At 46.6% G+C, this 144,179-nt stretch overlaps 1 protein-coding gene across 1 annotated transcript; it reads left to right on the top strand.

Moving 5' to 3' along the window:
- The first annotated feature begins 38,683 nt into the window (after positions 1–38,683).
- Positions 38,684–115,367, top strand: Col6a3 (collagen type VI alpha 3 chain). The gene is made up of 44 exons (XM_021161500.3): positions 38,684–38,905; positions 52,619–52,734; positions 54,012–54,629; positions 60,003–60,605; positions 65,874–66,458; positions 68,586–69,185; positions 70,559–71,131; positions 71,665–72,267; positions 74,336–74,941; positions 78,190–78,804; positions 79,745–80,344; positions 80,893–81,230; positions 82,367–82,445; positions 84,201–84,346; positions 85,787–85,879; positions 86,453–86,506; positions 87,340–87,411; positions 88,058–88,084; positions 88,185–88,229; positions 88,342–88,395; positions 89,276–89,338; positions 89,876–89,941; positions 90,371–90,424; positions 92,747–92,782; positions 93,242–93,304; positions 94,067–94,129; positions 94,365–94,427; positions 95,726–95,788; positions 96,524–96,574; positions 96,707–96,742; positions 97,195–97,257; positions 98,165–98,227; positions 99,937–99,969; positions 100,051–100,087; positions 100,200–100,211; positions 100,300–100,793; positions 102,327–102,423; positions 102,945–103,643; positions 104,869–104,971; positions 106,130–106,788; positions 108,629–108,892; positions 109,279–109,377; positions 113,753–113,917; positions 114,631–115,367. Exons 2-44 carry the CDS (start codon positions 52,647–52,649, stop codon positions 114,642–114,644), a joined length of 9,759 nt encoding a protein of 3,252 aa, XP_021017159.1. The 5' UTR covers positions 38,684–38,905; positions 52,619–52,646; the 3' UTR covers positions 114,645–115,367.
- Positions 115,368–144,179: the final 28,812 nt, after the last annotated feature.

Raw genomic sequence — 144,179 nt, 5'->3', positions numbered from 1 at the left:
GGCATGCCGAGGGTGCATCTCTTCACATTTTTGAAACGTATTTTTTTGAGAATGTCATCCATGTGTACATTGTGTTTTGATCAAACCCACACCATTTCCTTCCTCCTCCCCACAGCTCCTCCCTTTTAACCCAGGGAGTCTGTTAGGTGCTGTGTGTATGTATGTGTATGTGTGGGGTGGGTGGATGGCTGTATATGCATGTGAGTATGTGTTGTGGATGGGGGTATGTGAGTGGGTATGTGTGAGTGTGTGTGTGTGTGTCTGGCAGAGTGGGTGGATAATTGGCTGTGTAAGTCGGCATCCTCCAGAGAGAGAGCCTGCCAGGGACTGCCTCCCTTAAGAAAACTCCCTTACCTCCCCCACTCCACAGGCATTAACCCCTCACCTGGGAGAACTTTCCTGGGCTTTCTTCTAGCCTTCCAAGGAACTGCTCAGGTCAAGAACCATCCAGGGACCAGAAGGAGCACTAGTGCCTCACATCATGCACGTTCAGAGGAAAGCCTGGTCCTTTGTCTGGCTAAGTACTGTACAGACCCTTTGGTGAATTAGTGCCTGTTTTAGTGAGTGATGGATGTAATCACCATGACTGCAAGAATCAGTTGCCCATCGCTCCTGTGAGATGTATAGGAATTAACATGTGAAGGTGTAGTGGTTTGTATATGCTCGGTCTAGGGAGTTGCCGGTTAGAAGGTGTGACCCTATTAGAGTAGGAGGGCTTTAAGACCCTCCTCATCCTAGCTGTCTGGAAACCAGTATTCTGCTAGCAGCCTTCAGATGAAGATGTAGAACTCTCAGCTCCTCCAGCACCAGACTTGCCAGGATGCTGCCATGTGTTGCTTGATGATAATTGACTGAACCTCTGAACCTGTAAGCCAGCCCCAATTAAATGTTGTCCTTTGTAAGACTTGCCTTGGTCTGGCGTCTGTTCACAGCAGTAAAACCCTAACTAAGACAGACGTGTTATTTTGGCTCCAAGTTTTGAAGGTTACAACCCAAGATCAGACAGGCCCATGGCATCAGGCTTCTGGAACATTCTGGGTGAGAATGGTGGGTTATGACAGAGCAGAAGGCTCACCTCATCCATGGAGATAAGAGAGAGGAAGTGACCAGAGTGTCACGGTTGCCTTCAAGGGCAGGTACTTAATGACACAAGACCTCACACCACCCCATCTCATAAAAGTTCCACTACTTCCTGGCAGTATTGTGCTAAGGGCCAGGCCTCACCATACAGGCCTTGAAGGACATTTACCAAACTGTGGCTTTCTCCCTCACTTGAAGTCCAGCATCACAGGGTTGGAACCTCAATATCACTGGGTTGCTAAGAGACATTCTCTTTGGTCAGGATGTCCTGAAGTTGGGTGTTCTCTGTCTTAAAACCCCTTGCCTCAGCTTCATCACCTAATTAAGCAATGTTCTGTGCAGTGAGGCTCCATATGTCCAGGACTTTATTTCAGCTTACAGTTCCAGGTAGCAGTCCATCATTGTTGTTGGCTTACAAACAGTTCTGCTAGACTCCTCCCAGTGACCAAGCAACAGTTACACCATCGCCTGCCACCATTACTACCTATGTTACTGCCATGTGTGGATGGCCTGTCAGTGTATAAGAGGGCTGGTCACTACACCAGCCCCTTCCTTCTCTCTCTCTTCCCTTTCTCTCTCCCATTTTCTCCTCTCTCTCTCTCTCTCTCTCTCTCTCTCTCTCTCTCTCTCTCTCTCTCTCTCTCTCTCTCTCTCTCTCTCTCTTCCTATGTGTTCCCTGCTGGCCTCTTTCTGTTCTTCTCTATCCCTGCTTCCTCTGCCCTCATGGCTCTGTCTGTCTCTACCCCTTTTCCAAGTCCCTGCTCCCCTCCCTTCCCCTCAAATAAACCTCCCTTATACTAGTACTGTCATATGGCTTGACTCCTCAGAGGGACACCTTGGAGTGGGCCCATCAGGTATCCCTTACTCCTGCCACCATTGCATTATATTTCATAACAATTGTGGGGGGGGGATGGTAAGTGCTGGCCTATAATCTAGGGAGGAACTTCAGACAGCTGGTCATATCACATTCACCATGGTGAACAGAGAAGAATGCATGTGTGCTCACTTGCTTCCGTGTGCTTAGCTTGATCTCTATAGCCTTATACAGCTTACAACTCCATGACTAGGGAATGGTGTCGTCCACACTGTGCTGAGTCATTCCACATCGTTTAGTTAGGACAAGCTTGCCCAGACTTGTCCACAGGCCAACCTGATGGAGACAATCTATCATTGAGATGTTCTTCCCAGGTAATTCTAGGTTGTGTCAAGCTGACAATTAAAGGTGACCTCCAATTCTAAACAATCAAGTGAAAGATCTGTACAACAAGAACTTCAAGTCTCTGAAGAAAGAAACTGAAGATCTCAGAAGATGGAAAGATCTCCCATGCTCATGGATTGACAAGATTAACATAGTAAAAATGGCCATCTTACCAAAAGCAATACACAGATTCCATGCAATCCCCATCAAAATTCCAACTCAATTCTTCACAAAGATAGAAAGAGCAATTCTCAAATATATCTGGAATAACAAAAAAACCCAGGATAGGGAAAACTATTCTCAACAATAAGAGAACTTCTGGGAGAATGACCATCCCTGACCTCAAGCTGTACTACAGAGCAACAGTGATAAAAACTGAATGGTATTGGTAGGTAAATCAATGGAATAGACAGGTAGGTAAATCAATGGAATAGAATGAAAGGCCCAGAATTAAACCCACACACCTATGGTCACCTGATCTTTGACAAAGAAGCCAGAACCATCCAGTGGAAAAAAGACAGCATATTAAACAAATGGTGCTGGTTCAACTGGTATAGTAGTCAGTATGTTGAAGAAATCGATCCATTCTTATCTCCTTGTACAAAGCTCAAGTCCAAATGGATCAAGGACCTCCACATAAAACCAGATACACTTAATCTAATAGAAGAGAAAGTGGGAAAGATCCTCAAACACATTGGCTCAGGGGAAAATTTCCTGAACAGAACACCAATGACCCAAGCTCTAAGATCAACTATAGACAAATAGGACCTCATAAACTTGAAAAGCTTCAGGAAGGCAAAGGACACTGTCAACAGGACAAAATGGCAACCAACAGATTGGGAGAAGATCTTTACCAACCCTACATTCAATAGAGGGCTACTATTCAATATATACAAAGAGCTCAAGAAGTTAGTTAGACCAGAGAACCAAATAACATTTTTAAAATTGGGGTACAGAGATAAACAAAGAATTCTCAGCTGAGGGACCTCGATTGGCTGAGAAGTACCTAAAGAAATGTTCAACATCCTTAGTCATCAGGGAAATGCAAATCAAAACAACCCTGAGATTCCACCTCACACCAGTCAAAATAGCTAAGATAAAAAACTCAGGTGACAGAAGGTGCTGACAGCAAGGGTATGGAGAAAGAGGAACACTCCTCCATTGCTGGTGAGATTGCAAGCTGGTACAGCTACTCTGGAAATCAGTCTGGTGGTTCCTCAGAAAACTGTACATAGTACTGAGGACCCAGCTATACCACTCCTGGGCATATATGCAAAGATGCTCCAATATAAAACAAGGACACATGGTCCACTATGCTCACAGCAGCCTTATTTATAATAGCCAGAAGTTGGAAACAACCTATATGTCCCTCAACAGAGGAATGGATACAGAAAACGTGGCACATTTACACAATGGAGTACTACTCAGCTATTAAAAACAATGACTTCATGAAATTCACAGGCAAATAGATAGAACTAGAAAATGTCATCTTGAGTGAGGTAACCCAGTCACAAAAGAATACACATGACATGTACTCACTGATAAGTGGATATTAGCCCAAAAGCTCGGAATACTCCCAGTACAACTCATAGACCATATGAAACTCAAGAAGAAGGAAGACCAAAGTGTGGATGCTTCAGTCCTACTTAGAAGGAAGAACAAAATAATCACAGGGAGGGGTAGAGAGAGGGAGGGACCTGGGATGGAGAGGGTGGGGGAAGAATAAAGGGGGACAAGATCAGTTGTGGGAGGAGATGGGGAGAAGTACAGAGGGTTAGGAAATTGAACAGAGGTGTGTAGCAGTGGAGGCTGGGGAACTGGGGCAGCCATTAAGAAGTCCCAGATGTAGGGAAAGCAAGAGGCTCCCAGGATCTAAAGGGGTTGAAATTAGCTGAAATACCCAACAAAGGGGAGAGAGATCCTGTAGAAACCATATCCAGAGGTTAGGCATGGCCCCCAGTTGAAGGATTGGGCCATCTATCCATCTCAAAAATTTTAGCCCAGAATGGTTCCTGACTATAGGAAATGCAGAGAAAAAGAGTGGAGCAGAGACTGAAGGAAAGCCCATCTAGAGACTGCCCCACTTAGGGATCCAGCCTATCTGAAGACACCAAACCCAGACACTATTGTTGATGCCAAGAAGTGATTGCTGACAGGAGCCTGGTATGGCTGTCCCCTGAGAGGCTCTGCTAGAGCCTGACCAATACAGGTATGAATGCTCAAAGCCAGTCATCAGACTGAGTCCAGGGACCACAATGGCAGAGTTAGGGGAAAGACTGAAGGAGTTGAAGGGGTTTGCAACCCCATAGGAAGAACAATAATATCAACTAACCAGACTCCCCAGAGTTCCAGGGACTAAAACACCAATCAAAGAATACACATGGAGGGACCCATGGCTCCAGCTGCATATGTAGCAGAGAATGCCATTATCTGGCATCAATGGGAGGGGAGGCCCTTGGTCTTGTGAAGGATTGATGCCCCAGCATAGGGGAATGCTAGTGACGTCAAATTATCCTAGGCAGGAGTGGGTGGGTGGGTGGGGGAGCACCCTCATAGAAGCAGGTGGTGGTGGGGGGGAACGAGGTTGGGATAGGTGGTTTTTGGAGGAGAAACCGGGAAGGGGGATGGCATCTGAAATGTAAATAAATAAAATAGCTAATTAAAAAATAAAAAGCTGACCTTCATAGCCACTGTGGCTAGAATATTTGTATCATTCTCAATGTCACACACAAAAATCCCAGCCCCAAGGCGATGGCAGAGTAGAGGGGCGCTTAGGGAAGTAGATGAGGCCATCGGTGCCCTCGCAGACCTCGAGGAGTTGAGTTTCCTTCTCTGTCAACAAGGATGGGGTGAGAATGAGCCATGTGTCTATGAACCAGGAAGCATCCCCCAACTGGCACTAAAATTGCTGGCGACCGGGCTGTGGGCTTTGGGCTCTCATTGATTCTAATCCACGGAGCTTTTGTGTGAGGCAGCCTTAAGGAGCTGTGCTGAGAGCCCTGGCTGTGCACCTGCAGGATCCAGCTGGACCACATTTGGAAGCCCCTGGGAACAGCCTTGCAAAGACCTTGAACTTTCCTCAGTACAGCTGAATTCTGCACTGTTAGCTCAAAATAAGGGTGCATGACTTCCTGTCAAATCTCTTTTGGACATCTGTAACTAAGGATTTGTTTGACTTGGAAAGCTTGGCAGAGACAAAACAAAAACAAAAACAAACAACAACAATGACAACAACAAAACACCAAACCCCAGAACCAAAAAAGATCCAAACTTGCGGGGAATCATGAAGTTGGCCTGGCCTAGCTGCCTTGAGAGGCATGCCCATGCATTCTAGGTTTTTCAGGTCAGAGTTTGTGCTCCTGGAGCACTGTGCAATTTTTAGTTTCTGAGAAACTGAGGCACTCGCTCCCTCAGGCAGCAAAGGATTCAGGCCACCTGTGTTTCTCTGTATATGTTCCCTCAGAAGTCAAGGAAGCGTGGATGCTTGGCAGGACAATTGGTCTTAGACATTAATCTTGTGTACCCTGTATGGCTTGTAAACTTCATTGTACACTGGCAACTACAACTGTATTGCTCCTGGCAACTGTCATTCTATTTTACTTAAAGGTATAAAAAATTTGATTGTGCTCAATCAAATTGTCACAACCTCAGTCTTGCCCCTCCAGGCCCCTCCACCCTGAGCCTGGTTTAATTTCTGGCCATCTATATCAGGTAACCTTGGCCTGGTAAGTGTGGGTGCTTACCAAAACCCAAACCAAACCAACATGCTGTTTTGTGTATCACAAATCCTTGGCCAGCAAGAAAGAAGCTGAGAGTATCCTCAAGGGTTCAGATGGCCATTCTCTTAGCAAGTGCATTAAAAAAAAAAATTATTTCGAATTATGTGTATGCCAGTGCAGGTGTGGGAGGAGATCGGAAGAGGGTGTCAGATTCCCTGGAGCTGCAGTTAGAGATGGTTTTGAGTTTCTCAATGTGGGTACTGAGACTCGAACTCAGGTCCTTTCCAAGTGTAGTATGTGGTTTTGATTGCAGAGCCATCTCTTTTGCCCCTTCCAGTTGAGTTTTTAAAATACAAATGCGTATTTTCTTGTGTGATATCAATCAAGCAAAAATCTAGGTGCTTCATATTCTAACATGGTGAGTTAAGTGTCCAGGGTTTTGATATAATGTGTCCTATTTTCAATTTTTAGGATAATTTGACGTCACTAATTTGACTCTCTTTTATTTATCTTTTCCCACTAGTGATATGAATTGAGCTCAGAGCCTCACTCCATCAGGTGATGTTTCACTGAGCTTGACCCAAGCCTCATTCATTCTTTCATTAGACTGATACCCGAGTACAGTGTGTCTCTGGGCCTTGAAGAAATGTCCTCTGGGTAAGGAGGCAGCTGGTCCAGGAAGATGAGTTTCTTCGGTGGGAGGTACTCTGAGGTGCTGTGATGTCACCTGAGGGTTCCTCAGGTGGACCCATGTAAGTAGCAGTGGGGGAGGGTGGGAGCTAGGCTAAGAGGCTGCAGAGAGAAGCAGCCAGGGTGGATGAAGGAGCAGGTCTGGGAGCTGTCCACACACACTTCCTGTTCTGCTGTTGCTAAGGCATTACTGTCCCTTGGGATGTCCAGCTGGCTTCTCTAAGGGCACACTTCATGAGGACTGTTTCTAGCCCAGAGTGACTGTGTATGGGGTCCTGTCCCCAGCCAGTTCCTGTGAACCTTGAGCTCCTTTAAAATAAGAGTGGCTGGAAGATTTTTCTTGGAACTGTATTAGAGTCCAGCCTCCTCCCACCCAGTGCTCCTCCCCTCACCCCTGCTCCACCCCGCCCCGCCCCCTCAGTCCCCCACCCCTGCCTAGCTAGGTATCATACCTAGTGGGGCTGTGGGCTCTCTTGGCCCCTACCCCTCTCCCCTTTGTCCTTCTTGGCTCCCCTGACCCCAGCATATTGCTTGCACAACTCAACTCTTTTTGAGGATCAGAACCAAGAAGCCCATTGCAGTTAAATGCATATTGTGCAAGTGTCCTGTGGCCATACATACCAATTGTTCTCAGGCAGGGGACATTTGATCTCTGTCCAAATCCCAGAGCTGACTGAGTGAGAGGTGGCTGCTAAATCCTGCACCTACTCTGAGTCTCACTGTTACATGGTGCCCAAGCAGACATTTTTTTCTGCTTTGCTGCTGTTTCCCCTTCCCTGCACTCACCTTTTTTCCCTTTCATCACTTCCCCCTCCCCTCCTTTCCTTTCCTTTTCCTGTCCATACCCCTCCTTCCTTTCTCTCCCTTCCCTTCCCCTGCTCTTTTTTCCCTGTGACATTTTCATTCCCTCCTGCCACTCTTCCTCCCTCTTCCCTCCCTCTCCCTTCCCTCCCCTTTTCTAGCAGAGAGCCCTACTCTAGGATTTTTCTCCATGTAGGTCCTCCACTCACACTGTGGATGCTCTGAACGGGTATATTTTGGGGGGACTGTGGGCTCCCTGCAGGCCCCTGAGTACCTTTGTTCCACTTCAGCTGCCTTGCAACATTGTAGCAACTGCACTGCGAACATCTGTGGATACTCTGAGAAGTCAGGACTGGGTGTTGCTCAATATGTAGACGAAAGAGAGTCGTTCCCCTGACAAAGAATGGGAGCCATATGGTGGAGGGTCTGTAGCACTTACGGAAGCCTGATGAGAGTAGGCACTGGGATGGGTGCCAGGGCCCAGCCAGGCTCTGCCTACCTGTCCTCTTTCTCTCTTAGGCTCTACAGGGACATCATCTGCTTCTGGCCCCTTCTCTTAGTAGGGGTGATAATGACCCAGAACCTTTCAGGGAGGCAAGTGAGGTCCTATTTAGCAAGAAGCCTATGTTCAGGTTACAGGGGTGGGACAGCAGGTGCCACAGCTGCTGATTGAACTCAAAATCTAAGTTCAGGGTGAACTGTGCCTATTTCCTGCCTGGCCATGCAGGCTAGCTCGGTGATGCTCAGGTTCAAGTGCTTTTCTTCTGCCCGGCACTGGTCCTTGGCATGCCATCACATCAGAGCCACTGTCTGCCCAACACTGGTTCTCATGGCTGGTAGGTCAACCAAAGAGTTCTCTTCGAGGTCAGTTGTGGGACCCAGAGCTGGCTGGCTGTGCTTTCCCCTAGGGTTGCAAAATCCTCTCAGGCTGGTAGAAATGGCTGCTGATGTAGATGGATGCTGATGTGAATGGACACAGGTGTAAGTGGCCGCTGGCATCTCAGACCCTGTTTATTCTTAGAGAAAAGTGCAAACCCAGTCTCAGCTGGTGTGGGAAGAGGTCGGAAAGCGGGAGACTGGGGGAAATCCATAGGAAAATTGCTAAAGTTGCTCTATGGATCTGAAAATCCCTTTCGGCTTGAATGTGCTCAGTCCTCTCTGAGGGCACCGCTCCCAGGCCCCACCTGTGTCCCTGGAGATGCAGAGTTGTTACAAGTTAGGTAATTAATTGTTCATAAGCTTGGGGATCCAGACAAGCGTGTTGCAAGGCTTTGACGGCAGAGATCTTTTAGATGAATGGTTTTGCAGTTAACAGTTTAAATGCTTCCCTAATTTTTAATAAAAATTAAAAATTAAGCAGTAGTGATGGCTTCCTAGGGTGTGGTGGTAAATGAGGCCCAGGTATCACTTCTCTCGCAGAAGGAAACACGAGGAGGCCCAGCAAAGGCTAGTGGCTGATGTTTCCTAGACCTTTTCTTTCCCCCTATGAGGTCTCATTCTATTCCAGACTGACTCTTTAGCCCAGATTGGCCTTGAACTCACAGAGAGCCTCTCATCCCCTTCTCCCTAGTTCTAGCTTTACAGGTGTGAGCTACCACAACTGACTTCTAGATTGTTGTTCGTCTGCCTGCCTTTTGCCCATCTATATCTGCTATGACATCTTATTATAGATCAGGCTAGCCTTGAACTCACAGACATATGCTTGCTCTTGCCTCCTGAACTCTAGGATTAAAGGCATGCCCCATAATATCTTTGCTTTAAGGCTCTACATGAGTTCTAGGGACTTGAACTCAAGTCTTTGTGCCTGCACAGCAAGCTCTTTACCAGCTGTGGGATGGTCTAGGCTGCACTGTAGTGACCCGGAGACCAGCTGACATGCTCACCAGGGACTAACAGAAGGTGGTTTCTGAGACTGTTTTTACTTGGGGTTGGCAGATTTTTCTAGAAAATGGCCATCTCCCTGCCTCTGTGGCAGAGACATCACCACTGGCACCCTGGGCTATGGGACAGGACTGGTGTTCTGTGTCCAGTGTCCATGACTTCTTTCCTCCCTGGTTCTCAGCTGGCCTCTTTGGAACTGCCTCCTGCTGAGTCTCTGCACCTTTGCTTGTTGTGCATCGCTTTCCCCAGGAAATAAGCGGCTCATGTCCTTGTAGCAGGGGTATGGAGCCTGGTGGAGGCTCCTTGTTAGACTGTTATGCTGTTCCCTGGTTCCGGGAACTCTGGGTTGTTGCCTGGGTGGAGGTGGCCTCTGTCTGTGGCATCAGCAGCTTCCATGAATCTGCCTGGGTGCTGTGGCATCGGGGCAGCTACCCATACAAATCCTTCTCTCAGGGCCTTATATCTCCATTCTTTCTATGCCCCTCTCAAGTCTTGCTTCCAAGTTGTGAATTTAGGCTGTAAATACCTCCAGGCTTTGCTGGACTGTGATGTTTAGGGTTTTTATTTTCTTGATGTCTTTGAAAAAGGGTGGGTTCTTTTTTTTTTTTTTTGAAGTGACAGAAATGGGAGGGAATTTTCCCCCTCCAGGTTCGTAAACTAAAGCTCCTCTCTATATTTTCCTTTGAGTTTAAAATGTACAAGTAAACTGTAACAGGGCGCTTGTTCCCCTGGAACTCCTTCCTACTTAGAAGTGTACTGGGCTCCAGTCAGGCCCCAAAGTCCAAAAACAGCAGGGTCTTTCTTTCCCCACCCCAAGCATGCTGTGCCCTGTGATGTTGGGGTCGAGGGCAGCCTGGTATGAACTCAGATGAGACAGGGGCCCCAGTCAGCCCATGTTCTACTGGATGGTGCCAGCATGCAGGGCTGGAAACCTGTGCATCAGAAATGACCAAGGACCCAGGCAGCTCACTTGGAGAATCAGTAGTGTCACCAGGCTTCTCATAAAACAGAAAGATCTGTGTCTAATCCCAGGGGCTTCGTGGGATTCACAATCATCCCGGAAGCAAATCTCTGCACATGCGTGTGAGAGAGCGTCAAGATTAGGACAGACGTACCCTGAATGTGAAGGGTACCTACCACTCAACGCTCTGCCATCTTGAACTGAATAAGGAGGAAGATATCTGGGCAAAGGCATGCATCTTCCCTTCTTCCTGACTGTGGCTGCAATGTGACCAGCCGTATCCCGCTCTGTATCCTACCAGTGTACCTCTTCCTCCGTGATAGCCTGTGTGATCCAGACATGTCAGCCAAACACGCCCCTAAGCTGCTTTTGCCCGGTGTTTTATTGCAGCAGCAAGAACTATAATCAATACAGTGGCTAATATAATGTGCTTCCCTGGACCACTGGAATTGCACTCAAGCCAGTGGCCCTCCTCCTGTTGAGATTTCATCCAGGGGTGGCTTTCTCTGAGTGTCCAGTAATAATTAAATTCAAGCCTGGTGGCTGAAGCCAGCAGAAATGGGTTTTCCAGTGTCTGGGAGGCCAGAGCTCTGAGATCAGGGGCTCTTGTGGTCCTTCATGTGAAGGACCATGTTCATTTTACAAACTCCAGGGGGCTCTCGTGGGTGGTTTCATCTCTTTAATTTATACCTCTATTTGCACATGGATTCTTCCTCTAGCTGTGTCTGTCTCCTATTTTTATTTCTTTAGAAGGTTTATTTTAGTTTAATGTATATGAATATGTATCTGCATATATGTGCACAACATGAGTGTAGTGCCCATGGAGGCCAGAAGAAGGCACCAAATCCCCTGAAGCTGGAGTTCACAGATGGTTGTGAGCCTCCAAGAGCATGCTGGGAACTGAACCCCAGTCATCTTTAAAGTCAGTAAGAGCCCTTAACTGTTGGGGTGTCTCTCTAGTTGCCTCATGCTTTGATTCCTTCTGAGGACATTATTTACTGGCTTTAGGCGTCAGGCAATAAAGACAAAATTGTCTCAAAATCCTTCATTGTATCTATGGAGATCCTTCTATTTTTATTTTGTTATGAAATAAGCCCATATTCTGAGATTCAGGGGAATCAAGCCTGGACATAACATTGGGACCACCATGTGGCTTCTCACATTCCCTGTACTCCCGGAACATTCCCCTCTTTCCTACCTATTTATCTGTGGGATGAGTGCTCTGTATGCACTCCAGGCCTCTAAAAGGAGGGACAAAGACCTGCAGGGGGAGGGGAGCGAGTATTTCATACTTTGTATTCATTAGAAAGGCAAAGGCATGGTGTGGTAGGATGTCTCTGTAGGTGGGGCAACCAGCTACTCAAAGGTCCCCAATTTCTGATTCCTTAATTTATGGTCTTTCCCCCATACGATGACATGCATAACACAGACTCCGTAGAAACCAAACCTCAGACCTTGATGTTGACCTTCCCATGGGCTAATGGTTCGTGGTCTGATCTTCTGGTGTTTCCCAGCAACGGCCATGAGCACAGATCAGTTGATTTAGTGACCACAATGGGAATATGTGACGTCGGCTGTGGGCTATGTGGCTGAAAGGGCATGTTCAGTCTGTTAGAGCACTAAATACAGTTTCCACACTCGCTACTTTTGAGTGAAGGTGTATTAGGGGATTGGACTTAGTCGTAAGTTGGGTAACATCTATATTTGTGTTCTGTGTAGCAGAGAGTGGGTACCATGGCCAGGAAGCTTGCGATGGACCCACACCCACAACCTCCGTTTGTTCTCTCTACTAGTGCCTGAATCACACTCCCAGCTCACAGACCTTGGCATTGGCTTTTCTCCCAGGGATTCTTCTGAATTTGACCAGTGATCCTTCCTGACCTCCTGCTAACATTGACCCCCAAGCACCCCTGGAACAGCCAGAGACCTCGGTAACAAAGTGGGGATTCATTGCTCACCTCAGGTGAGCATTTTGAGATCAGACAGCACCATATTTCAAAGAAGAGGCCAACATGATAAATTTAGACAATGTCACCAGTCACAAAGGACCATTGTAAGGGGTGGGTGCTACTTAAATTATAGTAATAAAAGCACACCAGACACCTAAAGGTAATGTTAAAAATAACACAGCAAAGAAACTGGATACGGGAAAGTGGTAGAGGGAGAAGGGACCAGAAGAACTGCATCTGTCCTCATAAAGGCTAGCATGTTCTGTTTGGAGCCCGTTGCCTAGTGAAATTCCACAACGGGAGTGTCATTTCTACTGGATTCTGACTTGTCCAAAACCCTCCAGAGACCAAAGGCTTCTGCTATTTTAATATATGGGTCAATGGAAAACAGTCAGAAATCTGTAATTGGTTAAAGTTTTACTTGACCAGACTCTCATTTGAACAGACACATTTATAATTTAGTTAATATTCTAATAAATGATACCAAGAGTGGCTAAAAATATAAGTCTGGATATTTTGGGGCCAGGGAGGAGAAGCAGAGAGGTCAGAAACCTGGAGCTGGGGGGAACCTGTGAATCCTCCCCTGGACTCCTTCTTCCTTGCTGGCAAACAGGACCAGACGCAGGCCTGTCTTCCATTTTCCAGACTCCAGCTGTCTCCTTTCTCTGGGGAAGGTCACAACTAGAGAGCTGCAGGATGCGTTTGTTTCAAAGAACACTTCCTACAACATCTGAAAGTCATAGTTTACACTGGAGTGGGATGTTGGGCTTCTCTGGCAATGCTGGAGTTCTGCTGCCTGGACTGGCGGGGTGCTGGGCTATTCCATGTGGAACCTCAATGTTCCCAACTTTTCCTTAACTAATGACAAGGGAGAGAGGCTTCTGGTGAGAAGTGAGACCAGAGAGGAGACCTGTCAATCTTGGAGTGACAGTTTTACAGATACATAAACACACACACACACATACACACACATACACACACACATACACACACACACACACATATATACACACACATACATATACATCACACACATACACACACACATATATACACACACTAATATACATCACACACACACACACACACACACACATAGGGAAAGTGTGTATGGATGGAGGAGTGGCTTTAGATGTTATATGGACCCATTAAGGATGAGAAGAATAACCTTTGACTCTCCTGGCCCCCTGGTGAGTCAGACAATGATACTATGGCTAAGGGAGGAGGGGCATGCCCATCTCTGAGCTATAGAACCTTGTATATATGTCTCAAGACTCCCAGAGTTCCAGAACACTACAAGACACCCACCTCATCCCCCTCAGAGAGAAAACATTCCAGTAAAGATTGCTCAGACTTGGTTCTTGAGAACTGTCAACTGCAGACACAATTCTCACTTCCAAGAAAATAACAGTTTATTCTAGAGTGAACTTTCAGAGAGCATAGCCTGGGAACACAGATTTAGGTTACTCTAATACTATGTTTTAATATGGAAGAACAGTTTCATGAAGCTTTTACAGTATCAGAGCAAAGAGAGTTATAAACCAAGGGACTTTCCCAGTACACTAAGTAGGAGACTGCAGCACGGTGGGGAGATCTCAGCTAGAGGTTTCAGATGCTGGCTGATGCCACTCTTAGCTCTTTGATTGATGGAGAACAGGGCGCTGCTAAGTTATACATTCCAAAGTTCTTTAAGTTTAACAGGGTGTTAGGTTTGACACAGAGGTGGGCAAAGGGGCAAGGTAGCCCAGGGTACGTTGCAAGCAACTAGATCCTGGACCTGCAGAATTCCAAACTCTCTGCAGCACTGAAATGTTTATCAGTCAGCTTTTGCAGACACCTCTTCTTTCCAGGAGTCCCCATTCACAGACTCTAGATACTGTATTTAAAAGTCAGCCAATAAATAGACAATACATAGCCTTTCTTTTCTAAAGTGATGAGAGATTCCTGACTGTAAGTATACACTTTGTTTCTACAGGCAATCATTAAAGTAAGTAAAAAGGAGAGATCAGCTGGAAAAATACTTGGGGTCAGAAGGGAGACACTTAGAATTAGGAGGGGTCATTGCTTTTGAAAATTAGGCAAGATTCTTGCCTGGAGCATCAGTCTGTAAAAATGGTCTTTGTTAGGTATGTTTTACAGCCTGGCCTGAGCAACCCAGAAAGCATTCCACAGTGTGGAGCCCTCTGCCTCTGTTTGACATAGAGATGGAGATTGGAATGTGGGTGTGAGAGGTGTGCACCCCACCTCTAAAAGGCACCTTGGAAATTGTCATGCTCCAGGAGGCTCTGAGAGTCAGTGTCACATGCTATTTCTTCTGGATGCCAAAGGCAGAAGGTCTGAAGAAGCACTGGCCTCCTGAGGGTGGCTAGTACCACCCCATGGTATGACAATGGGCTCAGTTGCCCTCAGGGAACTTGGATATGAATCCTGTGATTATGGGGAAAAGCAGTCCACCCTTCTGTCCTGCTCCATCTTAGCCAGCAAAGACGACATCCTGTAGGTCCCAGAGGACTGAGGTATGACCATTTGGAGGATTCTAGAAGTTGCAGACTCTTGTTTTGTGAAGTCCTGTCTGATAAGCAGCTCAAGGCTAACTACCTGCTCATCGCTGTCTTGAGGAATGAGTGGCACCTTTAGACACCTTTGTGGGTCCACCCGCTTTACTGTGGTACCATATTCAGTCTGTCTGTGGAGCACCCTTTCAGGCAAGTGCTACTATCAAGCTTACATTACAGAACACTGCAACCTGGGAAGGTGGAGACCCTGGCCAGACAACGGATGCATCTGGGATTTGGTTCAGACCTCTGGCCCACTTTATCTTAGGTCTGGAAACAGAGCCAGTAGCAGGCTCTCCTGCCAATGACTGATCCAGTGGGAGGCACTGGTAAGGAGGGTGAGCCACAGGAGAGGGTAGAGAGTGTGGAAGGGGTTCATGTTGGGTGCAGCCCAGAAGCTCTAGAGCACACAGTGAGATGCCCTGCACTCCACTTCTGCCAGCCTTTGGTGCTGGGCTCTTTTCTGGGGCCATGTGTCCATTGCTCAAGGACTGACTTCTGAGACAGGGGATAAGATGGGCTTTCCTATCCGTTGTTGAAGCTTCTGAGAGATGGGTTCTGTTAGCCTGAAAGAGGAATGTGGGGGTAGTAGGAGATAGTGGTGTGGTTGCGCAAACTCTTGGTCTTAAATTAACCACAGTGAAGAGCTGTAACATGTGCCAGACTCAATAGCTCTAAGCTTAGTGAGAATGGTCCTTCAAGTGAGATTCTTCTGGGCTGGTACCCATGAGTGAGTACAGTTAGTGGGCATCTCTGTACAGGGTACTAGGAGGGATTCATCTTTTTGGGAGAGTGAAGGTGACAGCAGGTATAGAGGCTGTCCTAAGAGTCTGAAAGGCTTTCCCCACACACTGAGAACCACATGTGTTTCATTGGGATTTGTATCTTTCATTCCTGTCAGGGTCTAGTATGTGGGAGGAAGGAGAATGGCTTGGTTATATGAATGAACGAAGAAATGATACAACCAGGCTAATGGCCTGGAAATCCCACCATGGGAAAGACAGGCCTTCTTACATGATCCATTTCAGTGTCTCCAGGAAACGAGCTGCAGTCTACCCACCATCTCTCAAAATCCTGGCAGCAGATTTGACACATGCCTTGTGTACCTTCCAAGTCCTAGCTAAAGATGCAAGCTGTGCAGGTGAGAAGTGGTGGGGTAATTTTGAGGTCCCCAGTGACCCTGCCCATGTCTGGAGAGGTGAGTTGAGGAAACGTTGAGGTGAGGAGAAGGCTCACCCATGGTGACACTTGCTGTTTACAGCTTCTTGGCCATCCGTAACTGAAACCAATGGAAAAAGCCCTTCACCGGTGCTTATAAACCATGAATCAGTGACTGCTCTCACTAACGCCTTTACTGAGTATCTCATTTACTGTGCCTGAGGGAGGGCTGAGGTGGCAGGTGGAACAGAACACTCTTGTGCCAGTTCCTATGAATGGCCGTTGGGCATGCCTCATTGACCCCCCCACCCCCGTCTGTGGCCACAGTAGGAGGGTGGGATGTGTGAGCCTGGCTCTCCTCAGTTACTCATTGCTATGTCATCCACCCACACAGCTACTGATGGTCCTTTGTTCCAGGACAGCTTCTGTAGGGCGTCCTCTTTCCAGAGCCATTTATGCCTGTCACCATTCCTTCCTGTGGGCACTCACCTCTGCAGTTCTGTTTATTATCAGGGGTTGACATGGCTATCATGTCACATGGCTATCATGTCCTATTTAGGAGCAAGGTCTCATCACAGTACATAGAGACTTCACCTGGAAGCACCACATGGACTTGACATAGCCCTGGCAAGAGGCACTTGCTTTGTCTAAGGTGCCAATGAGGCAACTGTGGAAACCGTTCTAGGCTAAAAACAGCATAAGTGGCTCTGGCATCCCAAAGCTCTGTATAAGTTGTGTCTGCTAGAGCACTCTATGGTGTTTAAAACATTTCTACTTACTCCTCTTTATTGGTCTCCATGGTAACCCTGTGAAACCAGCAAGATAGGTGTTATTCTCATTTGACCATAAAGGGAGCTCAGGAGTAGCTGGCCGGTGTCATATCTGAGCCCTCTCCTAGGCATGCATGTGTCCCCTCCTGGGCATGCATGTGTCTGTCTTGCAGCTCCTCCATGCTTCTCCACTGCTAGGTGATGTACACGACCTGTGTTCTCTCATTTCTCTGACCTATCCCATCTCACTGTATTCTCCTTCCCTGCCTTCTAGTACTATGTGACCATGCATTTGTTTGTCCCTTATCAGACAATAGATTTTCCTTCTCAGACAATGAGTACAGATGGTATCTTACACTGTATAACCTTTTGTTCCTGGCTCCTATCACTCAGCATGAGGTCTTCAGGGGAGGTTGGGGAAGAAAGGGTTTATTTTGCTTACATGTCCACATCATAGTTCATCACTGAAGCAAGTGAGGGCAGCAACTAAGGCAGGAAGCTGGAGGCAGGAACTGAAGCAGTAGTCATGGAGGAGCGCTGCTTGCTGGCTTGCTCGGCATGAGGTTTTCAAAATCCACCCAAGTCATAGGATTCTCTTTCTTATAGATGATTACTATCACATAACTGTCATATTTTGTTTATGTGCTTATCACTAACATTTTTTATATTTATATTGTAATGTGTGTGGTGTCTTCAATAGAGTTAAATGTCAACTTGCCATAGCCTAGAATCACCTGAAAAAGGAATCTCAAGCCAGTAATTGATTGTCTTTATCAAGTTGTCTGCATAGGACTGTTTTGATTATTAATTGATGTGAAGAGGGCAGTCCACTGTGGGCAGGACCATTCCCTAGAGAGGTGATCTTTGGCTAGGTTTGAGATGGTAAGTGTTCCTCTCTAGTTCCTCCTTCAGGCTTCTGCCTTGAGTTCCTGTCCTCACTTCCCTTACAGATAGACTGTGCGCCAGAAGGATAAACCCTTTCCTCCCCTAAGTTGCTTTTGGTCAATGTTTCATCACAGCAACAGGGATGTAAGTAGGATACTTTGTACACACATTTTTCATGGCACATGTGTGGAGGCTAGAGAATAACCTGAGGGAGTTGATTTTCTCTGCCATGTGAGTTCCTGAGACTGAACCCAGGTTGTCAGCATTGACCACAATCACCTTTACTGGCTGAGCTGTGTTGCTGGACCTTCACTCACTGTCTGGTGGACATTTATGTTGCTTCCACATTTTGGCTGTTAGTGATACTACTGTTATGAACATTTGTGTACAAGCTGCTGGACACACACATTCTATGTGCACGTCTCTTGGGTGTATAGGAATGGGATTGCTGAAATGTGGTAACTAGCTTAGTCGGTTAAAGAAACACCGGTCAGCTTTTGAATTTGTGCACTGTCTTCTCTTTCCACCACAGGGTTATGTGTTCCACCTTTTCCTATCTTACCAGTGCTTAGCATCTGAGTCAACCTAGTGTATGTGAAGTGGTACCTCACTGGGGGTTGCTATGCTACCCTAATGCCTTCCCACCGCATAACCTTCTGCACCCCTCGCCCATTGGCTTATCTTCTTTGGGGCAATGCCTGTTCATGTACCTTTTACACTTCTTAAATTGGGTTGCCTTTTTGTTACTGAACTGTAAGAGTTCTTGATGTATTTTTTGTTCAAATTCCTTGTCATATGTATGCATTTCACACACACCATATCTTTCTAAGGTTTCTTTATTTAAAAAAATTTTTTGAGAGAATATTTGCTTTGAAATCTGATTAAATCCAATTGATATTTTTTCTTTTGTTTTTGTCTTCAGGTATGTGTCACACTTAAGTCATATTGGCTGATCCAAGGCTATGCAAACTTCGTGTGGATATCTCTGTCCTCAGAATCTTATAGCTTTAGCTTTTGCATACTAGGTCTTCTACTCATTCTGAATTAATTTTTGTATTTGATGTGAGTTAGAGATCTAACTTAGTTGATTGATTTTTTTTGATGTGGCTATCCAGTTATCCCAACATTAATAATTGAAAAAAGGAGTATCTCCCCCTTGGAATTATCTTGTTGAACAAGTTTGTTAACTGTGGATGTATGTAAGGGTTATATATAACTGGACATGGAGATAAGGGTTATTTCTAGGCTCTGTAGGGCTATCTTAGGTTTCACCTATTACAATATAAAACCTACATTAACTTGATGTTTTTTCTTTGTAGGAACCTTTGAAGTCAGGAAGGGTGATCCTCCTCCCAGCTGTAGTCTGTTTTCCAAGATACTTAAGGTCTCTTGTATCCATATGAATTTTAAGTCAGCTTGTTAATTTCTACAAAGAAGCCAGCTCTTTCTTTCTTTCTGTAGATCTAAATTCCTGATAGTTGGGTCTTACACCTATGAGACATGCTCAGGCTCACAACAGAAGTTCAGAAATCCAGTTGCTGTGGAGGCAGAAGGTTGTGGAACAGAAGTGGAGGGAGTGTCCAAAAGAGACTCCAGGGGTGCCATGGGGACAAGCTTGCTTTGGTTGGGTGTCTTCTCCTGGGATGTGAGCATATTTAAGGCACCAGTATATCCCAGAGTTTAACATGATGCTTCATATTCTCTGAGAAACAGTCTCACCAAGGTAGGGACAAGCTCTTTTGGGGCCAATGAGAGGAGAGAATTTTGCTTTCAGCCCTGGATATATTCTGCCTTTATTTTTCATACACCCAGCTTGGTATCCTTGGATGCTTATTATTTTGAAAGCTTCTTATTCCAAACACCTTCCTGAAAAACAAGGCAGAATTAAAAATGTTCTGATGTTGGGATGTGAGCCAATGACTGGTTATGGGATGTGATCCAGAATCACTCAGATGATGAGGATGACAAAAGCAACCAGCAGAGGTTGATTTACTTCACAGAAGAACAGTCTCACTATTGCATCCCTCTAACAAAGAGCTAAGCAGTAAAAGGTTGCCATACTTGGAGACTGGAAGGAGGAAGGGCAGAGGAAAACTCAATGTTGTTTTCAGGAAGTTTATGTTTATGCTAGTTGATTTTAAATGTTAAGATGTAACCTGTAATCCCCTGAGAAGAGAGTCTCAGTTGAGGAATTGCCTGGATCAGATTGGCCTGTGGACATGTGTGTGTGGAGGACTATCTTCATTGTTACTTGAAATAAGAGGCTCCAGTCCTCCATGGGTGGTGCCATTCCCTAGGCACGTGTTCCTCATCTGTATGGGAAAGCATGGACCTCCCTGCCAGCCAGTAAGTAGTACCTTCAGTGGTTCCTATTGTGTTTCTTTGGCTATGAAGTAGTTTTCTTGGTCAGAGGTAATGCTGTGTGGGATAGCAAGCAGGCTTGCTTTCAAGTTCCCATCTTGATCCCCTCAATGATTAAATTATAACTTTGAACTGTAAATGAAATAAAGCATTTCTTCCCCCAAATTGTTTTGTGTGAGTTTTTTTTAAATCACAATAGCAGAGGTAAAACTAGAATAGTAGTTAATGCAGAGACTGTGCTAGCCCACAGAAAAGCCACAGAAAAAGAGATTGGGAAGCCTTGGAACTTCCAGAGGACTTCCAGAGTGAGTCCAGCCCTGATCTTTTCTTACTCCGCTTTCCTCACCTGTAATATGAAGTCTTTGTGTGTGAAACTCTCTTAGGAGGTTGTTGTCCAATTCTGTGGTTGAACCCAGCTTGGTGTGGTATAAGGCTCTGGCATCCATTAGACCAAACAGCAGGCTAAGAGTCCGAGCTGGTTTTCTCTGCCACCTGACATCCACTGTATTGACCATACATATCTTCTTGGTTAACCATGCAATCCACTTGACTGATCATGCATATCCATGTGGTTGGCAGTGCACATCTGCTTGGCTGAGTATGTGCATCTGTTCTTTTGATAACACACATCTGCTAAACCGTGTATATCTGCTTAGTTGACCATGTACATCCACTTGATTGACCATGCACATCTGCTAGGTTAGCCAGGTATAGTTGATTGGATGACCATGCTTGTCTGCTTGCACCTTCCCTAGATTAGTCATGTTGACCATGCACATCTGCTTCATTGATCATACACACCTGCTAGGTTGACCATGTATATCTGCTTGGTTGACTACACACAATGTCTAGGTTTGCTAGGTAATTCTACTTGGTTGTCCATACATACCTGCTTGCCTGACCATGCACATCTGCTTGGTTGTTCAGGTGTATCTGTTTAAGCATACTCATTTGTCTGACTGACCATACAGTAGTGGTGGTTGGAATAAGAATGGTCCCTATTGATTCCTATGTTTGGATGCTTATCCACCAGGGAGTGGAACTGTTTCAAAGGATTAGGAGGATTAGGGGGTGTGTGGCCTTGTTGGAGGAAGTACATCACTGAGGTTGGACTTTGAGGTTGCAAAAACCCAAGCCAGGCCCAAAGATCAGCATGTAGCTCTCAGCTACTATCCCAAAGCTATGCTTGCGATGATGATGATGATGATGATGGACTAACCCTCTGCAACTGTAAAAAAGACCCCAGTCAAATGTATTCTTTTATAAGAGTTGTTCAGATCGTGGTGTTTCCTCACAGCAATAGAACAGTGACTAAGATACCAGGTACATCTGCTTGGTTGACCTGTCATGCTAGAAATGAGGAACCTTGTTTTTCATCCAGTTGTCTTGCAGAAGCTCATCTTGTAAGATGGTGACGACATTCTAGAGGATGGAGGGGAAGAAGAGCCTGGGGAAAGGTATGAATTGGGAAGGATCTGTGTGAATACCCAGAGCTGTGAGACACTTATGTGCTGGAAACCCTTCAGGGCTGAACTGTAGGGGCTATCTTCATCTCACTCCTTGGGAGGCTATGCAGGGTTCCATGATCTGGGTCCAAATCTTAAACCACTTATGGGAGAGTAGACATGAGCAGTTTCTTAGTGGATGGAAGTTTCGGTTTCCTTATCAGCATGTGTCACTGATGTCAGCCATGCCTTAGAGCTGCTGTGAGGTTAGCAAAAGCATGAGGTGTTAACCAAGGGCTGATCATTGTCACCTGTGGAGTATCAGGGATCACACAGAGCACATAGACCTAGGCAGATTTAATTTTCTGACATCTTCTAGTGCTCACAGGGACTCATACAATGAGTCAGGAAAGCACCTGGTGGTAAGGATAGAACCTGCATTACTGGGCACTGGATAGACTCAGAACCAAATTACAAGTTAGGGGCAGCCTGTCCTGATGCCCTGCTGTCGACGAAGCAGCTGAGTACAACAGGATGGACACAAGAAGAAGGCACAAAGGAAACACTGAGAGGCTCTGGGGTGGGATGTGAGGGCCAGGACAGCAGCATATTGTAGCCAGGACAGGGTAGATCAAGCATTTCTTCTCAGTTGTGTTTCCTGTTCAAGCACATTTTATGGGTTGGTGTGGACTGGCAGGCCCGCACCAACTGTCAAGAGACATGAATATTATCAAAAGGATATGTGGCATAACCGATGGGATTATAGTTTCCCATGATCCCCATTCTCCATCTCTCATCTCAGGGGTCATCTATAACAATGGTGAAAGAGTTATTCAGGTTTCGAAACATGCTATTTCTGTGAGAGCTAAGTTAAATTTTACAGGACCAAGAAAGGCAGCTGCCATAATGATCCTGATCTGTAAGGCGGTCTGCTTCTCCTTTGTGACCCTTGGGTCATAGTGTGACCCTTTTGCCAATAGGGGAAGTGGACAAAGGGGTTGGGGGTCACAGAAGTGGTTACTATAGACAGGAAAGAAACAGTTAGGGGTTGATCTCCAGAGCAGCAGCCCCCCACCCCAGTTGGTGAAAATGGAAGTGGCCTCAGGTTGGTTTTTGAGAAAAAAGGCAGTAATGGAGGGAGAGGAGGAGCCATGTCAAAACTAACAGGCAGCCTCATGGGAAGCCAGACAATGTCTTGAGTGGCAGCTAGCCATTGTAATCTTCACTTTCCAAACCCTGCCATGCCAACTGATATCCTGAGGTCATGCCTTCCCACAGTACAATTTTAAGGAGGATTTCTCTAGCCATGGGATCAGAAATTTTGATTTCTAGGTCCATTTTTGTTCTAAGAACAAAATCAGAGAGGGGTTCCTTGTTTTTTTTTTTTTTCCCAGAGGAAGAGGAGTGGGGAATCCCTGTCTTGGGATTTGGAAGAGGGTACCTATGCAACCTCAGACCTGAAGAGCACAAAGAGGTACTTGATCAAAGTACCCTGGAGTTCAGGTAGCCTGTTATGCTCATTTGGACAGGTTACCTTGGCCAAAATGCTCATTAAGGCCCCAAGGGATTTGATTTTGTTGGATTTGATTTTGATTTTTCCTGATCTATTAGAGGCATTCATTCCTATATAAAGCCTGCCATTAAGGGAACAGAGGGCTAGGCAAGGAAGACCAGTCCTGTTGTATATTAAGAGTAGCATGAAGGCTCAGGAGAATGGATTTGGTCCAGGGAGTAAGAATATCACCCTCTCCTACCTCTTGTTTAAGTTCTTTTAATTCATTGGTCTGGTAGGGGACACCAGTCTAAGAGCTGAGAGTCAGTGGGTTAAGCATTAAAAGGGAAAGCTAAGGTGTTATTTCTATTGTGGGCAAGTTTGAAGGAGTCTCTAATCTGGAATAATTGTCAGGTGGTAGTTTGTAGAGAAGTGGAAGGCATGGGACCTCCAAGAGTTTTATGAGTGTCTTTAGAGCACGGTGAGGAAGGAGGGACATAAAACAGTAGTGGGAGATAAAGAGAAGTGGGTGTGTGGGGGTTGGGGATTATTTTCTGTCTAATGTATTCAATGGTTCATTCAAGGGCAGTGAGGTCTGCCATAGAGAATTCTTCAGGGCTTTCCTTGTCAGAGTCATCTCTGGAAGTAAGGAGTTTGGGTTCCTCTTTAGTTTCCTTCTGGGAGGGAATCAAACATTGCTGAGTAGCCACAATGATGGGCATGCAGGAGAGGAGGGTCCCTTCTTAGACCTCTATCTTTCATCTGAGGTAAGACACCTGAATCCAGACCTCAACTTCATAGGGGTTGCTGGAGATCATCCAAGGCTAACTGAGACACCTCCTCCCAGAGGGAAATTGTTTCCTTCTGGGAGAGTTTAACACCTCTGCAGCTTGAGGGAGGCCTGAAGGCTCCTAATTTGGGACTCCTTCTGGAGAGAAGCAGGCTTTTCCATGTCAGAAAAGGATGGAAGTGTTCAGTCAAAGGGGAAACATTCCCGGAACTGCAGGAGTTCTGGAGGATTCTACCAAGGCCAGGACACAAAGCCTGCCTGCAAATTTAAGAAGACTGGCTAGCTTTTAATTGGTCATTCAGGTTCTTTCAGAGAAAGTGAGAAAGTTGATTTTTACCAATGTTCAAAGAGATGTTGGGGTCTGATCAGAGGACTAAGGGCCAGAGAGTAGGCCCAGCTGAAAGATGTCAGTTACCCCTTTGTTGTAGTTGGTCTCTCACATTGGTTCAAACGAAAGTAAAGGAGTGTCTTAGTTAGGGTTTTACTACTGTGAAGAGACACCATGACCAAGGCAACTCACAGACAACATTTAATAGGGGCTGGCTTACAGGTTCAGAGGTTAAGTCCATTATCATCAAGGTGGGAACATGGCAGCATCCAGGCAGGCATGGTGTAGGCAGAGGTGAGAGTTCTACATCTTCATCTGAAGGCTGGTAGCAGAATACTGGCTTCCAGGCAACTAGGATGAGGGTCTTAAAGCTCATGCCCACAGTAACACACCTACTCCAACAAGGCCACACCTCCTAACAGTGCCATTCCCTGAGGCAAGCACATACAAACCATCACAAAGAGTAAGGAAGAGCCAGCCAGTCCTCAGGCTGAGATGGCAAGGAAGGCAAGAGCGGGTGTCCCTCTGAGGGGAGTACTCACCCTCTTCCATGTATCTTGGAGGGTCCTTGTTCAGGCACCAGATGTGGGTCCCCAGGCCCTGACCAGCCATTGTGCAACAGCAGTCTCATGTAGAGGAGCTGGGGATGGGGCTGAGGGAGGGACAGGGTCTCCAGCAGCAGTGAGTACAGCAGGTATAAATGACCCTGAGTCAGAGGACAGCTCATTTATTGGAACAGAGAGGCTGGACTATAGAACTTGAGTCAGGGGGAGGGGAGGAAAAAAGGACAAGGGAGGAAATGGTGCAGTCTAGGGGGTGGGGGCAGGGACCTTCCAATCAGATCATCGAGGTTAGCAGGCTGACGAACACATGATTTCTGAGAAGCCAGTTCTCTTTCTGAGAAACAGAAGTTTGGTTGGCTTTATCTTGACATGGTCTTTGTCTCTGTGGAGCTGAGTAGGTCCAAGCCTGATTTGGGGAGGGAGCGACCCCACTGCCACCGTGTTCACTGAGAGCTGTCTGAGGTGTGGGCCGTGCTCTACCATCACTCATCTATCTTGGGAACCCGATATTACTGGTTCCATCACATGCCAAGCTCTTTAGGGTCTGTTGATAGCTACCCTACATTTTCAAAGAAAACCTGTGAGTTTCAATGATAGAATATGGAACTTTTCCGGGAGTAGCTCTCAGAATTACCTTTTGGATAATTGATGCAGAAGACCTTATTTGGAATATGAGGTGATGGTTTGTTTGGAATTAACAAAGCATAGATATACATAGTAACATGGACATTTGGGGATAACGTTTGTTTATGGTGGTTTTGTTATTTCAGGCTTGTGTTGTCTTGGGAATAGAATTCAATAGCCTTTTTGGTCACAGGAATGGAAGATATGATAAGTACGTTCTCAGCCTAATTGTGTGTGTGTGTTTGTGTGTGTGCCTTCCTATTGAAAATCTTGTTTATTTTTATTTTGTGTGTATGTGTGAGCTTCTGCATGTATGTATGTATGTATGTATGTATGTATGTATGTATGTATGTATGTGTTCTTGCATCCGTGTATGTGTAAGTTCTGCATATAAGTATGTGCAGCACTTTGCATGCCTGGTGCCTATGGAGGCCAGGAGGGGGGTTGGAGCCTGTAGAACAGCAGTTACAGTGGTTGTAAGCGACCATGTATGTGCTGGGAACTGAACCCTGGACCCCTTCAAGAGCAGCAGGAGCACTTGTCCACCGAGCCATTTCTCCAGCCCTTTTGGTTTGTGTTTGTTGGCTTGCTTGCATTGTGTTTGTCTTTGCAGTGTTAGGTTCCATGTGCTCTAGCACTGAGCTACCTCCTCGGTCTCTGTATTCTTTCTTATATTTTGTTGTTTGTTTGTTTGTTTTTGTGAGACAGGGGCTGGCCTGGAACTTGCTATACAACCGTTGGTGATTTTGACCCCCCTACCCCCAACTGGATTCCTGAGTGCTGGGGTTACAGGTACAGCACCTGGCTTGGCATTTGAACGCTGTGGGAACCTTTCTTCAATAACTTCCTAATCTCTGAAGGATCAAAAAGTCCTTTCAAGGGCTTTATACACGACAAAGTTGTGATAATAGTGCCTCCTGATAGTACAGCTGGCTAGCCAGCAGCCCCTGCCTCCCGGTTCCATACTCAGTGAAGCACCCACCTCGAGCAGCCTGCAGACATTCCCACAAGTCACCGGGGCAGAGGTCATTTTGTGCAGAGACTGGAGTTAGTTTGAGAAAACACAATCTATCTTTTAATAATAGTAGAGGCAGAATAAGAATTGATGGAGAATATAAGAAGGCCCCCACACCTTTGGCATCTGATAGGGTGGCTTCTGAAACACACCACTGCCATTGCCCACAGTCCCTCTCTGAGGCTGCCCTGGAGGGGGCTGTGGATTTTGAGAGTGTGTCAGGTTTTCTCTCTTCCCTTCTCTTTCCTTTGTAAATGTTAACGGAAAGGGAGAAGCCATTGTATATTAAATTATGCCTGAAGGTTTTAAACTTTGAGCCAAAAAGTCTATTTCTTCAAATTGAAAAGTAGTACTTTGAGACCAACACACTCAGTGCTGTTGCTAGGAAACCCATTCCCAATTTTCTACCCTTTAATCATCTTGGTGAATTTGAAAACGGTATCAAAGGGGAGCTAAGCTGTTCGGTTTGCATTCTGATTTTGTGTTCCTCCTTTTAAGAATAATATGTTTCCCCCTCCCACCCACCCCATCTCTTTCCAGCGAGTAAATCCAACTCTACCAAGCTCCTAGCCCATCCGCCTTCAAACCCTCTCATCTGCCCTGGCACATGCTCTGGTTTGGCCCCATCTGTCTGTTCCTCCAGCCTTCAGTCATCCTTCTCTGGACACCAAACCCTCTCTGTCTTACGTTAGCCACGCTCCCCTCCCTCACAAGTGTGTCATGAGTTTTAGTTATGTAACTCTTTAGCTCATGTGCATCAGAGAATTAACTATGACCCCAGGATGGGTTTTAATGTGTATATATGAATCCATGTTGATCCTTCAAACACTTTCTCCTGTTCCGCCCAGCTCCCAAGCCTCCTTTAGAGCCCTGACCTGGTTTTCTTTTTCTTTTTCTTTTTTCTTTCTTATCCGCCCCCCAACCTGGTTTTCCAGACCCTGGCACATTGACCCAACCCTGAGCCTCTTACACAGGGCATCCTTCCTCTGCCTGGAGGCTGTTTCCTGCAGCTTTCCCAGGCCCAACTCCTTTCCTTTTCCTTGGTTTCCATCTCAGCCTGCTGGAGCACATCGTTTAGTGGATCTCTGACCAAAGTAACCAACAATTTTTTGAGAGCTTCCCTAACAGCATCTTTCTGCTGACTTTACATTTGATTAATAGTTGGTTGAACACAGAATTCAAATACTTCCCAGGCATTTGGAGGCACTGCTCCATTGTCTCCTTGCTTCCAAGGTTACTGGGGGTGGGCGGGGGGGGGGGAAGAGGGAGGGTCAGGTATATATTCTGATCCAGGATCTTTTGTACAAACCCCGACAACATTGTCTCTTGTTGCTGTGGCAAGGTACTTGAGAAAAACAACATTAAAATAGAAAGCGAAAAAGCCCATGAAGTGACAGGTACTGGCTCAGGACCCCCAAGACCAAGTTCTCAGCCAGCATAAAGGAGATTTATTTGCCCCAAAGGGACAGAAGTCAGGGAATAAAAGTCAAAGGCAGGAGAGACAGAAGACAAGAGAGAAGAGGCTGGGAACAAGAGAGACAGGGGAGGGGCATTTGGGGGGTGGGACAAAGGGCTGCCTCAGGATAGAGAGGAGTCAGATGTAGCCCATAGGAAAATGGCAGTTTATAAAGGTATAAAAGCAATCTCCATGTTAGGCTGAGGGGCTTAATTTTGATTGGGTATGTTGATTAGGTGAGTGAAAGGTAGCTTTTGATAGGTGGACTTTAACACTTTGTGATAGCAGGTCCTTTGTAGTCAGCTTCAGGAGGAGAAAGTGGCCCCCACATAAGGACCTTGGTGGCTAGCTTCAGAAATGGAATGGGATCTAATGGTTTTTAGCAAGGGAATGGGGGTGAAGGGCAAGGCCCTTCTGTCAGAGCCGAGTTTGCTATGCCTGGGCTGGCTAGAATCCCTTCAGACACTGAGATGTATTATTGGGAGTAGTTTATTAGAAGAATTATCAATTCCATGGGCAGACAGGCAAGACAGACAGACAAAACATGGCAGCCTTCTGAAGAGTTTGCCAGAGTCTGACAGTAAGGTCTATGAAGGAGAATCATGGTCTATGACCTGGTCTGTGTAGCCAAGTCAGATCCTTTCTGCAAGGAAATATTCTCAGCTGGAGCCTGCAGCTAGACTTCCTAATTCCACAAAAGGCAGGGAAAGGGATTTGGAGCAGGGTGGGTGGCCACTAGTATCCCTTTGATGTAAACTCGATTCCAGCCCAGAAATCTGGGCACCTGGAAACCTGTTAGCTAGAGGATCACACAGCACTCTCAATAGGGTGCAGGTCAGTACCCGTAGGAGGGCAGGGTCTGCTGCAGGTCTTAGGGTCTCAGCAGAAGTCTGCTCTGGATCCTAACATTGAGCAGAGGTTTGTTTTGGCTCAGGCTTTCAGAGCTTTTAGCCCACAGTCTTGTGGCTCCATTATTTTGGGGGGGCATTAATGCATAGAGCTCCGTAGTGTGGAACAAATCTCACTGTATGGCAGCAGCTAGGAGAGAGAGGGGAGAGAACACAGAGAGGAGAATGGCGACAGAGAGAGAGAGAGAGAGAGAGAGAGAGAGAGAGAGAGAGAGAGAGAGAGAGAGAGAGAGAGAGAGAGAGAGAGCAGAGACTGTGTATGGGCTTGTGTAAGTGCCCTTGGATGCTAGAAGCATCAGGAGGCTGAGTTACAGGCAGTTGTGAGCTGCCTGCCTGCCATGGATGCTGGGAACTGACCTCGGCTTCTCTGAAAGAGTATTGCATGTTCTTAATTGCTGAGCCATCTCTCCAGACCAATATCTTTTCTTTAATCCCTGTGAATGTTCACTACTACTCAACAAAAAAGATTTCATTTCTATAGTAACTTATTTCCATGTTCCTTTATTTGTTTTTTGAGACAGAGTATCACTATGTAGCACTGGCTGGCTTCATTATATAGACTAGGCTGGCTTTGAACTCACAGAAACCCACCTACTTCTAGAGTGCTGGGTTTTAAGATGTACACCATTATGCCTGCTTCCCTTAATCTCCTTTTCTCTTCTTCCTTTTTTCTTTCCCCTCCCTCTTTCCCGTTCCCTCCTTATACCCTTCCTCCCCTTTCTTGCTCTCTTTTTCTTCTTCCTCATTATCTTAGGTAGGGTTTTATTGCTGTGAAGAAACACCATGGCTACAGCAATTCTTATAATGGAAAGCATTTCATTGAGGCTGACTTACAGTTTGGAGGTTTGGTCCAATATCGTCATGGCAGGAAGCATGACAACATTCAGGCAGATGTGGTACTGGAGAAGGAGCTGAGAGTTCTACATCAGATCTGCAGACAATAGGAGGAGAGAGTAACACTGGGTCTGCCTTGAACATTTGAACCTCAAAGCCTACCCTCCACGACAGACTTCCTCCAACAAGGCCACACCTACTCCAACAGGGCCACACCTATTCCAACAAGGCCACACCTCCTAGTCATGTTACTATCTATGCACCTATGGGAGCTGTTTTCATTCAAACCACCACACCCAGGCTGGCTTTCTTTCTTTCTTTCTTTCTTTCTTTCTTTCTTTCTTTCTTTCTTTCTTTCTTTCTTTCTTTCTTTCTTTCCTGCATTCTCTCTTTCTCCTTTTACATTCTCCCCTGTTTTCATTCTTGCCTTTCTTTCTCTATTTTTCTTCTATATGCCTGCTGTTTACATTTCTGTCACTTTCTTAGGGGTTTTCCTTAGAGGGCGTGATTGGTTGTTCATATCAGGGAGGAGGCACTGGAAGCTACTTGGAATCTCTGCATTATGGAATAATTTGTTGAACAGTGAAGTTCCCAGTTGAGTGAGGGCTTATCCATTTTTCCAATGGCCTTATATACCAGCACAAGATGTCTTTGTTTAGGTCCAGCCTTTTATAGGGGAAGCCTGTGCTTATGCCACCAGGGCATTTACTTGGAAGCAGAGCCTCAGTTAAGTAATACCTCTAAGAGATCAGGCTGTAGACAAGCCTGCAGGGCATTTTCTCAACTAGTGATTGATGAGGGAGATTCCAGTCTATTGTGGGTGATGCCATCCTGGGCTGGTGGTCCTGGGTTCTATAATAAAGCAGGCTGAGCAAGCCATGATGAGCAAGTCGGTAAGCAGCACCCATCCATGGCCTCTGCATCAGCTCCTGCCTCCATGTTCCTGCCCTGTTTGGCACCCTGCCCTGACTTCCCTCAGTGATGAACAGTGCTGCGTAAATGTAAGTGGAATAAACCCCTTTCTCCCCAGCTTGCTTTGATCGTGGTGTTTCATTGCAGCAATACAAACCCCAACTAAGACATTGCGAAATCTGCCCCTTGTCTCCATAAATGCAGTTTCTAGTTTTCAAGTCTCTCTAAGGTCAGTCTCCACAGCCATTACTTGTCCAAGATGTAAAATGCACATGCCCACTTTTGGCATTTTCAAGCAGGGGTGCTGGACTTTCTGGGTACCCTTCAAATAACATCAAGGTAGGTCTTGGAGGGAAGTTTCCATGGAAATTTGTTCAGGCACCACCTTCTGGTCCTTAGTCTCCACACACAGATTCTCAGGGCACATCTGTTAAGTAGAAGCAGGGGCTAGGATGACATTAAGGAATAGACTCTGGGCACGAAGAAAAAAAAAACTCAACCCTGAGATTACTAAAAAGAGACTGGATCCACCTATTTTTTGCAAATGGAAATTCACATTTCAAACTGAAAAAGAGTAAAAAAAAATTGGAATTTTCATCTCACCATATAATTAAAAAACCAAACATCTCTTTGCTAAAAAAATCTTTGAATTCCAATCAACTACAGAAGGTTTCTTGGCTCCTCTCATATTGAGGCTTGTGACATCCTTAAAATTAATCAGCTGAACCTGGTTTACGGCTCACAGACTTCTAGGAAGACTGCTATATTTTTAACTGTGTGATCTTGCAAGATTTTCCTAGAGTCGGCTCAGTGCTGATGTGCTACTTCTGGGTCCCACCATCTTCTCATCTCCCTAGAGGAGGGGCTAGAGTATCCCACAAATTTACTGATTTGAGATAAATGCTGATGCCCTCAGTACTTTTCTCATTGGAAAAAAAAGATGTGTTTTGTCAGAAAGGGTTTCCTATCGTCTTCAGGTCAAAGATTGGTTGTAGCACCATATTATAACTTGGATACTCAACGTTCCTCTAATGGCATGGAAAGCTTTATCCTTGGTGAGGGAGGTTATTAGAAAGGGGCTTTGAAAGTGAGTGGGACCATGAGGACTCCACCTTCATCTGTGGATTAACCCATTGAAGGATTTATAATTAGTTAGATGATCAGGAGGTGATGGGACTCTGGAAGGTGGGTGCATAGTTGGAAGAAGTGAGTCACTAGGGTGTAGGAGGAATGGCCACGGCCACCTCTACTTAACACTAACTGCTCCCCAGTGTAGGAGAATGCCAGGGCCAGGAAGCAGGGGTAGAGGGGATGGTGAGCAGGGGTAGAGGGTAGGGGATAGGGGGTTTTCAGAGGGGAAACCGGGAAAGGGGACAACATTTGAAATGTAAATAAAGTAAATATCTAATAAAAAAATTAAAAAAATATACTAGCTGCCTGAGAGACCAAGGATTGTTGATGCAGACAATGCCAGCCAATTGGGAACTGCTGTTTAGAAGAGGTGCTTTCTTAAGACCAATGGGGCACTCTGTGGAGAGTCTGTGGAGTCTGTGTTGTTGACTCCAAGCCCCCTCACCTCTAACCCCCAAGGGCAAGTAGGTTGGGCTGTGGGTAGTCCAGGGCTCAGGCAGGACAGAGACATTCCCCCTCCACAGTTCTTTCCTATTGCTATTATACTGTTATCATGAGGTGACTGAGGTAAGCACCACAGCACCTCCCCTTCTTCCTTAGTGTAGCAGCAACATAGCCAGCTGGCCATGGGCTGTTGTGCCTGGAACAGTCTCCAAATACTTCTCCTTGACGCTGCCTTTCTTAGGTCTTAGACAAAGTCTGACTGACCCAGGCCCCAGGTCCTGACCTGTCTTGGGTTGACGCTGTGGGGAGACAGCCTGCCTTGGGTTTACTTTTGGGGCTTTCACATCACTTCACTTATGTCTCCTTTCCTCAGAAGACCATTTCAAGGAACACTTGCAGAAGGGGTTACAGCATTATAGAGGGAATTATTGTGCGGGCCTCACTGACCTGAGGGCTCAGGGCACATTTTGTAATTTGTCTTTTTGGAAGGCATCATGCAGGACACATTTGGCTGTGTCAGGAACCTAACTTGAATTGCTGCAGAAAATGAAGACACTGTAACGAAAGGTGGACTTGAGGTGGAAGAGGGTGAGACCAAACTCTGGGGCAGGCCTGTCATTCATGTCAGGAATCAGAAAGGAAACTTCATTCTGTCTCTCACCTGCTCTCTGCTCTCTGCTTGGCTTCCTCCAGAGGGCAGCAGACGGACAGCACCACGAATCACATCGCCCAGGGTGGAGGCTAGCTGTGCACAAGGTGGACACCCAAGGAGGGTCTGGATTGGACGCATCCATCCTGTGTCTCCCAGAGGAGGCAGCATTGGGAGGATCTGCAGGAGGAGGACAGTGTTCTGAACCGATTAAAGGCGCTGGAGGGAAAGAGCTGTCAGCAGCCCAGACCCAGCAGAGACTGTTGACTACTGTCCGCGTGGCTTCCTTCACACCTAGGTTTCAGTGGGTTAAAGGAAAGGGTCATCTGATTGCTCTGTTCGACATTGCTTAGGGTGGTACTGCTTGTGTAGCAGAACAGAGCCCTGGACAATCTGTGTAAACCTAAGTGTATAGCATGCTTAGGGACTAGGAGAGGGGCAGCAGAGACTGGAGGGGTCAGAAGAGCCTTAGGAGGAGATGTTACTCACCTGCCCCTGTCAGGTTCCCGGCAGGAAGGAGACTCTGAGCTAGCTACTGAGCATCACCTGGTTGGTGCTTGGAGTTGGGGAGCCTCAGAGGAGAAGCCTTGAGCCAGCTCTCTAGCCATACTTCCTAGGAACTCCAGCACTAGCCTCTGCTCTGTTTCAGGATGTTGGAAGCAAGGTTGCTCCATGGTTGCAATTAGGAGCAGACCACACAGTTGTGAACCAGGGCTGAGGGGGTGAAGAACAGTACTCCTCAGTGACTTCTGGGTGCTGGGATGTGGACTCTGGATGTCCCCTCAGTTATCAAAGTTTCTGGGAACTGGGAGGCTAAGCCCAGCTCCCATGGCCTGTGACTGTCTTTTAACACCCAGAGGGTGGAGTTTTTGCTTCTCTAAGATGGTGTATCTATGCTCAAGTGTCCTTAAAACAAGGTGCCCTGTGCAAGTGATTGCTGAGGGAGAGTACCCACCTCATGAGGGCAGACAGAGGAGGTGAAGGGCAGGACAAGAAGCCAGGGTGTGGCCGAGGAGATCCCAAAATCTTAACGGGCCAGAGGGTCAGGGTGGCCAGCGTGTGGGTTAGAGGGGGAATCATAACAGGGCTGAGGAGATTCATGGAAGCTCAGAGATTCATGGAAACTCAGAACTGAAGGATTCTAGGGAGTCAGGGTACTCTTGAGGGTAACCCATGGGAGTCCAGTATGTGGGCTGGGTTGGTCCCATCAGGGTCCAGGCTATGGGTGTGGACTGTAGGATCCCATGAGGCCTTGGAGTGTGAGTCATGACTGGACGTTGTCTGTCCCAAGGCAATGACCTGGAGTGTTGTGCCCACATAAGCTGGTCCTCGATGTGAACCACCCCAAAGGAGCAGTGCTAAGCCCTGCATTAGTCATGGCTGTGCTGTGTAACAAATTATCACACAGTACCTGCCTTGATATCCTGGTCTAGAGTTTGGTTGTGGCTTGGCTGGGTTCCCTACTTGGGTTGGCATTTAGCTGGCTGAGGTTCATGTCTTTCTGAGCTTAGGGTCTCTCCATGGTTTCTGTGGTGGGTTTCAGGAATCTGTCATGGTGGCTGTAGGATTTAGATTTACATCCTGCTCCCTTGATGACTGTTGGTATGGGGCTGTTGGAAGCTTCTAGAGACTCCTAAGTTTGCTTGCCATATGATGCTCTCATGAGACAGCAGCTGACTTTGTTAAGTCGTCGTCCACTGGGGATGCTGGCTAAAACACCATGAATTCACAGCTCTTGGTGACAAAAGTTTTCACTTCCACAGTTCTGGGGGACAGAAACCCAACAGCCTTGATGTTCAGTGAGGTCTGCATCCTGGCCCACAGACAGAGTTTTGAATGAGGACTCCACTCTCAGGGTCTAAACTTCCCAAAGGACTTTTTACAGTTGGTTTAATGTAAACTTGCCACAAACTAGAGTCACCTGACTAGGAAGCTGCTCAGAAAGAAGTGTCTATGTTTCATTATTGATGTGGGAAGGCCCACCCTGATCGTCAGGGGTACCTTCTGCAATCAGTCCAGAAAAACTGGGACGGTAGACAGAAAACCATCTCTCTTTGTGCTTTCTTTGCCTTCATCCAGCTGCAGAGTTGACTCGCCCTGTTGTTGATGCCACCGAGTCCTCTGCTGATAGCAGAACCAGTTTTTTGTGAACTAGCAACTAGCAGCTCTCTGGGAACCTTGCTGGCTTCTGACACCTGATTAGGACTGCTGATGTACCAAGCTTCATGGACCAAGTAACAACTAATTGTCAGGTGACCTGTGAGAGGCAGGCATTGTGGGTCTGCTCTGACTGCTCAGGAACCCAGCCTCAAGCACAGAGTAACAACTACCATGTTCTCAGCCTCTCATGTGTAATTCTGCTGTTGGTACTGTTTTAAAGCTGACTTAATAAGCTCATGGGACACATAAAATCACCCAGGGACTCAGGAGTCCACCACATGAATTTTGAAAGAACTCAGAGAAACATTCAGGCCAGAGAAGCTAAGGAGAGACAGAGCCCTCTGAAATGGCGAGAGACGGCTGGGGTGATTGTCTCGCCACCACTTTATACAGTGACTTCAGTGAGGGACCCACTGTCCTTGTCAGGTGCAAGTGATGCTGATCAAGATTCAGGTTCCATCTGCACTCAGGAGGTGAGATTAGACAGGGTCTCCCTTCACTGGAGGCCTTTCTAGGACTGTGGCTACCTCACCCATGGTATCTCTAGAATGTGCACCTCCTAGAATCTACAGAAAGTGTCCCCAAAAAGAGTATGGGTGTAAACCAGTAGACACCTCCTTTACTATGGAGGACACTGGGAGGGGCACCCAGAGCATCTGCTAAATGACACTGTGGGTCTGTAGAAACAAGGCCAATCAGAGTGGTCACCAGTGTCCCGGGTTTACCTTTGTGCAGCAGCCCAGCGATCAGTAATGTGTCTGAGGTACACCTAACCCCCACCCAGCTCCTGAGCACAAGGGAGCCTTGGAGATGGGTCTACTAACTCCTTGTCAGGGAAGGCAACAGGGGTCTCCCCTGGAATCAAGTGGTAGAGTAGAATACCAAATATGGGTGGCTGGGAAAGAAAGACATAGGGGTGGGATCGCCTTGCCAGTACAAGGGAGATGTGTCACGGGGTGCCGCCAGGTTCCAGAAGGCTCTGCAGTCACATGTGAGGTGGGAGGGGGGAATCTAGATCATGGTAACCATCACGTTATAAAGAGTTTAAGTCCTTGCTGTGCAAAGGTATTTTCTTCTTTGCTCCTCATCATAGCTGGCCTAGCACCCGTCTAATAGTGAGCAAGGAAGTAGCTGTTTTGAAAAAGCACAGTTGCACTTGGACTTGACAGAGAGAACCACCGGTGGCATCCTGTGCAAAGTGCTGGTTCAGTTGACCTCAGGGGGTGAGCTGCTCACAGTATTCAGCTGTCATTAAAAGTTGTCTATCTGTAGCAAAGGCAAGCCATGGGCTAGATGGTTCTCCCTAGTGCTAATCTTGAACTCCACACAAAGGAGAGGCAGCAAGCACCTTGGTGTTCTGTGAGGCCAGGATCCATGCCTGCATGGTACAGAGAGGACTGTGAGCATGTGACAAAGAGAATGCTGCCCCCCATGTCACATGAAGAGCATGGTTTAATGCCTAGAACCTCTACTCCAGTTTTTACTTAAAGGAGGTGGATGAGGGAACCCCCTCCCTGCCCCCTGCCCATTCAGGTCTGCATGCCCATTGCCCACCTCACACCCAGCAAGTGTATTCTCAGCAGCAGAGCATAGGAAGCCATGGAGATGCAGGGTTGAGATTCTCTCTGGGGTGTTGCCTTCCTGTCTCCCCTCTATCAGAAGGAGGTAACACATGGAAGGAGTTAATGATCTCGCTTTCTGCACATGGCTTCGATGGGATCTCCTAGTAAAATACAGATAGCTCTCGATGTTTTGTGACATCTAACTTTTCACATGAGCCACTGGATGGCTGAGTGGTGAGAAACGTAGGGGTATCCAAAGTTGGGGCTCTGACTCGAGTTCTGCTACTAACTCAGTGGGGATCATAACCTGTCCTCTTGGGATGTGGCTTTACTCACCTTCGAAACAGGAGCATAATTTCATGTTACCTAAATTCTCATGGGGTCTGGAGAGATGGTGGAGTGGAGAGCACTTGGTATGCACTCGGTATGTCAGTATCAGGACCTGGGTTTAAATACCCAGCCCCCACTTAAGAAACTAGGTGTGGCCAAGTGTGCACCTGCAGCCTCAGCCATGTGTGTGTGTGTGTGTGTGTGTGTATGTGTGTGTGTAGGGGGCTGGATGGATAGAGACGGGATTGGATTGCCAAAGCTTGGCAGCTGACAGCTGAGCTCCAGGTTCAGTGAGAGGCCTGTCTCAAGGGAATAAAGTGGAGAAGGACACAGCAGGAACCCATGTTCTTCTCTGGCACCCAAGTGCACCCCTCTTTCCAGTATGAAAGGGTTTCAGGTTGGGGAGATCCTTGAGGTTTTTGAGAGATGTACTTTAAAGTGCTTTGAAAGGTACAAAGCTCTGTAGAAACCCGTGTTCCCACTGGAGAGTTTCTGTAGGAGTCTGAGCCAGAAAACCGCCCCCACCCCAGTGTGCGTCCAGAAGGAGACCGAGCTTCACAATCAGGATCATTATGTATAGAACTCTAGCCCTCTTGCCTTTCGTGCTGGCAAACAGAACTCTGGTTAGCGGCAAGCCAAGGAGACGACGCTAATTGCTGGGTTTGATATTTGAAAAGAGAGATTATTAAGCGAGGTCTCAGTTCAGAAACTTCAAGAAGAAATGGGAGGGTGTGGTGAGGGTGGAGGGGGGGAGATTGCATTTCCTGTTTTTCTTTCTGATGGTGGTTGAAAACCATGGATACCCACGGAGAAATTCCAAAACTCATTCTTTTTCCTGCTAGAGGCCTGGCCCAAAAGGTGATGGGTAGAAGTGGCAAATTCATTAATTTTTTTTTTTGTAGCTATTGAAGTGCATTTAAACTATTTAATTTTTTTTTTACTTTATGTGTATGAGTGCTTTGTCTGCATTTATGTCTGTATACATAATGATGGGGGTGTCAGATCCCCTGGACCTACATGGTTGTGAGCTCTCATGTGGGTACTGGGAACTGAACCTAGGTCCTCTGCAAGAGCAGCCACTGAGCCATCTCTCCAGCCCCTCCATCTTTCTCCTCCCCTCCCCTCCCCTCCCCTCCCCTCCCCTCCCCTCCCCTCCCCTCCCCTCCCCTCCCCTCCTCTTCTCTGTTCTTCTTTTCCCTTCCTTTCTCCTTCTCTCCCTCCTTCCCTTCCTTCCTTCTTGTTGAGATAGGTTCTCTCTGTCTTTATTTGGTACTTACTGATTCAGCTAAATTCACTGACCAGTAAGACCCAGGGATCTGCCTTTCTCTGCCTTCCCAGTGATGGTTTGACACCACATTGGCTTTTTAAAAAAAACTTTTAATGTGTATTTTGGGGACAGACCTCAGGTCCTCTTGCTCAGGCATTAAACATTTTATGGCCTCTGGCAGTTCTCAGTCTGTGGGTTGTGACCCCGATGGGGGTCGAATATCCAATTCATAACATTATAATTCATGACAGTAGCAAAATTGCAGGTATGAAGTGGCAATGAAATAATTTTATGGTTGGGGGTCACCACAGCATGCATTAAAGAGTCGCAGCCTTAGAAAGGTCAAGAACCATGGGGCTAAAGCTGTTTAGGTCTCACTCTTTCAGGTCTCATCTTTACCACACTTTAGTCTTACCTCAGTAACCAATGACTGAAAAATCTAATTCCTTCTAGCTCATGGTCCATTTCCTCCCCCCACCCCCTTCCTAGAGCTGGAGTTTGCAGGAGTCCAGCTAAATGCTTGTAAGGCAAAGACGGCCTTCATAGGTGACATCAGCTTGCAGAGCAGGCCAGAAGCAACAGAGCCCCAGGTCTGGTTTTCATTTACAGTTTGGGTCTGTCCTATGGCAGGGAGGGGAGAAGAGGGGTTTGGAGGAAGGAAGGAGAAGGAGGAGGAGAAGAAGGCAGGGGAGGAGGGAGAGAGAGGCGGGAGTGAGAGGAGGAGCAGGAGGAAGCCCTGACTGTACCCCTGGACCCTGTCCAGTTTGGAGTTCAGCCTTTCCCCAAAGGCTGCTCAGTTCTCTAGGCTCCAGCTTCCAGCGAGGATTGCAAGAGGAGACTGTGTCTTCTGATTCTGGATCCTCTGTTCCGTGGTGGAGAAGGGTTGCAGGAAGAAAGGGAGACTTAGCAAGAGAGAAGACTATGCATCCTGGTGAAGCGTGATTGAGTTTAGAAGCCCAGGGACACGCGTCTTCAGGTCCGCTCAGGGTAAGTGTGAGTTTTTACTTATTCGTTTCCTCTGTGGTGTGAGGGAAACACTTCAATCAGAAGTGAGTTAGTGGCTCTTACGGTCACCCCGTCACTCAGTTTTCTGGACATACTTTAGGAGTCCGCTGCTCTTTCTTTCCTTTGTGGTACAAGGGTTTCTTTAACCTGCTGAAGGTCACGGATTGCCTGATTGCCCCTAGGTTTGCTGCTGCGGGGAGTGTCCTGTGTGTCCCTGCCTGCATGTTATGCACTTCTGACTGGTGCTCTCCTCCTGCTGGCTTGTTAAAAGTCGCTTCTCCTTCCCCAGACCAGCTGCTTTGTTTGCAGAGGCATCTGATGGGAGCATAGGGCAACCTGCAGAGTGGACCCCAGAGAGAGCTCATCTCTTTGGGTTCTCCAAGAGTCATGGGTAGGGGTATACTCTTAAGTGCAGAGGCTGGTCAGGCAAACTGCTGTCTTCCGAGTTTGGAGAGATACTGGTGCCAGTCGCAGGGCTGGACCGGAGCTACTCAGCCACAGCCATCGAGGCTGCTGCTTCATCTTTTTAGGAATCTGAAGTCACTGTTGTAGGATCTGTCCTTTGAGGATGCTTAAGGGAACTGCAGGCCTAAAGCATGCGCAATGTGATACTAGAGCAATTTCCTCAGTGGATAAGGCAAGGCTCGGGACTGGGCTGCCGTGGGTTGTCCAGATGGGAGGCCTGTGCCAAGTTGGGAGGCCCAAGGGCTATTCCCTGGCCATGAGGATGCAGGGTGGGGTTCAGGCCCTCTCTCACTGAGGATGGAAGAGAGTTCCTGGATGGTTGCCAGACCATTTGGGGACCTATTTCAAGCTACCATGGGATCAATGCAAGGGTGGGGCCAATGGGAAGGGTTCATTGGAGTACTGGAGAAAGGCTAAGAAAAATGAATTTCACAAAAGCCCAGGCAAACTTAGGGACTGGTGTGGACTTCAAGCCAAGCTGTTATGAGCACCAGTGGGCACACTACACCCTAGAGAAGCCATTTCTCTCCCTACCCAGAGCTGACTCCAGATGAAAACCCCAGAGTTTCAGAGCTTCAAGGGGACTCATGGGACCTGAGGACAGTTTTCAGCTTCCCAGAGCAAGCTGAAATGTGGAAAAGACTTTAAAATAAAAATCATATTGCTTTTAACAAAACAATATGGGACCAGCTGATTGCTGTAGCTTCCACTACTGGGACTTTTTGACTTCTTTCCTGGATGATTCTGAGCTAGAAGATTCCAGTGCTGTCATCCTTGGCTTATGGGTGAAGAGGGAGAAGCTCTGAGATGCTGGACTACTGGCCGGGCCCACCTGAGTGGCTGACTTTCAGTAGCATCCTTTTCATTGATGGAGCCATGGAGTTGATGAGTCAGCAGTAGGGGACCCTTTAGACCTCCATGTGGGATGGGCTGACAGACTGATCCCCTCTGAGGAGACTGTTCATCTGTTACAATCTGTTCAAAGCCATAGGACACTTGACTCAGTCTTCACAAGGGTACACAACTCATGGGGAATGAAGGGAGGCCCACGCAGGATTCCACTCGGGAGGCCAGCTTGATGGCACGGAGGGCTTACAGTAATAGCCTGAATTTTGTGCTGTGGGTTTCTGCTGAGGCTGAAGGAATGGGGTGTAGAACTTCTTTGAGAGAGATTTATGATTGGGGACAGTGGTCCAATGTCTGGGCATCTTTCATCAGGCAAAACTTTACATTGCCACAAAGAGAATTTCTCTCTCTCTCTCTCTCTCTCTCTCTCTCTCTCTCTCTCTCTCTCTCTCTCAGCAGGGGAAAGCCATTCAGCTGACACTGGGTGGGGAAGATGGTCAGGATGGGTGACAGAGAATGGCTCTCCTGGATTTTTTCAGTCTGGGAACTAGAGGGTGTGGCCCCAGTGCCTTCCTTGAGGGTGACTGAGGTATCCTTTGGCCTAAGAGCATATCTTACCTTGGAGGTGTGTACCACACCCCGTTCTGGTGGAGACCGTCAAGCTTGGGAACCTAACGATGTATCTGAGACAAGATAAGCATGGTTCAGAGCAAGCATCGTCTGTGTTTCTGCACTGTGCTTTATCCTACGATAACTGCAGTTTTGTGACTTCAGACAGTACAATCTACAATGTATCAATGACCACAGAGTACGGAAAATTCCTCTATTCACCCAGCTTCTGGAGCTGTGAACTCTGACCTTAGTTTTGGAGTAAAACCTACAGACCCCAGGACTCAAGGCTACGGTTTCCTCCTGAAACCACCTTCCTCCTTTGGAGTGGGTGGAGACATGTACCATCCAGGGCTCGGTTTGCTTTCCCGCTCTTTCCAGACATTTGGTGACTTGGAGAAAGAGTGGCTAAAATAGAGCGCTGCTGTCTGTGCTGTGACACCACCTGCTTTTATGCGAAATTCCACATTCAGGATTGAAAACTCACTAGTGAGTTGCCAACTGTGTTGTGTAAGATGCTCTTGCAGGCATGCAAACAATGAAACTGCTGTCACGTCTCTGTGGAAGAAGCTGCAAATCTGGTGTCTCTTGGGGATGGGCGGCAGGTGATGTCCAGGGCTGAAGGAGGCACTGTGTACTGAGGAAGCTTTTCTCCACTGACTGACCCACAGGCAGGAACTGCACATGGTGTCCTGGCTGTGGCAGACAGGCAGTAAAAACACACATAAATAGTTGGTGACTTGGGAAGTGACATTTTAAAATCCCGTCGGTAGCTCAGCCAAACCCAGAAAGTGCTTCAAATTTTAAGATTTTTAAAAAAAATTATTTCTAATCATGTACGTGCACATGTGTGGGTGTGAACACGAGTGTAGGTGTCTGCAGTGGCCAGAGGCGTTGGATCCCTCTGGAGCTGGAGTTGCGGGTGGTTGTGAGCAACCTCACATCGGAGCTAAACTCAGGTCCGGTGCAAGAGCAGTGAGTGCTCTCACTGGCTGAGCCCTCTCTCCAGGCCTGCTCCAGGTTCTAACACATGTTGTTAAAGTACATGAGGACATTTCTCTCTATTCTCCTGCTTATCCTCTTATAAAGCTTCTTGGTGCTGCTCATGGTCCAAACCCCAAGTGATAATTCCCCATAAAACCCACTGCCATCCCCATCATGGCCGTGAGTGTCTTGATGGGGAGTGCCAGCCAGGTCCTGGTTTTTAAAAAGAGAGATCCTCTGTAGCAATGAATTTTATGTTAGGTTTTAAAACTGAAATTCTTAATGCATCCCAATCTCCCGGGTCTGTTTTGGGAAAGGAAGTTTGAGTGGGCACATAGCTGCTTCTGGGAATGCATTCTGGACTCTTTTCTCTAGAGGGCAGCGTATCCCTTGGCGTGCCTGGAAAATCCAAGTTCCTGGCGGTTTCCAGGGTGGGGTTTCAGGGCTCATAGGGAGTCAACAATTTACACCCCAGCTTGTGGGTGGCAGCTAGGATTGGCTGTTCCAGCCAAGTCTCTGTGCCGGGCATACATTTAAAATTCCATTTTTCTTCCTTGCTTGTGTATGAGCATACAGAAATGAAATTATGCCTTCATACAACACATTCTCTGCTCTTAAGTAATTCCAGGTCAAGAGCATCGGGCAACTGGCAAATTTTAAAGGAAACATTGCCTGAGTCTAAGTTATAAGCGCTCCCATAGAAAGCCTGGGGACTAAAGCAGGCAAGCACACATACTGTATAGTCTCGTATTTGAACACCGGAGAAGGTAGTAACGTCCCCTAATCTGATAGCTCTTGAAGGGTCCACAGCCTGCCCTTTGCTGCTCTTCCCAGCAGAGAAACATATTTGAAAGAATTTCACATAAATATCTCATTTTAAGTATTTGTTGATGAAAACACATTGTTGACTCTCTGACTTTTCATTATTTATCAGAGAGGCCCCGAGGCACTGAATTTCATCTCAGAGCACCGCTACCTTCTCTTAGGTGTCCCACGACATGGTCTCAGGATTGCTTATCAATCAGGCTCCAGGGTGCTAAGCTTCAAGATCAGGTTGGCAAAATTCATGACTTCTGTTTGGCTATTGAGATAGCGCAGAGAACATTGTCTTGGTGTCCTTCTGGGGACATGGGATGTGTTACTCAGAGAGGTGACATGCTGGTGTGTGGCTACAGTGTTAGGAGCAGTAATAAAGCCAGCCCCACCCAATGTTCCGCACCTGCCTGATGGATTCCACCAAGCATGCGCCCAGGACCCAGGCATGGGGGCAGGGTGGGGTGAATAGGCCTTAAGAAATCCCATGGGAAGAGAGGTATCTTACGCTTCCCAGGTTTTCTTTGGAGTAGATGTGGCAGAGGAGTCACTGTTGTTTGAAAAACTCTGGAGGATCTGGGATCTATAGCTCCATGGGGGGAAAGTGGTTCCCTGTGCCACGGAATCTAGAAGTGGTAACCCATGTCTAGAATCCCAGCATTTTGAAGATGGAGATGGGGGATCAGAAATTCAGGGCTAGTCTTGGCTACAGTGTGAGTTTCAGGCCAGGCAGGGTGACATATGTGAAACTGTCTCAAGAAAAAAAATATTTGGATGTTCAAAAAATGGGAGAAATGAAACAAATAGAGAATGCTTTGCCAAGTCACCATCCACCATTCACCTTGCAGCGTCTGGCTGTGTGGTGCCCAGTGCCATCCTCTCTCCTCACTAACTTTAGCAATCAGGAAATATGGGGAGCTGTTTGTGAGCTGGAAGTGACCAGGGAAAGCCTCACTGGGAGCCATCTCTGTGGAACCCCCCCATGTGCTCTGTATCCCCGATTTCCACAGTCCCAGTGCTTTGGGAATTGTCCACTGGCAGGAAGAGCTCATGGGCCACTTTAATTTCAGAATTGACCAGCAGCTGGAGATGACTCAGGTCTCAGGGGGAACTATTCCAGGAAACTGGCTTTTCACTTCTGGAACCTTCTCTAGTTGAGTCAGCAACCAGCACTGGCATCTGGAATCAGCTCCACTTAAACCCACCTATGGCCTTACAGGGAATGTGGAATGTCAGAGACCTGCTCAGTCAGACGTAGTGGCTGCAGATATAACACAGGAGTCCGGAGTCCGGGGATCCCTGCCAGGTCACACAGTTTTGTTTTACTTCTAAGTAGTAACTCTAGGAGAGGTTACTGGTAGAGACAGTAAGGAGGTAGACAAACTGATACAAGATCTGTCTACCTAGGATGAGTTTTTCTCTCACACCTGAAAGCCAGCAAAGACCGAAACTTTTCCTTGGGCTGTGAGATGCCGTGGCCGCTCGCATTCACGATTCTGTGGCGGCACACATGGTTTTCAGAGGCTGGTGGAACTCGAGTCCCTGGCCAAGAAAGGAAGAAATGGGATAAATGTGAGACGTGCCGCGAGCTAGAGCCAACTGTGGCCTGTGTCGTGGGCTGGGAAGGAGTGGCTGCTTGCATAATTGCTTGTGAAGCAGTTTGTAGCAGGCTCTCTCTCTGACTGTTAAAACCCAGCCAGTCTCTGCCTAATGGTTATAATTAGCTGGAGAAACGGGCACAGCGTCTCCTCATCTGGTTTCCACACAGTTCATAGAATGCCTTTTATGTTCCACGGTGGCCTCTGGTACGACAGATTCAGAGCTTTCTGCTTCATGGTTATTTTTGTGTATTTTAGGAGTATATTTTCAAGCCCGTTTCTAAATATCTGGTTAGTCTGGAGTTGGCTCCGCTCCCTCTTTAGGAGACAGGGGCTTATGTAGCCCAGGATGGCCCCTCTAACTCACCATGTAGCTTTCTCATCTTGAATTCCGGAAATTCTTGCCTCTGCTTTCCGAGTGCTGCTTCTAGAGAAGGAAAGAAGCTAACCCCCGAGGGGCTTAGCATGCGTCTGAGGGGCTCCCTGTTTTCTCTGGGGAGGTCTCACTGTGAGAGGTGGCCACACCCTCTTTCCAATGCTTCTCAGTAGCATCCCATGATGGCTGCTAAGCATCTGGGCATTGCTCTGTGAGGTCCCACCAGGAGGAGCCAGCACCCTCCCGTGCTGTTAGGTGACAAGGAGGGGGGGTTGCTCATGTAGGATCATATAGGATCAGAAATGTTGAAAGAATTTGTGGTCACAGGAAAGATGTAGATTCAAATTGTTGTTGAGCACTGTCACAGAACAAAACTGCAAGGCAATGGTTGTCAATCAAACAGAACAATCTCAATTTCAGATGCGTTTCTTTAAAAGGTGTGTCTCAAATCATTTGCTTTTAAAGGTTTCTGCAAAGTTGTACCATCCAGTGCCATAGTAAACCCCACCCTCTTCTCTTAGGCTTCACCATAGGATCTCTGCAACTAAGGAGTCTGTGAGAGGCAATGAGGGAAAGATTTCTTTTTATCCCTAAGTGGTGGCTTCCCAGCCTGTGAGAGGCAGAGGCAGGTGCATCTCTGAGTTTAAGGGCAGCCTGGTCTACAGAGCAAATTCCAGGACAGCCAGGGCTACATAGAGAAACCCTGTCTGGAAAAACAAAATAACCCTCCCAAACAAACAAACAAACAAACAAAATCCAAAAACCCCAAACAAACAAACAAACAAACAAACAAGCCAACCTACATAAAACAGGCCCTGAAGCCAGGGACGCCCCTCACGTGGCTGGATGATTGCTCAGCATACTCGAAACCCAAGTTGTACCTGCTCTGAGTCTCTAGCTAGTATCGAATACACCATGGCCCTGTGTGCCTAGAGTCCCAGGGCTCAGGAGGTGGAGACACGGTGGGTCTTAGAGTTTGAGGCCAACCTGGTCTATAGAGTAAGTCCCAGGATAGCCAGGGCACCACAAAGAAATCTTGTCTCGAAATGCCAAAAACCCCCTTTTTAAAATTAATTAACTAATTAATTGTGTGTGTGACCATGGCCCACAGAGACTCTTGGCACTAGAGTTTCAGGTTGTCATGAGTTGCCTGGTACAGGTGCCAAGAACAGAACCTGGGGCCTCTGCAAGGACAGTGCATCCTCTTAACTGCCGAGTCCCCGCCGCCCGCAGTCCCTATTTTGATTCTTAAAAGTCCAGAAACGAGGGTGGTAAAGGCCAGGGTAAGGGAGCACCCCGAACTCTTTTGCAATTTGAGATTTCATTCCACAGTGGGGAGGGGGGAGGCCAAGGGAGGCTCTGGCCGCGGCCCCAGTTTAAGCGGGACAGTGAGGTGTTAATGGAGGCTTCAGAACTCTATAGGAGAGCTGCCTGGTTTCATAAAGCGTTGCCTGGAGACAAATGAAATGAAAGACTTCAAAATGGGAGCTCTGGATGCACTTAAGTCTTTGTTTCAAAATTACTTCCTCATGTGCGTGTGTGTGTATGTGTGTGTGTGTCTCTCTCTCTTAAAAAAAAAAAAAAGATTTCCAAACATGGAAAATGGAAATGCTTTTGAGGAGGCTTAATGAAAACTAATTTAACAGAATTGCAAAATGGCCTGGGAAAGTCTGTGCGATACACTTATGACTGCAAGCTGAAGACTGTGTAGGGCAACCTTGATGAGAAGGAGTCTCTTGGGACCTCAAGTAGGTAGCAACCACCTGGGAAAAGACACTTCAACTTTGTGAAAAAGAGACAGAGAAGTGGCGCACTTAGACATGCTAACCAGAAAGGGGAGGATACAGTTAATATTGTACTTGGGTTTTTTGAGTCTGTCGCCTTGAGGGCACAGAGTCTCTGACAAAGGACAGCCCACCCCACCCAGCACAAGGGTCCCAGGCAGCCAAGTCTGACTTTTATGTTTTCATACGGGGAAGAAAAGAACCAGACATTCACCAACACCAAGGACATTTGTTCTTCCTTCCACCATGACTCTGGGAGTGTCCGGGAGGTCCCTGCCAAAGCCTGCCTAGCTTGTACTGTTTCCTAGGCTTCATTCCTTCCTTGGAGCTGTGGACTTGAGTTTGGATGCTGACCCTATCTTGTTTTATCTGTGTGGCTTCTGCAAACCCCCTTTCCTCATCCTGTTTTAGTTTTCCTGCTTTAACATGGGGGGAGCGGTGCACAGCCCCTGGATGCAGGGAAGGAGGTGGGAAATCCTGCCTCTAAGATAGAAACCCAGTGGCTGATTTCTTCTGCCCGGTGGTTACTTCTCTCTCTTCCCTGAGAGTAATGAGACTGGCAGTGGGAGAAGAGAGGGTGTGGCTACCTTTGTCCCCCCTCATTAAAAAGAGCTATCCAGGGCACTGTCTGGGAGCTGAGGCTCGACACCTTTAGATTAGTGCAACCTCAATAAAAGCTCCTTTCCTGCAAGTGCTTCTTGCGCTCATCACCAAGAGGATGCAGTCCAATGATGTAAGGGGCTCCCACTCCTTGGGTGAATATGTATTAATGACTCCATTTACCCTTAACTCTACTGTGTGGCTCATTACATCCCAGAGCTTAGATTTCCTGACAGCAAACCATGGAGACAATTTCTTTTCAGTTTCACACCTGAGGATCCAGCAGCTTTGTTGGACCTCAAGGACACCTCAACCCAGGGCATCAGCTCCTGCCCTGCTTCTCAGAGGTGAAGGGGCTTCTCCCATCCTCCCCTCTCCCTCAACATCTGGATGGAGTCTGGGGAAGAAGCTTCTATTTGGGCTGTGTCTCTTTCGTCTCTTGGAGCCATCAGGTACCTAGGGAGCTGCTCTTCCGAGATGAATGCTCAGGCCACTCACGTAACACGAGTGCCATTTCCTTAGAGAAACTCAATTAGCTGGTGGCTTCAAACATCTTCACAGAGCCATGGCATCACCGCTTAGGGAGCACGGAAGGCTAGGAAGGAGCTTTAGGGGTTGCTCCAGAGTGACTCATTATGTGACTAACACATGGTAGGATTAGTGTATTCAAAGGAGTCCCCTGTGTGAGGGGCAGGGATCGTTAGCAAAACGACTCCATATGACTCACCCACAGTGAGCTTTCTGTCCATGTGGCTTGCAGAGCATTTCCTGTCCTCAATGTAGACTCAACAGTGGTCAGACAGCCCTTACCTCAGGCCCCACCTATCCCCTTCCATAAATCCCACGACTATTGCCTCATAGCGAGGTGCTAGAATATTCTTGTATCCTAATTCTCCCACAAGATACTCCTCGAAAGATGAGACAGTGGCTCAGCTAGTGAAGTCCTTGCCTTGCAAGCTTGGGGACAGAGTTGTATCCAAGACCCACATAAAGAGCCAGGTGTGGCTGTGCACACCTGTTGTCCTGGCTCTGGGAGGCAGAGGCAGGATTCCTGGAGGCTTGTAGGTCAGCCTAGCCCAACCGGTGAATGCTGGGTTCACTGGAAGAGATTTTGTCTCTAATCATGAGGTGGAAACCAGTTGAGGAAAACACATAACACTGACCTCTGTCCTCTCCACACATGAACACATATGCACACATATGCACATATATGCACATGCACACACATGCACACATACACACCCATTCACACATACATACACAATGTTACTTAAAGCCTTACATTTCCTGAATGAATTAAATATCTGAAATCATTGAACTGGAATGCTAGAAGACCTGCATGCACATCTTTTGATTGAAGTTGTGATGCATAAAACTAATGGAATATGGTGGCAGGCTGTGGCATAGCTGGGTTTAGAGTCACAAAAGAATGCACCCTGTCCCTGGGGCATAGCTCTTTCAGAGATGTAGTTTGGTGCACAATGGTGGGAAAGTTTCAGAGTTTTCACATATGTTGGCCTGTCAGTAAAATGCAGCTCTAGACTAATTACAAAGCCATTAGGGACTCTGGAGGAGCAGACTGTGTGTCTGGAGAGGACCCAGAAAGATGCAGGTTCTCCATCAAATGTCTAAAACCCAACCAAAGTAGAATGAAGACTAGCATGTGTACAGTGTCCTTTTGTGCTGTCCTGAGTTCACATCATCAGTTAATTTAACACACATAAACACCCGCATCCCCCAGAGAGAGAGAGAGAGAGAGAGAGAGAGAGAGAGAGAGAGAGAGAGAGAGAGAGAGAGAGAGAGAGAGAGGATGGGAGAGAGGAAGAGGCAGACATCTTTTTTTTTTTTTTTTTTTGGTTTTTGGTTTTTGGTTTTTCAAGACAGAGTTTCTCTGTATAGCCCTGGCTGTCTTGGAACTCATTCTGTAGACCAGGCTGGCCTCGAACTCAGAAATCCATCTGCCTCTGCCTCCCAAGTGCTGGGATTAAAGGCGTGTGCCACCTTAGAAAGGTATCTAGGGTGGAACATGGGGTTGGCAGTGTTCTATAGAGTGAATGGGGTAGAGATGGGGTAGTGACAGGGTGAGAGGGTGACCAGCCCATCAGCAGTGGTTTGCATACTGGCTGTGGGCAGAGTCCCAGCACCACCACTTAGGTTACATCAAGTCTTGGGCACACTGTGGAGTCATAGTGCTGAACACCACAGACTGCTTTTCAGAGCTGTGCGTTTCTGAGTCTAAGAGGCAATGAACATGCCAAGCCACGAAAATGGGACCGGGTGTTTGTACTGTTGCCACAATCTGACTACACTGAGGAAACAAATGTGCTGAGAGCTTGCCTGATGTTATGGGGCCGTGCCTCCTTTCCACTGCCGACACATTGGCCAGGGTAGTTGTATTGACAGGTGGTTCAGTCCCTGAAGGCTTGGAATCTGAGCTACAAGGCAGGTTCTGAGTCACAGGTGATGCTCACTGTTAACTTCTCTTGGATCCAACCCATGGTGGGTCTGGGAATTGAGTCTCTTGATTACGGTTTCATCTTTGGGCATACCATACCTCAGTCAGTGCTGTGTCCCATTCTTTAAGGCTGGGCTTGGCCTCAGGAAGGAGACTTGATGGCAAATCTGTGGATGAGCTGCAAGTTTCTATGCACTTTGCTCTATCATCAGGTGGCAGCCTCAGAAATACCCTTCTTTCCTAACCCCTGCCCCTCCCGTTTTGCCAAGTGTCCCGCCTTCTCCTCACTCACAGCAAAGCTCTGCCACCAAATAGTTGGCCACAGTATCCTCTCCCACCAGTCTCCCAGTGACAATTTTGGGGCCATGAGACCATCTCATCTGGGAAAGTGTGCACTTGTGTTTGTTGGACAAGAAGTAGCCAGGGAGGATCACAAGACCAGAGCTGAGCCTGTGGGAGGAAGGTCAGGCTCAGATGCACAAACTTTGGCCTTAGCCAGAGTCTGTAGCATGTTAAGATACCAGATGGGGGAGATGTGACCCTGGTAGCAAGTGTACATGCTCATGCTAAATTCTTATTTTTCATAAAACTCACACCTTTCCCTCAAACATCATCATCTTGCTACTTCATGCTTGCCTTCTTTCCCACGTGTTAGTTACAAGCAGAAACAACAGTGGTGTTATTTGAATACCAGGACACAGACACGTACGTTGCTTCTGTCTTCAGCACAATGTTTGGTTCTTGAATGTCTTCTCCTGCTATTACACTTTCCTGGTCTCATGGAGTCTTGTTCTAACTGCATAATGGCGGAGGCTCTTGTGCAAACCATGGTACATGACCACTTTGTTCTCCTTCCTCGTTTCCCCATACACAGACTCAAACCTTTCCCAAGACAAGGGATATAGAAGCAGTTTACAAGTATTTGGATTTTTTAATATAATGAGAGAGAGAGGGAGAGGGAGAGGGGGAGAGAGAGAGAGAGAGAGGAAGAGAAGAGAAGAGAAGAGAAGAGAAGAGAAGAGAAGAGAAGAGAAGAGAAGAGAAGAGAAGAGAAGAGATGGGAACAGAGGCCCTGGATTATAGTCCACATTGATTCAAGATAGAGTTTTAATTCACTAGAAGAGCCTCTTATACTATTTAATATCCTAGTAGTGAAACATAAATTATGAAGTAAGCCAAATATCCCTAGATTAAATGATTTTCAGTTTCTTAAACCAGACAGACATTCCCCTTTAACCATAGACTATTCTAGGCGATTCCCACTATCAAACAGTATGTTTTCAAACTCAGTACTAAAGAAAAAAGGTGAGATTCTGAACTAATACTGATGGTATTATTGGCTCTGGTCCCTCCCTGGGCCTCTTTGAAGTACCCTTGGTCGCCAGCATCTTTCAGCCTTTTCATTTACTCACTGGGAGAGGCTGAGTCCCACCACCCAAGGCCATGGGTCTCTAATGGCAGGAATCAGTGCTTTGGGGCACAGGGAAGAGGGGGAGAAGGAAGGAGACCTCAGCCTGGATGGAAATCTCCAAGCATCAGTGCGGAACCTTGAGGGATACTCCAGCCCCAAGCTGATTCATGACTGGACAGGAGAGGAAGGGGAGGCTGAGGAGAAGCCTGAGGGGGAAGAGATGATCTTGACAGACTGATGACAGAGCCTACTAAACATTCAGAACCTGAACTTGTCTGGAAGTCATGTTTGTAGCTGCTAGATGGTGCATCTGAACTTGTCTGGAAGTCATGTTTGTAGCTGCTAGATGGTGCATGGTGGGAAAGCAGGCGATGAGCACTCTGCCCTCAGCTCTGGCTTCATTGTCTCCCAAACTGAACCTTCCTTGGTTTGTTCTATGGTGATGAGATTTGTGGTTGACAAATGACAGGGAAAGTGCTGGTTAGCAAGGGAGGAAGAGGAATAGGAGCTGGACGCAGGTCTCACTGCCTCTGGCTAGGCAGAGCCTATTTCAATCAAGGGGGCCAGTATCCCCCTGCATCCCCACACCCTCTGTGTATGCAAAGCAAGCCCTTTACTCTTTCATCACTCCATTTTCTCAGGAGCATGCTGTCTTCCAGTTGCTGCCTGGCTCAATTTGGAAAAACAGTTCGTTATATAGTTCCTGACCATGGCTGATGTATGTAGCGATTAGAGTTAGAGATTCTCCCTTCGAGGGTCAGTTAATATGACTCTCAGAAGAGGGTGCCCACTTAGATCATTCCCTAGTAATGAGAGTGAAGAAAGAAAGGACTCAGAGGACTCAGCTCCCATGACCAGAACCCACATGGGGCTTACAACTACCTATAAATCCAGTCCCAGAAGGATCTGACACTTTCTTCTGACCTCCAGGAGCTCCTGCATGTACATGGTACACATACACACACATACTTGAGCATACACACACACACACACACACACACACACACACACACACACACACACTTGAGCATACACACACACTTGAGCACACACACACATACACACACACACACACACATTCAGGCACATATATACACATATATGATAAAACAAATAATAAAGTCTGTGGCTCCTTGGGAAGAGCTCCGTATACCCACCCTGTCTCTGCCCTTGACACCCAACTTGTATGTAGAACAGAAGACCAGACCAAGGGCCCCACACTCATTAGGCAAATGCTTTATCTCCAAGCTGTATCTCCAGCTCACCTTTCATGTTTTATTTTGACACAGGGTCTCAGTGAGTTGTTCAGGATGGCCTTGAACTCATTTTGTAGATCAAACTGTCCTTGTATTTGTAAATTTGTGATCTTTCTACATCAGTCTACAGTAGCTAAGACTATGGGCCTACACCACAGGCAAGTGTGTGTGTGTGTGTGTTTGTGTGTGTGTGTGTAGTGTATAGTCATATATCACTTAGAAGTGGGGGCCCATTCTGAAAACTGCATTGGGTGGCTTTGCCCTTGAGGGGGCATCAGAGTGCATTGTGAGAGAACTGTAACATGACTCGGTAATAAACCTTGAGGGACTACTGTTGTCTACCCACTTGCCTGTGTATTTATTGTCTACCCATTTGTTGCTGGTTCAAACACTAATCACACACAAAGCCTGTTCAGACATCAAAAAGCACACAAAAACCCAAATGGATTTCGGAGAGCTAAAAACCAATCATTCTCTTCTCCTTGTCCTTTCTTTTAGGTTCACACTTGGTGCTTAGACCTTCAACATGAGGAAACATCGGCATCTGCCCCTAGTGGCTGTCTTTAGCCTTCTCCTCTCAGGCATTGCCATGACTCGTGCCCAACAGCATGGAGGTAAGGTTTAATTTTGTTCAAAATAAAAGTTACTAGCTGTGTATTAGCAGTGTTTGAATCTAGAGCAAATCACCCAGAGCTTCACACGGGGCCTGGGGACGTTGAGAGTTAGCAGCATGCGGGTGGGCTTTAAGGCCTTTCGGATGCAGTGGCCAGGGGAGGTGGCTTTTCTGTTTTTCTTTTTTCTTTTTCCTTATCTTTGTTTTATTTTCTTTTTCTCTTTCTTTCTTTTGTTTTCTCTCTCTCTCTTTTTCTTTCTTTCTTTCTTTCTTTCTTTCTTTCTTTCTTTCCTTCTTTCATTTTTCCTTCCTTCCTTCCTTCCTTCCTTCCTTCCTTCCTTCCTTCCTTCCTTCCTTCCTTCCTTCCTTCCTTTTGTCGTCGTCCTCTTCAACTTCAAATATTAAGTTGCTTGGTAGCAGAACTATCTTCACATTGGGTCTGAGTAGCGTCTCCATCCCACGAAGCTTGCCATCTGAGGGAATTTCCCACGTCTTTGGCACTGGTCTGCAGAAAGAAGACAATTATTGTGATAAAAATTCTTCCCTTAAAACAAGAAAATAAGAAGACACAAAACCCAACTTCCTGGTCTCTCGCCGTAGGCACAGATGATAGTTACACATGGGGCAAGCACAGTACTGCTCAGGGTGTAGGCAGGCTCCTCTGGGATGGAGAAATGTGCTACCTGCTCAGAGGGCTCATCTTCATGTTCAAAAATCCAAGAGAAACTGGACTTCTTCCTCTAAATATCCCTGGTTTCCCCACTTACAGAGTTGCTTGTCACATTACATTTCTTGCAAGTTTCCTGAAGCCCTGAGGGTTGGGGGTGAGTTCACAAGGCATCAGTGGGCTCCTTCTGCCTCTGTTGGGGCCACTCTCTACCTCACATTGAGGAACGGGCTGCTCATGATGGTCATTTACCAAAGAGATCCCTTTGGTCTGGTCAGATGGACATAAGAGGGTCAAATTGTCACAAACAGTCATGCCTCAGCTCAAAGGCACCCAGGCTTGTTTCTCTTCTTCTGGAATATTCTGCTGACCCCTGACTTGGGGTGACTCAGTATGGAACATGGGCGATTGCTGGGTATAGCAGCAGCTGTGTCCTCTTTCTTGGCACTGCTCTGCAGGTAAGTCCCCCTACTTGCCCTCATTTAACTGAGATGTGTGACGTATTTGGTAATAGCAGCAGATCTGCTTTAGGTTATTTAGGAAGAGGTAAATGGACAGACAGGAGGCCACTGAATCGGTAGAAAAACCTGAACCAATGTCTTTTTTTAAAGATGTCAAAAACGGTGCGGCGGCTGACATAGTGTTTCTAGTGGATTCTTCTTGGAGTGCTGGGAAGGACCGTTTCCTGCTTGTTCAAGAGTTTCTGTCTGATGTTGTAGAGTCTTTAGCTGTGGGAGACAATGATTTTCACTTTGCTCTGGTCCGGCTCAACGGAAACCCACATACTGAGTTCCTGTTAAATACATACCACTCTAAACAAGAAGTCCTTTCTCATATTGCGAACATGTCTTACATTGAGGGAAGCAACCAAACTGGAAAAGGATTAGAATACGTAATTCACAGCCACCTCACTGAGGCTTCCGGAAGCCGGGCTGCTGACGGAGTCCCTCAGGTTATCGTAGTAATAACTGATGGACAATCGGAGGATGGCTTCGCTCTGCCCTCAGCGGAACTTAAGTCTGCGGACGTTAATGTGTTTGCAGTTGGAGTTGAGGGTGCAGATGAAAGAGCCCTAGGAGAAGTAGCAAGCGAACCACTCAGTATGCATGTTTTCAACCTAGAGAACGTTACCTCACTGCATGACCTAGTAGGGAACTTAGTGTCCTGTATACACTCCTCTGTGAATCCAGAAAGGGCTGGGGACAAGGAAAGCCTTAAAGACATCACAGGTAATGCCTTCACTGCCAGGCTGCTCCCTGCCTTGCTGCTGTGTGGCTGTGAGCTTGGCAAATACTGGCCTAAAGCAACATAGTGCCTAAGACACGCTGGGGACTTAGGGAAGAGATGTTCTCGAACTTAAAAACAAAGGCGTGACTATCCTTCTTCAGTCTCCTTCAAACACAGCCTCCACCTGTATCAAGAGAAGGCTTTTGAAACAGCCAGCGTTTGAACTTTAAACCCCACATCCTGATGTTAGAATGTTAGAATGTCCAGGGCTAGTTTACCTTCCTTAAGAAGAAAGCCGTCCTCAGATGGGCATCCACCTAGGGGCAGAGAGCACCAGGAGGCACTGAGCTGAGGGAGGAGAGGAAGCTTGTGTTTGCTTTAAAGATTTTATAGAATCAGAGGAAAGTGTCTTAGCTGTGATGTGATTCAAGTTTTTTGCTTGTTCGTTTGTTTCTGTTTTAGAAGAAATTGAGTCCTAAAGGGTGGGTGAAAGCTTGGGAAAGAGCCATTACTGAGTTGTGGTGTTCCTGCCCATGGTCTACACTGTTGTGTCTTTTGTGAGACTCTTCAGCTTCTAATGCCCTACTCATGGTCACCCTGGGAGTATGCAGCAGCAGGTGGCCGTCGCATCGTATGTTAACATTACACAGGGCGACAGGTCGACCAGGTGACTGAGAGTCTTTAAATCAATCAAGACTATTGATTTTCTTTCCATGGATAAGTACCCAAAAGACTGAGAGGGAAGAAAAGAGACAAGAATGTAAATTCTACTTCTCAACAGCAGTCTTGCCTAGTGGCCAGGAATAGCTTTCTCATCAGCCAGGGGTGGGGGAGGTGCAGGGCACCCTGTGCCAGAGCACAGGTCCTTGAAGGACACAAGTAGGAAAGAGTGGTGGGGAGTAGAGAGGCATGCTGGGAGAGACTCACCTCTCCTCCAGAAGAGGAAGGGTCTGCATCCCTAGGATTCTGGGATGGGAAAGCTGAGCTCCTAGGTAGAATGGGCCAGAGTGGAGGAGGAGAGTGTCAGGTCTGGGAGCCTGGGGTTGGAGCTATTTGGAACAAAGATCACAGAGATATGATGAAGGCTCTTACTTGGGAAATGACTGTGGACTTGCAGGAACACTCACTAAAAGCCAGAGCTTGCCAGCCAGGGGGCATCTCATCAGTGTGCCCCTCCGCTAGCTTGCTTCAAACTCCTCAGGTACATTCAGAAGCAAAAGGACTCCCAGACTGGGAGTTTTGAACGAGAGAACTACTCAGGTAATGTAGAGTAGAAGCTACTAGAACCTTAGCCACACCTTCCCGGGGACTCCCAGCAGGGTGGAGAGGGAGGTAAAATGCTGGGGCAAATGAGGAGAATTCTGAGAGTCACAGAATGAGACACCTGACTGTCCTTAAGACAGTTGAGCATGTATGGAGGGTACAGCCAGTATGTAGTTAAGAGGGCGTTTGGAATCATGGAGTTGGAGAATTGGAGGGGTTGCCCATGAGGTTGGAAGGGCAACCTACGCCCTCTAGAGAGGTCTTCTATGGGAGGGGCTGAAGAACACAATGGGTTCTTGACTAGGGAAAGAGTGATCTTGCAGCCAGGACTCAGGAGGCATGGCACGTACAGCACAGAGGAGGTGGTAGAGGAAGCCAAGTTCACAGGCAGCTTTTCCCTTCTGCCAAAAGAATGGCTGAGGCAGGAGGCTGGAGGTAAAGCATCCGGTGAAACCAGTATCCTTCAAGGAAGATGCTAAGGAGTGAGATGAAGAGGCAGTAGAGAGGTAGAGACATGAGTCAAGCACTCTAAGGAGTGTGTGGGGGACTTAGGGGAGACAGACAGAACAGGTGGCAAGCCTTTGGGATTATAATCAGATCAATAGGCAGCTCTAAGGAAATAACGTCAGTCCAGTTTCATCACAGGGATTTAGAAAAAGGCAGGCAAAGAGAGAGGTGGTATGTGTCAGCAGAAAGAAACCTGTTGCCATGGACATGCAAGGCTTAGGTACATAGGGCTTTGGGAATGACACATTCTAAGGAGCTGTTTCTGAAGGCTGGTCTTCCTTTGGCTTCCCCACGGTTCCCCATGATCTCAGCCTTGGTAGGATTGGGGTCACCAAGGTCTACCAAATGACAGGGAGGAGACTACCCGGCCCACTTATCTGTACTACTAGGGTTCCCTGCTTCGGGGAGCAGGGGGCGTGCCTCTCCTCTGGCACCACTTTACAATTGACAGGTTATAGGAAACAAATATGTATTCTAGGGATCACCCTGGATGGTATTCCAGTTTCAGAGGGAATGCCAAGGGGGCACTTAGGGCAGCCGTGTGTGTCCACCAAGAGTCTCTGACCCACTCCTTTCACAATATGGGTATAATGACATACTCATTTGAAAAACGTGGTTAGTAGAGAATGGCCCGTTTCTAAAGTTAATGTGTTGGCAAACTTGCAAACACAAATAGATGATGAAGTCATTATATAAATGATAGAAACTGAAATGGCCACAGCGAGAGCAAAGAGTCTACCCACTGCATATTTCTACACAGCTAAAAACCTTTGTTTTTATGCCAAGAGAGCATCTCTGTCTTCTCTGTCTAAGTCACTGGCAGCACCGGGGTGGAGCATTATCAGTCTGTGTTGTCTTTTCTGATTAACTGCACTCTGCAATTCCTCCGTATCACATCTCACTGGGTGTTCGTTCCATAGCAAGACTGAAATAAGATAAAAGAAGCAGCCAGGATCATAATCGTGAGCCCTGCATAAAACTCTGGAAAAGGCACATGGGTGGTCCGACTGAGGTTGCTGCAGGGACCTTAGATGTTCCCTGTGGACTGTTCTTGATTCTAACATGAGAGCATACACACAAAGGCTCAGGGATCACCATTCTGCATGGACTGCCCTGCTAGTTAGTTTTGGTTGTTTTTAATTTTTTTAAATCCCTTTGTCACCCTTTGGAAATGGGTGCAACTGAGATGCGAGACTTTTATTCTAAAACAGAAGCTGAAGGCAATTCTGAGGCTCCCTGCATGCATTTTCTTTATAAATTGTGTTTCTCACAGGAAATAGGAACTTGATGTTTCTTGGGTGCCCGCGCAACTAGGGCTTAGTGATCTTCCATGGACATCTTGAACTCTTTCCATAGAAAGCACCACAGAGGGTATGACCCCGAGACACGATATAGACCACCAGCCAACTTCCACACTTTACACTTTCAAGCTGATCTTGGAATTGGTGTTGGCCGTTGGTGCGCCTTGCTGCACACAAGAATCCGGGACCCCTGCCTGGGTCTCTGTGTGGCTTCGGCTCTCACGGCTAACAAAGCATGCTCTGTGTGTTCCATTATTGTGTGTGTAAGAGAATCATGGTTCTGACTCAGTGATGACAAATTATCCATCATTTTATGATCTACCACTGGTGATGTTCAGCCCATTCTCCCACCCAGAGAGCTCTTGAGTGGTATATACACCATTAGAAATTGCTACCAAAGAATGGTAGAGGTAGATATAAGGAAGGCAGAATCATGCCACACGATGACCGAAGATCTGTTTATTGTCCATCTTGAATGTAAATAAACTTCTTTTAAAATGTCTAGATAGGATGTGTAAGAAACAGGCCCTTCTGTGTTCTTTGAGGCCATTGGCTTAGATCTGGAGACATGGAGGCATTTTATGGTGCTCTCCATGCAATGGTGAGAGCCATTTTTATGATCTGTGCAATTCACACCCCCTGGTTCTGCATCATCTTGCAATCCCTTCAGAAGTCTGGCTGAAGATGGGTGAATACTTTGGAATTCGAACCCAGTGTCCGGTCTTATGTGGATTTTGTCAGACAGTTACTAATACATAAGATCTCAGCCACTGGAACAAAGCAATTGTTCTCTTGGATCTTGTCAGGACAGTGGCAGCAACATTCCAAGTCACTACCTCTCTCCATGCAAAGGGTTAAGCCCTGAAGGGGTTGTCAAGGTCTTTGCAGTAAGGAGGGAGGGAAGATCGGAAGATCTTGCCTAAGCCGGGCACTCCCCACTTCTCCTCTCAGGAGAACACTGCCCGAGAGAAAAAAATCCAACGTGCGAGCTGAGCTTTCCCCCAGTGAGAATATAAATGGATTTTCTGGCACAAGGAAAAATTAAATTTAATTAAAAAATACTCGCTGGCACTCAAAACTCTGAATGAATGGTCCTTTCTTACATTCCGGTGTGATAACTATGCTTCAGAGCCCTAGAGTATGAATATTCATCCTCATGCAGCGGTCCCTCTTGTCCCCCGTGCACCCTTAATTCATTAAAACATTTGCTAGGTTGATTCTTCCCTTCTCCTAGTATAAAACTGTTTGATTTTAGTGCACAAGTTGAGCTTTGGATTCCCCTGTTCTGGTTTGTAGGTTCACTCACTGCTCCACTTTACCCAAGCCTCAATGGAACCCCATTTCCAGTAATGGAAAGTTCAATTTTCCCTCACTGGGAAAAAGAGGTCTTTGGCAGCCATTCCTATGTCCTTCAACGATGACAACACTGATTGGCTTAGGGTCTCCCAGCCAATCTTGGTTCTGCTAGGCAATCCACTAGGATGTCATAAAATGAGGTTGGATAATTATGTCATGACTGGCTTCACATCACTGCTTAACATTGTTCTCCATTATTTGACTGAATACAGAGGCAATGCCAAACCATTTCTGATCCTAGTCCCACCTTTGGATATCATGCAGCCAAGCTCCCGAGAGATGATTGGAGGATCCGACACATGTCAAGGGATCTGAAAGTTAAGACTTTAACTGTATCTGAGTTTTGGATCCTAGACTTGCATGGGGTCATCCATTTTGATTTTCCAGAAACAAAATAACAATAGTTACCCAGAGAATTAAATAATCTGGAACTATCAGTCACTGGGCCATGAACCTGGGTTTTTGTTTGCTAAACTGTGCACTTGCATCAAAATTTTCATAATCCCGTAAGGAGTCTGGAGAAATGAACACAAATTATAAACAACCTTTGAATTTATGTCAACCTAATCATCTCTCCTGCAACATAGTATCCTATAATCAGATACAATTATACTTCCCTCTAAATTTAGAAGAAAAATCCATCCAGAATGTTGATTTCTCTTGGGGTATGATGCTTTGAAGTTTAACTGTGAAGGTATCACAGACAAAAATTTGCTATAAAGGCTCCTACTTCAACCACGATCCCTGAAACATTGCCTCTTATCCACTCAGAATGCAGAACTGAAAGAGACTTCACATTCCTTCATTGACATTGTGTTTTGTTTGTCTGTGTTTCGTGTTTCTTGTTGGTTTCCAAGGAAACACGTCTGATAGCCGGGATGATGCATGTTGGTCACTTGTTCTAATGCTTTCACTTTTTTTTTTTTTTTGCATTTCTTTCTTTTAAAGCACAAGACTCAGCTGACATTATTTTCCTTATTGATGGATCACAGAACACCGGAAATGCCAATTTCGATGTCATTCGAGACTTCCTTGTAAATGTCCTTGAGAGACTCTCAGTTGGAAACCAGCAGGTCCAAGTGGGGGTGGTGCAGTATAGTGAGGAACCCATAACCATGTTCTCCTTGAATAGCTACCCCTCCAAGGCTGCAGTTCTGGACGCCGTGAAAGGGCTCAGCTTGGTTGGGGGGGAGTCGGCCAATATAGGCCAGGCTCTTGACTTTGTAGTAGAGAATCACTTCACTCGGGCAGGTGGCAGCCGCGTGGAGGAAGGGGTCCCCCAGGTGCTGGTCCTCATAAGTGCTGGGCCTTCTAGTGATGAGATTCGAGATTCGGTGGTAGCTCTGAAGCAGGCTAGTGTGTTCTCATTTGGCCTCGGAGCCCAGGCAGCCTCCAGGGCAGAGCTTCAGCACATAGCTACTGATGACAGCTTGGTGTTTACTGTCCCGGAATTCCGTAGCTTTGGGGATCTCCAGGAGCAAATACTGCCGTACCTTGTTGGTGTGGCCCAAAGGCACATTGTCTTGCAACCACCATCTATTGTCACACAAGGTATGTATGCCCTTTTTTTTGCCATCTATACAGGAATGGGGGGTGTGTTATATGGTATTTGTCATGAAAGGAAAGTGGACACTGGAGTGATTCACCTTGGGAGAACCTGTAAGTACTCACAGCCAGTCGGTCATCATTCTGTGATGTGCTGGCTTCTGTATGGCCTGTGTGTGGCCATTGCATTGTCCAGAGTGGAGCACTCTCATGGGTTGTAAGGAAAGTGTGGTCTTTAGGCTAACAATGTAACAAATATAAAATGTAACAAACACACTGCTTTGAGCTATTACATGGATACATTATCTGTTCATCATACAGTCATCTTGAAAGAGGCTTAAGGGATTCATCACAATTCTGAGAAAGCCACTCCAGGGTAAAATCAGTGTGTTAGAAGTACACTCATAAATAGTGTCTTCCCAAAGGCAGTGAAGGGGTGTGGTTTCTGCTCCCGTCTCAGTGTAGTAGACATGAGGTACATCTCTGAAGGTAAGACTCAGCCAAGTCCCTGCTGAATGGGGTAGTTACAGAACATCCTGGTCCTGTATGGAACAAATTGGTTTGCATGACATGCTTCAGCAGCAAAGTCAACTAGAGTCACTTAAGGAATGCAAGCCAACCAACATCATATGAGAGATGCACACTTAAACATAGGAGGTGTGGGGACACCAGAAGGCTGTCAGTCTGGGATTCCATCACAGATTGTGTCATTTTCATGACCCTAGTCAGGCAGGGCAAACTGTCCAGTAAGTGGGGGACACAGCTGCTACCAAAGGCTTCAGTATCCATAGGTACCCAATTCACCTCTTCCGGGTCTTCGAGTAGGGATGCACTCAGATCAGTCTTGAACACAAGACCCTGTTTCCCATCGTTGTTCAGCAGAGTACAGGCTTAGTGAAAATGAGCACATGAAAGAGACTTATGGGAGACTCTGGTTAGTGTCTGCAGCCTAGGATTCTAATTTTTCTGTACAGGACTACTTGTGTGTCTAGCTACGTTTGCTAACTCTATAAAGAGCCTGGACCTATGAAATGACTCTTGTCATAAGCAGTTTTTACCTGTTTTATCCCCCAGGGTTCCAGGCTGGGTTTTCTTAGCCAAAGGGGTAATTGTGGTCTTAAAAACAAATGTTTTGGTGAACATGTCACTATACGAAATGAACAGTCAAACACTTTAAAGTCTGAATGAGACACTTTAAGACTCCCCGCTGGCTCGTGTATGGAGCTGCCCTCTGCTGCCCGGCACTTGGTTAACTGGCAGTTCTAATCATAGCATGGTGGTAACAGAGACCTGGCCACACCTCCTCAGTGTGAAATCCATCCAGAATCAGGATAGCTTCCTTCAGATAAGTTTAAGACAGAGCTCTGGTGATAATGGCGGTTGTGACAGGAAGCTCAGGGCTCCAGGACATTTTCACCTAACTTCGGCACCAGAACTGTTAGTGAGAACCACTTTCCTGGGAAGGCCTTTGGTAAATCTGGGTTCAGATTCTCTGAGGGGAAACATGGAAGAAAGAGTACTCCAGGTTCGAGTCCTGCCCAGCTGTGGTTTGAGCTGCAGCTATCCATCCAGCTGCCTTGCCCTGGCTCTGATGGTCAAGGAAACAATGATGGGGAAATACACAGCTCACTGATGCTTCTCTGAGCCTGCATGCACTGGAAGCAAACCATCGTTCTAAGGTTTAGGAATAGGATCAACGCCATGGCTACCTTTGGGAGGACTGTTTTTTTTTTTTGTTGTTGTTGTTGTTTTTGTTTGTTTGTTTGTTTTGTTTTGTTTTAAATGACCCTGGATAGATCATACAACATCTCTGGGCTCTGATTTCTTAAAATCTCATTCAAGAATTTACTGGATGAAGATATCTTTGCCTTAAGAGACGCTTCAACATCTGTATTTTTAAATAGGTAGTATGCTGCCCCTTGTATTGGATTTCTTGTGGTTAACTAGCATTTTAGCCCCTTCCTCACAGACATCACGGTGAGTCTCAGTGATGAACTCATAACTCATAACTCTTTAGCACATATTTGATATGTGCTAATCACTCTGGCAAGCACCGGAGACACCGGGAGGAGAAAGAGAGATATAGTCATTGGGTCTGTCACATGTGAGCTAATGATGAAACAGCAAGCCATGTCTCAAGTGTGACAAGCTACAAGGCCACTAAAGAGGGGCTGGGATAGAGAGGATGGGGGCAGGGGACTTAGTAGAATGGTTTGCAAAGTTATAGGACAGAAATGATCAGGGTAAGAAGAGTTGAGGGAAGGGCATTCTGGACAAAGGGATGAGCAGACAGGGTGGCCTGGAATCAAAAAGTGAGGTCCCCACCCTGACCTGATAGACAGATGACAGCTCAGCTGGAGTGAAGGGGACACAGGGAAGGGCTTGAGAAGCAACGGGCCTGGGGGAGGAAGAGTTGGCAGATATTGCAGTTTTAAGTGGGAGATCAGACCCTTCTATGGCAGCAGCAGAGGAGGACTGAGCAGAGAGCAGAGTCCTGAGGTACTCCTTTTGGAGAACGGAGAGACCAGCTTCCTGGGGGGTCTCCCACTGTGGCACGTTGGTGTCATCACCCATGTGTGCTCTGAGGTCCCAGCTGTAGAGCACAGGCTTTCTGATTGTGCATCTGTTTGCTGGATGCCGAAAGGAGAGGAGGGAAGAGCGCCACGGTTTTTCTGCCAGGAGAGTCTGGTGGGGAGATGGGGACAGGGCAAGTGAGAGCTGGTGAATCAGAGAGCACATGAGGATAGGCCCAGGGCGGGGGTTGTGAGGCTGAGAGTGGTTGCCTGAGGGAAGAGGAAGGGTTGAAGATCAGATTTGAGAACTCAGTAGATGAAGAAGTGGGGGTTTCAGTTGACTGGAAGAGAAGAGGCTAGGCAGGTAGCAGGATGTGGGAGATTTCAGGGGTGTATATGATCTGTGGTGACCATGGGTAATAGGCACCACCCCAGAAACAGGGATGGGGGATGGGAGGACATACTCATGGCAAGTCCTGGGGGCTTCAGATGACCATTCCCAAGTCCTTTAGCAGATATAGAGAGAAGAGGATGGGTAGATGGGGTTCCAAGGACAGGGCATAATAGTATCACAGAAGGAAAGGCAGTTCCTAGGGTGGGGACAGAGTGGCTATTTGACAGGATTTGTTTGGTGATATTAATGGGAAGAATGAGGATACCCTTTTCCAACTCACAAGCTTTGGGGAGGTATAGGGGTCTTGGGGTGTCCTGTTGTCCATCCCAGGAGTAAGGGCTGAAGAGGTTCAGTCATGGCTGAGATTAGCTGGCCCTTCAAGGACACTTCCTAAGAGACAATGACACCTCCAGTCTCTGGGGAAGAGATTGGGGGCAGGGTGTGGATGGTGGTGGTGAGGAAGTGTTGGTCATCCTTGAATCATGAGGTATGATAACTAGGTGTGAGATGGTCCATGAAGCAGCTCCTCCATCCCACAGAAAGAGGATTCCAGAGAAAGGACCGGTCCTAAGACGGCTCATCAGCTAGTGTCAGAAGCATGAAGCGAACATAGGAACTCAATCACTCTTTGAGTGGTTTGGGACTTTTTTTCAGTCCTTATTACAGTTGCCTACGCATCACTCCAGGTGTCTCCCTGTTATCAGCTTCCAGAACTTTAAACACAAACCAAAACAAGTGATCTCTCCCATAATCCAAGAGGACATGTCTTATGGAACCTGGGAGCCCCAAGGCATACTGTAGAATCATCAAAGCTGAGTCTGTGGTAGATAGTTTCCATGTCTCCCACACGTGGACATTTGTCCTTCTCATGGACCACTGGTAAAATGTACGGCAAAGTGTTAAAACTTGTGAGGTAGTAAGTGTGACTATTATCAGGTTATAACCTGGAGATGTTCGTGAAGGAGCATGCCTCCTCACCATGGAGTGGCCATCCCATGGATATTTGTCTATCAGTCTGCTGTGTGAGAGAGGCATGATAAATATGTGTGCTACAGATATGGAGCATTATATGTGCAACCTATATGTGTGTACACTTGTGTGCATATTGTTCCCAGTGACACAAGAAACGAGAAGTCCACTATTCAAACACATGTGTACTAGGTTTATCTGCAAAAATATTTTATATTACAATCAACGTTGCCACCCCATGAGACTGCATGTTCCAAACTGAAGGAGAAAAGAGAATAGGTCATCATATCCATGTTTGTGGCCTAGGGAGCAAGGGCAGGTAATGTTGCATACACGTTGGCTCCAGCAGGTAACTGGGCTTCTGAGATCCAAGTCTTATGCAGAAAGACCTCCCTCCTGGCAGAACTCAGCTTTGTCTCCTTTGGGTACACAGAGTGTTAGAGGAGGCTCGGTCACACTAATGCCTTTCCTTATGGCAGCCTGAGTGACCCTGGCCCATATTCTTGGCCTCTGGTCCCTGTGACTAGGAATGAGCTGTGTTTTAGAACATGTCATGAGAGGTGGCTCTAGTTCTTAGGACGCTCTTCCTTGCCTTTATTTCTAACGTTCTTTCTTCTTCTGGGTGTAAAACACTAAGTTGTTTGGCACAAAGGACCTACAGATGGTTCTTTGTAAGCACGCTCACCCCAGCTCAGCTTACTTAGACTCCTTACCGTCTAGGAGGAGCCTGAGACATCAGCACTGGGCTTCAAGTCTGGTAGGGGCATTGTTCCCATCCCTTGGGCAGGTTGTACATGTTCAGAGACAGTGGCTGGGTGAACTCACAGCCGCTGCCAGTAGTGATCTGGCCAAGGTGATTGCTTTCGTGGTTTGTCTACGTAACCCAGATCATGACATGTCATTGACTGCCATTCCCACCCTGGGCTGTGAAGTAAGTGACAAGCTGTGCCTGACTTTGGTGGGGTAGATGCTGGCTCCTTTTCCAAGATTTATGATAAGCCAGTAAACCTTTGTTTTTGCTTGCCAAAGGAAGCCATACAATATTGAACCATAGAAAATGGAGCATTCCTGTTCCATTTCACGTTTGAGTGTGGATTCCACGCTAGTGATACAAAGAGTTTTCTGAGCAGACACGAGTATGTTTTATTCCTTTAAACTATGTTGGGCAATAAAGAGTCAATTACCTCTTTATTGGTGGCGTCTTCTATGAAGCTACTTCTGAAACACATCACAGGTAGGTGGGGTCAAAAAAGGAGCCGGTCCCTCATATGTGACAGTTCTCCCACGGGCATTGACCAGGGCAAGGGAGAGTATCCTGGACATAGTAGGATTAGAGTGTCTCTGCTGAACCTGATCCCTGAGGCCATTCTGTTCATCCTTTATTATTGCTATCTACAGTCATGGAAGTCAACAAGAGGGACATAGTCTTCCTTGTGGATGGTTCCTCCAGCCTGGGGCCATCCAACTTCAATGCCATCCGAGACTTCGTTACCAGAGTCATCCAGAGGTTGGAAATTGGACAGGACCTGGTTCAGGTATCAGTGGCTCAGTATGCAGACACTGTCAAGCCTGAGTTCTATTTAAATTCCTACACCAACAAAAGGGATGCCATAACTGCTGTGCGGAAGATGAGGGCCCTGAATGGCTCAGCCCTGTACACGGGATCTTCTCTAGACTTCGTTCGAAACAACCTCTTCACTAGCTCAGCCGGCCATAGGGCCGCTGAGGGGGTTCCTAAGCTCCTGGTGCTGATCACAGGCGGTAAGTCCCTCGATGAAGTCAGCCAGCCTGCCCAGGAGCTGAAGAAAGGCAGCATCATGGCCTTGGTCGTTGGCAGCAAGGCCGCCGATGAGGATGAGCTGAAAGAGATCGCTTTCGACTCCTCCCTGGTCTTCATTCCCGCTGAGTTCCGCCCTGCTCCCTTGCAAAACATGCTGCCCAGCCTGATGGCACCCCTCAGGACTCTCACTGGAACCACGGAAGGTATGGCGGCTGCGGATTACACAGGCAGGAGGGGGCTGGTAGGCAGAAACTTTGAGAAATACCCGCTGGAATACTGTTTAGCCGACAGACTGCTGTTTTGTGTTGAGAACAACCATTTAGTTCTCCTGCAGGGTTGAAACAGTAGAGTTGAAAATGTCCCTCTGCACATGCATGTGATTTTAAACTGTGGCATCATAGGGTCACCTGCCTGTACAGCTTTTGGCCACAGAAGTCACTCTCAGTTCTTTGATTGACATCCCTTCTATTTTTATTAGTGACTCTTTCCAGGAACCTCCCCTCAGCCAGGACTTTCCTTTCCCGAGCTGACAGGATCTCTACTCACAGATGGTGTAGCACCCTCAGCTCTTAGCCCCTGTTTCACCCTCTATAAGGGAGCCTCTTAAACAGGAAAGCATACTGATAGATGGGTGTGAAGATCCAGCCCATGGTCCTTCAGCTCCCTCACTTAATATGATGGACAGTGCAGAGTTATTTCTAGAGACACTGAAGCTCTCAGCCTGTGAACTGGGTAAACGCAAACCTTCATCCTCAGTGAAGAGAAGATGAATATCCTGGAATCCAGCTTTCCCCTCTCACAGACCTCACATCACACAGAAGGGCTGTGCAGTGCATGAACCTACTGCATGGGTGCCTGCTTGCTCCTCAGACCATCTGGTCTTGAGAGTCCTCAAATTCTTCTCTCTCTCTCTCTCTCTCTCTCTCTCTCTCTCTCCCACTCTTTTATAGCCAAAGTTAAACGCATGAACATAGGATCCAGTTAGTCTGAATTACAATGGGGCATGGTGGGGGAGTAGTAAGTCTATGTGTCCTTCAGTGTCCATAGGAGACAGGCCAATTCCCTCCATCTGTGAATATAGAAATCCACAGATGCTCAAGTCCCTTCTTTAAGATGGTACAAGTGCCCAAATGTCATTTGTATATATCCTACTATATATACTGTAGCAAATGCAAGGCTAGCATTGTAGCCAATTATATAGAAAGTACTGAGAAGGGACAAATATTTTTTTTCCCAAATATTTTGAGCAATGGTTGAATCCCTAGATATGGGACCCACAGATAAGCTTTTCTTCATGGCCAAACACAGGATACAATCTCTTTGTCACCCAACTTCTCTGCGACAAGACACATGACAAAGTCAAACTAGTGGAGGAAGGGTGGTTCTGGCTCACAGCCTGAGGATGCTGTCTGCAGTGGTGGAGGAGTCCTGGGAGCAGGAGCTTGAGGTCATATTTGTAGTCACAAAGCAGAGAGAGAGACAGATGCTGGCACCCAGCTGGGATGTTCTCCTCCTTCCTCTCGCCCAGGAAGGACCCCAGCTCACAGAAAGATGGCATCTCCATTTAGGGTGGATCTTCCCACCTCAATAGCTCAACCTAGAAACTCCCTTACAGAATACACGGAGGCCTGTCTCTTAGGTGATTTTAGATTCTAAGTTGACATCTATTTTAACTATTTATGGTGCTACCAAACCCATAATTCTGCCACACCTCCTTGGAGGCTTTCTCCTGGGTACTCTATTACTTGGTACTGAAATGACCCCTAATCAGAAAGGAGGATAGGGGGATGAAGACTCCAGTTGTAGGACCATATCCTTTGATTGGCAGACATCCTTTGATTTTATCTTTGATTAAAGAAGCTGTGTTCCGAGGTCCATGTGGGCTGATGTTTCTTGAGCTTTGGGGTAGAAAGATCCCTCTATGTGCACCCAGGTGAGTCCCAGAGGGTCCAGTCAGCATAGGCGAGCATCCTGTGACCGGAGCTCTGGAGACAATGAACAACAGAAGGGACAGCACCCTGTGGACTTCAGTTCCAGGGAGGAAACACTGTTTTAGGACTCTTCTAGTGATGTTGGTTGTAAACATTCTAACTAGCACTTTGTCTGTCTGTGAGCTATCTCGGTTTTGTACACTTGGCTATCAGTGTGCCTCACAAACTCCAGCCACCGCAAGGGGAAAATATGCAGCCGCTTGCCATATTTTACCAGATGACCCGCTCTGCCACGTTGACTCCCTCTGTGTTCTGAGTGTGCCATGTGTGCCCATGAGGGCACACATGGGAAGCCCTCTCAGGGGCGTGTCTCACTGTGTTTTCTGTGCTTCACTGCAGTTCACGTAAACAAACGGGATATCATCTTCCTTTTGGATGGCTCCGACAACGTTGGGAAAAACAATTTCCCTTATGTGCGTGACTTTGTAACCAACCTAGTTAACAGCCTCGATGTTGGAAGTGACAATATCCGTGTTGGCTTGGTGCAGTTTAGTGACACTCCGGTCACGGAGTTCTCTCTAGACACTTACCAGACCAAGTCCGAGCTGCTCTCTCACCTGAGGCGCTTGCAGCTCAAGGGGGGCTCCGGCTTGAATGCAGGCTCTGCCTTGAGCTATATCCATGCCAATCACTTCACGGAGGCAGGAGGCAGCAGGACTCGTGAACATGTGCCTCAGCTGCTGCTCCTGCTCATGGCCGGGCCTTCCGAGGATGCCTATTTGCAAGCTGCCAATGCTCTGGTGCGCTCAGGCGTGCTGACCTTCTGTGTGGGGACCAATCAGGCGGATAAGGCTGAGTTAGAGCATATTGCTTTTAATCCCAGCCTGGTATACCTCATGGACGATTTCCGCTCCCTGCCATCTTTGCCTCAACAGCTGATTCAGCCCCTAACCACATATGTTAGTGGAGGTGTACAGGAAGTTCCACTATCCCAGCCAGGTAAACCTCCCAGCAGTGTGGGCCCCTTTCCCTCTCCAGATGCCTCTCTGGCAGCAGTAGCCAAAGACACCTTAGAGCCTGTGACTTGTGGATGAATGGTGGGTTCATTTGGGCTGGGACTGGTTAAAGACAGTGTGTTGGCAAATGTAGACCCTAAGTGTAGAACATTCAGCTATGCCCTGTTCATGATGTCTCACATTTACTGAGAAGCTGAACAAGGTGGACATTCTAGAGTTCATGAGGGAGAGGGGGCGGGGGAGGGGAAGGGAAGGGGAAAAAGAAGGAAGGAGACAGAAAAATTGATTGGCGATTGATTGGCTCTGTTACATGATTATGTATTGGCATCCTTTAAAGCTCGAAATCCTTTATTCAGACTCGGCCATGTTTAAAAAGCACCTGCATACAACAAAGAGTCTGTGTCGCTTCTACTGTGGCAGGTGGTTATTATTATGTCCCTTAGTGGTGGGTACACAGGACCTACCAGTCAGATGGGTAGCAAGCCTGAGCCAATGGCTACCTCACTGAAGTAGTTCTCAGAACTGTTTGAGATATTTACATGATGGTGTGCCCCCTGCCCCCTTGCTGTCACCTGTGTTTTCTACTGTCCAGTTTTGGTAAATTGGAAATGTTTGTAGAGTTTGAATTGCCCACTTCCCAAAGCACCGGCAGGTATTATTTTGAGTCTTAACTCTTGACCTTACAGGGTCAGAGGTTCAGTCTATTATCATCAAGACAGGAGCATGGCAGCACCCAGGCAGGCATGGTGTAGGAGGAGCAGAGAGTTCAACATCTTGTTCCAAATGCAAACAGACAACTGGCTTCTAAGCAGCTAGGATGAGGGTCTTAAAGCTCATGCCCACAGTGACACACTTCCTCCAACAAGGCCACACCTACTCCAACAAGGACACACCTCCAAATAGTGCCACTCCCTGGGCCAAGCATATTCCAACCACCACACACATCAACCCAGATGTCAGTGGGAAGTTAGTCTGTAACTGGTCTCTGTCACAGGAGATAGAGGACAGTCTTCAGGGAGAAGTATAGAAAGGAACAGTTTTGATGGTTTTATTTATAACAACAAGAAAACATTGTCTATTCTCAGTGGTCTAACCTGCTGCAAGAACAGGGTGGGCAGGCTTTCTGGCTACTTGCTTTGTCAAGAATGTCTGGTGGCTGTTAGAATGACCAGGCCAATCCCATTCCTTTGCAAATTTGTGCTGCTCTGGAACAGCAGAGACCATTGGCAGGGCTTTGTTTCCCTCCCTTGCTGGTACTGTGATGTCATAAAAATCAGGTGAACTCTCACATCGTGGCAGTACGAGGCAAAATGTCAGGGTCTCTTCGCTTACTGTGTCCATCTGTTTTCCTCGTAGAGAGCAAGCGGGACATTCTTTTCCTCTTTGATGGCTCAGTCAATGTCTTGGGTCAGTTCCCTGCTGTCAGAGACTTTCTCTACAGGATCATTGAGGAACTCGACGTGAAGCCGGATGGGACCCGGGTAGCAATAGCTCAGTTCAGTGATGACGTCAGGCTGGAGTCCCGCTTCAGTGAGCACCAGACGAAAGCTGAAATCCTTAATCTCGTGAAGAAGATGAAACTAAAAACAGGCAAAGCCCTCAACCTGGGCTACGCTCTGGACTACGCGCTTAGGAACATCTTTGTGAGGTCGGCTGGCAGCCGCATCGAGGATAATGTGCAGCAGTTCCTGGTGCTGCTGGTTGCTGGAAGGTCGTCAGATGCTGTGGCCGGGCCTGCAAGCTCCCTGAAGCAGAGAGGAGTGGTACCTTTCATCTTTCAAGCCAAGAATGCCAACCCCAGTGAGCTGGAGCAGATTGTGCTGTCCCCTGCATTCATCCTGGCTGCAGAGTCACTCCCTAAGATCGGAGACCTCCAATCACAGATTGTGAGCCTTCTGAAAGCAGAACAGGGTTCAGGTCCTGTATCAGGTATGGTTCACCAAGATGCCCCTCCCAAACCCCCTTACCCCCAGCCCTGACCCCCTGCATCCCAGTCTCTAGCTTCAGATCTTTAGCAGAAGCTGCTGGCTCTAGGTTCTTAGATTAAATTCTTCTCCCAGGGCTTACATAGAATGTGGAAATTACAGGCTATTTCTAGGCGAACAAAAGAACAGAACTATTCTCTGATTTTCTAACTTGTGTCTTGGAAGGATACTGGTGAATAAAGGCACTAGAATATTTCACAGTAAGATGCCTTATAGAGGTTTAGATACCAATAACTTATGTCTTGAAAAAGTTCCTGTCTGATAATAAAGCCATACACCATGGCTATGCTTATCACTCAAACAGCCTTCATTTGGACATAGTGTCAAGCAATTCACATTAAGTGGCTCTTACTAATGTAAGTCATGTATTTACATTCGTTAAAAGCTAAAGACGCCAGAGAAGGCAGATGAATTCGGGGCCACTATCTGCTGCTCCCAGTGCTGTGCGAGTCACCAGATGTTTCCCTTCAATTTCAGGTGAAAAGGATGTGGTGTTTCTCATTGATGGCTCCGAGGGTGTCCGCAGTGGCTTCCCCCTGCTAAAGGATTTTGTGCAGAGGGTTGTGGAGAGCCTGGATGTGGGTCCTGACCGGGTGCGTGTGGCACTGGTGCAGTACAGTGACCGGACCAGGCCAGAGTTCTACCTGAATTCCCACATGGACCAGCAGGGTGTCATCAGCGCCATCCGCAGGCTGACACTGCTGGGCGGCCCGACCCCCAACACAGGGGCGGCACTGGAGTTCGTGTTAAGGAACATTCTGACCAGTTCTACTGGGAGCAGGATAGCAGAAGGTGTTCCTCAGCTCCTGATTGTCCTCACAGCGGAGCCATCAGGGGATGACGTGCGAGGCCCTTCAATAGTCCTGAAGCAGGGCGGGGCTGTGCCCATTGGCATTGGCATTGGGAATGCTGACATCTCTGAAATGCAGACCATCTCCTTTATCCCTGACTTTGCTGTGGCCATCCCCACCTTCCGGGAGCTTGGGACGATACAGCAGGTCATCTCTGAGAGGGTGATCCAGCTTAATCGTGAGGAGCTGAGCTCGCTGAAACCCATTTTGACGCCCTCAACAGGTGCAGGTGAGGGGTTGGGAGTGGATTCTTTTAGTTTCTCTCCACATAATCACCCGAGCTACTTCCTTGCACTGTGTGGCACAAAGCACTTTCAGGCTTGTTTCCTCTGCCACATAGCATGTGTGGAAAAACTAGGAACATTTTTGGGTTTTTTTTGGAGATGCCAAGCAATAAAGTTAAGATTCATGTCTGTGGTCAACTTAAAGCATCCAAGAGGGCATGCACATGATGTAGATCCAGGCTCTACAGAGAGGCCTGAGGAGGACCATTGATGAGTGTCCAACCTAAGTAGCAAGCAGTGGCTTCCTGTTGCCTGGAGGAGCTTAATCACAGGTGCTCTGCCCTGACAAGAGGAATGGAGCCTCTGAAATATTTTTATCTGTAGCACCCATGTGTGACATTTGCTTGAAGCTTGTTCATAAGTCTGAACAAGGTCTGAGCTCAGGAAAGAAACCAAGATGCTTTCACCCACAGTACAAGCCGGCCTAGGGATGTGCCTCCTTCCTGGCACTCAGGGCTGAAGGAGACAGATGTCGCTCAGTGTTTTCATGAGAGGGGACATGAGGGAGTAGGGCAAAGAAGACAGGGAGTAATATATGTGAGAGAAAGTCAGAGGCAGGATTTGTACAGTGGATTTGCACACCCTTGAGGGGCCAGCTTCCCCCTGGTGTTCGGGAGAGAGCAGTGTGCTCTTTACACTTACATGGAGTGACTTAGGATGTTCACACTCACGTACATTTGGGGGGGGAAGTCTCTGTCTCTCTGTCCCTATCTCTGTGTGTGTGTGTCTCTGTCACTCTGTCTCTCTCTCTGACATAGTAGAGGACCGCAGCCATTCCCAAACCCCGTTGCACCACAGGAGTGTCTGTTATGATGCACCTCAAGGCCTAGGGCTCCTGCATGTGTGGGTGCATGTATGGGTGTATGTGTGCATGCTCACAGAACCCCCTTCTTGTGAATCCAGACCTATGCTTCCACAGTGCTTGCTTCCATTCACTCTTCCACACGTCACACGTCAGAGCGGCCACTCGGTGCACGCTCCCCTCCTCCTTCCCATCAAGCTCCCTCCACCCGCATCTCCCCGTGCCTTGCTCTCAGCTGCAGACCTGAGTCCCACTTCCTAGAGAATGTTCAGAAGCTCCACTGGGTCCCTTCTGGTGATGGCTTCTCTTCTCAGAGCATTCTCTTTTTCTTTTCTTTTTTTTGTTTCTCTTCTCTTCTCTTCTCTTCTCTTCTCTTCTCTTCTCTTCTCTTCTCTTCTCTTCTCTTCTCTTCTCTTCTCTTCTCTTCTCTTCTCTTCTCTTCTCTTCTCTTCTCTTCTCTTCTCTTCTCTTCTCTTCTCTTCTCTTCTCTTCTCTTCTCTTCCTCTCCTCTCCTCTCCTCTCCTCTCCTCTCCTCTCCTCTCCTCTCCTCTCCTCTCCTCTCCTCTCCTCTCCTCTCCTCTCCTCTCCTCTCCTCTCCTCTCCTCTTCTTTTCTTTTCTTTTCTTTTCTCTTCCTGGGAGGGCCTGTCTCTACTTCTGCCCTTCCCTTTGAACTTGCTCAGCACACTCTCTTCATGTCTCATCTGCTCTGTCCCCATCACTCCTGTGCCCATTCTCCCCTGTTCTGGATGATTTGTCTCATCATAAGTGTGCATTGCTCAGACCGGGTCTCTCAGTGCCCTACGGAAGAGCCTGCACCACTTACATGTGCTCTGCTCAGAGTCTCTCCTTCCGTGCAGTTCATTGCTCATCCTTCCTCAGAAAGTGCTTTCTCCAGAGTCCCCTGGCCGTCTGCCACAGTTGATGCCTGCTTCCTAAAACATCATCCCCAGTCTGATGTAGGCACAACTCTTTGGTTTCTCCATCCCTTGGGCTCACCTTTCCATGCCTCTGGCTGGTTCTTCTTTTGTCTGGTGCTCAGATGTGGAAATACACAGGACTTGCTTCTTTGCTTGATGTTTTCCCTATAGTGTCTGATACTAGAGTCTCTCACCTACGGGACACAGATCCAATGACAGACTAGGAAGTGGTTCAAGGGTGACTGGGGTCTGGCACCCTTGAAGCTGAAGCTATGGTCATGTCTGCTTTTCAGGTGTTGGCAGCAAGAAAGATGTGGTCTTTCTCATTGATGGATCCCGAAATGCTGGCCCTGAATTCCAGTACATCCGTACCCTGATTGAGAGGATGGTTGAGTACCTGGACATAGGCTTTGACACCACCCGGGTAGCCGTCATCCAGTTCAGTGAGGACTCCAAGATGGAGTTTCCTCTGAACGCCCACTTCAGCAAGGATGAAGTACAGAACGCTGTGCGCAGGCTGCGACCTAAGGGTGGGAGTCAGGTCTACATTGGAAATGCCCTGGAGTACGTGCTGAAGAACATCTTCCAGAGGCCACTGGGGAGCCGGATAGAAGAGGGAGTTCCACAGTTCCTAGTCCTCATTTCCTCTGGGAAGTCTGACGATGAGGTGGACGACTCAGCCGTGGAACTCAAGCAGTTCGGTGTGGCCCCTCTCACCATAGCCAGGCACACAGACCAAGAGGAGCTGGTGAAGATCTCCCTGAGTCCTGAGTACGTGTACTCCGTGAGCACCTTCAGGGAGCTGCCCAGACTGGAGCAGAAGCTGCTGACGCCCATCACCACTCTAACCGCACAGCAGATCAATCAGATCCTGGCCAGTACCCGATATCCCCCTTCAGGTAAAAATCATGGAGGCAGGGCTGCTCGCGGAGGTGGGGAGGTGGGTGGTGGGTGGTGGGTGGGCTGCTTGTGTGCGCATGCGTGCTTGCGTGTGCATGAGTAGGTGCCTCTCTCTCTCTCTCTCTCTCTCTCTCTCTCTCTCTCTCTCTGTGTGTGTGTGTGTGTTAACGTTTTAGCACTAGTATATACTGTAGGCTGAGCACATCTCCCCATATTAGCTACTTTCCCTTTTCTTCCTCTTCTTTGCTTTTCTAGATAGGTGGTTCTCAACCTTCCTAATGCAGTGACCCTTTAATATAGTTTCCCACGCTGTGGTAGTCCCCCAACTGTACAATTATTTTCTTTGCTATTTCATACCTGTAATGCTGCTACCATTATGAATATTAATGTAAATATCTGTGTTTTCTGATGGTCTTGAGCAACTCCCGTGAAAGGGTCGTTCAAACCCTCAAAGGGGTCATGATCCCTCGGTTGAGAAGCACTGTCCTAGACAAGTTAACTTTGATCTTTTGTGTCATATAGACCTCTATGGCTTGTTGTATTTTTATAAACTCTAGAAACCACAAATAAGAGAAGATTGTCCTTCTGAGACTGGTGTGACTCCCTTAACATTAACTTAGGTGCATCCACTTTCCTGAAAACAATGTCAGTCACTTTGTTCTTCATGGCTGAAAAAGAGTTCCACTGTGTGTGTGTAAACCACATTTTCTTGAGATTCTTACCCCAGCCACAATGACCATAAAGAAAAAAAAAAAAGAATAGCAAATGCTGGTGAAGTATGGACAAATCGGTGCGCTCCTGTGTGCCTGGCGGGAGTGTAAGCTGGTTTAGCCACGATGGAGACCTTTATGGAGGTTTCTCAAAAAACTGGGAAGAAGTCTTCATACAATCTGGATATCCCACTTCTGAGTACTTATTTGAAAGACTCCAGATCAACATACCAGAGTGTGTACTTCAGCACTCTGTGTAACAGTGAGTAAATGGACCAACCCAAGTGTTCACTGACAGAGGAATAGAAAGGAAAATGTGTGTATCTCCTGCTGCAGTATTTTTGATATAAAATAAACCAGGCTCAATGAGCCCTATAATAATGTGTCTTAGCTTGCTTCATTTTTGCTGTGCTAAACACTGGACCAAAAACACCTTGGAGAGAATTATTTTTATTTGGCTTATATGTCCTGACCACAGTTGATCATTGAGAGAAATCAGGGTAAGAGCTCAAGAAAGAGCAGAGACAAGAACCATGAAGGAATGCTGCTTGCTGATTTGCTCGCCATGGCTTGCTTGGCTTGCTTTCTTATACCACCCAGGACAAATTGCCTAGGTGTAGAACCACCCACAGTGGGCTTAGTCCTCTCACATTGATCATTAAATTGAGAAAATGCTCCCAAAGACTTGCTCAGAGGCCAGCCTTCCCTCTTTTCAGAGTGGTTTTAGTTTATGTCAAAAACCAACCAGCACATAAAAGAATTAAAAATGGAGAGTCCTTCTTTGCTTTCATGAAGTCTCCCCTACCAGCCTAAGAATAGCAGGATACACTGTAATTAGGTGGCTCTTTTTTCTGTCAGTACAGAGCAGGGAGATGGGGGCTGGCACTGAAAGGCATACAGGGTTTGAGCTTGTATTAGAGAATACTGTGAAAGGCTCAAAGCTGGGGTTCCTTGGCCCGGATCTGGGGTTTCATAGAAGTCTGAGGTAATTCTGCATGTGGCCATTGCCATCAGTCTTGTCTGGAAGGAGGAAGACTTTGGGAAAGACTGGAAATGTGTAGCTGTCACCAGAACAGGGGCTGTGGGCCGTCCTTGGGGTCTTAGACAGCACTCTTCTGTTTGTATTTAGACATAGTTGGTGGAATGCTCTTATCTTTATCTAATCCCATCATAGTGAGAGTCTGCCTGGTGCTGAAGTCCTGGGGTGGGGTGTGCTCAGCAGGAGACCCTAAGGTTGTGACCCAGCTCAGCTCCCCAGCTTTCCTCTTCTTCAGTGATGGCTGCATCTCGTAACCACTCAGCACTTCACTTTGGAGCATTGCACTGTGAAAGCCAGGAATCAAAGCAAATAACAGGTCAAAATTCACCAAGGCCACCTATTAGTTTAGTTTAACTTCAACAGGAGTCTCCAACAGGAGAATGTGGCTCGTCTCTCCCAAGATATTCTGATTAATTTTATACAAGTTAAATCTCTTTAATTCAAAATGCTAGGGGCCAGAATTGCTTCAGATTTTGGATTCATTTCTACCTTAGTATATTTGCATATTCATAATGAGCTAATGTGGGCATGGGACATGCAATTACTTCTGTTTCTTATAGACCTAGTGTAACAGTCTGCAGGCAATTTTGTGAAACAAACAAACAAACAAACAAACAAAACCAAAACAAAACAACACCTCAGGATAAAGTAAAAAAATTCCCAGTCTTGAGTTTTCCACCAGTTAAAAACCATGTCATGTGGAAAAAGAAAATAGAATAGTAAAAAGAAAAAATTAATAATTGCTATGGATTCTCTAAAATACAATTTAACAAGAGCCAAGTAATGTAAGAAAGCCAATATCCGGAGCAGTTAACATGACCCTTGGCATACAGCATTGCATTGTGGGAACCCTTTCCCCCGTGGATGGAGGTAAGACAGCAACAAACGCTGAAGAGCCACATGGGGTTCATCTTAGAGCTGGGCATGGCAGCCAAGCGAGGGCAGTTGTCTTTCTCTTTTCCTATGATGAAGATGCTGGCCCCAGCGATCCCAGTCTCTCTGGTGATTCATAATCCTGTGGCTTTGGTAATATTGGATTAGTTTTCAACACTCTCCATAAGTTTTAAATTAGTAGTAACCCAGGCCTCAAGGCCAAAACCAGAAAAAAAAGTTACCTTAGAGAAAGTTTTGGATGACTTAAAACATTTGAAGTAGTTATTAGCTGCATTTCGAATACCAATTTTTTGTTTAAAGTGTGTGTGTGTGTGTGTGTGTGTGTGTGTGTGTTTATACCAGAGAACAACTTTTAAGAGTGATTTCTCTTCTTTTCTGGGATCTGAGTGTTGAACTCAGACCACCAGGTATGTTGTTAGGTACCACCAACCTGGAAAACCCAACTTTTAACAACTAACTGACAAAAGCTCAACACATGTGTTGGAATATCACTTTAGTGTTGGGTTACCATGGGTGCCACAAACACAAGTTCCAGAAGCTGATGTAATGGGAGTCAAAGCAGGGCTGCTAAAGAACTAAACTCCACTCTCTCTTTTGTCCACAGTGGTTGAAAGCGATGCGGCTGACATCGTCTTTCTGATTGACAGCTCTGATGCCGTCAAGCCAGATGGCATCGCTCATATCCGAGACTTTGTCAGCAGGATTGTTCGCAGACTCAACATTGGTCCCAGTAAAGTGAGGATTGGGGTCGTGCAGTTCAGCAATGATGTCTTCCCTGAGTTCTACCTGAAGACCCACAAGTCCCAGAACAGTGTGCTTGAAGCCATACGGCGTCTGAGGTTCAAAGGAGGATCTCCCCTAAACACTGGCAGAGCCCTGGAGTTTGTGGCAAGAAACCTCTTTGTGAAGTCTGCTGGGAGCCGGATAGAAGATGGGGTCCCTCAACACCTGGTCTTATTCCTGGGTGGGAAGTCTCAGGACGATGTGGCCAGGCATGCCCAAGTCATAAGCTCATCGGGGATCGTGAGCTTAGGAATAGGAGACCGGAACATTGATAGGACGGACTTGCAAACCATCACCAATGACCCCAGGCTGGTCTTCACAGTTCGGGAATTCAGAGAGCTGCCCAACATAGAAGAGAGGGTCATGCTTTCCTTTGGACCCTCTGGGGCTACTCCTCAGCCTCCTGGGGTAGATTTACCTTCTCCTTCCCGGCCAGGTAGGAGCCATTTGACGCACGGTTCTCGAATGTGGGGTCAACTGTTTGGAATGAAACACTAACCCCTTTCTTTGTAATAATTCTCTCCTCTCAGGGTTGTGGCTGCAGATATTAGAAACCAAATACTGGGGGATATAGTTCATTTGAAATTGTAGAGGGAAACATGTCCCCCAACGTGTAAGGTCATCAATCCTTCAATTTTCCTGAGGTTAACTGTCGGGCCACTGAAAGGCTTGAGGTCACTGTCTCGGGGTATCACATTCATTGGCTAGAGCCAGTCAGTCTGTGCACCACTGGACATGCCTTGGCGTCAGGTGACTCACCCTCGTGGTGAGTTATGTATTGTGGTCAAGGCACACTTTATTCTTTGGACTGGTATGGTCACCAGGATTGTTCTAGTTACAGCAACCTCTCCGTGTTTCCAATTTTCACCTATGAGACTAATCCCAGTCCCTCCAACTCCCCCCGCCCCCTTACCTTGCTCCTCTGGGTGACGCTCATTCAGACACTCATGCAGTCAAACAGTGCTGGCTTTTCTGAAGGACCCACAATCCCTCTTTGTTCTTTAACTGCCACTTCAGAGTTAGGCGGCACATCTTGCATCCCTCATACTGTCCCCAATCTCCCACAGTGGTCTAGTCTTGATTAGCTGACTAGAACTGGAAAGTGGCTTCCTCTTGCTACAATCTGGGGTGTCTCCCATGCTATAGTAGGTCTCCTCAGGCCCTTCCTTGCTCTGCCCTTAATTCATCTTTCCTCATTCCTGCCAGAGGATAGCTTTTACTTTTTGACCAAAAAGGTAAGGTTCAGTGACATTTTTCTGAAACACCTGAGGTCACAGGTTCGTAGTGGAGACATTAGTTACTTGGATTTGCATTGTGTGTATTCATATTTTTTGGAGGCCCGGGCTCTCCTCATTTTCCTTGTGATTCCCTTGTAGAGAAGAAGAAGGCCGACATTGTGTTCCTGCTGGATGGTTCCATCAATTTTAGGAGGGACAGTTTCCAGGAAGTGCTCCGTTTTGCATCTGAAATCGTGGACACGGTCTATGAAGACGGCGATTCCATCAGAGTGGGACTGGTCCAGTACAACTCAGACCCCACAGATGAATTCTTCCTGAAGGACTTTTCTACCAAAAGGCAGATTATCGATGCCATCAACAAAGTCGTCTACAAAGGAGGGAGACATGCCAACACCAGGGTGGGCATCGAGCACCTGCTGCGGAATCACTTCGTGCCAGAGGCTGGTAGCCGCCTGGATGAGCGGGTTCCTCAGATCGCCTTCGTGATCACGGGAGGGAAGTCAGTGGAGGATGCTCAGGATGCGAGCCTGGCTCTCACCCAGAAAGGTGTCAAGGTGTTTGCCGTTGGCGTGAGGAACATCGACTCTGAGGAGGTGGGCAAGATAGCCTCCAACAGTGCCACAGCCTTCCGGGTGGGCAGCGTGCAGGAACTGTCCGAACTGAGTGAGACAGTGCTCGAGACTCTGCATGATGCAATGCATGAGACCCTCTGCCCTGGTGTGACCGATGTCTCCAAAGGTAATTGTTGCATGCACAGCTTCCCTCTTCCTGCTGATGCTGAGAGCCGCCTTAGTGCCGCCCTGAGGGTTCCTCAGCCTTGTGGTTGCTTTGGACATTTATTTGTGTCCTTAGTACTCATAAGAGTCAAAGTCTTATAAGCTTTGCTTTTTTCTCCCACTATTTGAGTCCCCAGATAGTTTAGACTCTTATCTTTAAAAGCATATTTTTGAGACATAGTCTATTTTGGAGCCTAGACTGACCTGGAATTCATGAAATTCCTGAATAGGCTGGTGCTGGGAGTATAGATAAGCCTCTCAATATGTTTATTGGATCGGTTGCTCGGATTGGGGTATTTATGTTCTGAAAGTACTTTCAATTTTAAACACCAACTTGAGTAAATACCAGATGTACACTATTTGCCCAAATAACTAACTCCCTCCACAAAAGAGCAACCATGTTGAAATAGCCCACAGCTTTGGATCCTGGTAGAGTCAGATCTCCTTGCTTCTCTGGGCTCCCACGTGGGAGATCTCATTTTGCTCTCTACCTGCCCCTCTCTTCACTAGCCTGCAATCTGGAAGTCATTCTGGGGTTTGACGGATCTCGAGATCAGAATGTGTTTGTGAGTCAGAAGGGCCTTGAGTCCAAGGTGGACATCATCTTGAACAGAATCAGCCAGATACAAAGGATCAGCTGCAGCGGCAACCAGCTGCCCACTGTGAGGGTATCCGTGATGGCGAACACGCCCTCTGGGCCAGTGGAGGCCTTTGACTTTGCGGAGTATCAGCCGGAGCTGTTCGAGAAGTTTCGCAACATGCGCAGTCAGCACCCATACGTCCTCACAGCTGACACGCTGAAGTTGTACCAGAACAAGTTCAGGCAGTCGTCGCCTGATACTGTGAAGGTAAGCAGGCCAGGGCCAGGAGTCCCGTGCAGTGCTCTGAGCTTCTCTGCCTTCTTAGAGTCTGTCCTGAGTGATTAGTGTCCATCACAGTGGGTGGGCCAGGGTTGTTAGAACCTGACTTCAAGGAGAGTTACTTTGCTAAGGACTGGTCATAATTTTATATATCTTCTTCCTCTTGTTAGCTTCTCTTAGCCTTCCCCACCCCAACAAAACACAAACCACACTACACACATCTCCATACCGCCCCCGCCACGTAACATATACACTCATCATATAGCACAAACACATAACAGACACACAGACATACACACATCACGCTATACTGTACATACATAAGACATACACACTCACCACAATGCACATATACATAACATATACATATATGCACACACCACACTGCACATATATAAAACAGACACATTTACCACAATGCACACACACACACACACACACACACACACACACACACTATGTTATAGTACGTGCACTCTGTATTTTTTTATACTAACGCTGCCAAACAAAACACCACAGGCACGGTGCCTTAAACCACAAGGGTTTCTTTCTCCCAGTGCTGGAAGCTGGGAGGCCAACCTCGAGTAAGGCCTGGGCAGGGCAGCTTAGCTCCAAAGCCTGGCTGCCTGACTTATAAATGTCAGCCTTCTCCTTGGGTCCTCACATGGTCATCCTTTTGGCTGCTTGTGGCCCGGTCATCTTCTCCCAGGAGGTCACCCGTTGGACTAGATTAGGGGCCACTCAGATCTCACACAGCTTGGCTGCTTAAGGTCCTGCCTTCAAGTGCAGCCATCTAAGGCACTGGAAGTCAGTTTTTGAGGGAACACAGGCCATCCTAGGACACACATGCATACATACACATGTACACACTCACACATGCAGACACACAATTTCTAGAAACTGTATCTTATAAGGATGAGAATACAATAAACTACTTTTCTTGTCATTGTTGCTTATAGTTTTAGAATATCAACCAAACACAGATGTACATTCCTTTATGCTCCACACTGCCCCTGGCCTTGGCCTCCATTCTCCTCGGCTGTAGAGGAGGGATTTGAACCTTCCAACTGTCTATGATGCTCCCTGGCAGTATGGATGGGATTTGACTCCTCTGTTGCTTACAGGTAGTCATTCACTTCACGGATGGAGCAGATGGAGACATGGGTGACTTAAACAGAGCATCTGAGGAACTCCGGCAAGCAGGTAGGTCCCAGGCTCCCTCTGTGTGAGAAGCCCCTCCCGACTGCCCGAGGCGGACTGGCCACTGTACTGAGAGAGATCCATCAATGCAATCCTGAGGTGTGGACCATCAGAAACTCTTGTCCTGCTATCTTGGCCCTTCTTTCCCTGCTTGGATTGTGACATAAGGGTACTGAAGTTACTTCTGAGCCAGGAACAGCTTTAGTGCCAGGCTAGCTTCAGACACACTGATCAGGAGGAACACCCAAAATGCATGAGGCTTTTGCAAGAGTTCAAGTGTTAGTTCATTCAAGGCCGTCACAGACACTAGGGATGAGCTGAGCAGAAAGTCATCACACCATCAGTTAGCAATGATCGCAGCTTAGTATATAGGCCACTAAATTAATATAATGCAACCAGTGTTGATCGCTTAACTTAATGTGCACATAATTAGTATAAAATAAACCATGCAGGCACTTTTCAAGCAGACTTGCCAATGGATACATGAGCAGCCTTGCTTGTGTACATGAGCTTGAGAACATCCCAGTGCTCATTACCAAACAGTTGCCAATGCCAAAGGCTCTAGAGCCAAGGTTCTCAACCTGTGGGTCACGACCCCTCTGGGGGCGCTAAGAACCCTTTCATAGGGGTAGCACATATCAGATTCTTGGCATATCAGATTTTTACACTATGATTCATAACAGCAAGATTACAGTTATGAGGTGACAACAAAATTAATTTGATGACTGAGGTCACAGCAACATGAAGAACCATATTAAAGGGTTGCAGCATTAGGAAGGTTGAGAGCCACTGCTAAGAAGTTAAGGAAGCAGAGCTATCCAAGCACATTATCTTTAAAGAAGACTTATTTATCTGTCTGTCGGTCTGTCTGTCTGTCTGCCTATCGTGTGTGTGTGTGTGTGTGTGTATGTGTGTATGTGTGTGTATACCAAGTGTGTTCAGGTGTCCTCAGAGGCTGAGGAGAGCATTGGATCTCTTGGAACTAGAGATACAGACAGTCGTGAGCTACCCATTGTGGGTGCTTGGAACGGAACCTGGGGCATTTTCCAGAGTAGAGCACAGACTTAGCCACTGGAGCCATCTCTCCAGACCCATCTAAGCACATTCTATTTATTAGCTCATCCTTCCCCAAACAGTGGAGTGGACACTGCTGTGGCCTGACTTTAGATGTGTTAATGCTTCAGTTCTTCCCATGGCACACTTCCCAGTCTGCAGGGTCAGAGGTGGAGTGGTGTCACAGATGTCACTTCAGCTACTCAGAGGACTTCAGAATCCCAACTGTTCCACAAAGCACATTGCTTTCATTAAACACATGTAAATTATAGCAAATATTTAACTGTGACATTTTCTCTAAAAATAATGATATAAAGGGCTGGGGATACACCTCGGATGTGGGAAGTGTGCATAGCATGCAAACTTCATGTTCCCAGTTTGGTGGTTTGATCCCTGGACCACCAGAAAGTGAACAACATGGACCAGAGAGACGGTCAGTGGGGAAAGTCAACCACGGCCTAGCCTGTTAACCTGAGTTCACTTTCCAAGGGTAGATGGAGAAACGAATTCCTGAAGGTTATCCTCTGACTGCCCTGTGTGCACAAGACACTTGCATTCCCCTACCAAAATGAAAAAATAGAGCTGAACAACATTTCCTCCCCGCTCCCCCAAATCACCCAACAGAGTAAAACCAGAGCCAGGAAAAAGTGACACCCAGCTCTCCAGTGCCTAGGTGAGGTGCGTTAAATGGTTCCTTTCTCACAGGTGCCCAAGCCCTGATCCTGGTGGGTCTTGAACGTGTGGCTAACCTGGAGCAGCTGATGCATCTGGAGTTCGGGCGGGGCTTCATGTATGACAGGCCCCTGAGGCTCAACCTGCTTGACTTAGACTATGAACTGGCAGAGCAGCTTGTGAGTCTTTGTATCTTTTAAAGAGTTTTACACACACACACACACACACACACATATACACAGTTTGAAATTTTTGGCATCTCAAGACAGCAAAGCCAGATGTCTTACTGGCCTGGTGACTGGGGGAAGGGCATACGGATTTATCACAGACTCCGTCAAGGCTTGCTTTATTGCTGTATGAGTCCTGAATATGCCATCTGCCTTTGTCCATGATGGAGTCGAGAATATGCAGGGAAAGAGATGGAGCCAACGAGCAGGTGGAGAACTCCTCTCCCTGACTCCCTTCCTGGGCTCTTCTCTCAGTGAGAGCAGTTGCCTCCTGGGATGGGGAGTTGGGTGGGGGTGTGGCCAGGGATTCTCAGATAGTGTGACTAAGGCTGTAAGGGTGGGAGGGAGTGCTGCCCTCTCTTCCTCTTTCTGTCTTAAAAACCGGGGTGTTTTTATTGGGTAGAAGCAGCTTCAGGCTAGAACAGGGGAGAGCGCACACAGTCAACACTAATTCAGTGAATGGCACTGTGTTTGGGATGTGTAAGGTCAGGGGCTTGGCAAGGCAGGGATACAGAGGTGGCTGGTGACCCAGATTGTGGAGGTCCTGGCTCAGAGCCCAGGGCCCCACGTGCTGCCTACCCCTGGCTTCTCCAGGGACTCCCTCAGGCAAGTCCTGATTTCCACCATCCCAACTGTGGCTCAGAGAACCGCAAGGTGTTGATTTCTAATTTAGACTGCTCTTTGACCTCAGGTTGCTTCAATGTGTTGATTGGATTTTATATTTGAGGTTTGGACATGGGGAGGTTGTCTTAGTTAGGGTTTCATTGCTGTGAAGAGACCCATGACCAAGGCAACTCTTTTAAATGACGGCACTTCATTGGGGCTGGTTTACAGTTTAAGAAGTTCAGTCCATTATCACCAAGGCAGGGAAAATGGCAGTGTGCAGGCAGGCAGGCATGGTGCTGGAGAAGGAGCTGACAGTCCTATACGTTGATCCACAGGCGGCAAGGAAGAGACTGTTACTGAGCAGAGCCTGAGCATAGGAGACCTCAAAGCCCACCCCCACAGAGACACACTTCCTCCAACAAGGCCACACCCACACCTCCTAACAGTGCCATTTCTCATGGGCCAAGCATTTAAACAAGTGATTCTATGGGGACCATGCCTATTCAAACCACCACAGAGGTTATACTGAAAATCCAAACCTTGAATGTCTGTATTAGAAACGTCTGGAAAATGAGCCTAGTTTAGGATAAGAATGATCACAGTTGATTTTTCTTTTCTCTTCCACCAATGACTTCCCACCCTATGGGAAGAGCTGAGCCCTCAGCTGTACCTGGCCTTTGAGGGAGTGGCATGAGGTAGCTCACTGTGGCAGATTGAGACTAATCGCAGCCCCTTGGTGCTTCCCTGTTTTCTCTTTTTGATATTTATTTACTTTTTTCCTGGCAGGACAATATTGCTGAGAAAGCTTGCTGTGGGGTTCCATGCAAGTGCTCTGGAGAGAGGGGAGACAGAGGGCCCATTGGCAGCATCGGGCCAAAGGTATGGCAATGGTACTCTTCACACCATAGGCTAGACTTTACACCACAGGCTAGACTTCACACCACAGGCTAGACTTGTGGTCTGACAGTATTTGGCTGGGTGACTGGATGGATATGAGAGAGGCAGAAGGACCCTGGCCATATTGCCAGTTCTGGGCTCCAAGGTACTTCTCACTGACCAATATCCCTAGTGTCTTGCTGGTGATGGAGATGGCCCAAGCACCTGCTACGTTTCCCTCTTCCACTGGATGGGACGGTCTGCTCTTTAACATGTGGGTCTGTCATTCCATAAAACAATGTGAAAACCCGAGCATACCTTGGCAGCCTCACAATGTGGGTCAGTGGGACCCTTAGCAGTTACCTTAAAAGTGAGCCACAGCTCTCTGGGAAAAGAAAGAGCCTTAGTTATCCCAATGGGAAGATCATCAATGAATAGAGAGTGAGTAGGAGCATGCTCAGCTCGAAGCAACGCCCACTGTCACGCTTTGTGTCACCACAGCTCCACTGAGCAAGGCACTGCTGTGACGCTTTATGAAAAACATGGTGACATGGGGACCCATGTGTTTTATTTCAGGGTATCTCTGGGGAAGATGGCTACCGAGGCTACCCGGGAGACGAAGGCGGACCTGTGAGTAAAAGCTTCCCGCCCCTTGAGTTTTTACTGCTTCCTGTTCTTCCCATGTGGGGACTGGATGGTGGAGTTTGTAGCCTGTCTGGTGGCCAGGGCGTTCTCATGAGGAGAAAGATTTTTCTCTTAACTTATGTAACCATTTTCCTTTCTTTCCCACACTAAGGACAGTGAGGTTCTTTGAATGTGAGGAGTATGTGTGTGCGGAGTGCATGGGGAGACTTGCTCTGTTTCAGAGTGGAGGAAGGTGAGGCATGGTGTGCCCAGTGCCCACTAAGTGTCTGAGCAGAAGTCAGTGGTTTATGCACTGCTAGTCCCAGCTTTGAGAGGCTGGGGCAGGAGGATGGTAAGCTGCTAAACTATTATGTAGTGAGACTCTGGTAAGTCTGCGAGGCTCTGGGACCATAGGACAAGGCCCTTCTCTGGGCTATGGAATGGAGGGGATCCTGGGGGAGTAAGCGAGGTCTTCAGGTGTCCAGACCAGATAAGGATGTCAGTGGTGGCCCTGTTGCCATGGGACAGCTGGAAACCATGACAATACAGTGCAATGGTCAGAGGAAAGAACAGTACCCCCGGACACTGCAACCATCCCAGAGTCTACTCCCCAGCCTGTGAAGTTGTGAATTCTTGCTTAGTCAGGAGCTGGGGGGTGGTGGTGGTGAGGAAGTTGGTACATGTAGCCTGCTTACAGTGAAGCCCTCTGTGTGCTGCATGCTATTCTTTGAGAGAGAGAGAGAGAGAGAGAGAGAGAGAGAGAGAGAGAGAGAGAGAGAGTTAGAAGAGATGGCAAACAATGGATTCCAACTTGCAAAGTGCCTTTGTTCTCTTTACAGGGTGAGCGAGGTCCACCTGGTGTGAATGGCACACAAGGTTTCCAGGGCTGCCCAGGCCAGAGGGGAGTGAAGGTATGGTATGGATTCATATGTAAGGGAGTCAGCGCAGAGCATGCTGGGAGGATATGAGGTCTTCATGGGCCTCGGGGAGGGAGGGTAGCAAGCTGGGGGATCTCCATGCCCAGAGCCCAGTAGCCAGGGTCTCTCGCCGAAGGTAGCTCTGCACTGGGTGGGTCAGGAGTCCAGAGCACAGACTATCACTGGAAAGGAGTCTGGGTGGAGACATAGTTTTCTATGGAAACATTTAGCAGCCAGGAGTCAGTCGTGAAGGCAAGGTTCTGGCCAGGCCCTGGGAGGAGCCGGGGAAAGAGGTTGGGGAAAAAACTGCGCAGGATTCCAGGGTCTGCTCCTTGCTGATTTGAGAGCAGGGCTGAGAAGGGAAGGACCAGCCCACTGCAAATTATGAAACTGGCCTTCTGTCTTTGGAGTTGCCTTTCCTTTCCAGGGAGAAAGACCACCCAAGTGTTCACCTCCAGGCAAATTCACTTAATAATATGCCAGCTGGCAGTGAGAGAGGAGGCAAGCCAGAATGTATGTTTAATGTATAGATCCTCAGAACTGGGGCTACTCAGACACAGGTGAAGGGGCATCCCTTGGCTTCTGTCCCGAGGAACTAGCTCTATATCACTCATGTTTCTGCTGTCCCCTTACCTTCCAGGGTTCTCGAGGATTCCCAGGAGAGAAGGTACTAAAACATTTGTTTGTTTTAATGACAACTCCTCTGATGATTCTTTTCCCTTGCTGGGATAACTTGTTCCACTCACTGTCTGCCCTTTTCTACTCAGGGTGAATTGGGAGAAATCGGCTTGGATGGTCTGGATGGTGAAGAGGTGGGTGCTTTTAACTCCCACGTCCCAACTTCTTCTATTCCCGAGGTCCTGGTCACCAGCAGTCCATGGAGCTGTCACCACTTTGTACAATCCACTCTCATTGTCTTTACAGGGAGACAAGGGGCTGCCTGGTTCATCTGGAGAAAAGGGGAGTCCTGGAAGAAGGGTAGGTGTGCTCTTTTCTCCCTTCGCCAGCGACCAGTTATCACTCTTCCCATGGTTTCCTGGTAGATGTATGAGTGATGTCCCCTCTCAACTGTGATACCCTATATGTCATTTCCTTGTTGGAAAGCATGCCCTACAGGGTGGTGACTGAGTTTGTTTGGTTGAAAACACATTTCTCAATGCCTGGGGCTGAGAGGCTCTCCAGGAAACATTTGTGGACTAGCCAAACACATCAGAAATATTTTGACATGATTTGGGAACTAAAGAGATGGCTCAGTGGTTAAAAACATATATTGATCATACGGAGGACCCCAATTCAGTTCCTAGCTCTCTGACTGAATGTTTCACAACTGCCTGTAACTCCCACTCTGGGAGATATGATGCCCCCTTCTGGCCTCTGCAGATACTGCACTCAGGTCTACACACACATAGACACATATACATACTTATAAAGAAAATAAATCTTAGAAAATAAGGGATCTTTTCAAGTTTCATGCCAAATGGAAAAATGGCAACAAGTGTTCTGATGAGACTTACAAAATGAGGAACGTGATTTTGATGAACAACGTAGAGGTCTAAGGTGCAGCTTGAAGGTTATAGTTAGCAAACATCACTGTATTAGAAATTCTGGTTGGAATAGCAGGCACCAACTAATTGATCACAGAAACAAAGTAATGGGACAATAGATACAATCATTTTCTTCACCATAGCAACCACCCATATATATACAATGTACATATATGTATGTATATGTGTGTGTATGTATGTATATATGTATGTATGTATGTATCATGGCATCATGTTATAGATCTCAAATACTCACTAAAATACTTGTTACCAGAAATATCTAGTTTTAAACTTCCACTGTGTGATTGATTTAGGGTGACAAAGGTCCCAAAGGAGACAAAGGCGAGAGAGGAGATGTCGGGATTCGAGGTGACCCGGTAAGGAAGATATCTTGATTTTGGATTTAACGGGAGGAGGCTTATGAGGAAAGAGAAAAGGGGTCATTTACATTTTGAAATTGCTGATAAAATACAAGATTTATCCTGTCCTTTCAATTTGGAGATCATTGGGATGGTTTGTTTCCAATACAACAAGGGTTTTCAAGTCACTCAGTAGGTGCATCTTTAAGGGTCTTCCTGAGATGCCTTCTGGACATGCTTGCCTTAGGATGTGTCCTATGCAGATTTCTGGTTCACACATTTGTAAACCCTTTAAGCAAAGGACCACTGCTGAGATGACCTGTTCTGCAGGTCACCTCCTCTGTGGGAGAGGATGGAATGTGAGGCTGAGTGTCCCCAGGAGGGAAGGATTTGTGCTACTCCACTGGGGCCACCTTTAGACTCTGGGTATTAGCTGGATAGGAAATGGCTTAAAGGACTGCCTTTGAAAGCCTTCCCTTCAATCTGATACTAAGAATTCAAATAGCTGCAGCTTTCCTTATATGGGGCTCATTGGACAAATCCTGTTGTTTTCAGGGTGACTCAGGACGGGACAGCCAGCAGAGAGGACCCAAAGGAGAGACGGGAGACATCGGCCCCATGGTACAGTGATCCATACCCAGAGACCCTATGTGCCAGGGCGGCAAACTGACTCTCACATCATTCCTGCGTCACCAGCTGCAGCCCCCATGAACTTCAGAGTCTGTGAGACCAGCAGCAATGTCTCCCAAGGCTGGCACTGTGCCTGGAAAGGCAGCCCCTGTGGGACTGGGCATCAGGGCTGCTCGAAGGCAGCTGTTGTGCCCTGCAGCTGTGTGTAGAGAGCTCTAGTGAAGCCAAAGTCTTAAAGGGGTGACAGTGACCCTACCAAGCCTGATGCTTCCCAGGAGTGCCTGGAGCTCTGTCCTCCTGTAAACAGACCCTCTCCTGGGGATAGACCCCTCCACCCCGTGTCTCCAGAAACACACTCTGGGGTTTAATGTGCTTCTCTGCAGGTGAGAATTTCATGTTAACTTTTTACCCCCACTTCAGGGTCTCCCAGGCAGAGATGGCATCCCTGGCAGCCCAGGAGACCCTGGGAAGGATGTAAGTACCTTGGGATGTTGGGTTCTGCTCAGTGGCAAGTGACTGGTGCACAGTGCCTGGTACTCTGCTATGGTCCAGCTCCCTACCAGGGGCTGGGGGGGGGGTGGGTAAAGCCATTCCTGAAACCATTTGTCTACTTTATGCTGTACAGGCAATACTAAAAACAAGGCCATTTGTGTCAATATAAAATAAGTAGGCTTTTGCCTTTGACTTAATGTTGCTGCCCTAGATTGTTTGTCTGAAGAGTTCAGGGAGCATGGGTAGTGAGCACGGCATTCATGCTTGTCTTCCCATGGAGGGAGGGAGGGAGGCAAGATGTGGGTCTTTACACCAGATCTGTTGCTGATAGGACATTTTCATTCTTAGCTTCCTCTAGCACCCATCGCTTACCTTCCCTCAGTCTTTTCTCTCTCCTTCAGTCCTTTGTCCTTTCCCTCTGTAGAGAACATTGAACACTTTAAAAAAAAAAAGGTATCTGCTGTTTTCAAGTATTTGACCAACTCTTGCCCACTAAGTAGCTAAAACATCAGAATGGAAATGTTAATTCTGGCTGGTGGGGGAGACAATGAGAAGAAGGATGAAGAAACAGATTTCTGTAGCCCATATAATTACTTCTGTATTTGTGCCACTCACAGAAGGGAACTGAGCAGTGTGGCTTAGCTTTTGTGTTTCCAATACATTCTGGAGTGTGTTTCGCTGAAAAGCTTGTTCCATACTCACTGAAGGAATTCAGAAGCCAAGGTGAAGTCTGTAATCCTGTATGAAGCTGCTTGAAAGGGCCCAAGTAAGCAGGGCCCAAGTAAGCAAAGAGCAGGGTCCTAGTAGCATCGAAGAAGAGGATGAAGAGGCCAGGAGGTTACAATCCTTAGGGGAGTCCAGGAAGTTAGTGGGTGCCTAGGGTGGGTCTCTGCTCAGAAATGAACAGAGCAGAAAGCATGGGGGGCAGGGGTGGACTGCTCAGGACAGGGTCCTCAGCATTGCTGGGCTCAGTAGCTGACCATCACAGAGAGTTCCTGAGGTATGAGGCTTCCCAGAGGAGTGACTCCCTTGTGCTCAAGTGGCTTCTAACTTTTTAAAAACAAAAATTAAATTATTACCTTCAAAAGTTTGAACAGACTTGAAAGCTAGCCCAGTCCGCCAAATGCTTAGCAAATAGGCTTGAGTTTGTTCCTCTGCATGAGTGTAGGTCTGGGGTGTGGCGGTAGGTTAATATGGTTAAGCCACACAGAGACAAGAACTGTTCTACACGCTTTTGTAACACTGCTCTCAAAATGGTCTGAGGACATGACTGAAAGTCCAGCTGAGGGTAAGGTCATGTTCGCTACCATGGGGTGAGGCAGAAACTCCTGTTGGAATCAATTTAGAGGCTCACTAAGTGGAAGGAGGTGGAACACAGTAAATTTGCCTCAGGGTGAGGACCAACAGAGAGGCCTTTTGTCACTTTTCTCTCTGCTATGCCAGACACAGACCAAGATGTGCTCCAGGGTGTTAGAGCCTTCTCAGCTGCCTCTTCTGGCCTCTGCAGGCTGCCACTGAGCAGTGAGGCAGGAGCCTGATGGAAGAGCATGTTCCTTAGGGAGGGGAAGGGCTTGGTTGCTGCTCTGTGCAGGACCCCGAGCAGTTCTCAGTGATTACACCGACCCCAGGAAGGAGGCCAGCACTGTGGTGGCTGCAGAGTGGCCAAATGCTGGGCTGATCCCCCTAGGGGTAGGGAATGTGACTCTTAGGTTGACCAAGTCTCTGGCCTTGCAGAGACAGCTTAGCATGCCCGCAGATTCCCTCCCCCAACTCTCCTCTGGAACATTCATGAGGTGGGGAATCCCTGGGTCCTCCTGCAGCCGGCTCACATTTTCAAACTAAGGCTCACCTCTGGAACATCCACAAGAAGCTGCCAAGACATGAGCCCAACTTTCAGGTTCACGTGTGTGCGCTGGGGTTGCTCTTGTTGTGTTTGGCTGGGAGGGTTGAGAGCCCAGGACTCCCTTCACAGCAGTGAAGCATCTCAACTCTGCTAAGTTAGAGCAATGGGCAGGTTGGCATTCCTGTTTCTCATTCTTCTCTGGGAACTGGCTGGGATTCTGCAGCCAGAAGCCATTATTTTCCTTGGCAGGTCAGAAGTCATTCCCAACTGTTCACTGGAGTAACTCACAGGCACAGCATAGAAGTAGAAACTGCTGGGGAGTGGGGAGGAGGGATGTGCGCACCAGCCTCCTAGGTGTAGGGACTAGTCTCTGGCATGGAGTTTGCACTACAGTGGGTGGATACATATGTCAGGATTCAGCATCCACATCTCCCCCTCAAGACATGTGCCTTCTTCCACAGGGTGGCTCTGGCCGAAGGGGCCCTGCAGGAGCTAAGGTAGGCCGCCGGATTGGCTTGGCATGTCTCTTGTCTCTTACCTAGACTTCCAGGAGTCTCCTGGACACAGTCAGCCCAGGGATTAAGGTAGTGTCCCTGGCCAACAGTTTATAGAACCCTCCCTTTTCCCTATCATTCGCTCAAACTCAGCCTCTTCTACGATAGATAGAAGGTGTTTCATGTGGTTTCTGGAGTGAGGGGAGGGAAGGGAAAAGGCTGACCGGCCTCAGATGTCTGGGAAGCTCTCTGCCAGGAATGTCCGTGTGTGTCCCATTATCTTGCCTGTGCCAGAGAGAATTCAGTGCAAAACATCCTTATTTATCAAAGCTGTCCCGTGAAACAGGCGAGTGACAATTTGTGCAGGCTTAGAGAGACAGGCTGCTGACCTGTGTGAGGGTCCCCTTTCCCCAGTCCAGAGCAGAGAGCTGGTTTTGTTTACCTGCTTGTCTTGTTTCCAAGGGCAACAGAGGCGGTCCTGGCCAGCCAGGCTTCGAAGGCGAGCAGGGTACCAGAGGTTCACAGGTCGGTATCCTGGCATGACACGTGCCTTATAGTATCTCCTAGACCCTTGGTGGCTTTGTCTTAAATTAAGGCGATGGTCACGTGACACAGATTCTGCCTCTAGCGATGATTCCATAGCACTCAGAGCACTCACTGTATTGTGTAATAATTTTAAAATGTTTTATTAACCCCAAAGGAGGCAATGTATAGTTGCCGTCTATTGCTTTCTACCTCTGGGGCCCCCATCAACCCCAAATTGTCCTCCTCCACCTCTGCCATTCCCACATCTCCCCTCACCCTTATAGACCCCACACCTGTCTCCCTAACATCTGTCACATTTAACCCCTAGTGCCCTCCATCCCTATTGCCCTCCATTCCTACTGCCCCACCCCAGCTGCCCCTAATCCCTACTGCCCCTCCTCTTTACTGCCCCTCCCCACCCCAGTAACCCTCAACCCAACCCTGATGCTCCCTACCTCTGGCCCACACTGGTCTCCCTGTCTTCGTGGATTTGCCTGTTCTGGACATTTCATATAAATGGTATCACTTGATAGGTGGATTTTATGTTTGGCTTCTTTCACATAGTATAGTTCCCTGAATTCAGGACATGTTCTGGCAGCTGACATAGTGGTTTTCCTCTCACTGGCTGAGTAATAGTCCATCACATGGATGAAGAACAGCCTTTTTCATTCACTGGTTACTTGGCATTTGGGTTGTTACCACTCTGGTTACTGAGACTCAGATCAACCGCACTCACCTGTGACATGACCTTTTCCTCCCTAGGGCCCACCTGGTCCCATTGGTCCCCCAGGCCTGATTGGGGAACAAGGAATTCCCGGACCTCGAGTAAGCATCTGAGTGTAGCAACTGGACTGTGTTGGCTGGTGGGGCTGGTGTGGGGGTGGCTGACGGTGTGGAGTCTGCAGGAGTCGCTCTGTGACTCTGTGGGCTTAAGTGGGCAGTGCTGGGCATCATTAAGTGCTTGGGACTTGTGGGTGAGCCTGGCCTGTGACTGGGGACAGTCAGGGTCTTTAGTCTGGACAGTTGTTGCTTCATGAACATCCCTTTCCTTGCCTTACAGGGAGGCGGAGGTACGGCTGGGGCTCCTGGAGAACGTGGCAGAACTGGTCCGCTGGGGAGGAAGGTTTGTCTGGGGAACAGTAGGGCTTTGCTGAACTAAGTGCTGCCACCTCCCTGTTGCCTGCCCTCTCCTCTGCCTCTTTACCTTCAACCTAAGCCCTGTGCATCAATGGTCACAGACACAACCCCAATTTCCCCCACTGTTCACATACGCATGTTACAACTAGTGGTGGTCCATGCCTTTAATCCCAGCACTTGGAAGGCAGAGGCAGGTGTGTCTCAGTGAATTTCAGACCAACCTGCTATACATAGTGAGTTCCAGGACAGCTAAGACTATATAGAGGTCCCAAAACACCCCTCCCCAAATGAAACAAACAGAAAGGGCAGATGCAGAGCCACCTGTGGTGGCTCAGGCCTGTAACCTCAGCACTTGGTCAGAACTTGGGGCAGGAGGATTACTCTAAGTTTGAGGTCAGCCTGGTCCACATGGTGAGATCACACACACACACACACACACACACACACACACACACACACACACACACATCAGTAATTTGTTTTATTATTGGATTTTTACTAAGTTTTTTAATCTGTCTGTCTGTCTGTCTGTCTGTCCGTCTGTCTGTCTGTCTGTCTGCCTGCCTGCCTGCCTGCCTGCCTGCCTGCCTGCCTGCCTGCCTGTCTGTCTATCTATTATGTGTGTGGTTGTATACATACCATACTGGATATGTAAAAGTCATTAGACAGTTTGGTGGGATTTGGTTCTCTTGTTCCACCACATGGAATTTGGGGCTTGAACTCAGGTTGTCAGGCTTGGCAGCAAAAGCCCTTTTACTTCCTGAGCCATTTCACCAGCCCCTGCATTTAGCATTTTAAAAATATGTGTATAGCAGTGGCCGTTTATAGGGCACAATGTGTGTGATAATTTCATAATACATATAATGGTAAGGTCATAGAAATGGGTGTTTCTTTGCATTGGGGGCACTTGAAACTCTCTCTTCTGAATATGTAATAAGTTGTTGTAAACTAGAGTCATCCACAGTGCCCACTAGATCATTCCTCCTGCCTAAACTGCATGCTGGTACCTGTTACACAATTATGCTCTGTCCCTACCAATCATGGGTGTCCACTCTCTCATGATGTCAGCCTTTGCCGCTTCATGTGTGAGACAGCATGTGGCACTTGTCTTGCTGTGCTTGGCTTATTATGATTAAAATTTGATTTCACGGAAACCTAAAAGATGACATATGAGGCACCTATCCCTAGACATCACTACCCCCGACATCAGTACAGCAAGTGTGGAGCTTGGGTCCCCATGAGCTGGCCTCCACTTAGCGAGGCATCCTTGTTCTCCCCATATAGGGTGAGCCAGGAGAGCCAGGGCCGAAGGGAAGCATCGGGAACCGTGGACCTCGAGGAGAGACGGTAAGGCCACCTGGTGACCTATGGGGCTCACTGACTGGGATGAACGACGCAGAAAGCACCTTAGACTTGGAGAGGTTTGCAGCTCTGTTTGGATGATTGAGAATATGGCTGACAGTGGTAAAAGCTGCTTATTTCAAAATGAGTTTTATTTCCCTGGCAGCTTTGTGAGTGAAAAGGAAATCTATAGGCTATTGGGAGTTTTCCTAAAATGAGTCGCTCTTCCTGAAGATTCCATAAAAGAACCAGACACCAGATCATTATAATCTCAAGCTTTAAAATACTGATATGTCTTCCCAACACGTTCTTCTCATTGTGGGACAGTTAACAGCGTTCACTGTGAATGCCTCACACAATGGTGGGCACATAGCTGAGGATACAGAGCCCAGGGGTTTGGAGGAAGGCTGTCTGGAAGGGGTGTCAGTCTAGGACAAGAAGGGGTTGGGGACTGGAGAGTAAGACCTTCGCACAAAAGACTCAGGATATCTGAGAGGTTAAGTTCAGAATTCCTGTTTTGAGAGAGACTCACAGATAATCCTCACATAGATCTGAGTATCTCTACAAACACGACTTTGTTCACACTTGTGGAAGAGGGCACAGAGATGGAGGCTTCTTTCTCTTGCCCTTTGGTCCCCAAACACTCATGCACTCCCCCTCTGTTGAGGGGAGAATGTGACATGGTGGATGTGAAGTGTCTGATGCAATGGCTTGCGGTAACACCGTCTCTATTCCTCTTAGGGAGATGACGGGAGAGATGGGGTTGGCAGTGAAGGACGCAGAGGCAAAAAAGTACGTATCTGTTGAAGCTTCTAGAGACGCCCTCATTGTTGCGAGTCATCAAGAATGGCTTCTGACATCTTGTATTAGAATTGATGGCTTTAAGTTGGGACCTGATACTGAGGTGTTTGTTGTCTTTTACAGGGAGAAAGAGGCTTCCCTGGGTATCCGGGACCAAAGGTGAGTGATTGGAGTAATGGGGTGTCTGCATGGTTTCTGGATAAGCCTGAGCTGTCCCATGAGCTGAAGTCAGAGTACCCCAGCTTTAGTCTTGGGTCTGCCACTCATGACAAAGCCATGCTGGGAAAGTCTGAGCATTCTAAGATGCTCCCTCCTGTGTGGACAGAGTTGGCAGTGCTTGCTGTCCATGGTGCTTGTTAGTTATGTGGACAGAGGAAGAATCTGAGACCTGTAAATGCCACAACGCATTTGGCAGTCATGCCAGTGATGACATAAAACCAGGCTGTCTGTAAATAGCACCAAAACACTGCAGCCATGTGTAGATGTGAACCTGTTAACTATTTAGAAACTATGCTCCAGACACTCTGTTGGAGTCCTACCCAGGGACACCCACCTCTAGCAGGACCTTCTGTTGAAGACCTTGATGTGTCACTTCTTGGCTCTCTTCCCAGGGCACCCCTGGTGAGCCAGGGGCAGATGGACCACCAGGACCCAAAGGCATCAGAGGTCGAAGGGTAAGTTTGCCCACGCCTTGCTGTGTGCGAGTGGGAATGAGGAGACTCATGGCCACATTATGGGATGCTGAGACTTTTAAAAAACATCCTCTTCCTTCTCAGCCTGATCAGTGACAGCCCCGGTGGCAGAAGGGAATTCCAAGCTTCAAATTAATGTCCTCACAGCCCATGAGGGTTGTGTTCTGTACCTGCCCTCCTTCAGCCATGATCTCTTGCGGGGAGGGCTTGATAGCTCTTTCTCTGGCATGTCTTAAAAGTCATTAGCCCACAGATTACCCCATCATGGTTCTGGGGAGGCTTAGGTATTGAGCTGGATGGTGTAATGACTATTCAGATGTGAGGAATCCGGGCTTAATGAGGCCTTCTTAGGAAGCCTGTAGCATCCCTAGCCATGCCTGGACCACAGGCTCCTCATTCCCTGGCTGATAAGATCTCTCTTACTTTAACCATGGTTGAATCTAGATTTCTCTCTTTAATGATCATTCACTTCCCCTCCAACATTAATTAAACAGAATCTCAATTCATAGTCCAGACATAAATAATGCTACTCACAGCTGTTTTCAGCCAGAAATATAGTTAATAACAATAACTATGCAGTAGATTTGATCAGTAAAGACAGTCCATATAGATCATTTTGAATAGGCGAGTGATGTCCATGAACTGATTGGCAATTACTTACTCCCTTGGATACTCAGAGGGATTTTAGTGGTGGTTTGGGACAACCGTGTATCTTATGCAAGCCTGCCAGACTGTACAGAATAGGGACTCAAAGAAGCTCTTTGGGGTCCTTTATCCTTTCACCTGAATTTTGGAGACTTCTCATTGGTGATGGGTAGTTTGGAATAAATTCTTTCTACCACTACTCTCCCTACAGAGCTAAGAATGTTCCATCTTTTACCTCCTCTAGGGAAATTCAGGACCTCCAGGGGCAACTGGACAAAAGGGAGACCCTGGTTACCCAGGACCATCTGTAAGTATCCATCCAATCGCTAACAAGTCACTAGGTGGGAGAAAGCCTGATGGGCTCCTTACATCTAATCTCTGAAAATGCCCAACCATCTTCTTTCCTCAAAAAAAAAAAAATCCCCTACATATGTGTTATCTGTTTACTAAACTTATTACCTCCTGACACTGCAATGGATAAAAAGCAGACGAGTTTTGAAATAATAAACTTTGGAAAATGTTTTATGGGGACCGGGAAGGTAGCTCAGTGGCAGAGCATGTACCTGTCATGGGCAAGATCCTGAATTTTCTTCCTAGAACCATAAACAAGAAAAGAAGTAGCATGTTTTTTTTTTTTTTTTTTTTTTTGTGGTACTAAGATTTGAACCGGAGGCCCCATTCCTACCAGGCAAACAGTTTCCCATTGAGCTAGAACTATGCTTTATATGCTATTCTGTGAGCTGGGGAATAGTATAATATTTGCCTTTATAATTTCTCACTGTAGGTTTGTTCAGAGAGAGCAAGCTGCAGTACAGTTGCTTGCACCATGTAGAAGCTGCACAACAAGACCAAATCTGGGTTTTGGGGGCACTTTCTTTGTTTATAAAATTCCTAAGGGAGCCACTGACTCAGTGTTTAAAATCCATCAGTCATGCGTTCCCCAGAGCCCAGGAGGAATCTTTGTCACGGATACTACATGGAAACTGATATATCAGTTTCCATATTTGGTTTGCCCCTCTACTGAAATGCATGAGGTTCGAGGAAGAACGGACAAGACAAACCAGGAGTGGGCCAACCACTTTGAGGGACTGGGTTGCTCAAAGGCAAGGGTAGAAGGCTGAGCTTTTGCATGTGATGGAGGCAGGCTGAGGGGTGATGCAGTTAACAAGGTGTGCTGAGCCAGTCATTTCAGGTCACTAGCCGAGAGAAACGGCTTCGGGGAAACCCAGCCAAGTATCTCCAAAGCTTGACCATCAGGTTGACAAAACATGGGGATAAACCACAGAAGTCGGTCATGAGTCTGTGCCTAGTGCCTAGGGGATGAGGTGCTTTTGACATGGAGGGGACAAAGTGATAATCCCTTACCTATGCTTCCTCAGGGGCAGGCTATGCAGAGTGAGCATCAGAAAGGACGCTGTGTCTGCAGGGGAAGCTGTTTTGATTGCCCAGAGTAGTTGAAAGGTTGTGGTTAGAGCCATGGGTGAACAATGAGCTACCAGGTGGGCGGAGTAGCGCTTATTCAAAGCCAGCTCACCTCTTAGGGCTTCTTCTGCTCCAGTGGTGGAATCCAATGTAGACAGAGGGGGCGTGGGAGCTCAAGGCTCTGCAGTGTCTGCTACATTTCTATTACTTCCCATTCTGTTCCTGTGGCTAAAGAATGGCCTTTTTGTTTCTTTATTTTTCTCCTTATTTGTTTTTTTTAAAGATTTACTTATTTATGTTATGCATACGAGTACACTGTAGCTATCTTCAAACACACCAGAAGAGGACATCAGATCCCATTACAGACGGTTGTGAACCACCATGTAGTTGCTGGGAATTGAACTCAGGACACTGAGTCATCTCTCCAGCCCCTTATTATAATTCTGAACACACACTCATTGTACAGGCCGTTGAGTTCCACACATGCTGTGATTCGAGTATGCCCACCTTCACTTCTCCCGTCCCCTTTCCCTTCTTAAACCACACCACATCCATCTGCTTCCTCTCTGAGACTTTTGTTGCTTGGTTTTACAGGGTCACAAGGGCAACCGAGGCGACTCCGTTGATGTAAGTAGTGTGTGTCCAGAGCGAACTGTTGTCTTACACGCCTGTCATCTGCTCTTCTTAACACTCTGATTTCCTCCCCAGCAATGCGCCCTCATCCAGAACATCAGAGACAAATGCCGTAAGTGCTCCCTCTTCTGTTGCCTGGGGCACATCATGCCTTCCTTCACCTTAAACCATGCTCACCCTGCAGACCTGGCTCTCATCCTCTCTTCTCTTTGTTTCCTTTATAGCTTGCTGCTATGGTGAGTATTGGTGATTTCACATTCTTCTGAGGAGAGACGGATCCTCTGAGGTGAGTAGGGCTTATCTCTGAACCCTCATTTCCCACAGGGCCCCTGGAGTGCCCTGTATTCCCAACAGAACTCGCCTTTGCCCTGGATACCTCTGAGGGGGTGACTCAGGACACCTTCAGCCGGATGCGAGAGGTGCTTCTGGGCATTGTAGGAGATCTGACCATTGCAGAGAGCAACTGTCCACGGGGTGCCCGCGTGGCTGTGGTCACCTATAACAATGAGGTGACCACAGAGATCCGGTTTGCTGACTCCAAGAAGAAGACTGCCCTCTTAGACAGTATTCAGAACCTCCAAGTGGCCTTGACCTCTAAGCAGCAGAGCCTGGAGACCGCAATGTCATTCGTGGCCAGGAATACATTCAAACGTGTGAGGAGTGGGTTCCTGATGAGGAAAGTGGCCGTTTTCTTCAGCAACAAGCCCACCAGGGCATCCCCCCAGCTCCGAGAGGCTGTACTCAAGCTTTCTGACGCAGGGATCACACCCTTGTTCCTTACAAGCCAGGAGGACCGACAGCTCATCAACGCCTTGCAGGTCTGTGCTCCATGCTTTGGCTCCCCCTCCCTCTCATCTTTGAGAAAGCTCTAAGGAATGCCATGTTCTCTGTGTAGAGTTTGTGTCCATTGGCTTCTGAAAAGTCTGAGAGAGCTGGGACAGTTGAGATCTCTTGTGAGGTGTCTAGGGCAGCCTGTGGCTTCAGCATCAGCACCAACCTCTGCAGGGCTGTAACTTACTCCCTCCAGGTCCTGCCATACATGGTGGTAGCGCTGGCTAGGTAGCAAGGCTCTGTGTTCTTGCTGGCCAAGTAGGGGCTGTTGGTGTGGGTGGATTCTGTTTCTCACTGGAGAGGGACAGTTCTGGCTCTTCACCAAAGGGCTAAGTTTGAGTTTTGCATGGCCCTGTTCTGACTTCCTAGAACATGTTGTTAAAGCTTTTACTTATTTTTACCTTATGGGTTAGAAGATCTTGGAGTTAGTGAGGGTCTCAATTATGGAGAAGCAGCTGGGCCACTAGATCCTGAGGCTCATGCCCTGGGCATAGCCCACCCTGCTCTGTTCTGGAGGAGACTCTCCTGAGTGCTTAGCCATTAGGAACCACAGGCTCTCAGTGAGGTTCTCAAAGTATGAGTGGCCTCAGGCTCCTCCCTACCCTGCACTATGCAAACCTTTCCTTAGCTAGCTCTCCCGGCCAGTCTATGCAGAGGACACATCCTGTTCTCCCTTGTATATCTTTCATTGTAACTGACCAGAACTATATTCAGGGCCACTACTAGTGACACTAGTCAAGACACAGGGACAACTGATACAAAGTACAGGAGCGCTTGGCCAGAATTAAGTGTCCTTAGTCCCCATTGCCACCTGCCTTAAACCGTGGTATGTAACCCCTTTCTGTGTCTTGGGTTTCTCTCTTGTGAGGTGAGGCTGTGTGATTTGGGCTCTGTGCCTTGCCAGTTGGTAGCACTACTTTTTGTGTCAGCAAGCTATGGCTTGCTCAGTGCCTCTGTCCCTCAGTGTATATTCTGCCAAACTGCTGCCTGGTTTGGGGCCAGACACTGGGTTTGGAGTTCAGTATTAAACTTGGGCTCCTGGCCATGAGTCCTTGTGAGGGAACAGTTTTGCTCATTTTATTTTGTGTGGGCTGAGGGACATAGAAGCATATGTGACCACAGATCAGAAAGGAATCCCCTTGCCCATTCGTATCAGTCACTTGTTACCTGGATGCCACACACCCATCACTGTGGTGGGCGAGATGTTTTCATCTCCAAGGAGGGATATTCTTGGTTGCCTTGTCACTGTCTAACCTGGAGAGGATAGAGAAGGGGCAGATCAGTGTTTGCTGCCACTGTTAAAACCACCACCATAATATTTTAGCCCCCACTGTTCATCAGAGGCATACCAGATACTTTGTTTAGTGTCTAATTAATCATCTGAGCAACCGGAGTCCAAACAATAAGACACTGTGCCATGGGCAAGTTTATCTCATTTTATTTTGTTCTGCTGTTACTCTGTTTTTATAATGGCTCCTTCTGTGTGTATGCATCCTGACATCTCCCTTTGTCTAAACCAGATCAATAACACAGCAGTGGGACATGCCCTGGTTCTGCCTGCAAGGAGGGATCTCACAGACTTCCTGAAGAATGTCCTTACCTGCCATGTTTGCTTGGGTAAGCTGCTCTTCTATCTGGGCATGGGGATTTATCCAACCATAGCCACCAAAGTTGTCACTACAGAGGGACTTTTGAATGAAGAGTGATAATGTTAAGTTAAGAATCAAGGCTCATTGCATTGACTAATGTAAAGACCACTCGAGGGAGTTCTGATCTTGGAATCTAGAGCCCACATGTTTGTCCTAAAGTACTTTTATTTAAGGCATAGCAAGTGACAGGAATATTTTAGTCTCACAGAGCACTATGAAGACTTTAAGTCATTGAAAAGTTTCATTTAGTGAAATGAGGGAACAAAAACTGAAATCTGGGCACAATTAAGGCAGAGAGGCATAGTCTAAGTATATATCCTAGGTTGTTTCAAGCTAGTGATTCTCCTGCCTCTGCCTTTCAAGTGCATGGATTTTGGGCGTGCAGTGAAGTTTCTATCTCCTCTGATGATTGTAGTCACTTGAGTCCCAGAAAATTGGGACACTGCTGGGACCACATGGTAATTGGCCACTGTGATTTTTTTTTCCTAGACATTTGCAATATCGACCCATCCTGTGGCTTCGGCAGCTGGAGGCCTTCCTTCAGGGACCGGAGGGCAGCAGGCAGCGATGTGGACATAGACCTGGCTTTCATCTTGGACAGCTCAGAGGCTACCACACTGTTCCAGTTCAATGAGATGAAGAAGTACATAGGCTATGTGATCAGACAGCTGGACCTGAGCCCAGACCCGAAGGCTTCCCAACACTTTGCCAGGGTGGCTGTTGTGCAGCAGTCAACCTACGAGTCTGTGGACAATGCCAGTGTGCCGCCTGTGAAGGTGGAATTCTCACTGACAGACTATGGTGCCAAGGAAAAGCTGTTGGATTTCCTTAGCCGGAGGATGACCCAACTCCAGGGAACCATGGGCCTGGGCAATGCCATTGAATACACTATAGAGAACATCTTTGAAAGTGCTCCAAACCCACGGGACCTCAAAATTATGGTGCTGATGTTGACCGGTGACATGCAGAGGCAGCAGCTGGAGGAGGCCCAGAGAGCCATTCTCCAGGCCAAGTGCAAGGGTTACTTCTTTGTGGTTCTGGGCATTGGCAGGAAGGTGAATGTCAAGGAGGTCTACAGCTTTGCCAGTGAGCCCAATGATGTCTTCTTCAAATTTGTGGACAAATCAACTGAGCTCAACGAGGAGCCTCTGATGCGCTTTGGGAGGTTGCTCCCATCCTTTGTCAGCAGTAAGTCCTGTGCCACACGTAGTGTGTTCTGCCTATGGCTTTATTCTGGCTCATACTCTCAGGTCACAAGTCTGGGTGAACAGTCATAGAAAATACATCTTCATGCTGATGTGACTTTTTCATTCATCCAACACACACACACACACACACACACACACACACACACACACACATACACACACACAGAGTTATACATGTGCCTACCTTGTGCCTTGAGTTAGGAGCTAGAGAGTCAACAAGGCACACACAGACACATCCCTTGTCTTTCTTTGCTCACCTATTATGCCCGTTTGTCTGATGCTTTCTATCCATAAGGCACTGATGCTCGTCCAGAGAGTCCACAACTAGGTTCGAAAGTGGACCAAACACACATTGACTATGCATGACCTAGAATGCTGGTTGTGCCATAGGGAAGCCTATCCTGTCAGGGGGCTTGAGGGAAGCTTTTAGAAGGGTTTGCATTGATTTAGGATTTGCTGCCAAACCCATGCTTGCCTTTGGGCAGAACTCATCCTACCTTCATTTCTTCTTCCCTTATGAACTTCCTCTTTAGCAGCTGTTCTGCAGTTATCCAAGGAACTAATTTTCAGTTGTCCCCACCTTTGGACCGTAGGCTTAGGGTATCTGTTAATCGGCTCATGGGTCTTTTGTCCCTGTACCTGTGATCTCTTGAGACTGTATCCTCCCTGGGGATAGTTCAGACCTGACATAGTTCATGTCGAATGAGCTCAGGTCACATATTAAACAAATGAGGGAGGCCTATAAAACCTAAGACGGCATGTCTATGCTGAGTCATCATCGCAAGACAGCATGCCCATGCTGAGTAATCACTGCTCAGCAGAAAGCTGAGGACCACGAACAACACACTATTCACATCATGAAAGTCTGTCCTGCAAAAGATTTAGGAGAAGATGTGAAGGAAAGGAGAGCCTCAGCTTTACCCAGGGATCCATGCTTCTGTCTTAAGAGGATTAAGCAAGAGTGTACCCCAGAAAGCATTCAGAGAACCTTGAACATAACTGGATTGTAATTTGATGTTCAGCGAGTGTCTGGAAACTGTCCTACTATCTACATAAAGTTCCATCCTAGCCTGGTCTGCTCTTCCACATTGAGGACATATTACCTTTAAATGAATCATCCAAGTAGTTATGCAACTAACTCATCAAGCTGATTTTAATTTCCATATGATTCACATGAAGTTTGATTTTTTTTTTCCCCTCTCTAGGTGAAAATGCATTTTACCTGCCTCCAGATCTCAGGAAACAGTGTGATTGGTTCCAAGGGGACCAACCAGTGAAGAGTGGCGTGACGTTTGGTCACAAACAGATGTAAGTAGTTATGACTGTCAAACCAAATATCATAGCACTAAAGTAGCTGTAGAGGCTCTCCAGCCAATCCCTAGCTTCATGGACTGAGACATTGAAATATAGAAATATGAATTCCCTAAAATAGTGTGAGTTCTTATTACATTCTTTTGTATTGGTTAGCTTTTGTTACATAATGAAGTACCCAGAATTTAGTATCTTAAAACAAGAATAATTTGCAATCCTGTGGGTTAGAAATTTCTGACTGGGTTTAGCTGGGTGGTCTGTCTGTCTGTCTGTCTGTCTGTTTGTCTTTCTCCCAGCCTCCTTTATGTTGATGATGATAAGTTTCTCAGCTACAGACAGGCTGGTCTAACCTGGTCTTAGTGGGAAGATTCATCTCTGCTCTACATGATTTCTTATCTTCCAGTGGCATAGCCTGGGCTTGTTCACAAGTTGATCAGGAGCGTTTTCGTTAGGAAAGGACTAAATATAAGTTCTCTTGAGACATAAGCCAGGCCTAGCACATTGTCATTTTAAACCACATTTTATGGGTCAAATATGCCCAGAGCCTAGATTGAAGTGTGGCAAGTGTGAACAGAGTTGGGGACTATATTACATTACGCATCCCTTCCCCTGTCTCTATCCTTTCTTTTTTGTCTTTTTGAGATCCTACTGACTAGTCCATGTTGGCCTGGACCTTACTTGGTAGCCCAGGCTGGTCTCAAACTCGTGGCAATTCTCCTGCCTCATCTTTCCAATGTGTTAGGATTACAAGCGTGAGCCACCCACCTCACCTAATGAGTAGATACTTGATGGTGCAAGCAAATAGTACTGATTTTGTTGTGTACGACTCAGTTGATTGTTTAAATTAAAATGTTGTTAAATATTTATTCTTCTCCCTTTTACTTTGCACCTTTTCTTTTCCATTGAAAATAGAGTATCAGATTTATGAATAATTAATGTAATCATTTCAAATAATTCTATTTTAATATTCTGTTCAATATTTTCTTAGAGGCAGATTCTGAAAGTAAGAGCTGTAGTATATATAATATTATAGAAGGTTTATAGAAACCAGCACCTTCATGTTGCTAAACAGCAAGTTCCCTGTAGATCATAGGATTATGACTCTAGAGCATGCAAAAGTATGGCTATAGGTAATGTTTGATTTGTTTTCTACAGAAACCCTCCACATACTGCTAACTCAAGTCTTACATCCAAAGTTGTGACCACAACGAAGCCAGTGACAACAACCAAACCAACAGCAATTGTAAACCTGCCACCTGCTAAGCCAGCCCCAGCGAAGCCAGCCCCTGCTCAGCCAGTTCTTGCTAAGCCAGACCCTGCAAAACCAGCCCAAGCGAGACCAGCCCCTGCTAAGCCAGCTTCTGCTAAGTCAGTGCCTCCTCAGCCAGTCCATGTTCAGCCAGCCCCTGCGCAGACAGCTTCTGTAAGACCAGCCCCTGCTAAGCCAGCCCCTCCTCAGCCAGTCCCTGCTAAGCCAGCCCCTCCTCAGCCTGCTGCTGCTAAGCCAGTCCCTGCTAAGCCAGCAGTCCCTGCTCAGCCAGCCGCTGCTCAACCAATGCCTGCTCAGCCTGTCCTTACTAAATCAGCCGCTGTGAAACCAGCCTCTGCCAACAAGCCTGTGGCAGCCAAACCTGTGGCCACGAACACAGCCACAGCCACAGCCAGACCTGCATTAGCAGCGAAGCCTGCTGCAGCGAAGCCTGCAGCAACGAGACCCCTTGCTGCTGCCGTAAGGCCAGTTGCTACCAAGCCAGAGGCCCCCAGGCAACAGGCCAAACCAGCTGCCACCAAGCCAGCCACTACTAAGCCCTTGGGTAAGAAAGCCTGCTTAGAGACACCATCTTTTATGCCTGCATTTAATACTCCAAGGACATGGCCCTGGAAGCTGGTCTACAGGGTAGGCTGATGACCCAAGGTGGGCATAGTTATATGATAGACCTTAGAAGATGCTAGCTAGGCAAAGGATTGTCCACATATTGCTTTTCTCTGCACCGTGAAGCAGTTTTCCCTTGTACAACCTCTCAAGGATGCTGGGGTCCTGAGGAAGACTGATGCTTCCTGTACGTTCAGGCCTGCTTCCCTGGCTGTAGCTTCTCTGCTGTAGAGCCCCATCCTGGTTCTCTGGCTCTTCAATATTTCTGTCCCTATCTTCCATGGAATTCCCTGAGCCTTAGGAACAGATGCTGTGTTTTAGATGTTATCAACCAGAGCAGGGCACTCTATGGTCAGTTGTTCTCCCAGTTTTCTCACTGTGATGAATTGTTTCTGCTGCAAAAAGAAGCATCTTTGATGAGGGGTGAAAGCTATGCTTATCTGTGGGTATAAAGATAGGTGTTTAGTAATCACATGGCAGCATAGTAGGCTCTTCTCTGGGTCCCATGGCCTCACCCTCCATGGGCAGCTGGCGAGGTCCTGTGATGCTCTCTCATCTATAAAGTGCAACCTCAAGAACCCTGTAATAGAGTCATACGAGAAATGTTTTGAAATATTTTAAGTAAGCTTATGACTTGATGTTGGGCCATACCCATAGGTATCCTTGGTTGCATTGTGGAATGTGGGTCATGCGTTGGGTGCTCCTGACTCCGAGTGAGAGAGAAAGGAGAAGCTTGCTATTTTGTTCTGGTTAGGCAGCAGAGTGGAGGCTTTCTCTCTCCCCCACTCTGTCCCTCCTTCCCTTCCTCCCTCCCTCCTCCCCTTCCTCCCTCTCTTCTTTTCTTTTATCTTTGCTTCCTTCCTTCCTTTCTTCCTTCTTTCCTTCCTCCTTCCTTCCTTCCTTCCTTCCTTCCTTCCTTCCTTCCTTCCTTCCTTCCTTCCTTTTTTTCTGGAACTAAACTTGCTCCCCTTCTAATGTGACTCAGGAAGATCAAAGCTGGTCCTGTGCTAATCTATTCCTTCTTTCCAAAAGGGATGTGGTCACAGAAAGGGGCCCTACACTGATTATTGTGGCAGTATCAGGGGTTGGTTCAATAAAGTGAGAAATGATACCTCAGAAACTCAGTTCTCCCTCAGAGGCTGACCAGCATGTTCATTCTGACCCAAGAAAAGCACATTCCTGACTTTGTGTGTGTGTGTGTGTGTGTGTGTATGTGTGTGTGTGTGAGGGGGGGTGAGTTAATGAGACTCAGGGGGTATAATTGTTAGCTTTTCTGAGAAGATGTAAGAAGATTCTACAGAATGTCATAATCTATAAAGGAAGATGAATCTAGAATATATGTGCTCATGAAAAAGTAGGAATTATCTTTACCTATGAGCAGACAGAAAGCTGAGACAGTATGTTCTTGTCATAGCCTACAACACCATGATTTTTCATGTTTGCAATCCTTGAGCTGGTCTTGTACTGCCCATGTAACTTCCTGCTAGCATGCTGGAGCTTACATTTCAAAGTATCTTCTTCACAAGGGGTTTTTGGTAGAAAAATGAAAGTAGTCACTTATGTACCTTGTTGATGAATAAGGATGTGTTTGAGTCACTATGCTCTTACATGCCAGGCAGGCTGGTGGAGGAAGTGACTGGTGAAGGGGACACTAGCTCCCTTTCTTGGCGAGCTTCAGGCCAGCTGTCCACCAACATCTCCCAGATCTCTTCTGAAGCTCCTACATGTGCTCCTGTTGTGAGGAGTTTTAATTTTATAAACTCTGCACTCTGATCTTTCAGCGAGAGTGTCCCGAGAAGTCCAGGTCTCTGAAGTCACGGAGAACAGTGCCAGACTCCACTGGGAGCGGCCCGAGCCTTCCAGCTCCTTTTTTTATGACCTCACTGTAACCTCGGCCCACGACCAGTCCTTGGTTCTGAGACAAAACCTCACTGTCACTGACCGTGTCGTTGGAGGCCTACTGGCTGGACAGCTGTACCATGTCGTAGTGGTCTCCTACCTGCAGTCTCAGGTCAGGGCCATCTACCAAGGAAGTTTCAATACGAGTAAGTACTGATGACTTGAGAGCACTTGGGTCTTAATTTCTACATGGTATACCAAACAGGATATAAAACAATGATGTCTTGAGTCCATCCTGAAGCACAGACACAATTAAGTACAATCCATCAATCTTGGGTACTGAGGCTACACCCTGAAAATCGAAACCACAGCAACAGCATAGGAGACAGCGTTCCCTGTGCCATATGCTCTCATTCTTGGTTCCTGGGACCCTTTAAGGGGGAGACCAGATTTTCTCTGCCTTAGCCTATCATGTCCAGGTGGCACGTGGGAAATGGGGACCTGGATCCTGGCAGGGAAGACGGTGGGATCTCTGTTGCCACTTTTAGTTTCCGAGTCAACTACTAGTTGGCTGTATTTTCTTTTCTTATAGAGAAAACCCAGCCTCCACCTCTTCAGGCAGCACACCGAGCATCCAGTTCAACCATCAACCTCATGGTGAACACAGAACCATTGTTTCTCACTAAAACAGGTAAGCCGTGGCAGTACTAGGTCCCCTAATGGACTTCAGAAAGCATTCTCTCAAGAATTGCAAACCCTTTGAAATTGAGGTCACCTGCCTGAGACTAAGTCACATGACTTCCACGGGATCAATTCCAAAGGGGTCCTCAGCTGCTGGGTTTCATCTCACTCTACATGGTCTCGGTTTCAAAAGCAGAGGAACCAAGCTTGTCACCATAGTGTTAGAGGAAGCTGGCAGGAGCTGCTTCTGAGCCCATGGCTATTATGCATGGCTCCACCAGTCACTTCCTCTGTGTTATGTTGAAACTGGCTAGGGTTGACTTGTGGTCTGTGGTGCTGCAAAGAATAGTTTCATTCACTTACCGAATCATCTATAAGACACTGCTGAGGAGACCCAAGGTAACCAGACTGGATCCTACAGAACATGTGGGTTCAGATATATTCTCAGTTCTCGAAACGCCACATCTAGGCTTGGTCTTGTATACCACTTTCCTGGGTACCTGAGCACAGAGTGTGTCTGTTAGTGACAGGCAAGATTGCTGTTCTTGGGACACAAGTCTGAGAACCTGTAACCCTCCCTCCCCCTATATAAGTTGCTTTTCTATTGCTACGACATGTTCTTGTCATGTGGTCACTTGGTCATGACCAAGGCAACTTATAGAAGAAAGAGTTTATTTTGGGGGTCACAGTTCCAGAGGAATAAGGGTCTCTGAAGATGGAACAGAGGTAGGAGGCAGCAGGCAGCTGGAGTAGCAGAGAGATCCTATCATGATCCACAAACAAGGGGCTTAGAACTCATTGGGGCTGATGGAAGGCTTTTAAAGCTTGAAAGCTTACCTGTGACACACCTTCTCCAGCAAGACCATACCTCCTAATCTTTCCTGAGCAACTGGGGACTGTCTTAGGCTGGGTGACTGTTGCTATGATGAAACACCATGACCAAAGCAACTTGGAGAGGAGAGGCTTTATTGGGCTCACGCTTCCATATCACTGTTCATCACTGAAGGAAGCCAGGACAGGAACTCAAACAGGGCAGGAACCTGGAGTCAGGAGCTGATGCAGAGACCAGGGAGAAGTACTGCTTAATGGCTTGCTCCCTATGCATGGCTTACTCAGCCTTCTTTCTTATAGAACTCAGAACCACCAGCCCAGGGATGGCACCACCTATAATGGGTTTGCCCTCCACCATCAATCACTAATTAAGAAAATGCCCTACAGGCCTGCCTACAACCCTATTTTATAGCGGCATATTCTTAATTGCAGTTCCCTCCTTTCAGATGACTTCAGCTTGTGTCAAGTTGTCCCAAAACTAGCCAGACCAGGGACCAAATACATGTTCAAACATTTGAGCCAATGGGAGCCATTCCCATTCAAATAACACTTTCATTTAGCAGAATGGAGGCTTGGCTAACTAGATTTGAGAAAGTGACTACACAGTGATCAATATGCTTGACTTAGGCACCAAAGGCGCCATTAACTAACATGAGAACTCAAAATCCTGGGAGACTTTAGTTATGGTACTGTTTCATAGTCCTCAGAGTGCAAGCCCCTGCTTAGCATGGAGATTGTCTGATGCCTTCTGGCCAGTCAGGAGGAACAGGATGCCTCTCAATACGTGCTTCCTTTCTGTGAGTCATCATTCATAAGCAGCCTTTGTAACTGCCTTTGTAACTGTACTAGACGGAAGAGCTACCACTGTCATTTAACAGCAAGCGACTGCATGGTGTCCAATGTCTCTAGCCTTTCCTGTGAAAGGCTAGCAGAAGAATAGGGGGTTTTCCCAATAGAAATTCTTGGGACTGAGGGAGGTGGGGCTCCATACAGGTGGTGGTAATTAACTACAATGGCTGAGAGATTCTATATAAAGCCTTGAAGAAATTGAATGCTATGGTGTAAATGCAAACTGGAAAAGTGAAGTAGGTGGGTGAAGTGAGAGTTGGTTGGGGGAGGGGGGAGGAGGTAGAGGAGGAGGGGGAGGAGATGCCACTGCTCATCAGTTTCTGCTGCCCACACCAAAGACTACAGACAGACTTTTGTTTCCTGCCTGGTTCTGCCCTGCAGCTCACAGTCTATTCTGGTCTATTCTTAAGCCACCATGGTAAGGATGCCCCAACATGAATGCTGACCTCAAAAGAAAGCCACATCTCTGTGGCTGGGGTTTCTTGGATTTTCCTTCAAGATACTGTCACAGGGTCAGGGAGATTGCTCAGTGGGTAAAGCACCAAGGGTGTAAGCTTGAGAACCCATGTTTGAACCCCAGAACCCCTGTAAATGCGGAAGGAGAGAATCAACTTCACAACATTTGCCTTTGGCCGCCAAACTCATGCTACGGCCTACCCCTCTCCTGTCATGCTCACATGCACAATAACAAATAAAATTAGGAAAAAAAAAAAAACAGAAAACCAAACACCAGCCAAAGAAGATCCAGAATACATTCACTTCAAAGACACAGAAAGCTGTGTGTTTAATCTGATTCCCTCTTCCTAGCTTTTGCCTCTGAGTGTGGAAAATGTAAAATTTCCAGCAAACTCTTGTTTCATTGAGAGACTTGGAGGAACTCCTAGACAGCAAGATTTAGGGATAAGTTGGTTTCTTTATGTGTGCCTCTGAAGGCTGAGACTGTATAAACAGTGTTTAGTTAGCGTAAACAACATAATCTTTAAACACAAATCTGGGTCAGGCTGTTCTGTTTTTAAATGTGGAGTTGCTGCTTCCAGAATCAGGGAAGGATTTTCTCCACAGACATGTAACACTGTCTGACAAAGAGGGCTGATTTGGGTTTTGTTTGTAACGGGGACCCACGTTCCTGTCAAGGCCGCAGAGCATTTGTTTGCGGGTGAATCTAAAATCTGTCTCCGTCCCGCTCATGGCAGTGAGGCAGTCTGAGGATGCAGGTGAATGTTTGTGTCTTCTTGACAAAGCCTGACAGGGGAGAGAAGTCTGACTTTGTGTCTCCCAGCTCAAGCCTGTCCTTTTGCTAGAGAACTGTGCTTCCATAAGACCCTGCCTCGAGGTGAAGGTTGATTCTGCTGGTAGACCTCCAACAGCATCCACACCTTGCCTTTCAAGGTTCTAGACTTTGCAGCATTACATTTGAAATGGTTAGAATTTGTATTTTGAAAACCAAGCAAAGCAGACCTTCCTTAAAATCTCCACTCTACCCTTTGCTTCCCTTAGCTCTCAAATATTACAATGCAGCTGCTTTTAAGTAGTAAGGTTACTGTCTGCTAAAGCCACTTAGCAATGACTGAATAAGTCCTTCAGTATTGTCTTACTCGAGGAAAGCAAGGAGGGGCACTTTGTGAGGGAGAGCCTTGAGTCAGGTTGGTAGCTACTCCCACAAACATGCAGATTAGCTGATCCTGAGCCTTTGTTGAAAGAAGGCTTAGACTTTCAGACTTTTAGATTAAAACATTTTACATGCACATGTCTTTCCCAGCAAACTCCAGCATTTGCCAGAAAGTTCTGTAAACAGAAGTCTTGCTGTTCTCAAACTGTCAATTTACCTCTGTAGGCATCTGGGGGACCCAGCCTTATTTTGCAACTGGCTCCAGCAGGAGTGTGCATTCAAACCCTGAACTTCCTTAACTGGAGACAAACCAAGCTTCCGGCCCCCACACAGTCCTGCCCTGGGGCATTTCTGCTGCCCGAGAAGCTTCTTCTCCATCTTAGTTTTATGTGAGAGGGAAGAAAAATAGTCGGCTATACTTGTGTCTGCACACACACTTAACACGATGAACATCTGTTGAAGGCCTGGCAAAAAGGCCTGGTGGTTAAAAGTGGTTGCTGATCTTGCAGGGGTCAGAGGTCAGTGCTAGCACCCATGTTAGGCTGCTCACAACTGCCTCTGACTCTAGCTCTAGGGGAACTGACATAGAATACAAGCATAAACAATAAAGTGTATATATTTACTTTTTTTTCAAAAAAAGAATACTCAATTACAATTTATATACACTTTCAATCTACTTTCTTCTTGAAATGTATAGTCTAACAGAATTTAATGCCATTTACCAAGGAGTATGAAAGTCCATGGTCTGGAAAGTCAGTGGTCCATGGTCTGGACAGTGTAGACAGAAAGAACTGGAGAGCAGATGGCCTGGAAATTGAAATGGGGAGAAGTTAGTCATTTTATTTTTGTTATTCAGTGACAGCTAATAGTTGAGATTCTTGCTGTACTTTTTGTTTATTCTTTGCAAACCTGAGACTGACTGCTATGTCAGTTTAATAATGAAGAAACAGAGGCTCAGGTAAGGTTAAAACCTTCCCACCAGGAAATTCTTCTCTACAGTAGCATTGAGATCCAGCCACAGACTCCAATATGGAGTCTGGAGGCTGAGGCGTTGGCACAGACCTACTGATGCTCCTTTCTCCGTTTGATCCTGTAGATATATGTAAGCTGTCCAGAGATGCTGGGACTTGTGTGGACTTCAAGTTACTGTGGCACTACGACCTAGAGAGCAAAAGTTGCAAGAGATTCTGGTATGGAGGTTGTGGGGGCAACGAGAACAGATTCCACTCCCAGGAAGAATGTGAAAAGATGTGTAGTCCTGGTAAGTGGCCCCTCTCTCCCTGGGGTTTTATTTATCTATTATGCATAGAGAGGAGAGATCGGGGTTAATTGCCTCACCGCTGAGAAATGCCTGAATTACAATGGTTATGGAAAACCTGAAAACAGTTAAATCAAATCCTCAGATAAGATGGACCAATGAACCATTAAAAAGATAAAATTTTTAATTTTACACACACATGAAAAAAAAGCCACAGGAAGTTAGTGATTGGAATGACTGATTTGTTTCTTGAAAGCATATGTGTATCTTTGGTGGTTGGGAAACCCAGAGCCAACCAAACACATCAGGAACATTAGCACATCCTTGTCACTTTAGAAGTGTCACAGTACACATGATGGTTAGAATAGAATAATGATCAACAACAGAAGACTAATGATAAACACATATATATTCATTTTTAAATAGCTTTGCCTCCTATAAACAGTAGTGTTGACACCGAGGTTATCCAGTCTCTCTATCATAGTGAGCAGTTCAATTAGTAATGGCACAGAGTTCAGATTCCGCATGGCCCAAACCTGAAGCCACAAGGACCACAGGAACCAGTAAGGAAGGGCTACAGACTAGAGGCTGTGGGATCGTGCTGTGATAAATACAGTATATTTTATGTTTATTGACCTCTCTTCTTTTCTTCTCCCTCTGTCTTCTCCCTCCACTCTTCTCTCCTTCCCTCCACACTCAATGCTCTCCATACCCAGAGTTAACAGTTTGACAAGAGCCTAAGCACGGCCTTCAGGCAACACGTACCTCTGGGAGAAGGAGGAGGCAGCCATTTCTAACTCGTTTCTATAAGAGCTCTGGGTAGATGCCTCAGCACGGTGCCTTTTCATGCTTTGATTGACACTCAACCTCGGGAGGAAACCCTCTGCACGTGACCTGTCAATATGGTGCTAAATGTGTCTATGGACCCTGCTCTCCATCTTCAGGCAGTTCTACCGTATACTTGGACCCTTGGGTTATAGCTAGCCACTGCTGGTGTTTATGTGAACATTCCTATAAATTCAATTTCCCTCTGGAGTTCCACACTACGCCTGTGCCAGGCAAACCCTGTGCCTAGAACATAGCCTGGACGTCACAGCTACTCTGTACATTTCTGCTTGGTTCATTCCTCTGTAGTTGCACGGCTTAGATGGAGAAACAAGAGTCTAACCTTCTCATGGTCCCGGTTTCCTGGATTAGACTTCGAGCAATATTCCTCTAAATCCTCTGACAAATGATCTAATTAGAAGAAATCAGACCTCTTTCCTGTGTGCATTGCTGGGACAAATGCCTCCATTAGAGAATTCAAATAAAGTCCTAATTGAGAATCTCTTTGGTGGTCTTCTAAGGTGGGTTGTTTTTCAATGTTGTTGTCTTGGAGCTTGGAGGTGAGATTCAATGTTTAAAATTTTTGGGAAATTTATACAAAGAAACTTTTAAATAAAGTATATTGAATGTGCCATGAGTTTTGGTGGTCTTGGTTCTCTTCTTTCTGTAGTGTCCACTGTCAGGATTTCCCCATGGCTGAGGACGTTTGGCTCAGGCCCAGACTCGGGTTTCATTGAAAGGGTCAGAAAACCCTATGGGACTGTGTTCTGGGAGGCTTACCAGCCTTTTTGTGGAAGATCTAGGATATACTACATGTCAGGGCCAGGATCACTGTCCTCTTTCTAGAGAGCCCTGGATAGTTTGAGACTCAAGAGAGGATGTCTGTCCTCACTTCTGACTTTTGCTTGACCCCAGAACCTCAGCTTCTGGCCTCTTTACAGTGATTATTTTTAGCCTAGGGACTAGATTGTTCCTATTGAACAATCGATGAGATGGGGATGGCTCTCTTTGACTTCACTACTTCTCTGGAACCTCTAGGACAAAATATACTTTGCTGTTACCGTGTTCCCCATTTCATCAGAAACCTTTCTCTTGGGGCTAGAGAGGTGGTTCAGTGGCTAAGAGCACATGGACACTCACAATCATTGGTAACTCCAGTTTTGGGGAATGGAGTCTAACACTTTCTTCTGGTCTCTGATGACACGAGGAATTCACACAGTACATAGACATACCTGTAAGCAAAATATCCGTAGAATAACATCAAGTAATCTTCATCTCCTCCCACCCCTCCTTTTGCACACACACACACACACACACACACACACACACACACACACACACACACACACACACACACTATAGCCACCACTGTCATAAACAACAACACTACCAAGCAGATACACAAAACATATTCTCACTGGAAAAGAAACTGTGTTTTTTTTTGACAGAATGCTTCTGCTCTGACAGGTGCTGGTGGTAAGACTCAGGTAGGATCTTAGGTGTGAGCAGACTTATGAACATAAGATTGAGGGTAGATTTGCTAGTGGATCTGTAGGGAGGATGGAGAAAAGAGGGACAATGGGGTGTGCAGAACCTGGGAAGTTAGGGGAGACACTAGCCTCAAGGGCCATTCTCAGAATACCCATCAGATTCTCAAAAGGGAGTTCTACGTTATCAGAGTGGGCAGACAGTTTAGAGCTAAGCTCTGTGCTGCTGTCACTATGTAGACATGAAGGGTGGCTTGGGAGAGGGAGAGTTCTGCTGAAAAGTAATATTGGTTTTGGGAAGGACTGAGGGCTTCATGGACCAAAACATTGGGAGACTTGAGTTCACCTATAGCTTGTGTCTAGATGGCACCTGATTGTCAGGGTGGTTTTAGGGGATTTGCAAAGCTTTGGGGATGTTTCAAAAGCCCTCACAATCAGGTGGTCTGGAAGTCTATGTTGGATGATTTTATGTCAATTTAACATGAGCTAAAGTCATTTGAGAAGAGGGGAACCTCAATTAAAAAAAAAAGCCTCCATAAGATCAGGTTTTAGGCAAACCTGTAAGGCATTTTTTAAATTAGTGATTGATGGGGAGGGCCAGTTCTATTGTGTCCTGGTGGTCCTAGGTTCTCCAAGAAAGCAGGCTGAGCAAGCCAATAAGCAGCATCCCTCCATGGCCCCTGCATTAGCTTATGCCTCCAGGATCCTGCCCTGTTTGAGTTCCTGTACCGGCTTCCTTCAATGATGAACAGTGATGTGGAAGTGTAAGCCAAATAAACCCTTTCCTCTCCAAGTTGCTTTGGTCATAGTGTTTTACCACAGCAATAGAAATCTTAAGACAGAGTCTAAACCAAGGTATCAGCAGAACTGTTCTGCCTTAAAACAGAGGAGAGACTCCCTCTCCCTGAGTCTCTTCCTGCCTTTTAAGGTTGCTGCAGCCCTGGATATGCCTCAGCTTGCAGACATCACCCCACCAGTCTCCTTCATAATCAGGGCTCCTTCCCATGCACCCCAGTCTTCACATGGCTGTCTTCTCATAAGAATCCCAAGTTTGACTAAGCTCCCCATCCTCTGGTCTAACCTGATCTCAACTAATGACATCTGCAGTCACCCTGCTATCCATTAAGGACATTGTAAGTGACTTGGGGTCAGGAAACCATCCTTTCAACCAACAGCACCATCTTATCACTTCCAGTGTCTGCTCACATCTCTGGGTGCTGCTCTGTCCTATTGCTAGACAGTGGCTCCACATATCAGACCATAGCAAGTCCCACTGTTCCTTTGTCATGATTGGTGCCTGAAATGATCACTACGGAGTCTTAAAACCAGAATCTTTTATTCATTTTCGAGGTTAAATATCAGATCCTAGATAAAGCTTTCTGTCTTAGCCTCATCCAGGCTTTGCTCTCCAGCAAAGGCTCAACTCATGGCTGTGGGTGGAATTTGAGTGAAATCTGACATCCCAGTGCCTCTTTGAGTGTCATAGTGGGCTGCTTCCTGGAGTCTAAATGGGAGGTGTTAGCTGGTGTCTGTCAGTTGCTGTTGTTCGTGGCTCATGTCTGTGACAGGTTTCCCCTGCCAACTCCTTTGTGAGGCATATACTGGCTCTCTAGAGGACTAGCTTGGGAAAGAAGTTCCTTTTTCTCTTCTGCATCTCTGTGTAAGGCAATGTCACCCACAGGCTCTCAATGCTAGGGCTCTTTATCAGACAGGTCACCCTCTGGTGAAGCATCGCCAGAGGGTTGAGTAAGTTAGCTCAAGCCCTATACCTTTCTAGGCTTACTCAATCTATAGAAAACTCATGTGATGTTGCCACATAAGGTGACATTCCATCTTTGTATTTAATCACTATAACATCCTTTGAGAAAGAAAAGAGGCTGGGCACGTGGTCAGTGGAGAGTGGAGACCATCTGGTGACTCAGAGGTGGGGGTGTGGGGGGGTAATGGCTCATGCCTACCCTTATAACTTTGACTGTCCTCTGTGGGTCTGCCCACTCTTGTGGATCACCAATCGATACATTCCACAAAGGCAGAGGGAGCAGAGACATTGAGAAGGGAGGAGAGAGGAAGGCAGAGTGGGAGTGTATATATTTGAAAGCCCTGTGAGTATGTATGGTGGATAAACCACACCAAGACCCAAAGTCAGTAGGCAGATGAACTTCACTTAGGGTGATTGAAGGCTTATAAAGTTTTGGAGGACTGAGGGCAGGGACATTCAGGATGGTCACAAGGTCATTGGCTGGGGACTTTGGGTACCTGGAATGCCTCAGCATGGGGAAGCACTTCCTGAATCTCAGGTACTGGCTGAACAGGCTCTTATTGGGAGAAAGGGAAGTGATCCTGTAAACTAACTGAGGCTATGTGACGTTCCTCAGGTAGAGGCATGTATGGGGCTTAGAATTCCTCAAACAAGGTTAAAGAAGAGGAAAATTCGCTAATGAAAGGAGTCCCCCATATTGTATAGAGCTGAGGCCATCGGTGGACTTTGGCCTTAATTAGCAGAGTTTTCCCACAGTCCTCTTGGTTTTGAGGAAGGATCAGCAGAGTGCCCCTCCTTTCTTGACAGAATATGGGGGAAGCATATGTCTTCTTGCAGAAGTCCTGCTTTGTTTTTCCAAGATCACTAGGACCTTCTTTCCCCATCCTCTTCTGTCTCAGCAGTGACCTTGGTAGGCTCAGTTCAGTCCTCTGATCTGGAGCCTTGGTGACTGATGGCCCTGCAAAAAGTGAGACTGCCAGACACCTGACATCAGCCCCGAAAGGACTCATGAGCAGAGAACTCTGGACCCTAGCAGTGGGCTGAGCTCTTGATCTTCCTTCTTGATTTATATCGCATGGACCTAAAATGGTTATTTGGGTGGGGGTATTGTTTGGGTATCTCCAAAGCAGCCCCAGCATGTTAATTGTGAGTCAGTTCTTTGAAAGATGAAGGGAACCACAAGAGAAGTCGGGGAGTCTGAAGTGAGACAGAGGTGAGACTAGGATTAAAAGGTGGTAGATAGCTCCCACTGTGTGCCAGGGGTGGTCAAGGGTTTAATTGTACATGGGGAATTCTGAGAAGCTCTGTAGTTTGTAGACCTTGCAGCCTAGCTGTGAAGGAGCGGGGGTATTTTGCACTGATTTCCAGGGGTAGCTGTGCATCTGTCCTAGAGAATGAGCCCACTGGTTGTTCCTGAATGTATGCTGACTGATCACTGGGCCTGTGTGTAGTGTTCTGGGAAAGACCTGTAGGTACATATAGTGTCTATAGAGTACAGGGTGGGACCAGTGGAAGGGACTCCTATGTTTCTGATATCCCTAAAGGGTCTGTTCCAGGTAAGCTACATATAAACTGGGTGGCATCCATTAGCTAAAGAGTCATTCTCTTCTCTTGCAGAAAGAAGCCCTCTCTGATCTTCCTATTTGCTGTTGCCAGCATATTTGCCCCTTCGCTCTGATTTGGTTCACTGCAGCTATGTGCTGCCTTTCTGCACCTGTACCTGGGCTGCTTAAGGTTTCTGGGAATACACCCACCACTTCTCCAGAGTTAGAATAGCAGATCACAGACATTCATGTGGTTGGCTGAGTGGGCTGGCCATTCAAATCCTGGGTTTCCATGCTCCCAAGAGCATCTCTACAAAGGGGTAAGTCACCACTTTTTTTTTTTTTTTTTTTGAGACAGGGTTTCTCTGTGTAGCCCTGGCTGTCCTGGAACTCACTTTGTAGACCAGGCTCGCCTCAAACTCAGAAATCTGCCTGTCTCTGTCTCGCAAGTGCTGGGATTAAAGGCATGTGCCACCATGCCCGCAAAGTCCCCACTTTCAAGAGGTTCAGCTACGGTCACAGAAGAATTGGTTCAAGCAATGTCCCTACCATGTAGAGCACTTTTCATTCCCATTTAAAAGATTCCATGTTACCTGGTATCTTAGTTTGGGTTTTATTGCTCTGAAGAGACACTATGACCATGGCAACTCTTATAAAGAAAAATAATTCATCAGGCCTAGCTTACAGTTTCAGATACTTAGTCCATTATCATTATGGTGGGAAGCATGGTGGCATGCAGGCAGGCTTGTTGCAAGAGAAGGAGCTGAGCGTTCTACATCTTGATCTGCAGACATCAAGGAGAAGACTGTGTTCCCAAGCATAGTTTGAATATAGAAGACCTCAAAGCCTGCCCCCGCAGTGATACACTTCCTCCAACAGGGTCACACCTACTCCAACAATGCCACATCTCCTAATAGTGCCGCTCCTTATTGCCATACATTTGAAAAGTTGAGTCTGTGAGGGCCATACCTATTCAAATCACCACATTTGGTATGAGTCAACAACCAGTTTTATCCTGTAACAGGATCGATGACCACTGATGGAGGTAGTCAGGGCTAAGGCACAATTTCTCTCAGATATGTTTACTTGACCACAGACCCTCTTTCTTCTTCCTTGCTACTTCTAAAGGAAGATAGTACACCAACGCAGCCAGACATGCTGTCTTAAATCTGTTTCTGACATGCATTCTTGACAAATGACCATCTTGCGAATGGCATTTTGAGAGAAGAAGAGCAGCCATTACCAAGCCTATGGTTTGACTCTGTCTAGCAGCTCTATGGCAGGCTTCGTCATTGCTGAAGTGCTTATTTCCCAACAACTGCCTTAAGACTCACTTGGGGTTTGGTACCATCTGTACAAGCAAATGCAGTCCTGACCCTGGATGAAGCACTGCCCTTCTGAGAACAATGAGCCCACAAATTGTAAGCAGCTTCCATTTTCCCATCTTGTTTTCTGGAAGCCATATTGTTTCATGGTGGCCATTTTGCTTCCTGGGAGCCATACTGACTCCTGAGTTTTTCTTGCTTCTTTCATTTCTTTTATTTTTTTTAAAAAAAGCTTTATAGCCATTGAGATTAAATACTTCATGCATAAGAAATTCATTTATATATACTGATTGGTAACTTTTTATTTTTATTTGTATTCTTTGATGTATATTAATATATACCAAAATCTGTCATTTTCACCCCCATTATTCTCTCTCACCCTTTCCCTTTTCTACTGAAATCTTTATTCTTTTCAACAAGCCTCCTTTTATTTTGATGTACTTTTTAAAAAACGTGTGACTCACTGAACTTAATTTTGGTCACTCCTACGAACATGAACCTTCCCCCACAGCTCCCATTAAGGCCAAGGCCTTCGGTGAGGGGCCGGCTTCATGCCCCCCCCCCATACAGTCTTGTTCAGATCTTATGCAGGTAACTCTACATGCATGGAATTCATGGGTGCAATGCTATTGTCATGTGCAGAAACAGCATTTTGCAGCACCTGTCCAAACTCCCTCTTCTTTCTTGCTTTTAAATATACAAACATGCTGTCTTTATCAATTAGTTAAATTGTCTCATAGTGTGTCCTATGTGTATACACATAGCTATGTACCTGCCCTACTTTTATTTTTAACTCTGTAATAAAAATACACTGACAAAAGGAATCTAGAAGATAAAGGGGTTTCTTTCTGCTTATAATTCCAGGTTACAGACCATGATTGTGGGGAAGTCAAGGCAGGAGCTTCAAACAACTAGCTACATCACATCCATAGTCAAGATGTGTAGGAAGAAATGAATGCATGGCTGCCCACTTGTTCACTCTTTGTGCTCGGCTTAATTCATACACATGTAAGGACCTTATGTCTAGGGAATGGTGCTGCCCTGAGTGGGCTATGTCCTCCTACATCAGTTAATTAAGACAATCCTCCATAAACATGCCCACAGACCAACACAATGCAAATAATCCTTCAACTGAGATTTTCTTCCCAGGTAGTTCTAGGTTGTTGACAATTCAAGCTGTCACATCATCCATCCATCCATCCATCCATCAATCCATCCACATGTTTCTGAAAGCATTAAATGCATGATGGGTACTGGAGATGCAGATTTTATAGAACCAAAGAAAACAGATAGTTTTGTAAATTGCTGGCACATAGGAAGTGCTGAGAGTAGTCACTACGGCAGGCTTCTTTTTCATTATTCATCTTCTGTTATTATACAGTTGGGCCCTGGTATTCTCATGGGAGTGAAACCCTGACTATCTATACTGTCCATCTATACCCTGGAATGTGCAGAGATGTAGTCTGCTGGAAGGAGAATCTCTTTGCCACAAAACTCCTTGTGTACTATAAGTGGCCTCTCTTAACCAGCAGCTGACTTCTTCTATGTATCTATACCAAACTTGATTTGCATCTAGTGCACATTCCAAAGTAGAGTGGTGGAGTCATTCACCCCAGATTTGAAGTTTGTGTGGAACTTCCAACCCATACAGATGTTTGGCCAAATAAAGACAGTTGACAGATGCTACAACCAATTCAAAAGGCACAGTGCTGATTCTGTGTGCTATTGAGGATTTGGAGGATAAATGAGTGAACACATGAACCTTGGATCCCTCCCCTGAAATGTATGAGGATGAGCAATTATGAGCTGCTGTGGGAGACTGTGTGTGGAAAGGGACAGAGTGGCAGCCGGGTTGTGATGTCATCTCTACATCATCAGATCTCTGTAGGACTCACTGAAGTGACTGATTAAATACTGAAGGAAGTAAAGGAGGCAGACAAGAAGGAAATGTAGGGTCAGTGTTCTTCACAGCAGGAAACCCAAGACGGAGAATCCTCAAAGGAATAGCAAGACTGGTTAGGTCCATGGTGGAAAGGTTGCAGGCTTCATTGGGTGATACAAGAAGACTGGCTTTGCTCATTGAAATGTGATCTGTCAAGCAGTATGGAAAGCCAATGGCCACTGAAAGATGCTTGGGTGGCCATGTATGGGTCACATAATGCCAGGACTGCACAGTCACGGACAGTCATCAAGTCACTGCAGAAATTCAGGGAAGCCGATAGTGACACCTGATGAAACACCAGTGTGGTAGCTCTGGCTTCATTCTGATCCAACAGATGCAGAGTTACACAAGTTCCCACACAGCAGATAGACTCAAGACATTTGTGGGATTATTTGTGTTGGTTAGGCCTGGGGAAGAGTTTGAGGGGAGCTGCAGCACTCCTCCTGATCCCTGACTTCTTGTTATTCTTCACTCCCAGGGACTGTTCTTCACTAGACTGCATAAGTGTTGTGTCTTTTCTTGATCCCTGACATGTTCACGACACTAGTGTCCCCTCTGTCTCTATGGGGCAGCCTCTGGCTTGGCTTGGTAATAAAGAGCACTTCCTACGTTGGATTCTCTTTCTAAAAGAAAATGATGTCTACTGGGCTAAGGCACAGAAGCCATGAACTGTCCTAGAAGCTGGTGTGGCCTCGGAGCATACAAGTTGCCCTTATCAGTAGCGCTGAAGTGTGGCATGGCCATAGATGCTTCACACACAGCATCATGGGTGAAGTTCTTCAGTGGAAGCTTTTAGCTTAGCTGTGTGGATGATAATTCGGAATGTCAGAGTGGCCCAGTTCACCCAGCTATGATGTCACACACAGATCATCACAGCCCAGAAGCTCTCCCAGAGTTCCAGTGAATACTGGTTCCTGAGTGATCCCAACTGTTGTTCCTCTGACCTGTACTGAGGACCTCTTACAGCCCAGCGTGCTGCCCTCCACTGTGCTGACTTCTCTATGAGCTTCCATGTCTGGCCATGCTGAGGAGCCATGGGTTCTGGTGCTGGGGTTCAGGGCTGGTGGGCCATGGTGCTGGGATGCTGGGCTATGGGCTGGGCAGGCAGGATGATTGTGGTACATGGCTGGTGGGGCCTAGTGCAGGGAAGGCTCTTTGCTTTTGCTCCTTCTCTGTTTCCTTCTGGTTTGAGTTTCCATGCTGCCTGTGGGGTCCCATCCTCTCTTGCTGCCAGGGTCCAGGAGCTACTCTAAGGTCCATTGCACTCCTAGGGCATCTTTGCTATTTGTTTGGAATCTTGTGCTAGGGTTGACCTGCCCTGAGCCACTGAAGCCCCACCTGGATCCAGTTCACATATTAATTCTGGGACCTATGTGTGGTCACTCGGTTGCTATGGAGCAAAAGACCAGAGGGAAGGTCTCATAAAACCTAGCTGTGGCATCTGGTAGGGAGTGATGAGCAGTGACCAGGGAGTTGCTTAACGAGGACGACTCTTAAGTATTTTTCAGCCTGGAGATTAGACACTGTGCTCTTGCCTGGAGTTAGAGGTGTCTGGGAAAACCTTCCTGTGGCCATCATAGTCATCTGATGAAAGATACTTGGGTATCTGCTGAGGGAACTAGCTCCATGTGTTTGATTTCAAGCGAATGATGGATTTCCAGTATTTGAAAAACAAAAAATGATGGATTTCCAGTATTTGGAAAAAAATTCCAGAGATCTTGGGAACAGAAATAGCATGACAAAAAGAAATTGGTGGCATATATATATATATATATATATATATATATATATATATATATGTATATATATATGGCTAATGGTTAGAGCACATGTGTCTGATAGCTACTCTGTTCAGTCTAGTAGGTTAAGAGGCCTTGTGTCAAACAGTTTGCCCAAAGCAGACTCTCATCCAGTCTTTCTACAGAGAGCTATAGAGGATGGAAAAAAGCCAGAGGACGGAGCAGCAAGCCTGTGTGTGAGAAAGTCACCACAGGCACATTGAGAGCAGCTGAGGTTTGGTCACACTCAGCCACTGGGGAGCTGGGGTCAGTGGGTCAAGGAGCAGGAAGCTGAGTGTTACCTGTTTCCTCTCAGATCTTTGTTTGGTGGTTAATCCAGTGATGCCCACCCCCTCCATGTGTTGGAGAACCTGCACAACACTGTTAAGGAGAGGGTTTGGGTGAGAGGCAGGGGATCTGGACCACTAAGGTAGACAGTTCAGCTAGAGACATTTGACACAACACAGACACAAGAGAACTCAGAGGTGGGCTGAAGAGAGAGCCACACATGCTACTGACCAGTTATGTTGGATATGAACCTAAAGAAATGGTAATGGAGACAGAATCGAGATGATGAGAGATTACATTGCTCATCCTTTAGAAGAAAGAAAGCTGTTGCCATGCTGTGTAAAGACTCTGCAGAAGCCTGCTGTGTGTCTTGACACTCTACCCCTTGGCATCAGTAAAGTTTACTGGTAAGGAACCATGTTCATGCCAGATGTAGTAACTGAGTCTAAAACCTATCTGTGATATGAACTCTGGATGTGGTTCCGGATGCCTAGATTCCTGATTCCCATCTAGTTTCAGAGCTGATCCTGATCTTTGAGCATCCCCATTGTTGCTGAAAGCTACACAAGAGTTTTCACAACTTTTTCAATAATGTGAAAGAATAGACAGGTTCTTTTTTTTTTAATTTTTAATATTTTTATTACATATTTTCTTCAATTACATTTCCAATGCTATCCCAAAAGTCCCCCATAGTGCCCACTTCCCTACCCACCCATTCCCATTCTTTTGGCCCTGGCATTCCCCTATATTGGGGCATATAAAGTTTGCAAGTCCAATGGGCCTCTCTTTCCAGTGATGGCCGACTAGGCCATCTTTTGATACATATGCAGCTAGAGACAAGAGCTCCGGGGTTCTGGTTAGTACATCATGTTGTTCCAACAATAGGGTTGCAGATCCCTTTAGCTCCTTGGTTACTTTCTCTAGCTTCTCCATTGGGAGCCCTGTGATACATCCAATAGCTGACTGTGAACATCCACTCCTGTGTTTGCTAGGCCCCGGCATCGTCTCACAAGAGACAGCTATATTTGGGTCCTTTCAGCAAAATCTTGCTAGTGTATGCAATGGTGTCAGCGTTTAGAAGCTGATTATGGGATGGATCCCTGGATACAGCAGTCTCTAAATGGTCCATCCTTTCATCACAGCTACGAACTTTGTCTCTGTAACTCCTTCCCTGGGTGTTTTGTTCCCAATTCTAAGAAGGTGCACAGTGTCCACACTTTGGTCTTCATTCTTCTTGAGTTTCATGCGTTTAGCAAATTGTATCTTATATCTTGGGTATCCTAAGTTTTGGGCTAATATCCACTTATCAGTGAATACATATTGTGTGAGTTCTTTTGTGATTGTGTTACTTCACTCAAGATGATGCCCTCCAGGTCCATCCATTTGGCTAGGAATTTCATAAATTCATTCTTTTTAATAGCTGAGTAGTACTCCATTGTGTAAATGTACCATAATTTCTGTATCCATTCCTCTGTTGAGGGACATCTGGGTTCTTTCCAGCTTCTGGCTATTATAAATAGGGCTTCTATGAACATAGTGGAGCATGTGTCCTTTTTACCGGTTGGGACATCTTCTGGATATATGCCCAGGAGAGGTATTGCTGGATCCTCCGGTAGTACTATGTCCAATTTTCTGAGGAACCGCCAGACTGATTTCCAGAGTGGTTGTACAAGCTTGCAATCCCACCAACAATGGAGAAGTGTTCCTCTTTCTCCACATCCTCGCCAGCATCTGTTGTCACCTGAATTTTTGATCTTAGCCATTCTGACTGGTGTGAGGTGGAATCTCAGGGTTGTTTTGATTTGCATTTCCCTGATGATTAAGGATGTTGAACATTTTTTCAGGTGCTTCTCTGCCATTCGGTATTCCTCAGGTGAGAATTCTTTGTTCAGTTCTGAGCCCCATTTTTTAATGGGGTTAATTGACTTTCTGGAGTCCACCTTCTTGAGTTCTTTATATATATTGGATATTAGTCCCTTATCTGATTTAGGATAGGTGAAGATCCTTTCCCAATCTGTTGGTGGTTTTTTTGTCTTATTGATGGTGTCTTTAGCCTTGCAGAAGCTTTGTAGTTTCATGAGGTCCCACTTGTCAATTCTCGATCTTACAGCACAAGCCATTACTGTTCTATTCAGGAATTTTTCCCCTGTGCCCATATCTTCAAGGCTTTTCCCCACTTTCTCCTCTATAAGTTTCAGTGTCTCTGGTTTTATGTGAAGTTCCTTGATCCACTTAGACTTGACCTTAGTACAAGGAGATAGGAATGGATCGATTCGCATTCTTCTACAGGTTAACAACCAGTTGTGCCAGCACCATTTGTTGAAAATGCTGTCTTTCTTCCACTGGATGTTTTTAGCTCCCTTGTCGAAGATCAAGTGACCGTAGGTGTGTGGGTTCATTTCTGGGTCTTCAATTCTATTCCATTGGTCTATTTGTCTGTCACTATACCAGTACCATGCAGTTTTTATCACAATTGCTCTGTAGTAGAGCTTTAGGTCCGGCATGGTGATTCCACCAGAGGTTCTTTTATCCTTGAGAAGAGTTTTTGCTATCCTAGGTTTTTTGTTATTCCAGATGAATTTGCAGATTGCACTTTCTAATTCGTTGAAGAATTGATTTGGAATTTTGATGGGGATTGCATTGAATCTGTAGATTGCTTTTGGCAAGATAGCCATTTTTACAATGTTGATCCTGCCAATCCATGAGCATGGGAGATCTTTCCATCTTCTGAGATCTTCTATAATTTCTTTCTTCAGAGACTTGAAGTTTTTATTATACAGATCTTTCACTTCCTTAGTTAGAGTCACGCAAGATATTTTATATTATTTGTGACTATTGAGAAGGGTGTTGTTTCCCTAATTTCTTTCTCAGCCTGTTTATTCTTTGTGTAGAGAAAGGCCATTGATTTGTTTGAGTTAATTTTATATCCAGCTACTTCACCGAAGCTGTTTATCAGGCTTAGGAGTTCTCTGGTGGAATTTTTAGGGTCACTTATATATACTATCATATCATCTGCAAAAAGTGATATTTTGACTTCATCTTTTCCAATTTGTATCCCTTTGATCTCCTTTTGTTGTCGAATTGCTCTGGCTAGGACTTCAAGTACAATGTTGAATAGGTATAGAGAAAGTGGACAGCCTTGTCTAGTCCCTGATTTTAGAGGGATTGCTTCAAGCTTCTCACCATTTACTTTGATGTTGGCTACTGGTTTGCTGTAGATTGCTTTTATCATGTTTAGGTATGGGCCTTGAATTCCTGATCTTTCCAAGACTTTTATCATGAATGGGTGTTGGATCTTGTCAAATGCTTTTTCCGCATCTAACGAGATGACCATGTGGTTTTTGTCTTTGAGTTTGTTTATATACTGGATTACGTTGATGGATTTCCCTATATTGAACCATCCCTGCATCCCTGGGATGAAACCTACTTGGTCAGGATGGATGATTGTTTTGATGTGTTCTTGGATTCGGTTAGCAAGAACTTTATTGAGGATTTTTGCATCAATATTCATAAGGGATATTGGTCTGAAGTTTTCTATCTTTGTTGGGTCTTTTTGTGGTTTAGGTATCAGAGTAATTGTGGCTTCATAGAATGAGTTGGGTAAAGTACCTTCTGTTTCTATTTTGTGGAATAGTTTGTGAAGAACTGGGATTAGATCTTCTTTGAAGGTCTGATAGAACTCTGCACTAAACCCATCTGGTCCTGGGCTTTTTTTAGTTGGGAGACTATTAATGACTGCTTCTATTTCTTTGGGGGATATAGGGTTGTTTAGATCATTAACCTGATCTTGATTCAACTTTGGTACCTGGTATCTGTCTAGGAACTTCTCCATTTCATCCAGGTTCTCCAGTTTTGTTGAGTATAGCCTTTGGTAGAAGGATCTGATGGTGTTTTGGATGTCTTCAGGATCTGTTGTTATGTCTCCTTTTTCATTTCTGATTTTGTTAATTAGGATGCTTTCCCTGTGCCCTCTAGTGAGTCTGGCTAAGGGTTTATCTATCTTGTTGATTTTCTCAAAGAACCAGCTCCTTGATTGGTTGATTCTTTGAATAGTTTTTCTTGTTTCCACTTGGTTGATTTCGCCCCTGAGTTTGATTATTTCCTGACGTCTACTCCTCTTGGGCGAATTTGCTTCCTTTTGTTCTAGTGCTTTTAGGTATGTTGTCAAGCTGCTAATGTGTGCTCTCTCTAGTTTCCTTTTGGAGGCACTCAGAGCTATGAGTTTTCCTCTTAGAAATGCTTTCATTGCGTCCCATAAGTTTGGGTATGTTGTGGCTTCATTTTCATTGAACTCTAAAAAGTCCTTAATTTCTTTCTTTATTCCTTCCTTGACCAAGGTATCATTGAGAAGAGTGTTGTTCAGTTTCCACGTGAAGGTTGGCTTTCTATTATTTATTTTGTTATTGAAGATCAGCCTTAGTCCATGGTGATCTGATAGGATGCATGGGACAATTTCAATATTTTTGTATCTGTTGAGGCCTGTTTTGTGACCAATTATGTGGTCAATTTTGGAGAAGGTACCATGAGGTGCTGAGAAGAAGTTATATCCTTTTGTTTTAGGATAGAATGTTCTGTAGATATCTGCCAGATCCATTTGATTCATAATTTCTGTTAGTTTCACTGTGTCCCTGTTTAGTTTCTGTTTCCATGATCTGTCCATTGGTGAAAGTGGTGTGTTGAAGTCTCCCACTATTATTGTATGAGGTGCAATGTGTGCTTTGAGATTTACTAAAGTTTCTTTAATGAATGTGGCTGCCTTTGTATTTGGAGCATAGATATTCAGGATTGATAGTTCCTCTTGGAGGATTTTACCTTTGATGAGTATGAAGTGTCCCTCCCTGTCTTTTTTGATGACTTTGGGTTGGAAGTCAATCTTATCAGATATTAGAATGGCTACTCCAGCTTGTTTCTTCATACCATTTGCTTGGAAAATTGTTTTCCAGCCTTTCATTCTGAGGTAGTGTCTATCTTTTTCTCTGAGATGAGTTTCCTGTAAGCAGCAAAATGTTGGGTCTTGTTTGTGTAGCCAGTTTGTTAGTCTATGTCTTTTTATTGGGGAGTTGAGTCCATTGATATTAAGAGATATTAAGGAAAAGTAATTGTTGTTTCCTGTTATTTTTGTTGTTAAAGTTGGCATTCTGTTCTTGTGGCTGTCTTCTTTTAGGTTTGTTGAGGGATTACCTTCTTTTTGTTTCTAGGGCGTGGTTCCTGTCCTTGTATTGGTTTTTTTCTGTTATTATCCTTTGAAGGGCTGGATTCGTGGAGAGATAATTCGTGAATTTGGTTTTGTCGTGGAATACTTTGGTTTCTCCATCTATGTTAATTGAGAGCTTGGCTGGGTATAGTAGCCTGGGCTGGAATTTGTGTTCTTTTAGTGTCTGTATAACATCCGTCCAGGATCTTCTGGCTCTCATAGTCTCTGGTGAAAAATCTGGTGTAATTCTGATAGGCTTGCCTTTATAGGTTACTTGGCCTTTTTCTCTTACTGCTTTTAGTATTCTATCTTTATTTAGAGCATTTGTTGTTCTGATTATTATGTGTCGGGAGGTATTTCTTTTCTGGTCCAGTCTATTTGGAGTTCTGTAGGCTTCTTGTATGTTCATGGGCATCTCTTTCTTTAGATTTGGGAAGTTTTCTTCTATAATTTTGTTGAAGATGTTTGCTGGTCCTTTGAGTTGAAAATCTTCATTCTCATCCACTCCTATTATCCGTAGGTTTGGTCTTCTCATTGTGTCCTGTATTTCTTGGATGTTTTGAGTTAGGATCTTTTTGCATTTTACATTTTCCTTGATTGTTGTGCCGATGTTCTCTATGGAATCTTCTGCACCTGAGATTCTCTCTTCCATCTCTTGTATTCTGTTGCTGATGCTGGTATCTATGGTTCCAGATTTCTTTCCTAGGGTTTCTATCTCCAGTGTTGCCTCATTTTGGGTTTTCTTTATTGTGTCTACTTCCCTTTTTAGGTCTAGTATGGTTTTGTTCATTTCCATCATCTGTTTGGATGTGTTTTCCTGTTTTTCATTAAGGTCTTCTACCTGTTTGATTAGGTTATCCTGTTTTTCTTTAAGGATTTGTAACTCTTTAGCAGTGTTCTCCTGCAATTCTTTAAGGGATTTTTGTGCTTCCTCTTTATTGTCTTCTACCTGTTTACCAGCATTCCTTTGTATTTCTTTAAGTGTGTTATTAAAGTCCTTCTTGAAGTCCTCTACCATCATCAGGAGATATGCTTTTAGATCCGTGTCTAGCTTTTCCGGTGTGTTGGGGTGACCTGGACTGGGCGAAGTGGGAGTGCTGGGTTCTGATGATGGTGAGTGGTCTTGGTTTCTGTTAGTAAGATTATTACGTTTACCTTTCGCCATCTGGTAATCTCTGGGGTTAGTTGTTGTCGTTGTCACTGTTTAAAGATTGGAGCAGAAGCTGTGTTCCACTCACCAGCAGTCTCAAAATCCTGTGGCTGGGGTCGTGGGTAGCTGGCGGTACCCCGGTGCTGGTCCAGCAGGAAGAGGCCTGTGGTCCTACTCAGGCCGGTTTTCTGCTTCCCTAACTAATGCAGTCTCAGGTCCCGCGCGCGCAATTGGATTGGAGCAGAAGCTGTGTTCCACTCTCCAGAAGTCTTAAGATCCTGTGGCGGGTGTTGTGGGTAGCTGGCGAGTGTCAGCCGACCCTGCGCCCTAGCTTCCCAGGTGCTTTTCTGACCGGAAGAGGCTTGTGGCCCTATGTAGGCCGGATTTCTGCCTCCCCAACCAGAGCAGTCTCGGGTCCCGCGTGATTGGACTGGAGCAGAAGCTGTGTTTCACTCACCAGCAGTCTCAAAATCCTGTGGCGGGGGTCGTGGGTAGCTGGCGGGTGTCAGCTGACCCTGCGCTCTAGCTCCCCTGGTGCTGATCCAGCCGGATGAGGCCTGTGGCCCTACTCAGGCCGGTTTCTGCTTCCCTAACTAATGCAGTCTCAGGTCCAGCACGCAATTGGATTGGAGCAGAAGCTGTGTTCCACTCACCAGAAGTCTTAAGATCCTGTGGCGGGTGTTGTGGGTAGCTGGCGAGTGTCTGCGGACCCTGCGCCCTAGCTTCCCAGGTGCTTTTCTGACCGGAAGAGGCTTGTGGCCCTATGTAGGCCGGATTTCTCTCTCTGAATAGACAGGTTCTAATGCAATCTTATGGAAAGCCAAGGGAAATCTGAAGCCAGGAGGTGGCATTCTGATACCCAAGTGGGTCCCATGGTCATTCCTAAGCCAGGCATTAAGAAAAAAATGACTGGAGGTAAACTAGAAAGATGGCTCAAGGTTAAGAGCATCCGCTGCTCTTGCAGAGGACCTGTGTTCAGCTCCCAGCACATGGTGGCTAACACGGATCTGTAACTCCAGTTCCAGTGAATTCAACACTCTATTGTGACCTCAGGGGGTATAAGGAATCACATGTTGCACATACATACATACATGCATACATATATACATATGTACATACATGTGGGCAAATAGCAATACTCATAAAATGAAATAAAGAAATCTAAAAATCATGATTTGTAGTTTTTTTTGGCTCAAGCAAGCCTGAATCCCAGACAACTCTGGGATTCAGCAGGGCTCTGAAAAGAGAATTAGGCTGAGGGTGTCTGTGAGCACACTGGTGTGAGCACTCATGTGCACACCTGTGACATAATTCATGCCATCTAATAAACTGTGTTAACACATCCAGTGGACCAAGCTTTAGTCTACCAAACTCATGATAGTCTCCAAAGAAGACAAAACATTAGAAATAAAACTTTATATATTTTGTTGAAGGGAACACCTGAGGTACTAGATTTGAGGACTTTTGGAATCCCCTGTGCTTCCCTCCTTGGGGAGCAGGAGGATCAAGTCTTTATGTGTCTACCAACTGACTCTGACTTTGACCAGCCCCTGGAGTTGGATACTGGAGGACCTGTGCTCACCCTCCAGACACATCCTGTCCTCTGTTCACTTTCTAATGGTCTTCACTATTGTGTAGACCAGAACTAACCCTGGACAGAATGGAAGACAGGAGTGTGGTTAAGTGTTAATCTGACTCTAAAGACCTCAAATATAAATACACTCTACACACACACACACACACACACACACACACCCCTCTATATGTATGTATGTATGTATGTATGTATGTATGTATGTATGTATCTATCTATCTATCTATCTATCTATATCTCAATATATTTGTCAAGTGTGGAAATGTGGTGGCACATGACTTCAGTCCCAGCACTTGGGTGGCAGACACAGGGCAGGTGTATCTCTGTGAGTTCCAGGACAACCAGGAACAACTTATAGAGACCCTGTCTGAAAAAAATTACTTTTGTTTTTCTTTAAAGCCAAAGAGGGTTTTGGCAACAGGGAGCCTGCCTGTCACTTACCCCCAATAGTCTGCTGAATCTCCCATCTCAAGGGATATATTCTACTCGAGGTAAGACATAGCTTCGAAATAAAAAATAAATATTGGCCGTTTCTAGAGACAGCACTTTGCATTATTTCTACACACTTTGCATTATTTCTCTGAAGGATGACAATAAAGACATATTTTAATTCTGTTCTGGTTCTATTATTCTATTCTCTCCTTCCTTCAGAATGTATTCCAAATGCTTTCTTTCTGTGGGGTTACACTGGGGAAATCTGGCACTGAGGACTAAATCTGTCCAAACTGTGACCAACTGGCTGCACCGCTTTGATTCGAAAAATAACTGCCTGGAGGAAATGTATCTAGGGGCCCTGCCTTTGGGCAGAGAACATCACAGCTATGGCTTCTCAGTGTTGTCCCTCTTGACATTTCAAAGCAAAATACTGCTTTCCTCATAAGCATGTTCATAAGGAGGTTCTGGGGAATTTGGTGTCCCAAGGAAGTCTTGACAGGGGACATGGCTGCTTCTGGGGTCCATATTCGTAGTAACTCACAGTCAGTCCACGGGCTTTCTCGTGCCTTTTAAGGGAGCAGGCACTGTCCCCTACCCCTGGGAGTGTTTCTGTCTCTGCATTCCAGCCTGCACGTGGGGAGCCCTTTGCCTGCCATTGAGCGGGAACTTCTGCCAGCGTGGCAGTAAGGATGGCTAAAAATAGCGGCAGCCGGTTTTCATCGACTGAATATAGGGATGTCTCACTGGGATGCTGCTAATGCCCTTGTTTGGCAGAAGCTATTACTCATCCCGGCCCGAACTAATCGCTGGTGTTAGAGAAATGGCACCAGTGTGGAATCTCAGAGTCCTCCTCCTGGAATTCCCCAAGCATGAGACTCTTGCCTCCTTATACTCCAGAGCCAGGAGACATCACCTTTCTGCCAGATTATGCCAATACTGGGTGAGTGAAATAAAAAGTGGACTAGCTAAATAAAACTCTTAGCAGCCTGGGCAGTCTCTCTGGTTACCATGACCATCCTGCCTCAGTCCTTCAGGGTCCCCTGAGCCCCACTAAGGATGTTTAGGTAGAGCCACAGGTTTCAAGGTGTTAACAACCAATCAGGTTTCACAGAGGAGGAACTTCAGAGGAAGGGTGTGGCAGTACGGACTTCTGTTGTTTGAGTTGAGTGGAATACTTTTATCATTTTGGAGGGAGTCACATTTAAAGATTTTTAAACACACTACAGCCAAATAAATGTCTTCAGGGCAGATATGAACCTCGGGACACTGGGTCACAAACTCTGGTTTTAGAAGCACTGAGTTAAAATTCATTTCCAAGGGCAGGCTTCAGTGGGTGGTCTCCTGTATATAAAGTATAAAACGTTGAGTCTTTGGCTTGGGGATGGTTCACTGACTGTGACCATTACATAAAGACTGCACACATGACAGGGTCAAGGGAGTATTATAAACTGATCACGAGAATTTACAAGTTGCTTGAAGGTCCAGGGGGCTAAGCAAGGAAAAGAACGTGCAGTCTCTTACCCACTGCAGGTGGACATTCTGAGTATGCCACTGGTTACAGATAGAAGACTGTTCTGCGACACGGGGCAAATGCTGACGAGTTTTTCATGAACTAAGAAGCACAAAGAAAGCTCTAGAAGTAAAACTGCAGGCCAGGCCATCCTTCTCAAGCTGACTGCAGGGATGTGGCCTCTTTTGAGTACAATCACAGTCATTGAAAAGTACATGCCTTTCTAAGACCCAGTGGGTCAGCTGGCCAGGCTCCTCAAGTTGTCACCATGGTGGCTGCTCACTGAGGCTTCAGTGAAAACAGTATTCCCCGGGATCCCTGTTGTCACCCCCCCCCCCAGTGAAACACCAGGAGCACAGGCTCAGAGCTGTGGGGACAACAGCAGCCACAATGGATCTGGTTCTGTTCCTACACACCCCAGTCAATGCTGTGGTTTTGATCCTTAGAACTGTGCCTGTGGCCTGGCACTGGGAAGGGCCTGTCAGCTGTCAATCAAGGCACTAAACTGCTCTCATCTGACAGGTCTCATCACTTAAGGGAAACCTTTTAGGAATGCTAATAACGTATATTACTATCCAGTTGACCTTTCTGGTGAGTTTTCCTATTAATGCTTCCCGTTCAGTCACACAACCTCAGACAGGGTTGGGTCCTTCTGATGTCTCTCAGTGGGTTCTAATGGCTCTGTTAGTAACCCAAGTGCAGGTCCTTAACTTCTCACATTCTCAGTTCATTCTTTAATCCATCCCTTATTTGTTCTTAGTCAAGTATATCCATCACCCATCACCATACTGTAGAACACTTACCTTTATTATGGAAGATACTAGAAATATTGATAGTGGGGCTGGAAACTACTGTGCACATCCTTTGCTTTATGTCTTTAGCTTAAGGTTGAATAGCTCAGAGCTAGAGAGATGGCTCAGTGGTTAAAAACACTAGCTGCTCTTCCATAGGGCTCAGGATTAACTCTCAGCATCTATATGGTGACTCACAGTTGATTCCAAAAGAGCCAATGCCCTCTTCTGGCCTCCACTGATGTCAGGCATGGAAGTGTGGCACAGAGATATGTGTAGGCACAGACACATATGCATAAAATATTAATAATTCTAAAATTAAGTAGATAAAGAGTGAGTGGTGTCTCTTGGAGCTGGAGAGATGGCTCAGTGGTTAAGAGCAACCCCTGCTCTTGCAGATGGCCTGGGATTGGATCCCCAAATCCACATAGCAGCACAAAACTGAAACTACAGTTTCAAGAGATCCAACTGCTCTTCTGACCCCTTTGGACACTGCATATATGTGGTGTGCATACATATATGCAGGCATACACTCATGTATACTTTTTTTTTTTTGAGACAGGGTTTCTCTGCATAGCCCTGGCTGTCCTGGAACTCACTTTGTAGACCAGGCTGGCCTTGAACTCAGAAATCCGCCTGCCTCTGCCTCCCAAGTGCTGGGATTAAAGGCGTGCACCACCACGCCCGGCTCATGTATACTTTTTAAAAAGAGTAAAATATTTTACCAATCTCTCACTCTCTTTGTGTGTGTGTGTGTGCACGTGTGTATGTGTATTGCATGCATGTGTATGAGTGTACATGTGAGTGAGTGTGTGTGTTTACCCAAGCACAGATGTGTTTAATGGAGTGCACATGCCACTAGACAATTTTCAGGCATCAATTCTTTCCTTCTACCTTCTGGGTCCTGAAGATTAAACTCAAGTCATTAAGTCCAACTTGCTGAGCCCACTGCACAGATGGAGGAATCGAGTGAGTTCTGAGAGATTCAGAGAGATACGGGTCTCTACTGTTAAATGATATGTTTTAGTGTGGAGAATGTTATTTCTGAAAATCTGGACAACTTCCATTTATTATTCCACAGCAATTGCATATCAGCCAACTGTAGTCCATCTGCTGTGGACTTCGTGACCTAAAGACTGCTCTGACACCATAAGGATGAAGGCTAAGCTTGAGATCAAAAGCATTCGCCGCCATTGCGGAAACTTGTATGAATTAGCCATGATTCATTTCTAGGAAAGTATTTGTTGCTGTGTTTGCCATAGAAACCCTGCTGTCTAGCCTTGGCACTGGGTTGGCAATTTCACGTACATTATTTCCTTTTACTTCCCAGCAGGCCCAAGAAGAGGGCACAAAGGGAAGACGATAGAGTGATGATGAAGGCTTCATTAAAGAGGCAGGGAGGGCACAATAAGCCCACTGCACAGATGGAGGAATCGAGTGAGTTCTGAGAGATTCAGACTAACTGTCAAGGCTATACATGTAGAGAGGGGATGGAGAGAGATGGGTGGGAGGCAGACAGATGGAGAGAAGCACAGCGAGGAATTCACACATCACCAGATTTCAAACACATCCAACAGCTGCTCTGTGTGGTCAGAGGAAGGCTGAGAAAACACAGCCACACCATGTTCTGTTTCTCTCTTTGGTGACTGAGCAGCATCAACTGGCAGATGTGACTGTCCACTTGTGAGAGTCCCCCATCAGATGTTCTTGAGACCAGGGACTCGGCTTCAGCTCATCCCTCAGCTTTGAGTGCAGGCCTGAGCGTGCAGGAAGTGAGCAGAGATGTCCTGTCAACATCTCTGGATACCTTTTTCCTTTGCAACATTGCCCCCCCCCACCCCCGCTGCCAAATGCTAGAGCCATAATTTAAGCACTTTCCTAAAAATAATTTGAATTATGAAGTACAGAACTTGTCCTATAAAGATAAAGCAGGACAGGGGCTTTCTCAAGATTACCCATATACCATTTGCAACCATTTGCGTTGTCAGCAACTTCAGAACTGACTGCATATGATGCATTTAAAAATATTTTATTGGTTGAAAATTTCATGCATGTATACAATGTATTTAAATCTTTTCCATCCATACCTCCTCCATCAACCTCCCCTAGAACCTAAGGAAGTTATTTTGATTAGAATTGTCCCATCTTTGCAAAAGGTGTATGGTGTGTCTGAGACAGGGCAGCCTGGGTCATGGAAGATGTGCTGGGGTAGTGTTATAGTCGCCTCACACACAGCACTGGAGGGAAGTTTCCACCACACAGGTTCTTTAGCTCAGCTCCACTGATGCCCACCCTAAATCAGAGACACGTAGGACAGATACAGAGCTCATGCTATTTGCAGGAAACCAAGGGTGCTCCCGAATGCCCGAAGGCATACAAAACAGAACTCGTCTTTTCTGCTTCTCTATTTGAGGCTTCAAGGGAGCCAAGTGTCATTTTGAATTCAGGACTTGTTTGAAGTCATCTCTATCTCCGTTGTGCTTAGTGGAAGATCTAGGGGGAACACTGCCTCCACTCGCAGCGGCCACTGCGCACAGAACTCACTTCCTCCTTTGGCAAGCATGGCCCTGGGAATGTGGTTGCTTTTTACAGCATCTGTTCTCCATTAGGACATCTGACAGTTCCTGACGCTGTGATGCAGCCAAGCGGGGAGCTGTGTGTGGAGGCCGTGCAGTGAGGTGTATTACTGACTGGTTAGTGATGAGCAGAGGAACCCCTGATTCACTAAGCCAGAGCTCTGGTTGTGGGTTGCCGAGCTCTGCTCCTGATTCAGTGCTGTGGACAAAAACAAGGCAGAGAGAATATTCCCACTGAAGGATGCCATGAAGCTGAGAGGAAAGGGATGAGATCTGGACAGAAGAACCCTGATTTATAAAAGTCAGACCGGATGTGGTAGCACTTGCCTCTGCTTTCAGCTCTAGGAGTTTGAGGGCAGCCTGGTCTACACAAGGAGTTTCCAGGTTAGCCTGGGCTACATAATGAGACCTTGTGTGCTAGCTAGTTTTATGTCAAGTTGGTGCAAGCCAGAGTCATCCGAGAGCAGAGAACCTCCATTGGGGGAAAAAAATGGATCCATGGGCTGGAGAGATGGCTCAGAGGTTAAGAGAAAATGGATCCATAAGATTGGGCTATAGGCCTAAGCATGACCTTAGTGATTGGTGTGGGCAGCCCAATTCATTGTGGGTTGTGCCACTTGTGGGTTGGTGGTCTTAGGTATTATAAGAAAGCAGACTGAGGGGTGGAGAGATGGCTCAGTGGTTAAGAACACTGGTTGCTCTTCCAGAGGTCCTGAGTTCAATCCCCAGCAAACACACGGTGGCTCACAACCATCTGTAATGGGATCTGATGCCTTCTTCTGGCATGCAGATAGAGCACTCATGCATACAATAAATAAATCTTTAAAAATAAGAAAAAGAAAGCAGGCTAAGCAAGCCATAGAGAGAAAGCCAGTATGCAGTGTCCTTCCATGGCCTCTGCATCAGTCCCTGCCTCCCTATTCCTGCCCTGTTTGAATTCCTGCCCTAACTTCCTTCAACAATGAACAATGAGATGGAAACATAAGACAACTACTTTTCTACTCAAGTTGCTTTTGGTAACGGTGTTTCATAACAGCAACAGAAACCTAAGTGAAAACCCTGTCTCAAAATTAATTAATTAATTAATTAATTAATTGATTGATTAAAATAGACAACTGATCTACCTCCCACTATAGGATGAAGGACGGCACTAGTGTCCTGCAACATTGACCCAGTTTAATCAGAACACATACAGACTGAACTTAGTCTACAATGAACCAGGCAGAAAGCTAGTTTGATCTCATGCAGAGAACGGTGAGGTATCCAGGAGGAAGTCTGATTAGAACATGTCTATGTGACTGCCACTCTGTATGGCTTTACAGAATCAATAGTATGTGGAGGACACTGTGTCCAGGTGTAGGGAATCTGCCAGAATGTGTTCTGAGAGTAAGGTTCCACATGACAAAGAGAAGATGCAGGAAGGAGCCTGTGGCTCCATCCTCTGTCTATGTGCAAAGCTTTCCGGTGGGAGAAAGACCTTCCTTGTTCTCCTTAGGCCTAAGGGATGAAAGCACATGGGATGCCGGTATGAAATGGGCTGGGCTGCCCAGAGTTTGGCTGTGTGCTTTATGCCAAGTAGATTCTAGTCCAGACTGTCAACATGAGGCAGGGGAGACGCCAGATGGAGTTTTCATCATACGACTTTCAGGCTCAGCAGCCAAGTTTGCCCAGGAAACGCTCCAAGGTAGAGATGAAAGCCATATTGAGCTTTGAAGAACACAGAGGCCTGGGTTGCAGGGGTGCTGGAAGTGTCCCAGAAGTCACAGGGCAAAAGAGCAGCATGCTGGGTGACCAGACAGAGTCGGGAGAATGGAGCAGTTGGTGGCTCCCGAAGTTAGACTTGTGTTTGATTATACTCTGCCACTGGATAGCCTTGTGATCTGGGTTCTGTAGATAGAAGAATGGCCCTGCAAAGATGCCTCTATCTCAGACCTTGGGACCTGTATGTAAACATGTCACGTTACATAGCATAGGGACTTGAGGTTGAAAATGGAGTTGAATTTATCTGCTGCACTCTGGCTTTGAACCTGGGGCCGGAGGCATGAGCCAGGAGTGTGTCAGTTCCCAGGAGAAGAGAAGACAGAGGGGCATATTGTCTTCTAGAAGGTTCCCAGCAGCACTTTAATCTTCATCCACTGGGACTTATTTCAGACTCCTGCCTCACACACCTGAAGAATGATATATTGTGTGTTTTTATGCCACTAAGTTTATTTGTTTGTTACGCCAATAGTTAAAACTCCTAATGCATTTGGGATAGTTCCACCTCTCCGAGTCAGGAGTCAGGTTATGTTGTGTGTACAACAGAAATACTGTTGTCTGAGTTCTAGAAATATTGAAAATAAAATACCAGTTCCCTACCTGGTGCAAGAACCATGCTCAACAAAGACAGTTGTTAGTGATAAAGAGAGTTGTCTGAGAGATTTCTCCAACATTTAGCTATTGCAGGAAGCCATACCCTCCAGGCATAGTATGGCCATTTCTTTCTTGAGATCAGAGCAGCTCTGATTACCCACACAGGACTCTGACTAGGTTGAGCGATCACTCAGGGGGTACCTAGTGAAAGGGCACATGAAGCCCCTCCCCTCCCTGAGATACCAAGGCAGTAAGTGATCGCTGAGCAGAGAGAGGTAGACTTTCCTTTCTCCTCCATGCTGCAGCCTCCTGTAAGTTGCCTGTGTTCTGGTAACCCCTCACTTGTGCTACTGTCAGTAAACCCAGTTGGACCCATTGGCCTCCCAAGTTAGTCCTCGGGGGAACTAATTCTTCGGTTTGTGGTTGGTGCCCTAACCAGAATGAGTACATATTTTGCTCACAATTCCACAAAGAAAGATAGGAAATAAACTTATTAGCCATGCCACTGAGTTTTCATTAAATACCTTCCCGGCCTAATCAGGTCAGCTGTGTGTGTGAATAAATGCAAAAGCAATTTCTAGGTAAGGGGCATAAAGCCAACTTTCTAGTCTAGAGTCTAGTATAGAACCAACCTGGCTAGCTTTCTCCATCCATCCATCCATCCATCCATCCATCCATCCTTCCTTCCACATCCATCCACATCATATATATATATATATATATATGTGTGTGTGTGTGTGTGTGTGTGTGTGTGTATGTGTGTGTATACACAAGTACATACATATACATACATACATATACACACATGCATGTATACACATACATACATGTGCACACATGAACACACACCACTCATCACACCCAGAAGTCTTACTGTGGAGCTGCTTCTTTGATCACAGCTCTAAGTATAGGCTGTGGTAGGAGGTAGGCTTGGCATTTTCTTCTCTCTAAGTAACTTCTACCATCAGATGATAGTAAGTCAGATGATTTAATTAGAGCCACTTCTGAGACAGAAGAGAAATTGTCATTTATGACTTGTCTTGAAGAGGAAGCTATGTGCCAAGTAGTATAGCTGGAAACCAAAATAAATATTTATCATAGCATCGCAAAACCACACCATTTTCCAGCCTTTTGCAGATACATGCACAGAACCTGCGTTTATCTTAAACTGACTTGCCTCAGGGTGACTTGCTAAGTGCCACATACATCTTATCCTTATAGATTTTTGTTGTTCTTCCTACCAAACATACAGAGTCCAAAGTCGGAACAGAGACCTGCTATCCTGCAGAGGGGGTTGAGAGCAAAGCCTTCATTTTTGTTGTATTGAAAAGCTGAAGACTTTTTTGTAATATTTGTAATGAGCTCTTGGGACATTGGAGTTTCTGGTTTCTGCAGACTTCCGCCCCCTCCTTCCCCCTGGGTTTGGTGAGACTAATGGTCACTTATGTGCCCAAGAATCTTTTTCCTCCCATTTTTATGTGTGCTGGTGTGGTGTGCATGTATGGATATGAATATTTGCATGTGCATGGACATAAGTGTGTATGTGGGTGCACACACACACACACACACACATACACACATACACATGGGTATGTGTGCGCATGGACATCTGAGCTTGACACCGGGAATCGTCCTTGATCTCCCTTCCACTTTATTCATTAGGACAACCTCTCTCAACCAACCCTGGAGCTTGCTGCTAGGGCTCTTCCCACTAGTCAGCCTTCTCTGGCCATTGCCTGTCTCTATTTTCTAGGACTAGACTCACAGTCAGGCTGCCACACCCACCTGCATTTGCATGAGCTCTGACTTAGCAGCAAACTTAGACCACCAAGCCATCTTTCTAGCCCCCAACAGCCAATCTTTCTGTAACAGCTGGTAACTTTTAAGAACTTTATTATGAGTCAAATTTATTAACCCGTCTTTTCTTCTCAACTCCCAATCCACAAAATTTAGTTCTGAATAAATATGAAAAACTCCGACTGGATGTTCACATATTAGTTAACTGCCAATAATATGATTTAAGAATAGAACAAGACTCCACGTTTTTGGCCTTCATTATTTACATTTACAACTGGGCTCCTCTCAAGCGACCAACATTATGACTATTGCAAAAAACATCTGAGTGACAGGCAGTGCTTAGTAAGAGCGTATGTGACAGTCATATTATTTCTTCCATGATGTGAGGCTGTTAAGAAAACCCATACTCTATCCACGCAGCTATGAAATGTGTAAATGAAGTAGTGTTGTGATAAGAATGTCTCTTCTTCACCTCACTCTGTGCTGAATTAGTAAATGGAGCCCCCGAACCTTCTGGGAGCCATTTAGTGATTTTAATGAGTCTGAGGAAGAGGAGCCCGTTGGTGGCTGGTGGGTCAGGAGCTCAGGTCACATAACTGGGGCTTATGGCCAGCAGCTGGAGGTGGAAGCAGTCTTTGGGACAAATCCCTGAGAGGCCTCCTCCAGGCAGATGATCTCAAAGCTGTATTGGGTACCACACCCAGCTGATGTTGTCTGCTTGGATGGGGAAGCCCTGCCCTGCACATCTGGAGCAGGTGGCAAGAGCTAGCTAGCAGAGGAGAAGCTGGGCTTGGGTTTGAGCTGAATGTCCCATTATCCTCAGAGATTTTTCTAAGTTTAAACTCTGCGTTAGAGGAAGTCGAGATCATTGTGGGCATCGGCTGGAAATCCTACAGCAGCACAGATCCACACAGGAATAAGGACTTTAGAGGAGTTGGGAAATGGCCACCACAGCTTCCCTTACACCTCAGTGCTTCTGCTTCACTATCTGGGAAATAAGACAATGTTACAGTTGAAGACACGAAGAATAAGACAATGTTACAGTTGAAGACACGAAGAATAAGACAATGTTACAGTTGAAGACACAAAGAATAAGACAATGTTTCATTGGAAGATTAAAAAAAAAAAAAAAGGCAGTTGAATCCGGGGCTGAAAAACAAGACTCTAATATAGGCAAGCTTCTTGCTACAGGAGAATCCTAGCCTAGCTGTCTTGGTAGGTTCCTTAGCCTTTCATGCCTCAGTTTCCCTGTCTGTAAAATAAGGCTAACAGCACCTAAATTTTAGGGTCATCATAAGATCGAAAGAAACAGACACCCCTGGCATTAGCTAGCACATCGCTGCTCTCACTATTTGCCCCTCTACTTCTGTATTTTAAAATACCAAGTATCCTAGCTCCCGCTACAATACAATACTTCCTGAGTTCTCTGGGCTTTTATTATAGTGTGATATAACTCTAACTTTAGAATAGTCAAAGCAAAGGCCAGACTAAAATGAATTCTCTTCTTCATTGTTCTAAAGCTGGCTGAGAAAATGATCAGCCTAGAAGATGGCAGTCCTGGGTGGAAAGAGGAGGAGGGAGGGGTCCATTCTTCTATAAAAGGAGATTCGCTGAGTAAACAGCGCTGCGTGGCCGAGCAAGGTCCAGATGAGCAATGATTTATGAGTGGGAAATCTGGGCCGCCCGGCTTCAGCTAAACAGTGGGGGAAGATGGAAAGCAGATGTCTGACCTTCATCCCAGAGGCCCTCGGGTGAAGAGCGAGTGGGAGCAGGGCGAAAAGCATCCAGGGAACTCCAGGAGCCTGGGAGCTCCGGGGAGCCACGGAGAGAGCAAGGAGGGGGAGGGCAGCAGAGAGAAAAGGCTGATGGGTAGTCAAGCTCTCCTGATAAGGAAGCTCTTAGCAAGACCTGGTGCTTG

Source organism: Mus caroli, unplaced genomic scaffold (assembly GCF_978045245.1).
Source record: "Mus caroli unplaced genomic scaffold, Mus_caroli_1 scaffold_1, whole genome shotgun sequence".
NCBI lineage: Eukaryota > Metazoa > Chordata > Mammalia > Rodentia > Muridae > Mus > Mus caroli.
The sequence above is the reverse complement of the archived record's forward strand: the minus strand, read 5'-3'. Positions and strand labels throughout refer to the sequence as shown.

Bases quoted from the DNA above. Each gene is read 5' to 3' on its own strand.
- Col6a3 (XM_021161500.3), top strand. From the start codon at position 52,647: ATGAGGAAACATCGGCATCTGCCCCTAGTGGCTGTCTTTAGCCTTCTC. The intron at 74,942-78,189 runs GTAAAAATCATG...TTTTGTCCACAG, and splicing joins TACCCGATATCCCCCTTCAG to TGGTTGAAAGCGATGCGGCT. The intron at 82,446-84,200 runs GTAGGTCCCAGG...CCTTTCTCACAG, and splicing joins TGAGGAACTCCGGCAAGCAG to GTGCCCAAGCCCTGATCCTG.